Source organism: Amblyomma maculatum, chromosome 9, assembly GCF_055883805.1.
Source record: "Amblyomma maculatum isolate TAMU_Amacu chromosome 9, ASM5588380v1, whole genome shotgun sequence".
NCBI lineage: Eukaryota > Metazoa > Arthropoda > Arachnida > Ixodida > Ixodidae > Amblyomma > Amblyomma maculatum.
Window position 1 is genome coordinate 85,402,529 of NC_139352.1, and position 144,179 is coordinate 85,546,707.

Genomic DNA, 144,179 nt, shown 5'->3' on the forward strand with positions numbered 1-144,179 from the left:
GAAAGCGCAGTATCTGTCACACAATGTCCATGGACAAACACCGCTGAACAAACGCGAGGGTGGCAGTTCCTGGCCCTACGAGGCTGGGACGGTAGGTCAACGCCGCTTGCGGCAGGGGCTAGCCTGCCACCGATTTTTTTTTATTTGTACTCCGTCATTGCCCCCGCCACTGCTTCGGTGGTGGACGACGGCTCTTATTGCGGCGTGCGTCTTCCTCTCCCTCTTCTTTTTCCATTCTTCTCTATTCTTCTGTCCGCACGAGGCAGTCGGGCGTCTTACCACTGCACCACCCCGGAGGTTTGGGCCCCGCCGGGGTGGTGCAGTGGTAAGACGCCCGACTACTGTACCGGAGTACCCGGGTTCGAACCCGACCTCGGCGGCTGCGTTTCGATGGAGGCGAAACGAAGAGGCGTCCGTGTGCTGTGCGATGTCAGCGCACGTTAAAGATCCCCAGGCGGTCGAAATTACTCCGTAGCCCTTCACTACGGCTCCTCTTTCTCTCTTTCCACTTTCTCTCCCACCTTCCTCCCTTCCCTTACGGCGCGGTTGAGGTGTCCACAGAAAACAAGTGAGACAGTTACCGTGCCTTTCCTTTCCTATAAATCAATCAATCAGCGGAGGTTTGGAGGCGAAACAAAGAGGCGTCCGTGTGCTGTGCGATGTCAACGCACGTAAAGATCCCCAGGTGGTCGAAATGACTCCGTAGCCCTCCACTACGGCTCCTCTTTCTCTATTTCCACTTTCACTCCCACCTTCCTCCCTTCCCTTACGGCGTGGTTGCGGTGTCCACAGAAAACAAGTGAGACAGTTACCACGCCTTTCCCTTCCTATAAATAAATCAGTTTTTTTTATAAATAAATCAGTAGCGGAGGTGGCTCAGCTACAGAGTCAGTAGCAGGCCCGTGAGTTTTCTTTTCCTTACTACAGCCACAGCAACAAACGCCTTGAGGGAAGGGAGGAAGGTTGAGATTGAAGTGCTTTAATGTTGAATTCCAATGGCCTCCTGGCGGGGCAGTAACGTAACGTTGGCTGCGACAGGTAGGTCGCCGCTTGCCGGGGGGGGGGGGGGGGGGGACTAGCCTGCCACCAAATTTCTCTCTGTTGTAGGCCGTCATTGCACCCGCCACCACATCGGTGGTGGACGACCGCTGATGTTGCTGCGCGCGTCTTTCTATCCCTCTTCCTTTTCTTTCTTTCTTTGTTTTCTCTTCTGTCTGCACGAGGCAGCGGAGGTGGCTCAGCTACAGAGCCAGTAGCAGGCCCGTGCATTTTCGTTTCCTTCTTCCTACAGCCACAACAACAGCAAGAATTCCAAAGGAAGATCGCGACCGCTCGGCCGAAACACCAACGGAGCGCCTCGTTCGCGCTGAGATCCCTTCCTCCATATTTGCCATCGGAACGCGTGCGCTCCCGCGGGAGCACTTAGTGCAAGAAAAGCTCTTGAGGCGATAGACGCGACAGGATCATCATTATCATCAACCGGATTATCCCAGGAAGAGTGTCCTTGGCGATCTTCAATGTGCAGTGACATTGCATAGCACGCGAACGCGTCTTTGCGCCTCCATCGAAGTGCAGCCGCTGATGGACGCGAAGTGAAGAGGCGTCAGCATGCTGCGCGATGCCAGTGCACGGTAGTGATCTCCAGGTGACCGAGATTCCTCCGTAGCCCTCCACTTCGACACATTTTGGTCTCTTTCCGCTTTCAATCCCACCGTCTTCCTTTCCCTTAAGGCGAGTTTCAGAGGTCTACAGAGAATGTGAGACATTGCGCCTTTCCTTTCCCGTCAACCAATTATTTTCTGAAGGTGCAGAAACTAAATATCATTTTTGATTAACATTATACTGAAAAACATGGCTCGCGTGTGTGAAACGCTATCGCGTACTTTTAAAAGCAGAGCATACATAACACCTGAAAAAAAAATGGCTTTCCATTAGAGCCGTTTGACGCATTTGAGCGCATTTAAAGTTTTACAATTAGTTATTAATTGATTAATTATGCTTTCTACATTTTGTAATTTGCATCATCAGGCATTGACTTTTTACACTGAACATTTTGGCACTTTTGTGCTTATTTGCCAATTTATCATTTTTTCGATTATTTCAGTTATTGTTTTGTAATGAGGACGAACTTAATTCTGAACATTCTTTTCAGCAGCATTTCTATCGCTTCGTATGTGCTCGGGTGTCGACCTGTCTGAACACGTACCGCCATCACCGCTGCAGTGTTGGTGGCAGTGGCTTCAATTAAACGCAATCTTACATTTGCTGGAGGTGCTGGGTTACATCGGTCCTGGAGCTCCGTAGTCGCCAGCTACCGAAACCTGCGATGCCTAAAGACGAGCAACACTAAGTCGTGCAAGCCGGCTCGCCTCGGCAGGGAAACCCGGCGATCTTGAATGGGGCCGGTAAGCATGACTTGGAAGGCTCAAAGCTCACGGACAGGTTGGCCTGTATAGCATATTGTCCTGACGCAGAGGGAAACGACGGCAGCAGAGACCTCGAGTCAACAGGGCAACTCTTCAGGCCTGTGCAACCTCAGCGGAACCAACAAGCGTGCGAGTCACAGCAGCAGTATCTTGTTCGTCGACGTAATCGCGCTTCTTCTTGGGGCGTTACACTGCCTCCCTCTGAAAGGAGCATTGTCCCGATGCTAAGGTAAAAAAAAAGAATGAACCAGCACAAACACGCTTAGTGTCTATACGTGCTGTTTTGCGATGCAGATGCAGCGGAGGAAACATGGAAGGCCTCTTCCAGGGTCACACGTAATACAGCTTAAGCCGGACAACATGAACAACCTCAAGGCGTGAGGAAATACTTGACGATGTTCGACTTCTACTGGGAATAACCTCGTAGTTGAGGTCACCGATGCGACAAAATATCGTGTATGGTCCAAAGTAGCGTTTCATAACTTTTTCCGGCAGGCCTGGACGGCGAAGCAGTGTCCGAACCCAGATCTTATCACCAGGTAGAAAATCAACGTCACGTCTCCGGAGGTTGTTGAGATGACCGTTGGTACGTTGTTGGGGTTGTATGTTGGATCGTGCCAGTTGTCAAGCCTCCTTCTCGCGCTCGCATACGAGTCGAGCATCATTGGCGACGCCTCACGTGGCTCGTGCAGAAGTATAGCATCGAGTATTAGTGACCATTCTACCATGCACCAGTTCGCAAGGTGGCATACGTGTTGTCTCCTCGACTGCAGTATTATAAGCAAACGTAATATAAGGTAACACCCCTTTCCAATTTCGATGGTCGGCGTTCACGTACATGGCGATCATGTATCGGCCATCGTCTTGTTCAGCCTCTCTGTCAGCCCATTGGTTTGCGTATGATAAGGAGTAGTTTGATGGTGGCTGGTGCACCTTAGACGCAGGATATCCTTGAGACGTTGAGCCAGCAATGTGGTACCCAGCTCACTGATCAAAACTGCCAGTGCATCATGCCGCATGATCGTACGGGGAAAGTAAGCGCAAACAAAGAGACAAACACAAGAGAGGAGACAAGACAACGCGCTACTGGCAACTGATTCTTTTATTGAAATCGACACACAATATATAAGAACATCGTCACACCACCTATCGGCTCCTTACGCGTCAGAAGGCAATATTATCTAACAAAAATTCCATGTTCAACCTAGGTTGATCTAAACCCGATAAAAACACCTTACTCTTTAAAAACAACAAATCGACACGTGGTACGTAAAAGGACAAAGAAAAAAACAAACAAACAATAAGCAATAAATTTCATGTTTACCATAGGGTGGACTAAAACCGATAAAAACACAGATAACATTAAAAACAAAATGACACGTGGTGTAAAGGGCCAAAGTAACATGATGGAATGAATAAGAAGTGAGCAATACTTAAAAACAACCCAACCCCGAGACATCGTGTAACATCCTAAACCTTCAATGTTTTAAGCACTATAAGCACCTTGTGCCACCACAAACAGGCAAACAAAACTTCTATGATGATGGGACCCAGTGAAGACGAAACCTTTGGTGAATGCTTACGCTGGTACATGTGTCCGTTCTGGGTTGTATGCTTTCGCGTGCTTTTTATGTCGTCTTCACTTATCAGCATTTCACTGGGTCCCATCATCATAGAAGTTTTGTTTGCCTGTTTGTGGTGGCACAAGGTGCTTATAGTGCTTAAAACATTGAAGAAGGTTTAGGATGTTACACGATGTCCCGGGTTGGGTTGTTTTTAAGTATTGCTCACTTCTTATTCATTCCATCATGTTACTTTGGCCCTTTACACCACGTGTCATTTTGTTTTTAAAGTTATCTGTGTTTTTATCGGTTTTAGTCCACCCTATGGTAAACATGAAATTTATTGCTTATTGTTTGTTTGTTTTTTTCTTTGTCCTTTTACGTACCACGTGTCGATTTGTTGTTTTTAAAGAGTAAGGTGTTTTTATCGGGCTTAGATCAACCTAGGTTGAACATGGAATTTTTGTTAGATAATATTGCCTTCTGACGCGTAGGGAGCCGATAGGTGGTGTGACGATGTTCTTATATATTGTGTGTCGATTTCAATAAAAGAATCAGTTGCCAGTAGCGCGTTGTCTTGTCTCCTCTCTTGTGTTTGTCTCTTTGTTTGCGCTTACTTTCCCCGTACGATCATGAGCCGCATGACAAAACATTCAATGAAACATTTGGCTGCCTCCGCAGCCGTCGCAGACGGAACTGCGCGGGACTCCGCATAGCGTGTCAGGTAGCCTTTGGCTATGATTATGTATTTGTTGCCGGACAGGGACGCGGGAAATGGGCCAAGAAAATACATTCCGATTGTGTGGAATGGGGCACTAGGTGGTTCGATTGGATGAAGAAGACCCGCCAGACGTGTGGGTGGCGTCTTCCGCCGTTGGCACTCGCGACAAGTTCTTGTGTACTGACGCACATATTTAGCGAGTTTGGGCCAGTAATACTTTTCCCGAATCCGTGAAAGTGTTCGGCTGTAACCAAGGTGACCAGCAGTAGGACCATCATGGCAAGCTTCCATGATCTCGCTGCGCAGATTTTCCGACAGAAGAAGCCACGATGTCTGGCTGCTGTCGAATTTTCGAAGTTATTTTTCTACAGGATGCCATTCCGAATTCTAAATGTGAGTATAGTACGCAGAAAAACACGAGGTACGCAACGTCGTCTCCTCCTAGGTGCGCTATTAGCTGACCATGCTGTGGATCATGCCTTCGACGAACCGCAATATTTGCGGTGTTTAAGACCGCAATAAAGCTGTCCGCGTCATCATCGTAACAAGCGGTCAGCGTGATGATGCCTTCTGCCGGATTTATATGTGATAGTGATGTCGTACGCCTGCAGTCGAAGGCTCCATCGAGCAAGCCGTCCCGCGGGATCCTTCAGGTTGGCCAACCAACATAATGAGCTGTGGCCGGTGACCACACGAAAGTGGAGGCCATAGATACGTGGTCGGAACTTGGTTGTTGCCCAGATGACAGCGAGGCACTGTTTTTCCGTAGTGGAAAAGAAGCGCGGTCGCTTCGGCGAAGACTAAGCTGCTGCTGTGACGGCCAGTAGGACTTAATACTGGGCTCGAATTTTATGTTGGGGTGTTCTGCACGAGAATCGTTCCCTGCATCTCCCCCAATGTCACGTCCTGACACACACGAAACACGACGGCAGCAGAGACCTCTTGTCAACAGGTGACGGCACAGGGCAGCGCAACTGCAGCGGAACCAGAACGCGGGCGAGTCACAGCAGCAGCGTCGGCTGCGTCGGAGCGATAGCGCTGCTTCTTCGGGCGCTGCTATATGGGACCACGAGACAGAGCTGAACAATGAATGTCATCTTTGAGTTAACCGGCGCTGCTAAATTATGGTATAGGAGCCGCGAAGACAACATCCGCACTTGGCGCACATTCAAGCCGAAGCTCACCGATCGCAGAAGTTTTTGGCCGCCCGTCGTTCACGAAACTTCGCGCCGAACAGCGCTTGCGTGAACAGTCCCAGCAGATCGGCAAAAGCTTTACCAGCCATATTGAAGAAGGTTTTGACATATACTTGAAGCTGACAAGAAAAACACATCCTGAAGGGTACCGACGACGATGCCTTTCAGATGATGTTAGCGCGCGGCTTGCGCTCGGTTACCGCAGTGTTTACGCTCTACCGGAGCTTCGAAGAGCAGCACAAGTAGTGGGTATTGATTAGGCAGCACCTAGCCTAGGTTGAGTCGCTTGCTGTATTCACACCTGCCGCTGACAACATCTCTCTACAGCTACACGTCAAAGAATTCGTATGTGAAGAGGTAGCTCACCTACTGTCTCTTCTGCCTAGGCACTCAAAAGGCGCCACTATATTTTGCCTTGGCTCTCCTCCACGCTATACAAGATCAGTTTGCTGAGGCGCTTCCATCCGTCCCTCCACGGCCACCGGTCGTCGCCGCGACCCCTCACTTATGCTGATGCTCTGAGAAGGCCTGTTGCCTCTGCCTTGAGTTACACCGACGTTGCTACAAGACATGTCGCTGGACTCATGACCTACGCAGATGTCGTCGCACTCCCACTGCCGCTACTTATCGCAATGTGTAAGCGGCGGCCCCGTATCTTCGTCTGGCTCCAAGAGCAAGGAATATCTGTCGCGGACAGGACAACAGCAACATATGCCACACGGGCTGTCTTCCTGGACATAGCGCTCGCTACTGCCGAAACTCAGAACCACCTGTCCAGGATTCCAGGTTCTGGCCTCCAACGTCTTAGACTTCTGCGCCTGTTGAGTCACCATATGGCCGTCCCTCCTTTCCAGACCGTTCAGCCCTTTCAGGCCGCCGCTCAGCCTCACCGCAGCACCGCTCCATCTTGCCGGGGCTAATATTATTGAAGTTTCGGTAGAAGGCTTTACTTTCACACCTTTTATTGACACTGGCGCTACGATTAAGACACTGGACGCGAAGCTTTTTAGCTTCTTAAAGAATGTCAAGACACCAATTGCAGGCCCTTCGCTGCGTACGGCAAGCGCTCAGCACATAAAGCCGTCAGCAGCGTGCACCGCTCGAGTAGTGATCCAGAACTTGCTTTGAATAGTCGAGTTCGTCGTGCTGTCCCTTGCTCACAAACTTTTATCTTAGGGTAGGATTTCCTGTTGCGCCAGCAGCTCTAATCGATTACGGTCGTATTTAATTCAGGTTCTTCGTTCTGCCCGGGACGTTGTCGGACACTGCTGTGTTATAGTCTCTGCGCTGAAGCCCTCGTTGCCAAAGATACGGACTTCCTGCTCTCCCGCCCTTGTATGCCTTTCTTATGACTCTAAGCGATGGCACTATCCTCTACACGCCGGCCGATAATTTTCTGCACTGCAGTTGCCGCCTTTTACCTCAGGCTGTTCTCTAATTAAAACTTTATATTTTGAATTTAGCCTCATTAGGCATTTCCTGTTCATTTGAGAATTTTGACATCTCAAAAGCCATTGACCCGAAGTTTTCATTTTTCACTTCCTTGTTTGGCTAATTAATTAATTACGATGAATTCATTCACTTATCATTTATTATCAAGTACAAATCAATATTTTATTACTGCCACCCCAAATTACCCTTGATAAGATGTCTTGCTCCTGATTTTTTCCTATCTGCGTGGCCGACTACTACAACTTTTAACCGATCACTCCAAATTCAAATTCATTTTATTTTCTTTGTGTGCAAGGAAGGAGCAGCCACAAAAAGCTACCGTTCGCGGCAGCTTGACGAGGTGGCTACCCCTACAAGTGATGACAGCAGCGGCGACGCGCGTACATTAAGGAGTACAAAAACAAGCATATTTTAAACACTTCAGTTCACAATAATATACACATTCTGTTTTGCATACACTGCACAGTTAACCAAATCAACTACACGATTGTTATATACAGATATGTTAAAGAAATAGAGAGTCGAGAGTCGGAAAACACAAAATAGTACACAAGTACCAAATCAACAGTCAAGCACGAGAGACATCGGGGAAACACTAGAATACAATCATAATCAAATAAAAACACTTCGAAGGCCTTTATTTGGCATATAAGTGATACTGAGTTATCAGTTATCAAAATTATTTACCATTGATGGAAGCGTATATGTCAAGGACTGCGGGGAATAGTTGTTTTGGGGTGTAGGAACATGCCAGTACTCGGGTTGGCGGGTATTATACAGCAATGACTTTGGCGTGCGTTTAGAGAGATCAGCAAAGAACGGATTATATACGAGTCGGCTAAACGATGTTTATACAAATTATCCATTCCAACTACATTAAAACGGTCAAATAACTCTGCAGAGGGAGAGGCGAAGGGAACATTTGCAATTATCCGTAATGTCTTTGTCTGCAGAATGAGTAACTTGTGGATATTTGTTCTGGTTGTTGTCCCCCAAACCAACAGTCCATAATTTATTTTGGACAAAATTAAAGAATATCAACAGTTTCACTCGTTCTGGTAATATATATCTATATTTAATAAGTGGACCAGTTATTCTGCACAATTTTTTATGTAGTTCATTGATATGGGAGTCCCAACTCAGGGTGCAGGAGAAGTGAACCTCAGTGATTTTATGCATTCAACAATGTCAATGGAAATTTCACCATAAGATATTTTGGGCAAGGCAACAGTTTTGTTCTTCGACCGGAGAGCTGATAGATAGAGAGGTGATACGTTTCTCACGAGCCCGGCGCTGCTGTCAAAATGACAGCGAGCCACTCTACGAACAATGACAGTGTGAACCAATAAAGGTTTCGCTTTCCGATCTGGCGTGCAACATGTTTGGATGTTGCTTACGACTGCAGGAAGAACAGATCTCATGCGGTGACTTAATAAGCAGCTAATATCTTATAATCGAAGTAGAGTCAGGGGATGGGCTTCCACAGCTTCGGGTCTGACGGTTTTCCGCCACTTTTTCAGAGTATTATTTGACTCTCACGGAACGTCTCTGATTGAAACCTATTTGCAAGAAGCTCGCTGTGCATTTGGCAAGACATCTGCGGACTACATGGTTGGTTTTACCCCGCCGGGGTGGCGCAGTGGTTACGGCGCTCGACTACTGTTCACAAGGACGCGGGATCGAATCCCGGCTTCGGCGGCAGCTTTTCGATGCAGGCGAAAAGCAAGGCGCCCGTGTGCTGTACGATGTCAGTGCACAGGTGGTCGAACATTTCCGGAGTCCTCCACTCCGGCGTCTCTCATAGCTTAAGTCGCTTTGGGACGTTAAACCCCACAAACCAACAAGCCAACCAACATGGTTGGTTTGTCATTTCGCCGCTGCTTGCTCGTACTTGGCGGAGTCTGAAGGCTACCGAGGGTTGAAGCACGCAGGCGGGACGGGCCGGCGAAAATGAGCCACGGCTTTCTTGAGCGACTTACCTGGTGTCTTATCCATTTGTTTTTCACCAATCGCCTTCACAAGCAAAGCACAGAGGCAAAAACGTTTATGGAGCACCACCAAAATGTGGGTTCCTATATGCATCATCATCATCATCATCATCAGCCTGATTATACCCACTGCAGGGCGAAGGCCTCTCCCATATTTCTCCACTTAACTATATGCATCAGCTCAGATAAATTCGCAAGATCACCTCTACGCGCAGCGGAACAGCGACCCTATCTCTCAGCACATTACATCATGTTTAGAAAAATATTATTAGACATTAGACATTCACATGAGCGGCGACAAATTACTAAAACTCGAAATGCGCATGATTAGGAACAAAATAATGTGTACATAAAATAAATCTTAACAAATACATCACAAATCAGCATTTACATAGAGCATAAACTTTGGTTGTTCGTGATGCTATATAAAATTTTGAATGGTAATGTACATGAAGTTATAGACAATGTAGAATAGTTTGTCAATCAAGCCGAGGTATAACGTATACAGCAAACGCATGCACAGTATGTATTGCACATGTGGGTTGCGATGCATACACCCTTGAGTTGACATATATACTTGCTTTATATTACATGTAACAAGGTGGGTTGAAAACCCCTCAAGACACGTCCATCCGACATGTGTGGATGCACATGTGTGTAGCTATGTGTACAGTAGTGACTTGACATAAATATTTGCATCATATTACAGGTACCACGGTGGATTAATAACCACCCTGACATGTCCATCCGACACGGAAACAAAATGGCAAGACCATTGGCGAAAGAACTCTCGATCCCGAAGGTAGAAAAGTTCCTCAGCCAGAAAGCTTATGATCTCCTTTCGTTGACACGCCAGGACAGGGAAAAGCGCACGTCGGCTCCGGCCAGATGCTATAGCCTCACAACGAATGCGCCAAAACGCGAAAGCGCCAGCTACAATCAGCAATCGTGCAAACATGTCTGTTCAGAAAAAGTTTTGTTAGCCACTATACATTGCCATGTGCGATGAAAAATGAACAAAATTATCTACAAAGAGATGTTTACGGACTTCGATTCACATAAAACATACATATATGGTTCAAAATGCACTGTATTTACATTCTAAACCAGTAGCAGCTTTCGCCTGCGCATCTATGCTACTTGCATCAAAACAGGATACAACAAAGAAATGCAACATACATTTTGCCACAGGAAACCAAATCCTCAACAGCCATCTCACTGCCCTAGTGCGGCATGTATTGGACATAACGCAGGTTACATTCCTCACAATGGCCCAAGGGTTACAGGGGAGGGTGCCTAATATCGAACCATTGGCCTCCGCAGCCTGTCCCCTCTTACAACGAAATACCTTGTGTGCCAGCGCCGCAGAAACCGCGCCTCTCCGTCTGCTTCTAACTGGCTGGACAAGTAAGTCCGAAGCATAAGGCGCAGGTTCTGCAGCGCCGGGTACATTGCTCTCATTGGCTGCCTTCGTGCTTCGGCGAGGCAGCGCCGTTTCCACAAAACAAACATTGCACACAAGAAAACCAATCGTCCAAAGAGCCTTCGCGGTTCTCGAACTCCAGGTCCGGCGCGAACAAACAGTGATCTATATTCCAAGTGCCACATTGTTCGCGCTACCCCACATTCAAAGAACACGTGGCGCAGAGTCTCTGTAGCCCCACAGTTGGCGCACTGCCTATTGGGCTCGAGTTCCCATTACTACAGTTGCTCTCTTGTTGAGAGGACGCCCCAGCGCCTTCGCTACTCGCAGTCTCTAGCGCTCGGGGGTACTCTGCGTAAATCCAGTTCCCTTCACCTCCTCGCCCTCGTGCGCTGCTGGTCATCTGGGCTGAGTTGCGCGCAGGCGACCAGCTCGCTGATTCCAGAGGCGGGGATTTCGCAAAGTGGAGAATCAGGGAACTCTATCTAGCAACGATTTCAGGTCCTCAGCTGGGGTAAACACGCGACGAGCAGTGCTCAAAAAATACAATAGTGTAAGCAGACTTTATTGGGTACATATATACGTACAAAAACGCACATTACTCACCGACCAAAGCACTATAGAAAACACTGTATGGTACGAATACATAACTGAAAACATGATTCCCCAGAGAGGGGAAAACAATCCTGTGGTCCAGAGACCGATTACAGCGGAACCGTATGCAAATGCGATTCCTTCGTTCATGGCATAACAAAGCGCGAATAAGTGCATTGAGCAAGAAGAATAAAATTGGTAATTTGAATGATAAATCTGCATCTATGAAGAAGACACAAAATAATTGCATTTCCTTGCTTTGCCTGCACAGAACCGCTAACCATTTTCTGGTTAAAAAATAAAGTTGACCGAAATATTTTGAAATATTCTCACAATACATCACAGAGCGAATAGCTTCCAACATCTGGTGGATGCTATCGGAATATTTAGTTTGTATTCACCTCGCCCTCTGCAAGGCTAAGCTGCTATTTACTCCGATACCGTGAAAGTGATATGAAGTTAGACGTGTACGTGAACGAATTGTTTAACATCATTATCCCACACTGTTGCCTTTGCAATATTAATCTGCCCATGTGCCTCACTTTAAATTTCGCAACGTGTTAGGAAAATGGAGGCCTTTAGTTGAGACCGTGCTACGCCAACCAGTGTCATCCATGCCCTGAGCGCCTTCGGTTCTTACGCCGAGCACACGGAAGCCGTCATAACTGCTCAAGAACGCCGTCTGCACCTCAGCTGTACAGGCATCAGTACCCTTCAGCGACTGGGACGTCACCACCTCACAAAACACGTTGACACAATACGAATCAGGCTACCCTTGGCCACCCGCAAAAAGTACCATGTCCTTCCAATTCCAACCAACATAGACCCCCTACACCAGGGTGAACGACGACAGGCCCGAGCCAAGCAAATTCAGCAAAATGTCATACGACGCAGAACAAACATTCTGTACACTTATGCCAGCCCCTACCAAGGTCGGCGTCTGCAGCAGCAAACGTCACAACCAACCTCGAAGACGAGATAACCAGCGCCACGGTCCAAAGCCGAAGCATAGCGAACGCTGAGGAAGTGGCAATCGCGCTTGCTCCCTTCCGATACGGTGCGGTTCAGATGTCCACAGAGCAAATGTGACAGATACTGCGCCTTTGCCTTCTGTGAACCACTTTATTATTATTATTATTATTATTATTATTAATATTATTATTATTATTATTATTATTATTATTATTATTATTATTATTATTATTATTATTATTATTATTATTATTATTATTATTATTATTATTATTATATTTCTTTTTCTTCAAGATGGCGCCTAGTAAGGACGCATGTGCGCTGTGCTCTCGCCCGTTTTTTGGCAAGCAGCAGTTTTTACGATGTGCCGACTGTGCGAAACGTGTTCACGCGAAGTGCGTCACTTGGGCGGATGACGAGCTGCAACTCATGAAGTCCGGCTCTCGGCCATTCGTGTGTAATTTGTGTGCGTCGTCGTCGTCTGACGGTGTTAGGCTTAGCGACGGTGGTGCGCCGGCGGCTACGTTCCTTTCTCCCGTCGCCCCGCTCCTGCCCAGCCACCCGACCGGTTTTCCCCCTTCAACCGCGACCGGCGATCATGGCGGTGAGTTTGCCTCGCTACGGGCTCTCCTCCTCGACGCGCTTGAGGGAATCTCTTTTCTGAGCGATGAGGTTGCCCAGCTACGAGAGGAGAACGAGCGCCTTCGTGGAGAGAACTCGCGGGCTTTCGTACAACAAGCCGAGGTCATTAGAGAGATTTAGCTTACCGGAGACGTATGACGTCTCCCGGAGACGTACAGACATAGACGTATCGGACGCCTACTGCGCATGCGTGAAAACTGCCGATACGTACAGGCGCTGGAGACGTACTCCGGAGACGTATGCCGCGTGACGTCCAGCTTGCCGTAATCTCGCGAGATCTCACGAGATTTCAGCAGCCATGGAGCCAAGCCGCCAAGCTAAGCCAAGCGCCGATGGGATGGTGCTACGAGTGCTTGTAGAGTGCTGCTGTGCGCAACGGGCCACATAGTTCTCCCGTTTTCACATTGGCGTCATCAAATGCTGTAATACCCTTGCCCCGGCCGTGCCAAGAAAACATCATGCGCAAGCGTTTCAGTGCGGCGGACGACCAGCAAGTAGCTCGAGATCGCCACCATCCTGTACATACACTGTACAGCGCAGGGAGAAGGCGCCGTCGAAAGAAGTTGCAACGATTTCTAGGGATCCGCCGACGGCGAACGAGCGCTCGCTCCGCTGCGCAATGAAGGCGTTCGCAAAGGCCTTTGCAAGCCATCCAGCGTCAGAAAAAAAAAATGATTCTGGTAAGTCACTACCCACTACCTTCTCTGTTCATACGATCGGACTGGACAGCGGACTGTCCGAGCGGAACAATTAGTTATCATATGTGACGAAAACGGCACTTTCGAGTAGCTCGGAATGGCAGTGACTCGGCGCCTGCCGATCGCGTGCGCTCCGAGTAGGAGTGGTGGTGGATGATGCTTTCCCACGATACATACGGCCCGCCCGTCTGAACACCGCCTAGTCGATTGCTGGGGAATAGCAGCGCAAAGTAAAAAGCCACTTACGTTGTGCGAATTAGATACATGATATTTCAGCATTTTTGCTAAGCATGGCTCGAGTTGCATAATATAATACACGTCGTGTAGCTGCTTTTGTTTACATGTGCATGTAAATGTGCACAGCCACCAGGAGCCACAATAAATGAAAATTGTTTGCAAGATGATTTACTTTATCTTCTCAGACAATTGTCTGGCACCATTAGCTAACAGCACATGCTGAATGCAGTGCCAAAGCCAAATATTGCAAGAGGTCATTTAATTTTTTTTTTGCTCCAAGCTGTGTCCCTGTGTCAGCACGTGAAATGAAGTATTTTATGGTGTTGGACAAAACATTCAGGCACTGGAAGTCTTATTAGCATTTACAAGTCGCAGAGGCTAAACTGGTTTGCTCATTGTGTTATAAAAACACCCGAAAATTAAAAAAGGATCCTTGTTAAGGACCATTGCATTGAATGAAGGCAACAGTGTCTGCGTCGTGGCACTTTTCTAGTGTCCTGGCGCAACTTTCAGCTGCACAATTAGATCCTGTTTTCAGCTGCACAATTAGATCCTGTATTATGTTGGCAAGTTAATTACCAATCATCTTCGCTCACATGGTTATTCCCTTTCAGATGAAAATGAGCCTGCAAGTGCCTGAATGACATGGTGCCCAGAGAGACTCATGATGATGAAAGCAATCATGACAACTCCCGGAATAGTAAGCAACAACACTTCTTATATTACTTTCTTCAATGTTCTTGTTGAACATGTTACAGCTATTTACAAAGCACTGCAATGTTCAGTCTTGATTCTCTTACTGCAGTGTACAAAGTGTAGCCAGAGTGCTAAAGTAAGCTCGTGCATGTTGTTATGCACCGGAAAACAGCCCAAAATCTCATGGCTGCAGAAATAATTATTTCTTTCATTTGTTTGCTTGCTTCCATGGCACAGCCACAAGTCTGCACAGTGTGGAGCCGCTGCCGTCAACACCAAGCCTGCAGTCAGTGCCCTTGAGGGGTGAGGACATATTTACGTTATTTTGAGCAGCACCAATTTGTAAAAAGTTTTATTTATCTCAATGCCTTAACAACTTACTATAGTTTAAAACTCAAGACTGCTTAGTACAACTGCACTAGAACCTAGTTGTTAGCTTTTGCAATCATACCAAAACTATGCATGGACCAGCAGCAGCAACAGTGCATTATACAAAATGCAATGGCCTATGAAAGCAGCGATAAATGAAATAAATGAGTAGGAAAACAAATTATTCACAAATTTTCATGTTCATGGTGCACACTCACGAGACCATCGCAATGCTTTGTGTATTGTTATGCTTGTCTCAGACTGTTTTGAACCTACACTCCATTTGGTGGCATGACTGAGTCTTCGGTTTGAGAGAAGAATGACGTTTCGAAGATGAGAGAACAAAAACAATGAAATTTGATTGCACTTCTGCAGACTTATGTACATACTTCAAAGGTCTTAACAGCAAAAGGTCAAAAGCAAGTTCATAGCAATGATAGACTATTGAGCCTCTTGCCCAGGGCCAGTATTGTTTTTTTTTTTACTCCACAAGAAACCTTTAAACAATCAATCCAGCCCTCTCACAGAACTTTGGCCAATAAAACACGGCACATCTCTTCGGGTCAATCAGCCAGTCAATCAAACAGTATTGGTAAGCAATGTTCCTGCAGTCATACCTTGGGAACAGGCGAGGAGACATAGAAACTTCCTTTTTCACTTCGATAGCGTTGCAATAGTCAAACAAGGAGTCTGTCTGCCAGAAAAACACAGGGCATGTCTGATGTCACATACAGCGGATCAAAACAGCATCTGTAGAACTCAACTCCTAATGGATCAGTGTAATGGTTTTATGGCCATGTCCCTTCTCCCAAACAGCCACCGTATCTTCCTGTGCGGTGTGGCCTCAGGCACCCCTCTTCAGAATGTATTCATCATCGGGCAAAGCGTGGGAAGTTCCCACATGCTTTTTTCTTTTTGCGGCTTCACACTTTTGTGTGATGTTTGCCTGGACGCGTGATGCATTTCCAGCTCTTAGGTCATTGCAGCATGCTGCTGTGCATGTGCATAATCAACGCAAAAGCTGAGAAGTAATATTTTATAGAGACATTTCTACCGCAATTACCCATTTGGTGAATTTTATTTATCCTCAAGAAAAGGATGGCAAAATTATATTATTGTTTACTCCACCCTCCACTGTGGTCTTAATGCATTGGTTGATGTGAAAAAATGATTCAATTTGTTTTCAATGTGCATCAGAAGGAGCGTTCACTGACATAAAATAACATCAAATACCATGGAAAATCTTTTGCATATGCCAGCAACAGGCAAGTCCCAGTATAGATTGCTGTTGAACGTGACACTTGGTATTCTCTGCGAGCCTACAATTGTAATGTTCCGGCTCTCATTGCTGACAGCACGATTAAATTTTTTTTTTCTGGGAAAATAATCAGCGTTGCCTTTGAACAATTTATATTAAGTTTGTTTGATTGAAACCACAACAATAATGTTAACAGGAAGGCTTTGCTTTGCTTTGTCAACGTGTCTGCATCAGTGCCCGTCATAATAGAACAGTCATCTGCATGTGGTGGTGGCAAAACTATTAAATATCCAACAGGTGCAAGATAGGTGTCAACTTATCCGCAAAGATGACGGCCTGGAGTCCTTGGACATGGGCGACGTCAGCTAGTCGGATTAGACCTAGCAGAGTTTCAGGGCGTGAGCTCGACAGTAGTTTCCCAAAATTATTTTTTGTCTCTCGATTTATATTTTAGATTTCTGGACACGCCCATATCATATGTACCAGATCCACCCTATATATGTACGACAAATTTAATGGATATGTCGATGTGGGCAATGTCTTTGATGAACACTTTCAACAACAGTGGCCAAAGCAGGCTTCCTTGTGAAACACTGTTAGTGACTGTTAGATCGTTCAAATGGTGATTACTCAGGCATGCTATTTGTGTTTATTCTCCTCTCCTTCGGGGCAAGTGCCAAGGGATATACCCTACAACCTGTGTGCAATTCCGTTCACAACTATATAATCACACCAGGTAGATTGCTACAATGAGAATTCACTGCCTTTTCTTTTCCTTCCTTTTTTTTCATGAAATTCTTGTTTAAGATTCGTAATTATCAAAATACCCAATTGCTTGCCCATGAACCTTTTGTACTTGCTATATACCATGGCCTATTCCCCGCCGTGGGTATGTGCCATTACCACTAAATGGGTCTGATACATAGGTCAGGGGTGGAAGCAGGCTCAAGCATTTTGGAGCAGCTTTGGGAGCAGCGAGACAAGACTTTTGGAGCAGCTTTGGAGCAATGAGACAAGAGTTTTGGAGCATTTGAATTATGTTTTGGAACAGGTTCCTAAGGTCAAATGCCTCTGATAATTGTAGTAATTGTATTTCTCTTTCTGACAGAAAAAGATGAGCTCTTCCTTTTTATGCAAGTTCAATGCCTCTCCAACTTCGCACTCATTTCTGACAAGACAACGGCCAACAACTTGAAACAGACTAGCAGTAAACAAAATGCTTGCTGGTGTGCTTTATAACTGAAAACCTAGTGTGACCTTGTGACCGAATGCATTTGCCTATTCTGACTTGACAGATTCAAATGTCAAGTTTACCACTTCAATGCACTCAAGCAATGCCACTAATTTGGAGCTCAGATTAATGGACATGACATTTCTGCTCTCTATCTTGTGCATATCCCTTTTTGATCCTATGCCTGTGCTGATAAATTCCTGAGCAGTGGTCAGTAGTGCCTTCAGGAAATGTAGATGGCACTGAAGGGTAGCCTTTTCATCCTTCAGCATTTTTACTTCACTACCTCCTTCCAATAGTTGTATCATTCTTTGCTTGAGCAATGCTGGGGCTCATTTTTTAAATCTTGGCAATAGGCCCTGTATGGCTTTCCAACACTCTTGAGACGCTTTCTAGTGAGTGACATCTTTGGAGTACCAACCCATAACGATTCAAGTATGATTTTGTCTGCCGTAGGCCCGACAAGCCTGTTACTGAAAAAGAGGCTCGATAAGTGCCTGCTTGTTCTTAGACCACAACCATTAGAATAACTCATGTGGTTTTTCCAGTCGGGCAAGTTTCCTTCCGAACGACTCACGGTAGTTTGCGCCTATCTGCTTCGCTTGCTGCTCTTGCTTCTCCCTCCACCGGCGATTCAAAAGGCTGAGAGGTGCTACGTCACATGCACAGTGCATTTTTTTTGCAATTATCTCCAATCGCCAGTGACTCATATTAAATTTACTTGCAAACAAATATTTATTATGCCACATGCTTCCTTCCCTTACAAAAATTTCGTTTGTATTAAGCCCAGTGCTAGATGCGTTATATCTTTGCCACTGGTGCAAAGACATTGTTTGCGTGTTGCACTAAATTTGATGGTAGAACATTAAAACAGCCGATTTGGAGCAGTTTTGGAGCAATATTGTATTTTGGAGCAGGATAGAGCAGGAAAAGCAGTTTGGGAGCAGAATAGAGCAAATGGAGTGGCAATTCCACCCCCGATAGGTGCATTCACAAGAGGAGACTGCTGCACTTCTGTGCCATGATATAGGGGTATGCCATATGCCCAGACATTTCATGAATAATCATATGCGTAGTTATTCACTGCAATACCAGCTGGAGAGCAATATTAAACAACCTCCAGCTTTCTCATAACAGCTTTAATTTTACTGTAATTTCTGTGAACACTGCACCTTTTCATTCCAGGAAGGTAGAAGAATACAACACGGATTTTTTATGCAGCACATGGTGACGAACACTGCCCCGTGTGAAGATGGACATGTGGAGATCAGCTGGTGAAATCTTGGCAATCAGTTGACAAGATGCTGATTGCGCTGATGAAAGAATGAAAGTTATTTATGTTGGCACTATATCACATTGCAGATAGCACCAGTTTATTTTCTCCAAAACCCTCTCGACCATGTTCACTTTGCCAAATAAATCCCAAATACATTTTTGCAACACAAATGCTGTCGGTGTGTTTCTGTTCTTGCATTTTATGGTGCATAAGCAGCTAAGGCTACAGTTTCGCAAATACAGGTCCAAAACTATCTGCAAAGGGCATTACACGAATTTTAAATTGCATATTTTAAGAAATATTTGCATTGTGAGAATTGTAAACATATGCAATGACTCGAAAAAAAATATGTGCGCTACCTCTCTCAAGTGAGCCTCAGCTACAACGTTGAAAACACTGTTAGTGGCCTGTGGTCACCACTTCACCAAAAGAAATTCAAAATGTCCCGTCACATAGTGGTAATTGCTAAAAACATATCATAGGTCAGTGTTTCTCAAATAAGGGCTCACGAAGTGATTTTCAGGGTCCACGAAACCCACAGCTGCAAAAAAAAGAAAGATATGCGTGATAGCTTTGGCCTGACTAGACACAGTTTTGCAGGGTTAAAATCTAGGAGATTCAAAGGCGACTTTAGTTTATTAAAAAAAAGAGTGCGGAAACAGAGGGAGAGGGCATCTGCGGCATTCGTTGATGCCAACGTTGGTAAAACTCGAGCTCTGGCTGCACTACTGGATGGGGCTACAATGCAAAGCGTCTCGGGCATGATGACAACATGACAGCTCAATGAGAGTACAATTAATTCAGTAGTGTACAGAAAACTCTGAATAATGACTCTAGCAGTACATGCGATCAATAATTATATGAGCTGTGAATTAGCGGCATGAAGTGAAAAACCATAAAATGGCATCATCACTTTTTGCATCTGGTAGCACAGGTTCTCACTGAAGCCGTCAGACGGCCTGACGAAGACAAGCTGTGGTGGTTCGCCGCCTCGTTCGCCAAAGCAGATGGCACTTCACACATACAGACACTTTTATAACTCGGACGCCACCTTTCCTTAATCTAGACAATACACAAATGCATACACAACCGTTCGGGTGAAACACTAGAGACGGTCCACGCGGCACAACTCATGTACAGCGTTCAGACTGGTGGTCTAGTGCATATTTGCGGTCACAAGCATCTCGTGCCACTAACAGTTCGAAGTCAGCGTTGGGAACAAGTGAAGCCGTTGGTCCGGAGCACAGCTGTCAGGTGTCCACCGGTAGACGGTCACGCAGTCAAAGGAGCATGGGAGACGATGCCGAACCAAAGTCATCGCGTCCTTTCAGTTCGCCAAGTAGCGAGATGGCAAACCGAAGCTGTCATATCGCTGCACACAACACTCGGGCAAAAACCCCTGCATTTGAACACGAACACTATCACACGCCACCCTAAATGCCACCACGCACACACCATGTCATGTTGAACACTGTGAGACGAGAACAACGAGAAAGTAGTCATGCACTGCTGCAATCAATCGAGATAAATATTGCTGCACCTCGCATAAAAAAAATTCATAAAGCTGCATCTCGGCATAACAGCGTCAACAAATGAACAGCATAAATCTTTGGGTAGCATTGTTGCATGCAGTGATGCTCATCTTGGAAATGGAGTAACTGTTCTTGAAAACACGGACAACAGAAACAGAAGTGGACATGGACGTACACAGGCGCACAACTGTATTTTACTACCCGAAAGAGGACATATATACAGCAAGCAAAAGTACAGCGTTGAGCATGCGGTTTTGTGCACTTTATATATGTCATCGTTACTTAGTAAAATCCAGTTGTGAGTCTGCAAGCCTCCTGTCCACTTGTTTCTGATGTCCAAGTTTCCTAGTGCAATTACCCTATTTACAAGATATGCACCACTGCATGCTGCAATTATTGCTGTAAGGAATACAGAGATGAATTCTACGACTGTTGACAAATGCCTCAACTATGAAGGTCACTGCTTGCCATGCTTGTCCATATTTTACTGAGAAAGGCAGCCTAAAAAAAATGTTCCAAATTTTTTGACCGCAGGACGTAGGCCGACACTTATGTCTGAAAAAGCACAAGGTATTGACCAACTGAGGCAGACACAAGACAAAGTAGATAGACACATGACAGCTGTACAAAGATGTTCGGCAGTTCATTGCGCAACGTTATACATGCGCCCTACCTGTTACCATCTCAAAGTTTGGTTCTTGAAATAGTCAATAAAAGCAAAATCCCATGCTACGCTGCCAAACCCCCCTCTACAGCTTTCCTAACACTGCTAATTGCCTTGTTGAAGGCAACATGATGAGGTTGCAGTACGGCACCTCCAAACAGCTTGTAGAGTAGAGGCCATCGGGGGTAGGCTGCATCACTATAGATCACATATTTATGACCCATGGTGATCTTCTGCAGGTTCTCAAAGTGCACCGTCTCCTTGAGGATCCCTAAAAGATAGCAAGAATTAAAAATATAACCAAGGCGGGTCTACACAGGTGCCTCTTCTTTTTGTATAATGAGATGTAATTACAGTTGCAAGTTTTTAGATACAGTTTTTTCCTGCAAATTTATAAAATGCCACATGCTAACACAATCTTGCATCACATACTTAAGTTCCACGTTTCTTTACAGATGAATGGCTGTTTTTCATGAGGTGGGTCATTGAATACCCTTTCCCAAAAACCAACTCAAAAAATATAAAAGTACTTGTGGAATTTTCGCAGCAGAGATGTTAGGCTTTAATTTGGAAATGCACTCCCCTGAATATGAAAAACATGTTACAGCTAGTTACTGCAATGAAGACATGACTGAACAGGCTTACCTTCATCGTGATGTCTGCCTTTAAATGGCCCACTGGCAGACTATGGCATTGGTACACATTAGTGCCTGATATTTCTGCACAGGCTCCACTTGTGCCCAAAGAAGTCCTCCTTCTGAGCCACAGACAGTCGACAAATTTGCCTTGCTGTGCCATGATGAAACCCCAGCAGTTGAGCATGGGGGCCTTCCTTTGCATGCACCGCCTGAGGAGGAAAAATTGGAGCGACTGCAAGCAACGATCGCTTATAGAGTCCCTATAAAGTGGTCATGAGAAAATAATCTTTCAGTGTGCACCTTCTTTACTGTGCCATAGCATAATACTTATTGCATTGCTTTTGAAAGAGTTCACTAGCGTTACCTCGTACAGGCCCATCAATTTTAAGGTGAAAATCTTTAATGGCTCATACTGTCGGCATTCGTTTGTTTGGTCACACTATAGCTGTCAATCAAATGACGTCATGATGATGCCATCAGAAAAAATTAAAATCCTGTTTCCGCTGGGAGACGAACCTCTATCCCTCGCATTCCCATCCGAGCGCTTTAGCCAACTGTGCAACGTTCGGGATCTTGAAACACACATCAAAATTCTCCTTGTCTACTGTGAGGATGATAGTAGCGATGACAATGAAGTTGGAATTAGCAGTGATGACATTAGCAATGATAATGGCGGTGCATTTAATTCATAATGATGAGAGCAAACGTGATGCACCGTGTGCACCAGCAACGCTTAGATTTTCACATTTCTGCAGTGTAGATTCCGCAGTGCTCCCGAATTTTTTCAACACTATCATCGACACTTGGTTTTTTTTTTCAAAGCAAGCGAAATTCAGAAACCTACACTAGGTTATTTTTTTTTTGTAATTGAAAGATCATATATACATCTCACTTTTGCAAATGGTTTGAGACAGTAAGGATGTAAATAAAGACCAGGAATTTCACAGAAATCATGTGCCAAATCAAAAATGAGCCAGATTCTGCTGATGTGCAGATGGAAATGAGCCAAATCTATTTTATTCTTGACAGCTTTCTTTCTCAGCTTTAGCATGATAGGGTGGACTACTGCGAGTGTAAATTCAATTATTGCTTCTCCATAGCTACTTCCTTATCACTGTCTAGGATACGAAGAGATCACAGGAAAATCTGAAGCCAGAAGATAAAAACACTGGGAACATAGGCCTGCAGCAGACGAAGCAGTTTGTGCATAAAGCTAGCAAAATAACTTATAAAAGACTACATTCAGTTTAGCCTGTTGGCAGCGGCTTTCTGCATTTAGCAACATAAGCAAATAGCCGAAACTGGCAAGAAACGACAATATTTGCCGCTGTCTTGTCGCTTTGCATCCTATGTGCATTTACCATTCCCCGGCAATACAATGGTGCACTGAAATAAAATAGCTCTTCATTAAACACATTCCAACTAATTTCTACCAATAGAAAATAGCCTCACATCTTTGCTTGAAGCAGAAGCCCACTAAGCATTTATTTGCTCACTTTAGAGCAAATCAGTGCTGCTGATTGTGTGACAATGAATATTACAACTCTTCAGCAGCTGTATTCACAGTATGATCGTTTACAGGTATTATTTTCACAAAGAGACTAGAAACGACTCTGAAAAAAATTTCCTTCAGTCAAAGTAGGGTCAAATATAGATTTTCATTCGATAAGGGCCAAATCCAAAATTGCTTACATTGTTTAAATTATTGCATAAAATTTTATGAAATTTCTGTGTTGAGTATTTCTAATACATGAAGCAAATGAAAAAATAACTTGTGCTGACAACAACCTTTTGCGTATTTCTCAGTTTGTGTTTCCGTGGACTTCCCTAATTTAATAAAAAAAAATTGACTTGTAAGTGTGCTAGTGTTTATGTTGATGACCTTATGCTGTGCTAGTAGGCAAGATCGAAAAGCAGCATAGCACTGGTTGCATTCGGGACGTTAAACAGTTTCACTAAATTCGATGTCGACAAGAGAGCACCTTCCCAAAGCTCTACAACCGAGCTGGAGAGCAGGGGTATATATATATGCCTTTGCACAAGTGTGCCTAAGTTAATTGACGTAAAAAAAAAAATCTATGATTACAGCAGACGTTCGGTGACTGGGCACGAGTCAACTGCAATCGTTAATGTACAGGGTCCTTCAAAATATGTGCGAACACGGCGAAGCGTGCCCGCGCTCCGTGAGCGTCAGCGCATCCAGCGCGGTCCCGCATCGAAACAATGTGGCGCATGCGCACGCTATGTGCGCATGCGAACGCTTCGAATATGTGCGAATATGCGAATTTGTGCGAATATGCGAATATGTGCGAACGCTTCGCCGTGTTCGCACATATTTTGAAGGACCCTGTATATTATGTTTTACAGTAGCCAAAACTGCTCGCCTGCTAGAAACGACACGTCGTTACGCGCCAGAGAGCATTGGTCCCATGCCATCATCCCTAGGAGCATGAGCGCTGGTGCCTTTTGACTAAAAAATGGTAGGGTTTTGACGTAGTTATATCGAGTAGAAGGCTCGGTAGCGTTTATGCACACATGGAAGCTGATGGGGATGATGTGCATTGAGTAGCGCGAGAGTGCGTAGCAGTGTGCACGCGGGATGATACGACATCCCGCCCCGCTTCTCACAAGGAATTTATCGCTTTAAATCCGCTCCGGCCTTTTTTTTTTTTAATTTGAAAGCGCTATAAGCGGTCGCACAAGTGTTAGACTGTTTTGATAAGCTCTGAACCTCAGGATTAGCGCTAATTCGCATTCAAAGATCACTACTGAAACGCCACAGCCAGTCAGCTTTGATTTACATGTTTCGGCGGGCATATTTATTTGACACAGAAAGCACTGCTATCAATAATTTGGCTTGTAACCGTCAAGCCACCACAGCCACCACACCATGCGCTACTTACCTCGGAGAATCGCTGAAGAACTTGCAGATCAAGCCACTTGTCATATCGTAGAGTAGATGACCGAAGTAAAAATCGAGCTGTGCCAAGGTGCCTCGGAGCCGGAGACCCTGACACGCTGCGCACTGATGACCTCATTTGGAATTAGGAGGGCTAACTGCAGCTCTCCGAAATCCTCTTTCTAGAATCTAAAAATCCTGTTGAACACTATGTTGTTGTTGGCGCCGATGTTGAAGGGTACCACGCTCACGTAAGTTCCTTCGAGGCTTTAGAATATCGCGCTCCCGTTGAAATCAATGCATGTCTTCAAATTCATCCCATGATAGGGTGCTCAAAAAAGCTGCCTGTCGTGAAGGGTGAAGGATGCTGTCGGCATGATGTAACGTAACGTGGGCAGGTTGCACCGATAGCACGAGCAAATTCTAGCACACGACCGAACACCAGCAAACACGAGCAGTTGTTTCCTTCCTCCATGCGAGCACCAAAATACCAAAACAAACGGATTTAATGCAACTAGGCTTGGATTGTTCAGGCTTGCTGCAGGTGGCAAAGTGGTTAAAAGTGAGCTCAAATTAATAATTATTCGAAACACAGCTAACACGTCAACATCATGACTTCGGGGAATCTGCATGTGACATTTTTGTGACATTATTTGAAGCATTTATTACAAATAGCTTCTATCTTTTTTTATTGGATAGCCATCATCATCATCTGCATGTACGTCTAGCGATACGTTTTACGTATGGGCGATAAGTACAGCTGAAACGTGTTTTGCCCGGTGTCAGCCGAATACGTCTACATCAATTTTCACGCATGCGCAGTAGGCGTCCGATACGTCTACGTCTGTACGTCTTCGGGAGACGTAATACGTCTCCGGTAAGCTAAATCTCTCTATTGCCTCTCTACGTGCCGATGTTCGCGGCCTACGCCAGGAGCTTGTGCGGTGCGCTGCTTCGCAGTGTGAGCGTCCTCTCGTCGAGCGTCCTCTCGTTGTCTCCGTGGGCAATCCTACCCGTGAGGAGCAGCCGTCTGTGGACTACTCCGCCGCTCTTCATCGAGGGATGACTCCCGGCGATATTACCTGTTCATCTTCTGCCTCTGCTCCTCCCCGTGCGGTTAACTCACCCTGTGCGATGAAGAAGCACCGAAATTGAGCCATTACTGGCGCATCGAGCTCATCTGTCCTGAACGTTGCCATTTACCAAAAGAAGCGTCCGAAGACTATTTTCGTCTCTAAACTCAGTCCCGATACAACATCGGTAGATCTTACCAACCATCTAAAATCAGTGAATATTACCCCCATTTCCTGCCGGCAGCTGAAAACAAGGTACGACTCCTACTCGTCCTTCCATATTGAAGTTGATGAAGAATCCTACAGTAAGCTTGTTGAGCCTTCGATGTGGCCGATGAGTTGCATATACAAGGACTTTCGTGGGAAGCTTTACGACGATATGCTTCATCCCTCAGGACTGACGCAAAATTGCAGTAACTCCTAATTTGGACATCTATTATCAAAACGCCCGAGGTCTTCGGACTAAGGGATCTGAATTTTTTTCTAGCGTCTTGTCCTCTTGTTATACCGCTGTAGTGGTTACCGAAACCTGGCTGTCAAGTGATATTCCTTCCAATGATTTCTTTCCAAATAATTACTCTGTTTTTCGTAGCGACCGCCCGAAACAGGTCCCAAATCAAGAGGAGGTGGAGTGCTCATTGCTATTGACAGTTTTGTGAAGTGTGTTCGACGTTCCGATCTGGAAACTGTTGAAGAATGTGTGTGGCTCGAGCTCACTTTAAATCGACATGAAAAACTTTTACTTGCAGCTTTCTACATTCCTCCGAATCTTCCTCCTCCAGCCTATGATGATGTTCTGCTCTCAATCGAACATGTTATAACCCGTCATAGCAAACACAAACTTCTTATTTTAGGGGATTTTAATACTCCTGGTATCAACTGGAACTCATTTATTTCTTCTCACAGCAGTCATTACATATTAAGTAAGTGTAACGCTCTACTTGATTTTATAGCCTTTAACTCTTTGCAGCAACACAATTTTATTGAAAACTTCTGTGGTAATATTCTTGACATCTGTCTATCGAATTTTGAAAATGTTCGAGTCTCGAGTTCAGACATACCGCTGACTCGCTGTGGAAAACGACGCTACCTTGCGTCGCGCACGTATGCACGCGTGGCACCTCGGCTCCGTCAGTTTTTGTCAAGAGCCACGGACCAATTCGTCAAACCCCGCAAATTTGGCATCCATCGGACGCAGCAAGTTACCCGGCACACAGGGACACCACTTCAATCCCGGTGGGCAAATTTTTCACCACTTTAGAGCGGACTTTCACTCGCGCTCGGTGGCGCCGCCGCTAAGCCTAACGGCTGCGCCGGCGTGCGCCGGCAAGGAAGCCACTCTCCGCATCAACATGGCGAACGCCCTGCCTCAACGCGGCTACGACCCGGACGCCATGACCTGGTCGACAGTTCCTCAAGCCGGGGAACCCAATTCGGCACCATCGGACCAGCTCCGGGACTCAAATCTCCTCCGTCTTGTTGAGAGCCGCTCTCAGCGCCGGAAAGCCAAGATGACGGCAGACGCCAGGTTGACATCCGGCAAGTCAACCCCACCTCAGCACGACCGCGTCTCGCACACGGCCAAGGATCGCCAACCCAAGTCATCGTGGAGGCCCAGACATCTCCACAAATTCCACCCCGACGATTTCGTCGTGATCATCAAGCCCCGAACCGCTGTAGCCATCGAGACTGTCTTCCAATGTGGTGAGCTGGGCTTAGCCTTGCGTGCCTATCTCGGCGTGCAAATGGCGTCCGAACTCAGCTTCGTCGTTTCCCGCGAGCAAAATCTACTCATTGCGAGCACCAAAAACGAATACGTGGCGGACCGTCTGCTTGGTGATTTCGCGATCAAATCAGCTCAAGGAGATGTGCCACTGCGAGGCCATCTCAAGCAAAATGGCGAAGAAATTTGCTACGGCGTCATCACTGTGGCAAATCACGAAACAGCGGAAACCCTGAAAGATGGTGTCCAGTGGAGGCATGGCACTATCTTGGAAATTCGCAAATTTGGAACCTCCAATAAGGCTCGTCTTACTTTTGCCGGAAAAGTGAAGCCACGGACGGTGACCTACAACTCAGAAATTGTCCAAGTGCAGCCCTACCTGCGCACTATCCCAGCCTTCAGTGTGTGTGGCACCGTGGGCCACAGGGCAGACACATGCCCAAATCCATTTCAAGGTAAGTGTGGCCTGTATGGACTACAGGCTCCTTTCGTCGAGGGAGTGCGGGCCCCTCATGAGTGTAAGCTGAAATGTGCTGTTTGTGGGGGCGCCATGCCACAAACTCCACAGACTGTACCGCCAAGTACTGCCTCGACACCAATACGACTGCCCAAAAGGGCGGCAAAACTGGCGCAACGGACAAGAAGCCACGTCAACAGGATCACGTCACCGGCGTTGACGCCACCAATTCCAAGAAGCAAGCGCCTTCAAGCGGGCGTGACATCAAAGGCGACGAAGCGCCACCACCGCCCCCACACGGCGGATCGGGGAAGCAAGCCCACTCCCAACTCAAACAAGGCGAAAGCGGTGCCTGGGCAAATGCGGTCAAAAAAGGAAAACAGGTGAGCGGCTCGGGTAGGGTTGCCTCCTCCTCCCACCCCCTTCTCCTCACGCTCGCTCGGCGGCCGACGCCGAGCTTCATAACCTGGTAGCTTCTCTCCGGGTCCAAAACGAGATGCTACTTGCCAAAATTAAAGCCCTTGAAACTAAAACTGCTCCTCCCCCACAACCTTCCCCCCAAGCAGAAGCCATGGAGAGCGATGCGGCGGCACCGGTGACCTCGGACTCCTCCGTGGCCATTCTTGAGGCCCGCCTTAACGCCAAATTCGAAACCCTTATCGGGACGGCAATGGAGCGTATCATTGCCAAAGTCATGGAGGCCCTTCCTACCATGATCGCTCAACATGTCGCGAATCTCCCCCGCACGTCTCGCCGGGCCGCTCCTCTCAAAATCGTATCCAGCCGGCCCTCAAAATTTTCGCGTCGAGAAATTGACATCGAAAATGACGAAGATAGCTGCCCCCTCCCAGGAGCTGATATTCAGCCCCGGGTTGATGGCTCCGGGGCATCTACCTTCCCTCCTCTAACCCCAAAACCTGAACATGGCGGGACAACCTCGGTGTAAGCGTTCCCCCTTATCTAAATTGGCCTCCCCCATCACTGTAACTCAATGGAATTGCCGAGGGCTACGGTCTCGCACTAAGCGGGCCGACCTTCGGCTTTTCCTCTCAACTTTCGAGCATATGCCCGCCGTGGTGGCCCTTCAGGAGCCAGGAAGAGGCGCCACCCTAACAAACTATACGACGTTTCAGCAGGACCCCTCGTCTTGTCTATGCGTTCATAAAAATTACACAGCAAATATGGTCGACTTGAACCTTCAACTTGGCTATTCCCATGTAATGGTGACTCTCCTCCCCCTCCGCAAGCAGGACCCACCACTGCACATTATAAATGTCTACTGCCCACCTAAATTGCCGAATGTATCATTCTCGGACCTTTTCAGCCGTGCGCTGAAAGCTGCGGGTCGGGACCCCCTCTTGATTGTGGGCGATTTTAACGCCCCCAGTCGAGGCTGGGGGTACCGCCGTGAAGAGAAACGGGGACGCAAGTTGGCGGAGCTTGCGTCTACGTTGGGCCTCACTCTTCACACAGACCCCGTCCACCCAACACGTATAGGTAACTCCGTGACTCGGGATACGTGTCCGGATTTAACCTTTACCCGCAACATTCAGTATGCTGACTGGGTCAACACTGAGGAAACACTCGGTAGCGACCACTGTATACTAAACACTACAATTCGAACCAGACCATTAGCAAAACCCACAAAACAGGCTCGACTCCCAGACTGGTCCAAATTTAGGAAAAATTACAACACAGCTACATCTATACTCGAGCAAGGCTACCAGTCATGGTCCGAACAATTGGTTTCTAGCCTTCGCTCTACCGAAACTAAAATTCAGCTTTCCGAGGCGGTATCAGACGTGGATAACCACCTCCTCCACCTCTGGGAAGCGCGGCATTGCCTTGTCCGCCGGTGGCGCCGACAAAAGCATAACCGTAAACTTAAGGCTCGAATTTCCGAGCTCACCCAGCAGGCGGCCGAGTATGCGGCCCAGCTCGCAGACGCCAACTGGGTGGATCGTAGCAACACGGCGGCGCGGGAGATGTCCAGCAGGAACACCTGGCGGCTCTTCCGCGCTCTTATCGACTCAACGCAGACACACACAGAAACTCAGAAACATTTACAACGTGCCATACACAGCTTTCAGGGCAACACAACTCAGCTAGCGCACAAGTTGCGGGACCAATACTTGTGCACTACCCAGGACCCCCGCGGACCGGCGCACTCTTATGCAGGTTCGGAGAACGCTGAGCTGGATCAGCCGTTCCAGCTCCACGATCTGCAGGCGGCCCTGGCGAAAATGAAACGTGGCACAGCCCCGGGTCGGGACAAAATTAGTCAAATTACTAGCTAACTTACCCGACCCGGCCTACCAATCCTTATTGGATTACATCAATTCAATTTGGCTTGGGGACGCGCCACTCCCCATCGATTGGAAGACTGCTCTGGTCACTTTCATTCCAAAAGCTGGCAAGGCTATCAACACGGACAACCTTCGACCCATCTCTCTAACCTCATATGCGGGCAAACTAATGGAGACGATGGTGCGTGACAGGTTGTCCGAGTTCATGGAAAATCAACACATCTTCGCAGACTCCATGTTCTGATTTCGCCCGTACAGGTCCGCACAGGATGTTTTGCTACAACTTAATCGGGACGTTCTTGACCCGGTCGAATGCCCTCACAACGACAGGGTCATACTCGCCTTAGACTTGAAAGGAGCCTTTGACAATGTTACTCATGAGGTAATACTCACTCATCTTTCACAAACCGGTTGCGGACGCAACGCGTTCAGATACATTCGGCAATTTTTGACAGATCGCCAATCCTACATTAAACTCCAGGACACCGAACATGGCCCGTTCCAACTTGGAACCAGAGGAACACCACAGGGTGCAGTGCTGTCTCCTCTCTTATTCAATCTGGCTATGATGCACCTGCAGGCCCAGTTGGGTGCAGTCGCTGGTGTGCAGCATGCGCTGTATGCCGATGACATCACCCTGTGGGCCACGCGAGGTTCTCTTGGAGATATTGAGGCCAACCTGCAACAAGCGGCAACCATAGTGGACCGTTATGCTCGCCGCTGCGGCCTTCAATGCTCCCCTCAAAAATCTGAATTTGTACACATACGCCCCTCACCAAAGTGTTCGGCCAAAATTGAGCTCTTTTTAGAGACAGGATCAATTCCTGAACGCACAGAAGTCCGGGTACTGGGGCTCTTTATTCATCAACATAGACGGTCGGACACTACCTTGGCGAAACTCCGTAAGGTGGGGGACCAGGTGGGCCGCATGGTCCGCCGGGTTTCTAACAAACGTGGGGGGTTCAGGTGCAAAGACGCCTTGCGGCTGGCGCATGCATTCGTGACCAGTCGAATCTTGTATTCGACTCCTTACCTCCACCTTCGGAAACAAGACGAGGATGCACTCGAAGTCGTCCTGCGCAAACTTTTTAAGAGAGCCCTCGATCTCCCCGTGAACACCTCCAACCAGCGTCTACTGGGCCTGGGCATGGTGAATACGTTCCGGGAAATCCGAGAGGCTCACTTAACCAACCAATACACACGTCTTTCTAAGACACTGTCGGGTCGCCGCCTCCTTGCCCGGCTACACATCCAACATACCACCCTTATGGAAGATCGTGTACGCCTCCCTTTCGAGTGGAGATTCGCCCTCCACGTACGCCCTCTTCCTAAAAACATGACACGTGAAGACCACAATGGCCGGCGCCTGGCGCGGGCGGAAGCCCTGGGCCGCCATTATGGGTCGAAACCCGGCATTTACTACGTGGACGCCTCCGGCCCCCACCATGGGGGATGGTACACGGCCGCAGTGGTCCACCAGTCTAAAACGGTTAACGGGCTTACATTTCGCGCCCGTGACATAACCCACGCGGAGGAGGTCGCCATTGCGCTGGCAGCTACCCACACTGATTCTAAAACAATTATCTCCGACTCGCGAGGGGCCTGTCGGAACGTCGAGCAAGGCTGGGCGCCATACCTAGCCTACCGACTACTTCAAAATTGCACCTACACCGGGGACCCCGCTTACCGGAAAATAGTATGGGCTCCTGCTCATATGGGTCTCGAGGGGAATGAGGCAGCCGACGCCGCCGCCCGCGCGCTCTCTTTCCGGGCTTCCCATCTCGACCCCCTAGATCAGGATCTCGAATTCGAACCCGCGTATTCTTTTAAAGACATTGTTCTTTATTATCAATCTTGTCATAGCCTTTACCCTCGCCCAAGTAAAGGATCTAAGACGGAGGAGCGGCTTCTACTCCGTCTTTATATACCAACACTCTGCTGTGCCCGGCAGCACTAAAACATTTTAATCCCTCCTTCACGGGCAGTTGTCCGCACTGTGCGGAGAAGTCTTCGGACACCTACCACATGGTGTGGGCTTGCCCATCCAACCCAGCTATTCCTCCTCACCCCAACCCCACTCGGGAGGACTGGGAGGCGACCCTGCTCAGCTGCTATGACCTGCAGGCCCAAAAGGCCTTGGTCGAGCGCGCCCGGGCAGCGGCCGACGCCACTGGGGTCCCGTACTAGGGACCCCACCCAGTATCTTTAAGGGCTGGATGTTCATAGATCCGGCCGATGCATACATCTACCCCTTTTTGATTCAATAAACGTTTGTCACCACCACCACCACTCGCTGTGACAAATTTCACCCTCCGCTTCTAGTTACTACTGCTGTCTCTGCCTCACCTTGTACTAATTGAGATCGGGTGAGGAATTCGCCCCGTTTCGCGTATGCACGGGGTGATTATGTCGGTCTTTTCAATTTCTTCTCTTCCATCGACTGGTCCCTTTAAATGACATTAATGATTCAGATGGACAAGTCAGTCGCTTTACAGAAATAGTTCTTGATGGTATGCGTCGGCACATACCTTTGCATACTCCTACGCGTAGTAAGTTCCCTTCCTGGTTTTCAAGGGAACTAATAACGGCGTTAAAACTCAAGGAACGGGCCCATCGTAAAGCGAAACGCCCTGGATTTCACAATTGGGCAGATGAGTTTCGCCGTGTGCGTTCTCTTTGCAAACGCTTATACAAGCGGGACTACGACTCCTATCTTGAGTCTTTAGAGAGGAGCGCCTCAAATCGTCCTAGCCAGTTCTGGCGTTGCGTTCGCAAGCGTTCCATTAAATCAGATTTCAGTATCAGCTTAGTTGACTCTCAGGGTTCGGAAATTCGGGATGTTGCCGACAGTTTTGCCCAACATTTTTCCTCCGTTTACAAACATCCACATTGTGATTCCGTTTGCCTCCCATCTGGTGTACTAATTCTATTCTCTTTGACGAGGAGTTGAAACCTGAGAGTCTTAAGCGTCTGAGACCGTCTTTGTCTCCTGGACCTGATGGCATTCCAGCCGCCATTATAAAAGCCTTCAGTTATATCTCTGTACCAGTACTGACTGCCATATTTAATAACTGTTTAAAAAATGCTGCCTTTCCTCGCGTGTGGAAAATGGCACGCATGTTTCCTGTCTTCAAGTCTGGAAACAAATCTTATGTTTCCAATTATCGTCCGATTTCTCTTCTATGTGCAACCTCTAAGCTTTTCGAATTAGCTTTGCACAACGTACTTTCCTTCCATCTCAAACATATCATAGTACCGAATCAACATGGCTTCATGTCGGGTCGCTCTACTTCTACCAACCTAGTCACGTTTATGACGTATGCCTCTGCAGCAGTCATTCAGAGGGGTCACTGTGTACTGTGATATGAGCAAAGCTTTCGACGTTATTACTCACTCACTACTCCTTGAAAAACTTCTACTCTCTGGCGTTGAAGTCTCACTCGTAGCCCTCCAACGCAACTATCTCCTTGATCGCTTCTGCTTTGTCAGTGTCAATGGTCAGACTTCTTTCGTTTACCCTGCAACGAGTGGAGTTCCTCAAGGTTCAGTACTAGGCCCGCTTCTCTTCTCCGTTTTTATTAATGATGTTTCCTCGGCGATAAAGAACTCCTCGTTTCTTCTTTATGCTGATGATATAAAAATATTCAAGGTAATACATTCTTTTCAAGATTGCTTGTTGTTGCAATCGGACATATCTGCTTTTTCTGATTGGTGTGCGATGAATCGACTTACCCTCACTTCTTCCAAAACTAGGGTTGTGTCCTTTACTCGTAAAACACATAGCTTTCTCTACCATTATTCTGTGAATTCTGTGCTGTTGGACAGGGTTGATAAAATTAATGACCTTGGTGTACTTTTTGACCGCACCCTCAGCTTCTCCTTTCACACTAAACGCATTGCTCAGCGGGCTATGCGCACACTCGGATTCGTTTGCAGACTTTCGAGAGAGTTCCATACTCCCCTTCTGTACCTAAAACTGTACCTGTCCATATGCTTGCCGCTCTTAGAGTATGCGTCGGTTGTTTGGAATGGCACTTGCAAATCGAACTTGGACAAGGTTGACTGAGTACAAAAAATTTTTACGGATATTTCATTATCGCTTTCCTTGCGCAACTTCCCCCTCTCGCTCCACCAGGAGCGCCCAACTGAATCTTCCTTCTCTTCACTGCCGTCGTATCAGACTTGATATCATATTTGTGTACAAACTCCTTCATGGTCACATTATGTGCCCTCAGCTCTTAGAGTACATCCTACTGCGCGTTCCGCGAAAGAGCATGAGGGAATTCAGACCATTCAAGGTTTCTCCTCTTCATTCCCACTCCCCTCTGGACAGGATGCAGTGGTTATTTAACTCTTTTTGTCCTCACTCTGACATCTTCCAAAACTCGCTCTGTTCATTTACATTGGATGTTCGTAGCGTTGCATTCTAAATAGTACTTTATCACATATAACTCCCACTTTCTAGCCTTAATATTGTATTTACTTCACTTTTTGCTTTTTCTCCTGTTCAATGCTGTCTGTATCTTGAACTACTTTTTATCCGTTTCTTACTTATATTTCAACTTTAAACTTTATATTCGAATCTTACTGCCCCTTGTTCAATTTTACTTCTTTATTGTATTATTCTGTATTTCTAGCCTGTGTTTTAAGTACCGTGCACTTGTTGCGCCTGGAATTGTTGTTTATTTTATGTATATTTCTACATTATAATAATCAATGTCAGTTATTTGTTGTTGTTTTTTTCTCTTCTATCTACCGTTCTTTTTTTTCTTTCCTGATATGCTCAAAAATTCTCTCACTGTGTATATAAGTGATGCCACTCATTTATTGATAACTTTCCGTGATACTTTTCGTCTCAGTTTCATTTCATGTATTATTTATTTCTTCTTTTGTGTTCTCTGTGTGTGTGTAAACATGTTTGTGCATTTTCATATTTGTTTTTTTTTTTTTGTATTTGTGCTGCAGCACGAAGACCACGTGGTTGTTCCTGCGCACATTAAATAAAGATTGATTGATTATTATTATTATTATCATTATTATTATTATTATTATTATTATTATTATTATTATTATTATTATTATTATTATTATTATTATTATTATTATTATTATTATTATTATTATTATTATTATTATTATTATTATTATTATTATTATTATTAAGCACGCTCATACCACCGAGCAAATGAACACAATTTTGAGCGACTATCAGCAAGCCTGCAAATCGCACCTCAATGGGGAAATCTGCCAAGCGGCCTCTCACATCATGAGAAATCACACTCCTTGTAGACACACCCGCCACAGTATTCCGTGGATCCCGGCACACGAAGGCATAGATGGCCATAAGGCGGCTGACAGGATAGCTCGAGGTCATACATTCCGAGCCCCATCGCCTTCCACCTCCGAACCATTGTCTCCACTAATATACAGCGAAATAATAAAGTACCGTCGACTATCGCAGAACATACGCAGATCCCCACAATGACCTCACTCGTCAGGAAGCCACTATATGGCGGGCAGAAGGGGGTGGTGAATGGTGGCTGATCCTGGCCCTGATGGGGCTGGAAAAAGTAGGTCACCGCCGCTTGCGGCGGGAGCTTACCTGCCACCGAATTTTTATCTGTTGTAGGCCGTCATTGAACCCGTCACTGCTTCGGTGGTGGACGACGGCTGTTGTTGCGGCGCGTGTCTTTCTCTCCCCCTTCATTTTTTCTCTCTTTTTTCTCTTCTGTCCGCACGAGGCAGCGGAGGTGGCTCAGCTACAGAGCCAGTAGCAGGCCCGTGCTTTTTCTTTTCCTTCCTACAGCCACAACAACAACAACACTATATGGCGAAACATGCAAGCCAGGGCACTACCAAACCCAACCCGACATAAGAAGATTTGGCGCATGCAATACCCTACAAATGCATTTCCGGCCTGCAGAGAAGTGTCCGACATCCTCTACATGGTTTGTAACTGCCCAAACAACGTAAATCATACGGTTTACAGAAAATTATCCATGGGCAGTGCGAGGCAAAGCTCGCTCACACAGAGCTCCACCTTCAGCGCCAGCAGATCGGTCAGGCCTGGAGGGCCGTATTCGCCAGTGGTTTCACGGACCTGGGTGAACCACCCGCGTAATTACTTTTATATAAATAAAGCTTATGCTCTCTCTCTCTCTCTTCCCTTACAGCGTGGGTCAGGCGTCCACAAAGAAGTGTGACTAATACTGCGTATTTCCTTTCCTATAAACAAATGTCCTATGCCATTTCGAGTAACCGGAATATAACACTGGCGGCTGCATTTCGATGGACGCAGAACGGAGAGGCGCCCATGTGCTGCGCGATGTCAGTGCATCACACTGAGTGCATGTTAAAGATCTCAAAATAGTGGAACTCACTCCGCAGCCCTCCACTGCCGAACGCTTTCTTTCAGATTTCACTCCCACCTTCCTTCCTTGCCTCACTGTGTGGTTTAAGAGTACGGATGGCGCCGTACTGACGCTCGACTACTGTGTCGGAGTACCCGGGTTCGAACCCGACCTCGGCGGCTGCGTTTCGATGGAGGCGAAACGAAGAGGCGTCGTGTGCTGTGCGATGTCAGTGCACGTTAAAGATCCCCAGGTGGTCGAAATTACTCCGTAGCCCTCCACTACGGCTCCTCTATCTCTCTTTCCACTTTCTCTCCCACCTTCCTCCCTTCCCTTACGGCGCGGTTGCGGTGTCCACAGATAAACAAGTGAGACAGTTACCGCGCCTTTCCCTTCCTATAAATAAATCAGTTAAAAGCGTACAAATGACAGATACTACGCCTTTAGTTTCACATAAAGCAATTTACCAGTGTACGTGTCCTCCGTGATGTGTGGCGGATACTTCGCCTTCCTTTCTTCGCAGCCCAACTTAGTCTCTTTCCGCCCCGCCGTGATTGCGCAGTGATGAATATTCCACACTACTATTTCCGTAGTTCCGGGGGTTAAGCTCGACCGCCGGCGTCTACGTTTTGTTGCAGGCGAAACCAAGAGGTGTCCGTGTACGATCTCGTTAAAGTCAGCGCACGTTAAAGATCCCCAGCTTTTTGAAATTACTCTGCGGCCATCCACTACGGCACCTGTTTCTTTCGGCTTTCACTACCACCTTTCTGTTCCTTGCGGTGCGGTTCAGAAATGAGCAGAAAACGTCAGCTAAATAATAATATCTGAAAATCCAATTTCAAAAACTAGCATGAGTATCTCGTTACTACCATGAGGTGCTATATGTAACACTATACACCAGGCATAAGACAATCTCTGCAAACAACGCAAAAACACTTAAAGAAACGACAAGTTGCTTGGGAAAGGCTACAAACGCCTTTAATTTCTAAACCCGATTTCAGAACCAATACTCTCGCTTATGTACAAAATGCAAGCAGGTAGCATACTTGTGTTATATCCACTGTAACTACCCGCAGAAAGCGCATAGATACAGAAATCGCTAAAGATCTGCTGTGCGGCTCATCCAGTTAGGCCAGTAAGCAAGCACCCTTTGGCGCCTTTAGTCAGTCTACCCTCATTTCGAAATCTCCTGAAATCAGTTTTCTCATTCACTCATACCACCAGCTACGAATGTTTTTCTTTTGTTTCCTTCAACATATAACCAGTGAGAAAAGTCGACCGTGGTCCCAGCTTGGAGCTATGACAATAAAGATATCTCCGAATACATTCCCAGTCTATATACAATACTTCGTAATGGAAGCTGAGAAACGACTCACTCAATAAAAAATTCGCCCACAAATATGTGTGATATTGTGGTGGTGAAAACATTTATTCAGGGCAAATTTATACACGTAGGCATGCTTGGCGTGGAGCCTATGGCGCTGTCTTAAATATACTGAGTCGAATTTCTATACAGGGACCCATTTATGTTTGCCGCCTCCAGCGCAGACAAAGTTAAGGCCCATTAGGCCTGCGTGTCCCTGCAGCCGAGCAGGGTCGTCTCCCAGTCCTCCCGGGGAGGGTTAGTGCTGGGAGTAAGGAATGGACTCAATTACCTGCCCACAGTACTGGCACTGCCCTGCGAATTGGGGTCAAAGCGTTTAAGCGCTACCGGGCACAGCATCGCGTTGGTGAAGAAGCGCAGTAGCAGTCTCGTTCACTTTTCCCAGCCCTTTGTAGGGAACGAGGCAGGTGCGACGCGATAAATTGTTATAATGTGGTTAAATATGTAGGTAGGATTAGCGTCGGTGTCGTGAGCCGATTAGACTCCAGAGCCCGTATGTATAGAAAGAGCACTCGGGCGGATGCTTCAGCTGCTTCGTTCAATGCGAAATCCTGGCGACCGGTAGCCGCAACGAAATATCGGCACGCGGGTTCCATGTCCCGACTGCAATTATGATATACTCTATAGCCTTACTCGACTTTCCGATAAACCCCTAGCAAGTCGGTGAAGATATATTTAGAGTTGACATCTCAGGTGGCGAAAGCAATGGAGACGTTTTCAGCATGCTTTACAAATGTGGCGTTGAAGGTAAGGTCATGGACTATGTTGCCATCGTGAATGACTGCGGCCATATATTAACCCTCCCCTCGAATGGGGGCCGGAAGCATACACATATAATACTCCTTGTATGCTGCCATTATGGCGCGCCAAGGCTTCCGCTCGCGCCAGGTGCCGCCAAGTATTGTCGTATCGTGGTATGTCGGCAAGAAAAGGTCACTCTCGAAGACTCGTCTCCAGAGTTCAGAATGCGGGGCCTTTCCTGTGTGAGCAGCTTGTGTTCAATATTTAGCCGAGCAAGAAGGCGGCGACCCAACAATGTCTGTGTGTGACGAGAATATAGGTTCCTTATATTTGCTCCCTAAACCTTCCTGAAAATGTTCACCCTCCCTAGGGCCATGAGACAACTGTTAGAGGTAGAGATTGGAAGGCCAACGACATATTTTATGATTTTGCAGAGGATAACCTCGAAGATATTCTCCTCGTGCTTTCGCAAGGGAATGTAAGCAGTCAAATACAGGATTCGACTGGATACAAAGGTATTTGACCGCAACAAGACGTCCTTACATCGTAACCCGACGCGTTGATTAGACATGTGGAGCACAATACCACCAACCTGGTCCCACACCTGAAAGCTTGTCTAATGTTGAGTCAAGGCGTTCTTAGTGATGGATGAATAGACCAAGTACTCTTTGGATTCATGAATGGAACCGCTAGGAAGTGAGGGTGCAATTTGTGCTCTGCATCTTTGCGACGTGTGGAGACGCACAAATTCCGGTTTTAGGGGGAACATTGAAGACCACAATGACGGGCATAGCGGTTCACTATGCATTGCGCTGTTTCCAGTCAGGTCTCAATATCCTCAACTCTGTCTTGGATGGCCGAAAGGGTGATGTCGTCGGCAGACAGCAGAGGCCCACCTTCGGCCTCAACTAGCTGGCCAAGCAGGTGGATCATGGCGATTTTAAAACGAACGGGGAGGTAACTGCGCTGTGAGGTGTGCCCCGCTTGCCGAGTATTAGTGGCCGTGCCCTTTTGTTTGTATTTTGATGTAGGACTATCGGTCTGTGCTGAATCGTTTCGTAGAATTGAAAGCATTAGCTTCGTGATCTTTCCTCCAGTATAGCGAAAATGAAGACGGGCACCACGCTGGGACGGCACAAGGTCACCGTCATGCATATGACACTGCGGTTGTCGCATATCCAATATTGCTAGTTCAGAACTGGAGTGAATAGCGCGTAATCGGACAAAAAAGTTAAAAAAGAATGCCTCCAACGGCAATCAAACCACTAACCTTCCGACCCCTAGACGAGTGCGAAAATTACTCAACAATGCTGGGCTCGTGAGAAAACAATCGTAATTCTTCGTGTCTAGCGTGAGGATAATGGTAGCGAGGGCAATGACGCTTCAGTCAATTACAATGGTAATGATTAGAGTAGCGATGACAATGTCGGTGCATTTGTTTGATAATGATGATATTAATGATCGCAATGATGACAATGACGATACAGTTAGTGAAAACAGCGTAGTGAAATGGCTTCTGCCATTTCCGCTCTAAAGCAGACTTTAGCGCAGTCTTGAAATATATTTGTTGTGCTTCAAGGGGAGTGATAACGAATTGCCCCCTGTTCGTTCTAATAATACTTGTCGGACATCCTTATGTCCCGACCCTTGTTACTGTTGTATAATAACGGCGCTAATTTATCGTTATCGTTCAACGCAGCTGCGATGGCGCTAACATGATCTCATTGTGGTTGTGGCACTGCCGGCTTTGTGCTGATCTCGTTATTGGCCTTATTACGAAGACTTCTGGTACTACCTTGAAATAACTAACACTCAAAACCTTAGCGCAATAGATCTTGTAAATCTTACACTTTCGTACAGCTCGAAGTGGGGCCTAAGACAGGCGTCACCTTGCTTCTTGCCGATGTGGGCAACGCTGAAGCCGTTTTCTATAAACTGTTATGCGACGGGATGACGATTGTTATAGGTTGGGTTCATCGCAGTCCACCTTTTGACAGCACAAGCCTTTCAGCTATCATAAGGCATCATGTCCACTAACCAGGATTATTTTTTCAGGTGACTTTAACCTTGCCGACATATACTGGGCCACACTGCACCACATATCGGAAGATTCAGAAGCGCTAATAGACTTGATGCTAAATTTTTCTCTCATCCACTGGTTTCTCGTCCCACTCGCATTCAAGGTAGAATAAAAAATATCCTCGACCTCATACTTCTGAGCAACTATTTTCAAATCAACAAAACACAATTAGACATTAACAAAGGTACATCTGACAACAGTATACCTATGTGCACATTCCCACTCAGTGGCTGCATTACTAACCCTCGTACAGTAAAGAGTTTCATTAACTTTTTTAAAGCAGATGATGACAGCATACTAACCTATCTTGTTCATGAATTCCCTTCCAAGTAAAAGCCTCTCATGTATCCACTGATGTAAATTCATTGTGGCTTCATTTTAAGAACGTTTAATTAGCTGTGCCACTAATTACACTCCAATGAAATAGAAAAAAGCAACACTGAAGAATCCCAAGATTATGCGCCAAGTTCTACATGCTAAACGACGTGTAAAAACATCCTGAAACAATCTACGACTTCCAACTTAAAATAAATACAAAAATTTCAAGGAAAACTAGTACACTCAAAACCACTTTATTACAGTGTAAAATTTCCGATCTTAGAAATAGCCCCTAAATATTCTGGAAACATCTACGCAGTACCCAGCCTGCAACAACCAACCTAACAAGAGAAGAGAAAACTACAATGGCTATTAGCTACAACATAGTTTTTCAGTCTTCACAAAAGACAATGGTACACTTCCTCCTCTCCCACCACCTCCTACCTCCGTGCTTGATCCATTAATAATAACTGATGCCAGAATCTTTAATCTTCTACTTAACAATAACCCTAAAATATCCAACAACCCTTTTTCACGAAATCGGCGCACATTTTTATCAAGCCAGCGCGGCGCGAGGCCCGTGCGGCGCCGCATTGAAGTTTCCACAAAGTTTGAGAAAAGCCTCCTTCCCCGCGCGAGACAGCGCGTAGCTTTGTACGCATCGCCGTCGCCCCCTTTCTCATCACCCGGTGATGACGGTGACTCATCAGTCTGGAATAAGCCAGAGCTCTCCAGAATTTTCTACGGGTCATAGCTAATGACGACGCGCGGCTCGACGGGAGGAAAAGGGAGCGCTCTAACTAGCGAAGCTAAGTGTGTACGCGCGCTAGCCTTAGTCCGCCTTAACAGACAGACGCGGCGAGCCCTATTTATTGAGGCCGCGCCGCTTGTGTAGTCACTCAGTCAGTCAGTCAGTCAGTGGTTGCGGCGTGTTCGCAAGTGCGACAACTGCACTCCCGATTATCACCCGCTGCTGGCAAGCCCACGAACCTGCGAGGGAGCGGCGCTCGTCTTGTATGGCGGCCACATCGTGACTCTCGAGGCGTCGGACTGCAACAGGGCCCGGTGAACAATTTGGTGTTTGTTTATGTGACTCTCTCGTGTTTGATTTGTGTTGTAAAGGCTCTGTGTTATTGAATATCTCTTTTGTTGCATGCTACACCTCGGTCCACAAGCGGACAGACCTCTACCTTTTTACCGAGAGGTTGCCGAGATAAAGTCGACTCTAGATGCAGACCTGTCAGATGCTAATGTAGGCGACCTACCACCCATACGCATCAGTGAATTAGTAGCCGTTCGCAGGCTTTCAGCTGATGAGCAACTAGATACCGATGTGCGCAAAGGGCGATCGTGGGCAGCTTGTCGGCTGCCAAATGAAGTGCGAGATTTTGACTGGCTTAGGCGCTGGGGCGTCCTCTCCACGAGACAGCGCCTTGCCAGATGAGGTGTTGTACCCAAGGACCAGTGTGCCAACTGCGGTGCTCCCCAGAGCCTCGCGCATGTTGTTTTCGAATGTGTAGTTGCGAGAACGATGTGTCGGCTCGCATATAGGATGTTTAACGTCCGCATGAACCCCGGCGTCAGGCACCGGCGCAACCCTTTTGAACACCTTGTGTTCAGTATGTTTTTGTTTGTGTTGTGGCGTCATAGGTGCCTCGCTGAGGCGCGCCGAACTCCCGCCCGAGCAATGTACCCAGCCTTGCAGAGGCTGGGCCTCGTCGTCTGAAAGTATCTGTCTAGAGAGTTAGAAACTGACGACGAGACGCGGTTTCTGCGGCGCTGGCACACGCGCTTCTATGTTGTACGAGGCAGCAGACTTGAGATGCCTGTCGTCCTTTATTAGAACCCTTCTCGTTTATACTGTTTTCCCCTCTCTGGGGAATCATGTTATAATTAGTTTATTATGCATATGTAACCTATAGTGTTTTGTATGGTGCTTTGGTTTGTGAGTAATGTGTGTTTTTGTATGTATGTATGTATGTATGTATGTATGTATGTATGTATGTATGTATGTATGTATGTATGTATGTATGTATGTATGTATGTATGTATGTATGTATGTATGTATGTATGTATGTATGTATGTATGTATGTATGTGTGTATGTATGTATGTATGTGTGTGTGTATGTATGTATGTATGTATGTATGTATGTATGTATGTATGTATGTATGTATGTATGTATGTATGTATGTATGTATGTATGTATGTATGTATGTATGTATGTATGTATGTATGTATGTATGTATGTATGTATGTATGTATGTATGTATGTATGTATGTATGTATGTATGTATGTATGTATGTATGTATGTATGTATGTATGTATGTATGTATGTATGTATGTATGTATGTATGTATGTATGTACGTATGTATGTATGTATGTATGTATGTATGTATGTATGTATGTATGTATGTATGTATGTATGTATGTATGTATGTATGTATCCAATAGATTCTCTTTATGCTTAGCATTTGTTTTTCTGAGAGCCTCTCGTCTGTGCAATTTCAAGTGTTTGTGTGTTCTCTGTATCGTCTCTTGCTGTGTATAAAGTTTGTTTTCATTGTTACTTCTGACTCCGACCCTTACTCTGGCTTGAACCGGCGACAGCTGACCACCAAACGGCCACCCCTTCTGTCACTACGAGGTAGTTGAATTCCGGCTGAGCTTGCCACGCAGGTCAGGGCATCTCCTTTAATTATAATTAATTTAAATATTAATTTAGAGGCACACATAAATAATGTTACAACAGCAGCACTACAGAATTTAATCTATCTAATAAGACGCCTAAAGACCACCTGAATGAATATTCTGCTTTTGGCCTGTAAAATATTCGTCACATCAATTTTAGAATACGCTAACAATATTTGGTTTCCATATACAGAAACTAACATATCTAAGCTCGAAGGCATGCAAAGAAAATCAGCAAGGTTTATTCAAAGCAAATACCAGCGTATAGATCCACCCTCACTTCTCTCAGCTCATTCAGATCTAAACGCATTATCGACCAGAGCAAAACAAGCTCGACTAAAATTTCTTTTTCAAATACTGCACCGCACGTACAAAATTGATACCACTCTGTGCATATCGTATTCGCAGACTAGAATAACATGGCACCAACATGCGCATGCGCTAATGGAATATTCTTTTTCTAACGACACATTCAGGTACTCTTTCTTTCCTCGGGCGATAAGAGAATGGATCAACTAAACTCATCTCTAAAACACACACATTCATCGTCGCAGTTCGTATTGCAACTAGAATTAATCACAAGGCATCACTAATGCTTCTTATTTTTATTCCCGGTTCGCCTTTACATGCCACTGATACCACGTAAGATTAATATTGTGTAGTCCGAATATTGTTGCATACTACTGAAAGTTTTGTTGTTTTTTAAGAAATGTCCCCATGCTGTTATGCGCATTGTTCGGTTCTGTTTTTCACAAAAATTGTATACTTTGTTGTCTGAGTTTGCTGGAACTGTTTTGCTTCATTTCATTTCTTCTTATCTATTTATGTACATAACATGTATGTTTTTGCTCGTCAGCTAGGCTCTCAGTTGAGAGCAGGAGTATTGTTAAATAAAATAAATAAATAAAATAAATATATGTCACTGCACGATAAAGACCTCCACGTTGTCGAAATTACTTCGGAGCCCTCCACTATGGCCCCCCTTTCTATCCGTCTTCACTCCCATCTTCCTTCCCTTACGGCGCGGCGGAACTGGTTCTACAGTCCTGAGCGTAGCGGCCTAATGAGAGCGTCACCATGTTCGTGGTAGAAATGACTCGACTTTTCAACCGCGCGGATCCGTCCATGTCAGAGACAAAGATGGTGCGTCATCTTATGCTAGGCGTCAAAGAGCAGCTGTTTGTCGGCCTAATAGTTACTTTTCATGTACTGTGGCGGATCTTAAGAGGGATGCGACAATCATGAAGCATGCCCTACCGCAGTAATTTGTGCACTCTGATCGCTCTGCGAACATCTCTGCTGGGGACTAACACATGCCAGTGTCCGGGAACGACAGTGAAGCCCTTCGTGAAGTTATCCGAAAAACTGCGCATGAAGAGCTGCAAACGCTGCCCTGTCTCGGGTTTTGTGCGTGAGCATCTTCAATGATGTGCGTGAGCAGCTCCGCCAAACACTGGCATCACTGTCCGTCCCCCCAGCCACCCGCGATGTATGTCATGACCTACAGCGATGTGTAGCCTACCCCTGCGCCCGCACAACCACAGTACCCTGCAGGCTCGGTCCTCCCGCTCGTCCTGAACTCCGATATCCAGTTTCGACTGGTGTGCCTAACCTCGACCGCCCGTTAGAAAAGCACCCACTTGGCGCACGCCGAACAATCTACCTTTGTGCTTCCACAGCGAGGCGAACCCGGTCACGTACTGCGCCATTGCCTTTACCGTCGGTTGAGCATGCACAGAGTCTCACCGGATACCCCTCGCTGCACTATGTTGAACACCCTCGAGACATCGACGAGTACATCAATGACAATGTCCACATGCGTCGCTCCCGCGACGCCAGTCCAGGTCACCAATCCCGCGATAGTTTTCCTCAAGCCGCCGTTCTTCCTTCAGGCAAACCCCCTAATTCCGCGCCGGGAAAACGGACGACGGCGACACTCGGCGGTAGGAAGGGCTTCAATGAGCACTACGACCAACGTCCTCCGCTAGCCGATTTGATCAAACAATCCAACCTCCAACCCTCCGCTCCGACAGCAATCCGACCACCTTCCGACCATCGCCGAAGCTTTCCTCCGATGCCCTCAATCGACGCACAGAACTACCAACCAACTTTCTTCGCAAAAACGGCACAATCATCGATCTATCTGACCTCATTATTCCATTTTCCACCCAGCGCGTCATTTCCGACGGCTGCACACCAGTCTGCGTAAACCATGCGTAAACCATGCGAGTCTGCGTAAACCATAACACTTTACCACCGCGCACCAGCTTGTTTGTTGATGTGCAGTGCAACAACCCTCTCACCCTTCCAGGCTTTGTGGATACCGACGTAACTTTATAGTCGAACCTAAGCTCTGTGTCGCTCGGGGTATTTTTGCCTTGAGTAACAAGCGATCTGAACTGCTCTTAACGAACATTGCGGCGAATACCGCCATGTATCGTAAGCTACAGCCCTCGCTTATTTTGATAAAGTCAGCAAGCTCTCCACCTACTGCGCCATGTCGTTGGTCAACAAGAACCTTCCCGAGATAACTGGACATACTGTTAAAACTGACGTGAATCCCGACTTGCCTCATGACCAGAAACGCCACCTTTAAGCAATTCTTGACTCTTACCATGATTGATTTTCCGCCACATCCGAAAAGAGATAGACGTCACTAGAAGCGCATTGAATTATAGTTGATTCCACCGAACGCCCTATCATCCAGAACCTCTGCCGAGTGCCAGCGAAGGAACGTGAGGCTATTCGAACCCATATGGAGAAATGCTCCGCGATGACGTGATACAGCAATCCATAAGCCCATGGGGCTCGCCAATTATGCTGGTTGCCAAAAAGGACTGAACACTCAGATTCTGCGTCGACTCCAGGGGACGCAACAAAATTACGATAAAAGGACGTGTACCCATTGCTTCGAATCGGCGGTGTAGGGACTTCTCAGTGAATGTTCGCAGCCGTATCGACAGATAGTACGAAGCCATCGTTTTCGTTAGCGGTATGTCGCATTCGACGGCTCTGAATGTTCATTTGATGTACAAAGCCCTTGCGAGAATATCCAGATGGGGCAGCCCCAGGCCACCCTTGAATCTGGGCAGGCAGACAATGGCTCGCTTTACCTTATCGGTGGCTCTCTGCCACAAAAAGCGGTATATATGTTTCTGGAGCTATTTTTTCTTGTCTGGGGGATGTCAAGGATGCTGACCACAAAGCTGAAGGTAGAAATCAGCATTGTCTTGATGATGGTGGCCTGCGCAGTCAGGAGACATTTTAGAGCACCAAGATTGTGGGTTTTGATGCTTAGTTGCTCTTCAGCCCTATTCCAATTTCTGGGCGCTGGTCTAGCCGAATCGAAGGAATATCCGAGGATTCGTGTCTCGCGAGTAACAGAGATCCATTGGATAGTGATAGGGCAGATGATCCTGTTCAAGGCCATAACAGTGGACTTCTTGTGATTAAGGCGAGCCCCACTCGCTTAGCAGTACACCGTAGTTAGTTCAGGCAATCTCTCCACTGATGTTGTGCTTGGCACCACCACAGAAACATCATCCGCGTAGGCGAACACTGGAGTGAAGGAAGGGCCCGCTGGCATTGGTGTTTTGCGGATGCCGCCATCTGTAACAATCTTTTGCAGAAGGGGTTCAATCGCTATGACATAGAGCAACGGGGAGAGGAGGCAACCTGGTCAGACACCCTTTTTCACGGGGAAAGGTATTGAGATGCGCCCCTGTACAATGAACGCTGCTTGTGGTGCCGTATAAAGCGTCTCGCGCATTTTTATGTATTGTACGGGAATGCGCTCGAGCTGGTGTCGTAAACAGGTACTCGTGACTCAGGCGGTCTCGTGCCTTCTCTTGGTCCAGGGTGGTGGTGGTATAAACATTTACTGCCAATATTACAAAGGGTGGGGGCGCTGCCCCCTTCATGGCATTTGAGAGCCCCCTACATGTATGGAGGGCCCTCTTGCAAAACAAAAGAAAGCCCTTGGAGGGCTATCAGAGCGAGAGCGCATGTAATGATCTTGCGCTGGTCCTTATAGGAGGTACTGGTGAGTAGCTTCTCCCGGGAATCTAGGGCCACCTCCGGTGAAGGAGGATGAGGGAATGAGGGGCAGGTGAGTAATATGTGTAGAAAGTCGCCAGGTTTGCCACAGAGCTTGCAGGAAGAAGAAAACTGGTCAGGAAACCGGGCGTGGAGAAGGATGGGGTATGGGGCTGTGGGTGTTTTTAGCTTGCGCCAATATTCAGCTTGTGTTATTGTAAGCTTCGGGGCAGGGGGTGCGTAAGTCCTCCTATTTTCGCGGTGATAGGTAAGGATGTCACGAAAGGACCGCAGGCACTCCCCTGCATCTGAGGAAGACTGTTCCTCCCGAGCCTGGAAAGTGAGACCTCGGGCCAGGGAGTGAGCCTCCTCATTACCGGGAAGGCCCGCATGCGCAGGTGTCCAAATAAGGGTGACAGATTGTCGGAATCGCCAAAAACGCAACAGGCGGTGGGTGTTGGATGACACTAAACCATTCGCAAAGTTCAGGATAGCTGTTTTGGAATCCGAAATTATTTTTGCAGCGGGTGTCGGCGTCATGGCTAGCACAATGGCTGCCTCCTCAGCCTCTGTTGTAGAATCGGCGAGAATTTAGCAAGCAGAGAGAAGTTTTGCATGATTGTTAGTAACTGCTGGTACCTTACGATGGGTGTTTGCATAGGTGGCTGCATCTACATATTGTTACGGCGCGCGCCGAGGACCGCTGCGCCAGAAAAAGAAGAGGCGCGGGACGAGCGCGAGACGAGCGCTCGGCGCCAGTGCAAGGGTTCGAGAACAGATGAAGAGCGCCGGGGCAAGTGGTGTTTGCCTGGCGTCCTCCGTTCTTCTGTATCTATCTCTAGGCGGGCGCAGCGTCCCACAACATTTTGGTGTCAGAAGTGGGATCATACCGCTCACCCGCTCTCAAAATCAAGGACCCGATGTGCCAGACGACAGGACTCTGCCACCAGGCAATGGCGCCGACGAAGCAGCGGCTGGCGCAGCTAGACCTAGACGCTCGGAGGGACTCGGTCCTTCGCAGCAGCTGGATGGCGGTATTGAGCGCCTCCTGGATAGTTACTCAGCGGATGGACGCATGGGAGGCCCGTCTGACTGCCCAGGCTGTGGAGATGGAAGCTCTCCGGCGTGACTTCCGTCGTCTTGTGCCAGCCGAGCCGAACACAGGTCATGAGTCTTTAGGCGTCACCGCCACCGCTGCCTCCAGCCTTGCCGTCGCTAGGCCTGCTGTCGTAGCCGCCAATAACGTGCTCGGCGCGGGTACATCATTGGACGTAGTGGAATTACTCACGTTTGACGGCATTATCTCGCGGGATGCTTACCGCATCCAACTGGAAGGTATTGCGACGGCGAGAGGCTGGGACGAGCAAATGAAGCCATGGATGCTTGTCTCTAAACTGAGAGGCCGCGCAACTGAGCTGCTCCAAACGTGCCGCCCGACCAGCTGGGCTCTTACACCGTCCTGGTGGGCCTCCTGTCCGACCACTACATTGCTTCAGGTCAACCCCGTGCGCAGTACCACCGCCTGCGAGCCCGCCGTCAAGAGCCTGGGGAGACATACCAGGACCTCGCCGCCGCCATTGAGCGCCTGGTTCTGCAGTCGCTGCCGGGGGCACCTCAGAACGTCGTCGCCCTGGTCGGCACCGAGGCGTTTGTCGATGCCATCCGATTCCCTGAGGTGCAGCGCTTGGTCCGTTTTGGGCGTCCTGAGTCCGTCCGCGCCGCCATGGCGCTCGCCATCGAGGCGGAATTGACATTGTTGGCCATGCGAGGGTCGACACCGTCTGCCGCGCGCATCGTCTCGGTGCAGACTCCTCGATTGGCAGTCCCTACAGTGGCCTCTAACCGACGCGGGCGTAACGACACTCGCACGACCTGCTTCCGCTTCGGCCTGAGGGGGCACTACGCGAGGGACTGTGCTAGCCTTCCGACGTCGGAAATCGGTTTGGTGGAACTCGGGGGGCACCGTTCCGCCGAATAAAGTCCGTCCCCACACTCCTTCGTTCTCCTTGTCCCCTCCTTTCGTCAGCTTCGATAACAACTGAAGCTCCCTACGTTCTCGTCTGTGTCGCTCTGCTTGACCGGCACGTAGAGGCCTTGGTCGACACCGGAGTGGCTGTCAATGTGCTGGACAAATCGGTTATTGTTAACCAGCCCCACCGGCTTCTTCCAGCCGCTAAAACCCGGCTCTTAGCTTCTAACGGCGCCCCCGTAGAGCAAGTCGGACGTGTCATCGTCAATCTGACAGCGCTCGGAAAGACCCTCTCCACCGAGTTTGTTGTAGCAGACAACCCTATTTGGCCAGCGGTGATCGGGTGCGGGTGGAGTTTACCACAACAGAACTACGGGCGAGCCGAACTCTGCGTGGGTCGGGTTGGCTTAGCCGGATTTCCAGTCTCAGTGTTACCCTGTGGCAGTCCCTGGTGTCGCTGACCAAGCGTGCCTCAGCATCTGTGCGTTACCTCGCAACGAAGTGGCCACGTCGAGTCAAGCCGATCGACGTCACTACCGTGACTAGCGTCCGCCTTGACTCTGCCACCGGGTGCGGCAATGTGCGTGTATGCCAAGCTTGACAGTCCGATCACAGCGGACGTGCTTTTCGAACCCATCCGGTGTTCAGCTCCAGCCCGTGAGATGACCTCCCCTCGAAGCCTTCTGCCTGTGCTCAAAGGAGAAGCCCGCGTATTTATGCCTAACATCAGCCGCACACCTCTCGTGCTCACTCCTGGTACTCAATTGGGTACAGCCTCAGTCCTGAACTCCGGATCACCGGTTGCGTCTCTGCAACCTAAAGCACCGCCTCAGCACCCTCCAGCGCCCGCGGTCCTACCATGGGAAACATTTAACTTTGGCCCCACCCTCACCGACGCGGAGCTTGCCTCTCTCAAGGCCTTGCTGCTCGAACATCGCAGTTGCTTTGCTCTAAGCGCCGGTGAACTCGGGTGCACTTCCTGGGCCCAACACCGGATCAACACCGAAAACCACGGCCCCATTCGTCACCAACCTCGCCGTGTAACGCCAGCCGCACGGAGAGTCATCCAGCAGCACGTATGCAACATGCTTGACCAGGGAATTATTGCCCCGTCTTGGAGCCCTTGGTCCTCCCCTGCAGTCCTTGTGCGCAAGAAGGATGGAAAACTCCACTTCTGCGTTGATTATCGCAAGTTAAATGCTATTACCTCGACGTGTACCCTCTTCCCCGACGATGCACTTGATCGCCTCAAGGGGGCCCGTTATTTTCTACCCTAGATCTGCTCTCGAGCTACTGGCAGGTGCCTGTTCACCCCGATTATGCGGAAAAGACGGCTTTTGTGACTCCCGAAGGCCTTTACCAGTTGAACCGTATGCCCTTCGGTCTCTCGAATGCTCCAGCTACCTTTCAGCGCCTCATGGACCGCGTCTTAGGCAATATGAAGTGGACTATGGCGTTGATCTACCTGGACGACGTAATTGTCTACGCGGCTACGTTTGAAGAACACCAAACGCGACTCAAACTCGTCCTCGAAGCCCTTACCTCTGCTGGGCTTCGCTTAAAACCAAAGAAATGTTTCTTCGGTTTTGCAGAGGTGACGTACTTGGGTCACGTTGTGAGCCGGCATGGCATCCGTCCCGACCCTGAAAAACTAAAAGCGCTTACGGCTTACGAAGCTCCCACCACCGCCAAGGAGCTCAAATTTTCCTTGGATTTGCTTCGTATTTCCATCGTTTCATTCAGGACTTTGCCAAGCGAAGCGCTACGTTGACCGCCCTGCTGAAGAAGAATGCAGCGCTGAGTTGGACGCCGGTCCAACAGCTCGCGTTCCTTGACGTCAAGCACGCCCTCCTGAAGCCTCCCACATTGGCCCACTACGACGAATCGGCCCCCATCGTCCTCCACACGGATGCCAGCCAAGATGGGCTCGGCGCTGTGCTTCTGCAGGAAGACGAGTATGGTGACCATAAAGTTCTAGCTTATGCCAGCCGTCAGCTTTCCGACGTAGAGCGCCGCCGCCACTCTTCGGAACTTGAGTGCCTCGCCGTTGTCTGGGCCGTCGAGAAGTTCTGTCCCTACCTGTACGGCCGTCATTTTACCATAGTCACGGAAAATAGCGCTCTCACTTGGCTGCAGTCTGCCAAACACCTAAATGCCAAGATTGCACGCTGGTCACTGCAACTTCAAGAGTACGATTGCACCATAGTGCATCGGCGCGGTTCTGGCCATCAAGATGCCGATTTCCTTTCTCGCCACCCTTGTCCCGTGACGGCTTTGACGGATTTCAGGACTGCACAAACGCAAGATTCCGACATTGCGGCCATAGTCCAATCCCTTGCTCCGCCGGCACAGGTCTCCGTAAACTGCGCAGGGTCTATCGAAATAAAGATAATCTCTTGTGTAATGTGAGGCGGCTCCGTGGTCGACCACCCGTATGGTTTCCAGTGGTGCAAGCAACACTGCGGTCGCAAGTCTTGCGCGGCCTACACGACGCTCCCATAGCTGGTCATCTTGGTCGCGGCAAGACATACGCACGAGTGTCGGAGCGCTTTTGGTGGCCTAATCTGTCCAGAGACGTCTTGGAACACGTTGCGTCCTGCCAGACGTGCCAATACCGTAAATAGTCCACACTAATAACCAAGCAACCCCCGCAGGCTTTTTCGCCGCCGAGTTCACCTTTCGAACTGGTTGGACTGGACCATTTGGGCCCATTCCCGAAGACGCCCGCCGGAAACAGGTATATTCTGGTTGCGATCGACTACTTTTCCAAGTGGGTCGAAGCACTGCCCGTTCCAGACACCTCTTCCGCACATGCCGTTTTGTTTGTTGAACAGCATCTCGTTCTTCGGCATGGTGTGCCCCGATGCCTCATCACGGACCATGGGAGCTGCTTTATGTCCCATGAATTTGAGCGAGCCCTCCGCTCCTTCGGCATTGCGCATTCCACTACATCCGTCAATCATCCCCAGTGCAATGGCCTCGTGGAGCGTGTTAACCGCACCCTCACGGATATACTCGCCTCCTACGTGGCTCTGTCCCACAGAAACCGTGATCGTTTCGTTTCTGCGGCAGCTTATGCACTCAACACTGCGAGGCAAGAAACAACGCATGTCACGCCGTTCTCAGTCGTCTATGGCCGATCACCCTCCATCCCTCTCGACGCGCAGTTGGGCCTTCCCCATCAGACTGCGTCACCAACTGTCTCCGCCCAACGACTTCGTTACGCCCGCCTCGACGCTCAGCGCAACCTTCTCACGGCTCATGCGCGTGTGCAAGTGGCCAATGCGGCAGCGCCACCACTTCCCTCCTTCCGGTCCGGTGACTTGGTCCTCGTTCGCCGCACCATCCGCGCGACTGGCCGTGCCACGAAGCTCATGCCTCGATACCGCGGCCCTTACCGTGTCGTTGAACGGCTCGGCCCCGTGACATGCCGCCTCGAAGACCTCCCCGAGCATTTACCATGCGGTGTGCACATTTTTCCGGAGCATGTGTCAGACATGAAGCGATATGTCAACGGCGCCAGCATTGACTCCGACTTAGATACCGGGTCATTACCACTACTGTCGTCGCCTTCTGCCTCATTGCCTTCCCCACGAAATGCCACCCATAAGTGGAGCGCCTGAAGCAGCTCACCGACACTTTCTTTCCCCCTTCCCCCACCGGTGGAAAAATGTTAACGCGCGCGCCGAGGAGCGCTGCGCCTGAAAAAGAAGAGGCGCGGGACGAGCGCGAGACGAACGCGCGGCGCCAGCGCGAGGGTTAGAGAACAAAAGAAGAGCGCCGGGGCAAGTGGTGTTTGCCTGGTGTCCACCGTTCTTCTGTGTCTATCTCTAGGCGGGCACAGCGTCCCACAACAATATGCTACACTGGGGTTTTCTCCTTATTGTTTGTGCAAGGCTTGCGCCCTGGCTGTTCTACGTTTCCCATCCCGTTCTGGGTTCATGGATGGATGGATGGACTACACTTTAATGTCCAACAGATAAGGTGATCTACCCACTTCCCGACACGCAGGTCAAGGGGCGGGTGCCGCCGCCTCAGAGGCAGGCCGGGAGGTCTTGGGTCCCAGCAGCCTCTTCAGCCAGTTGGACGAGTAGGAACTGGAGCTCAGGGTCCGAGCTGCGCAGAAGGGTCTCCAAGGTGTCTCTACAGCCTATATTGTTCGTCCTGCTGGGAGAATACGGGCATTCCCATATTATGTGGTCGAGGGTCCCTCTCGCCCCACAAAGATTGCACTTGTCACTCCTAGCCTCAGGGAACATGTGGTTCGCCATAACCGGGTGCGGATATGTAAAAGTTTGCAGTCGCCTCCACGCCACTGCTTGTCTGCTGTTTAATTTCGGGTGTGGTGGGGGTACCAGTCTACGATCCAATCTGTAGTGCTGCGTGATCTCCCCATATTTTAGCAAGCGCTCTCCGCTTCCTCGGTCATCAAGTGGCCCTGTAGCGGCTCGGCGGTAGAGATCTCGAGCCAGCTTGTGGGCCGCCTCGTTGCCGGGTACGGCTTCGTGCGCAGGAGTCCAAATTATTTGAATTTTCCTATCCAACTTTTTCTGGCCTAGGATTCTGGCTGCTAAGGGCGAGATCCTGCCCTTGCTAAAATTTTGTACGGCAGTTTTGCTGTCACTGATGACAAACTTCGCTTCCGTTCCGACGCAAGCTAACGCGATCGCAGTTTCCTCGGCTATTTCTATGCTCCGCCCGCGCAAAGTGGCAGCTGTCACGGGACTGCCCCGGCCGCTGACGACCGTTGCTACCGTGAAACTGCCACCACCTCCCGCCGAGTCTACATAGGCCACTTCATGTTCCGAAATTTCGCCGAATCTAATTTTTAATGATTCGGCTCGTTTTTTCCTCCTGTCTTTGTTATATTCCGGGTGCATGTTTTTTGGCAGCGGGGGAATCACCAAATTTTGTCTGACTTCTCTAGCTACCTCCACCTTCACCGTGGGACCCCTATCCTGATTTATTCCAACTTTCGTCAAAATGACTCTTCCTGTCTTCGTGGTGCTAAGTCTCTCAATCTAAGAGGTTCGCACCGCTTCCGCAAGTTCTGGCCGTGTGTTCCGTACCCCTAGAGCCATCACTCTCTCTGTGGATGTGCATATGGGCAGTCCCAGCGCTCTTTTTACGCATTTTCTCATTAGAGACTCATTTTTTTTCTTTTTCCACCGCTTTCAAATCTAGATACGGCGTTGCGTAGCTCACTCGGCTGAAGATGTAGGCCTGTGTCAGTTTCATCAAATTTTTTCCTTTAACCCTCGGCCTCTGTTGGCCACCCGCCTCATTAGGCTCAGGGTCTGCATCGCGTGATTCTCCAGCCTCTTGATGGTCTCGCCATTATGTCCGTGTGACTGGAGAATTAAGCCCAAGATTCTGATTTGCTCGACTATTGGTACCTCGTTACCCGCCACTTTAATTTTGATTTCCGACGGTGCCTTGCACCTTAAGTGCTTCGGATTGTATATAAACAATTCTGACTTCTGCGGCGAGCACGCTAGGCCTCTCTCTGCCGCGTAATCGACTATAATGTCGGTGGCGGCTTGGAGCAGGTTTTCGACGCACGAATCACTGCCCCGGTTGACCCAAAGGGTGATATCATCCGCATATATGCTAAATGTTAATCCTTCGAGCTTTGCCAATTGCTCGGGGAGTTCCCTCATAGCCACGTTGAAGAGCAGGGGGGACAGCACTGATCCCTGGGGCGTACCCTTACTCCCTAGCTCTATTGCGGGGGATTCCAGCGTCTGGAACTTCATTGCAGGCCGTTCTACCCGTCAGAAAGTCCCTGATGTACCGATATGTCCTGGTACCTACATTAATCTTGTTCAGCCCTTCCAGGACCGCCTCATGTTTTACGTTGTCGAAAGCCTTCGTGAGGTCGAGCCCCAAAATTGCTTTCGCATCTTTAGACTTTGAGTCTATTATGTCATGTTTGATTTGGAGCATGACGTCCTGCGTACACATGTTTTTTGGGAAGTGGGTACCGAAATTTTGGAGCGAATTGCAGGAGGTAATGGGGTGCCTTTAGATGGGAGTCCTATTGGGGATATGTGTAGAGAAAAGAGCAGTGCGCGACCTGCTGATGTACGCGAAAGGCTGGTCTTCTGGGCTGTCAGTGTGGCTTTACGGAGTTCTTCATATGTATTATGGGCCCCAAGTTTTAGTAAGCGGAGTCTTGGGGTGCTGGGAGGAAGGCACAGGGCTGGTTTTGTACAACTGCGGAGTCAAGCGTTCACTCGATCACGTTCCTTGCTAGTGAGGGGTAAGTATGGAAGAGCGTATGTGACTCTGCTGGTAATGTATGCTTGTATGAGGCTAAGTGTATTTCGTTCATGAAGGCCTTTTTTCCGAGGTGCCACACGACGGATGAGTCGAGTAGTTTGATGAGCATGAGTATGGGCTGCTTTGATTACATCTCCATGTGCTTCATGGGAGTAGAGAGTCATTCCTAGTACTCTGATTTGAGTTACTACGGGAATCGGTTTGTTCCGAGTGTCAGAGTGATAGGTGGGCTATCAATATGTGTGGGTTTGGGTCGGTAAAGGAAGGGCTGAGATTTAAACGGTGAGCATGTAGGCCTCTCTCTTTCACGTAGTTGTCAATAGTATTAAGGGCTGTTTGGAGGCGAGTCTCTATGGTGGCGTCACTGCCTCGACATGCCCAGACAGTAATGTTATCGCATAAAGGACAAATATATGTCTGGAATCTCAGAAAGTGTTTTGGGAGATAAGGGCAATGTTAGAGTGTCGGTGAAATGTCCGCTCCTTGAGGTGTTCCTCGAGCACCGAGCTTGATGTTTGGAAGAGTATGAGGGCCCAGTGTGAGAGTCGCTTTTCGGTTGCTGAGGAAGGCCCTTATGTAGTTATACATGTGGCTGCCTACTTGTAGCGTTTGTAGATTATTAAGAATGGCACAGCGTGTTACATTATCAAATGCTTTAGTGAGGTCCACTCCGAGAATGGCGCGTGTATAGCGAGTTTTTTTAATCAAGGATATGATGCTTTAGCTGTAGGAAAACATCTTGAGTGGCCAGACCCGGACGGAAACCAAACATGTAGTTGGGCAGAAGCTCTCGTTCCTCCAGAAAGTTGCTTAGTCGTGCATGAACGACATGATCCATTATTTTCCGACACAAGAAGTCAGGGAGATAGGTTGAAGATTGGTTGGGAGAAGCGTTTGCCTGGTTTTAGTATAAATACCACTTTTTCCTCCTTCCACTCGGCCGGCAAAGTTCCTTGTTGCCAGAATTCATTAAAGTAATTGGTTAAGGTGGTTATGGAGGGGGTGTCTAAGTTGCGCAGAGTTGTATTGGTTATACCGTCTAACCCGGGAGCTGAGGAGGTATTTAGGTTCTGAAGTTCTGCCATTACTTCAGCTTCAGTAATAGGCATACTTAAAAGGTCATTCGGGAGCCCGTTATATTCCGGATGGAACATCGGTTGGTAAGGTTTAAAGTATGTATCCTTCAGGTCCTCAAGTAGCTGTAATGGCGGTGTGGGGTAAGTGTGAATTAGTTTTTTGAGGTTATGTCTCTGGGGTGTCATAGATTGAGAGGGGTCTATGAGATGTCGGAAGAGGTTCGATGTTTGAGGCAGGCTCATGTTACCATCAAGACGATTGCATAGAGATTCCCAGTTTTGCCTCGAAAGCGTAGCTGCGTGTGTTTCTATGTCTTTGTTTAGTCGGCCCAGCCTGCGGCGGAGCTGTTCCATCTTTGACATCCAGCGATTCTTTCAAGACTGGCTTTAGCTTCCCAGAGATGTAGGAGGCGAGAATCAACCGTGTCACTGGGGCAGTCAATCGCAAGTTTTCGTGTGACTGCCTGGACATACTTCTGTAATTGTGTAGTCCAAGCAGCGATGTCGGTGATTGGAGCAGCTTTCCTGGTAGATCTGCTTTTTCGAAATGAATCCCACTTGGTGAGAGTGGATCCCCTAGGTAGATGGTGAGGAAGGTGAGTGTTAAGAAGGATTTCAAGGATGTAGTGATCATTGCCTAAGCACTCTTTGATGTTGCACCAAGTAGCTGCTGGGATCGGTATGTGAAGGTAAGATCTGGTGTGGTGTCTTTACACTCACTATTGCCGATACGTGTGGGGTAAGTCGGATCAGTGATGAGAGAGACCCCTGTCTGTTGCGCAGCGAGCCATACTCTGCAGCCTTTTGGAGAATCACTTGAGTATCCCCATGCTGTATGCGATGCGTTAAAATCACCCACAATCAGGAGAGGACACTTGTTGGCAGTTCTTTTGGGCAGCGTTAGGAGACGCTCGAAGTTAGTATGTAGATGTTTTGGGTGACTATATACATTGAGAATGAAAAGGCTCTTGGCCTGTGAATGCTGAGGTACTAATTCCAGGAGGAGATGGTTGAGGTCTGGTATGGCTAACGTATGAGTTATAGTAGGGAGTGAGCGTCTAATTAGAAAGTCAACTTTGGATAGCCTGCCTGATTGAGGAAGTAATGGGACATAACCTGGCATAGTTATAGGACTGATGGGTTCCTGCAGAGCCAGGACGTCAAGGCCGGTTGCGCAATGAAGAAGCTGTAGAAGTACTTTGCGTTTGTGGCCAAAACCCTGGCAGTTTCACTGCCAGACAGTTATCATTGTGTTAGGTTTCGCCATCATGGATTCTAGGCATAAAGGAACCTGCAACAGGAGGATGATGATCCTGTACAGTGGGAATATGGAGTATGCCTTGAGTGGGAATGGGGTGTTCTTGTGCAGCAGGAGTGGGAGGTGTGTTGTGATGCTCCGGAGCTTTTGTCTTTCGACATCAGTACTGGTGACTGTCGACAGTAGTAATACGTTCCTCTAGATTCTCAAAACGGCGCGTTGTTTGTTCTTCTGTGGTGTCGAGGCGCCTGCTGAATTCATTGACTACATGTGTTAGCGTGCCTCCATGCCTTGGAATAAGACAGCTTCTAAGCGTTCTACCAGCTTGGTCTCAAACCGTTCGATTATCTTCCTTTCTAGCCTCTCTGTTATGGTACATTCTAACTTTTCAACTACAATTTGCAGGTCAGCTTCAGTTAAAGGTGAGTTTGGGCCAGCTGTTTTAACCGTACAGTGAGATTTTGGTGAATCTGTTTCTGTTTCCATGGAAGCAGAATCAGAAGAAACAGATGGGCTAAGAGCACTAATGAGCGAAGAGGAGTCCTTGGGTGCGTTAGCTGTGGTGGGCAGTGTGGAGATGGTGGGTTGGGAAGGAGAAGTTAGACCAGAGGTGGCACTTATCTGGGCTTCCAACAGCGCACTCTGTTCGCGTAGTAGGGCGTTTTCCGCGCTGAGATTGTCTTACCGTGGAGGAACTGGAACAAAGTGGGCGGATGGTGGCAAAGGGCACCCGTTGGATGGAGCAGCTACATGGGCCCAGGTTTGTGACTGGAAGTGAGGACCTTGCGGGGGAGGTGTGCGGGCCAGTCCTGTGAACTGAGAGTCAATGGGTTGCACACTTTGTTTTCTTGACCTGGTTTGCGGGATGTAGCAAGTTTACGTGCCTTGCATGAGCCGGTGCCAGTGAGATGTGGGCCTTCACACAAGATGCATTTGGGAATGGAGGGTGATTTTGGACGGGGTAATTTTTTCCGCATCGCGGGCAGAGGTTCGCCTTGGGCAGATGGTAGACGTCACATCTGTGTCCAGGTTGCCTGCAGTTGGTACACGCGTCCGGGCTGCCTCTGTAGGGCGTGCAGCAGTATATTGTGCTCATGTAGTTGACGGAATAAGGGACGTAATCTTCGTCAAATATACTGAGTATAGAGCTAGTCTTCCCCATCCGCCTAGCAGCCAAGATCTTGCAGTTGGGGTTGCCCTGTACGATCCGGTGGTAGACTTCCGCGGGCGTTTCTTGGCAGTAAGCTTGTGAGATGACACCACAGGTGGCTCCAAGAGGGGGGCGGGGGCTGTGTACGCCACACAGGGATGTCGTTTGCCACCAATATTAAGGGAGGTGATCTGAGAGACGCAGAGCAAGTTCTGCTTGCGAGGTGGCCACCGTGAATGTGTGGTTGGTAGGGTGGACCCGGAGGAAGGCGTCTGAGGGAAGCAGAGTCTTCAGCTGCTCCTTTATAGCGTTTCAAAGTTTGATGCCTGGGATCCGATGTGATTGAAGCTCACCGCGTGGGCGCAAAATCACACGAAGTGCTTCTGGAGGAAGAGATGGGAGTTGTTTGTTGCGTTGGGTTGCGACGCACGCTGCTTTTGTTGCGGACGGTGAACGAGTTGTAGCCGCACCGTCCGTCGGTGTGGATGAATTTGTCGACGCGTTCCGAATGCCAGGTTGAGTGTCTCCAGTCACGCTATGAAGCTGTTGCGAGCGGACATGTCGGGCTTCTGCTCTGTTAGCTGCACGGGTCTTGTACGAGTCATGGAGAGCTGTAAGCCATTCCTTAGAATGCGTTTCTTGTTCCGTGACGGGTCGTCCTTCCACGGGGATCTGCATGTTAAGCCGGCTATGCCGGATGGTGCACTGGGAGACGCAGTTGTTAGGCTTAACGCGGCTGCTCACTGACGCTGCACTCAGCCGGTTCACAAATAGCGAAAGTCCGTTTTGGGCTCGTCTTGAGCGGTTTGTAGGAGATCATCGAGCACTTATGTAGCTTGTCAGATAGCTCTAGGCCGCTATGAAACGTTGGTCCAGGGAGCAAAGAAAGCCATTGAGGCTGCGCGATTCCATCCATGTCAAAAGGTCTCTCAGAGCCATGCCACGGAGCTCTACCGAGCGGCCTTGGACACAGCAAACCTGGTGCGGGCCTACTATGGACGATAGAGCAGGCATCAGGCGCAGAGACATTTGGCAATTGCCTTGTAGTCCGTATTTAGAAGGGTTATTGACCTCCAAGCTTTATGGTCACTGCACCTGGAGGTGCCCTTGCACAGTAGCGTGATGAGGCCTTCGTTCATACTAGGAGTTAGTTTCACTCGCTCTAGGGCGTTGTTTGCTAGGTTAGTGAAAGCAGTATTTAGCGACGGCCAAAATGTTATGCAAAAGGCTATCGGAAGTCCGTCCATACCCGGGCTTCTGTTTGGCTTCATCTATTTTAGGGCTGTGTGTAGCTCTTCAGACGACAGCCATGTTCGTCTACGTTAGGTACGTCAGTTGCTGCCTGCAGCTGGAACGATGTCAACAGCATAAAGTTCAATGTAGAAATCTCGTGCTAAACTTAAGACCTGCTCAGGGTCCGTAACAATATGGCAGGTGAGTGGATCTTCTCTCAATACTTTGCATCATGTTTAGAAAACGTTTTATTAGACATATGACATTCACATTAGACATTCACATGAGCGTTACAAATGACCAAAACAGGAATTGCACATAATTAACAACAAAGCACATAATTAACAACAAAGAAGTGTATATAAAATACATTCTAACGAACAAATACATCACACGTCAGTATTTACATACAGAATAAAATTTGGGCAGTTCGTGATTATGATATATACAATTTTGAATGGCAATGTACATGAAGGTATAGACAGTGCAGAAAATTTGCCAAAAAATAAATATAAACATATACAGCGATCGCATGCACAGTATGTATTGAACATGTGGGTTGCAATATGAATAGCTGTGAGTGGACATATATTTTTGCATTATATTGCAAGTACGAAGGTGTGTTAAAAACCACTAAGTAATCATCCATTCGGCATGTGTGGATGCACATTTCTGTTGCGATGTATCCGGGAGTGAGGTGGCATAACTATTTACATTATATTACAGTTACCAAGGTGGGTGAAAAACCACCCGGACAACTCCATCCGACACGAAAACAAAAGGGCAAGACCATTTGTCAAGGAACTCTCGCTCTCCAAGGTAGAAAAGTTCCTCAGCCAGAAAGCTTATGATCTCCTTTCGTTGACGCGCCAGAATAGGGAAAAGCGCACGTCGTCGCCGGCTCGATGCGACAGCCTTACAACGATTGCGCCATAACGCGAAAGCGCCAGCTACACTCAACAAACTGGCATTAACTGCCCTCCAAAAAACACGAGCAAAAAAAACACGAGCTGGGCCATCTGACGATTGGATTCTTGAAGTGGGCAGTTGGGGCTCTGCGCTGTCCGCACAATGCCCCATCGCTGCAGCCGACGTCGTCTAGACAAAACTCCCCAATCCAAAAGCCACACAAAGCGACAGAGATCTGCAATCAGAGTGCAATTGAACCGAATAAAAAATACAATTCCTTTCTTGATACTATAACAAAGCGCGAATAAATAGATGGAGCAGGATGAACACAATTGGTAATTTCAATGACAAGTCTGCGTCTACAAAGAAGACACAAAATAATGGCATTTTCTTGCTTTGTCTGTACAGAACTGCTAACCATCTTCTGATTCAAAAATATAGTAGACCGGAAAAGTTTGAAATATTCCCACACAATACATAAGAGAGCGAATGGCTTCCAACACCTGGTGGGCGGATCTATTTGAATATTCGTCCGCCCCGCCGGGGTGGTGCAGAGGTAAGACGCCCGACTACTGTGCCGGAGTTCCCGGGATCGAATCCCGGCCTTGGCGGCTGCGTTTCGATGAAGGCGAAACGAAGTGGCGTCCGTGTGCTGTGCGATGTCAGCGCACGTTAAAGATCCCCAGGTGGTCGAAATTACTCCGTAGCCCTCCACTACGACCCCCCTTTCTCTCTATCCACTTTCACTCCCACCTTCATCCCTTCCTTTACGGCGCGGTTCAGGTGTCCACAGAGCAAGTGTGACAGATACTGCGTCTTTCCCTTCCTATGAACCAGCCAACCAGCCAACCTCGTCCGCTGCAAGGCTCCAATCGCGAAAGTGCTATGAAGTTGGACCCCGCCGGGTTGGTGCAGTGGTAAGACGCCCGACTACTGTACCGGAATACCCGAGTTCGAACCCGACCTCGGCGACTGCGTTTCGGTGGAGGCGAAACGAAGTGGCGTCCGTGTACTGTGCGATGTCAGCGCACGTTAAAGATGACCAGGTGGTCGAAATTACTCCGCAGCCCTCCACTACGGCTCCCCTTTCTCTCTTTCCACTTTCACTTCCACCTTCCTCCCTTCCCTTACGGCGCGGTTGAGGTGTCCACAGAAAACAAGTGACAGTTACCACGCCTTTCCCTTCCTATAAATCAATCAATCAATCATCGTTTCGAAACTACTCTGGAGCCCTCCACTACTGCTCCTCTTTTTTTTTTCGGCTTTCACTATCACCTTTCTGTTCTTTGGGTGCGGTTCAGGCATCAGCAGGAAAAGTAAGCCCCGCCGAGGTGGTCCAGTAATAAGACACCCGACTACTGTGCCGGAGTACCCGGGTTCGAACCCGACCACGGCGGCTTCGTTTCGATGGAGGCGAACGGAGAGGCGTCCGTGTGCTGTGCGATGTCAGCACACGGTAAAGATCCCCATGTGGTCGAAATTACTCCGTAACCCTCCACTACGGCTCCTCTTTCTCTCTTTCCACTTTCACTCCCACCTTCCTCCCTTCCCGTACGGCGCGGTTGAGGTGTCCACAGAAAACATATGAGACAGTTACCGCGCATTTCCCTTCCTATAAATCAAATCAATAAGAAAAAGTAAGGTAATTATTAGTATCGTTCACTCCAACTTCAAAAACTAGCATGAGCATCTCGTTACTACCATGCGGTGCTATATGTAACACTATACACTAGCCATAAGACAATCTCTGCAACAACGCACAAACGCTATAAAAGCAACAAGTTGCTTGGGAAATGCTACAAACACCCGTAATTTCAAAACCCGATTCCCGATCCAATACTTTCGCTTAGGTAGAAAATACAAGCAAGTATGAAACTTATATTCACTGTAACTGCTCGCAAGAACAGCACAAAGATGCACAAATCCCATGAGAGTTGCTGTGCGCTCAGCTAGTTAGGCGCCAGCACGCAAGCACCCTTTGACGCCTTTAGTCAGTCTACCCTGATCACTCCGAAATCTCCTGTTATAAACGTTGTCACTCACTCATAGTACTAGCAACGAATGTTTGCTTTCTTTTGTTTGCTTCAACATATTACAAACAGGAGCGACCAGTGAAAAAGTTGGACGATAACAAACCTTGGAGCTATGGCATTAAAATATCTCAGAATACATTCCCAGTCTTTATGCAATACTTCATAATGAAAGCTAAGGAAATAAACACTCCAACAAAATTCGCCCAAAAACATGCGTGTGATATGGTAATAGTGAAACCATTTATTCATAGCGAATATATACACGGAAGTGTGCTACTCGTGGAGCCTTAAATGACTCTGGTTTACAAATACTGAGTGGAGTTCCTAGACGGGAACCCATGTATTTTTTGTCGCTGCTAGCGCAGGCCGCGTTAAGGCTTATTACGCCTGTCTGTCCTTGCAGCCGCCTAGGGTCGTCTCCGAGTCCTCCCGGGGAGGGTTAGTGATAGGAGTAAGGTTTGGATTGAATTCGTAGGCCCATACCATGTAGTAAGCATAAGCCACTTGCCCACAGTAGTGGCCCTGCCCAGCGAATTGGGGTCGAAGCATTTAAACACTACTGGTCACAGCATCGCGTTGGTAAAGAATCGCAGTAGCAGCCTCTTGTTCGCTTTTCCCAGTCCTTCGTAGGGATCGGGGCAGGTGCGATGCGAGAAGTGTTATAATGTGGTTGAACCTCTAGGCAGGATTGGAATCAGTGTCGTGAGTCGATTCGACTCCCGAGGTAACTGGCCGGAGAGGGAGCACTCGCGCGGCATCGTCAACTGCATCGTTCCCTGCTACTCTGGTGACTGGGAGCCGAGATGAAATATCGGCACACGGGTTCGTGTCACAACTGCAATTTCTCTCAACGTTCCGAGAAGCCTCTAGCAAGTCGGTGATGATATATTTAGAGTCGACAGCTCAGGTGGCGAGAGCAAGAGCGATCTCTTCAGCATACTACAGATTTGGCCTTGAAGGCAAGGTCATCGATTATGCTGCCGTCGCGAATGACTGCGACCGTATGCCAACCCTCCCCCCTGATGGGGGCCGGTGGCATTCGCATAGAATACTCCTAATGTGCTGCTATAGTGGAGGCTCAAGGCTTCTGTCCACCTCAGGTGCCGCCCATTGTGGTCTCGTGGTACGTCGGCTGGAAAAAGCCGCATTCGCAGGGCTCGTCTCCACAGTTCCGGATCCGGAACCTTTCCTCTGTGAGCAGCTTGTGTTGAATATTTAAACAGGCAAGAAGGCGTTCAAGAAGGGAGGAGAAATATGTGCGTCTGAAACCTTCCCGAAAGTGTTCGCTATCTCTAGGGCCACACGAGAACCGTTAGAAGTAGAGACTGAAAGGTCGATGGCACTTTTTAGGATCTTGTGGAGGATAACCTCGAAAACATTCTCTTCGTGCTTTCGCAAAGGAATGTAAGCAGTGTAATACAGGATTCTACTGGTTACGAAGATATTTGATAGCAACAAGGGGTCCTTACTTCATAACCCCCCGCATTTATTACACATCCGGAGCACCATACGACCAACCTGGTCTCACACCTGAAATCTTCTGTGATGTTGAGTCAGAGCGTTTTTACTGTTGGATGAATAGATCTAGTTCTCTGATCTCTGTATTCATGAATGAAACAGCTAACAAGCGAGTTCGTGATTTTTGTGGTGCATCTTCGCGAGGGGTGAAGATGCACTAACTGCAATTTCAGGGGAACATTGAAGACCACTATGCATTCTGCTGTTGCAGTCAGCTCTCTAGACCCCATGTTGTCTTGCATGGCACAAAGTGTGATGGCGTCGACGTAGCGTATGCGCTGCTCACCTTCAACCTCGGCTAGCTGAGCAAGCAGATGGATCATGGCGATTTTAAAAGCAACGGAGAGGGAGCTGCGCTCTGAGGTGTGCCCCGCGTGCAGGGCATGAATAGTCATGTCCTTTGTTTTGAGCTTAGATGTAGGATTCCCGGTCTGTAAGGAATCGTTTCGTATAACAGAAACCATTAGCTTATGATCTGTCCTCCAGTTTAGCGAAGATGAAGACGGGCATCGCACGGGGACGGCTGAAGGTCACCGTCATGCATATAACACTGCGGGTGCCGTATATTGAATATTGCTAATTCAGAACTGGAGTGAATAGCGCGTAGTTGGACAACGCTATATTAAATTGAAAGCCTTACTAGCACATGGGCTGCCGAAATGTTCTGCTTCTGTTACTTTTCCTTATGTATGCATGTACAGTCGTGAGCAAAAGTAGCATACAACACTCAGCCAGTGTCACAGCTCAGCAAAACTGCATCGAAATACCATCTAGTGAAAGCGTAAGAGACACGACACATGTATGTGGATAAAATGGGGCACCGCTACTATTGTCTCGATATTAGATAGCGGTTCCTAGATAAAGTTAGGGTCCAGTTTTCTCGAGCTCTGCCACCGGCTGAATGTTGTATACCACTTTTGCTCACGACTGTACATAGAATGTATGTTTTCCCATCTGCTGGGATCTCGGTAGAGAGCGGCGATATTGTTAAATAAATAAAAAATCACCACGTTCGCAACGACCACGCCGTTCTGTTTCTGTTTTCTGGAATTGTATTCGCTATTGCACTTAGCCTGGGCTATGGCGTTCCCCTTGTCTAATACGTATTCAGATCCAAAGGTTCCCGCATTTCCCTGATAACTGGTGAAACTTCGCGAAAAATTTGGATTTTTTTTCTTAAGGTCTATGGTTAGATGGATAGTTCCCACCAAAAGTATTGTAGGATTGGGCTTAAGACTGTGGGACCGCGGAAACCTTTCTCTTTTGCTCTCTTACCCGTGCTATCACTGTCTTCATCATCATTATCACTATTAATATCACCAACTATCACCATCGTCATCATCATCGCCAATCTTATCGCCATCACTATCATTAAATATGTCGTGATTGTCACCACCCGTATCATCCCACAACTACCACTTTCACCAATGATCACTAACCAGTTACATCATAATCGCCACTCATCTTCATCACTATAATTACCCCTATCACTAACTGCATCGGAATCACCACTGTCGTCATCATCGCTATCCCTAACTACCGCCATCCCAACTATCACCAGCTGCAGCTATCACTAACTGCACCGTCGTTGTCACTATAATCACTGCTATCACTAACATCACAACTATAATTACCTGCATCTGCACCTATTATCACTAATTATACCAACCACCCTGGTCAAAGCCACTATCCCTATCGCTATCGTCGACTACCTCTGTTACCAAGTGCTATTATCACTGTTATAACTACACTAAGTCTGGTACGATCATATACTGCCAGTAACTCTCGGTAACTATAATTTTCATTGTGTATTTATGATTCTATTTTACTATCACTAACTCTCACTATCATATTGGTCACTGTTATCCAATTTGATATATATCACTGCCACTATACCTACATGACTGACACTAACAATATAATTATTAACAGCTAGCTCATGCGCACACAGCGCGTACACATTCTCGGCTGACGCATTTGACAGCGCTTCCGATCATCCATCCAAGATCCAAAACTATGGACAAATTTGGTTACCTAAACTGCACTAGGCGAAAGCCTTTGCCACTCCACTGTGACCAGTCACTGTCCGCGGTTCCTCTCTGCCTCCCTTGCTTCGTCCCAGGCGAAGCATTGCACCGTGTTTTAGTGCTTCTCTCAGTTTGATCCGAATCTAAATACGAGAGTAAGCAAAATAAGTCAGGTAGAGTCTCCGATCAAGCCCCTCTTTTGGTCAGAATTATTATGACGTTCGAGAGCCACGGTTATGCTGAGAACAAGCGAAAGACTGCGTGTGCAGCAAGCACCGAAAGGAGCAAGAATGCGTTCATGAAGTTGTCACGAACCAGAACAAAATGTAGGTGGAAATCCCGAAGGAAGGAAGGAAGGAAGGAAGGAAGGAAGGAAGGAAGGAAGGAAGGAAGGAAGGAAGGAAGGAAGGAAGGAAGGAAGGAAGGAAGGAAGGAAGGAAGGAAGGAAGGAAGGAAGGAAGGAAGGAAGGAAGGAAGGAAGGAAGGAAGGAAGGAAGGAAGGAAGGAAGGAAGGAAGGAAGGAAGGAAGGAAGGAAGGAAGGAAGGAAGGAAGGAAGGAAGGAAGGAAGGAAGGAAGGAAGGAAGGAAGGAAGGAAGGAAGGAAGGAAGGAAGGAAGGAAGGAAGGAAGGAAGGAAGGAAGGAAGGAAGGAAGGAAGGAAGGAAGGAAGGAAGGAAGGAAGGAAGGAAGGAAGGAAGGAAGGAAGGAAGGAAGGAAGGAAGGAAGGAAGGAAGGAAGGAAGGAAGGAAGGAAGGAAGGAAGGAAGGAAGGAAGGAAGGAAGGAAGGAAGGAAGGAAGGAAGGAAGGAAGGAAGGAAGGAAGGAAGGAAGGAAGGAAGGAAGGAAGGAAGGAAGGAAGGAAGGAAGGAAGGAAGGAAGGAAGGAAGGAAGGAAGGAAGGAAGGAAGGAAGGAAGGAAGGAAGGAAGGAAGGAAGGAAGGAAGGAAGGAAGGAAGGAAGGAAGGAAGGAAGGAAGGAAGGAAGGAAGGAAGGAAGGAAGGAAGGAAGGAAGGAAGGAAGGAAGGAAGGAAGGAAGGAAGGAAGGAAGGAAGGAAGGAAGGAAGGAAGGAAGGAAGGAAGGAAGGAAGGAAGGAAGGAAGGAAGGAAGGAAGGAAGGAAGGAAGGAAGGAAGGAAGGAAGGAAGGAAGGAAGGAAGGAAGGAAGGAAGGAAAACTTTTTTCAGACCTATTATATTTTTTCGGCGGAGTTTGAGGCGTCTTCACAGATATGTCGTTCTTGCATCCCTAGCAGCCTTCTTCGCCGAACTCGTTCACTTGTAACCAATAGTCGCTTGCCACTCCGCTTCAGGGCTCCGCTGGCCACTCCCGCCCATTGAGTTTGCTGTAACAGACCTTGCTGGTCTTCCCAGCGGTCGCTGGACAGCAGTCTCTCGTTGCTCCGCACTCGGATTTCGTATTTTGGTGATCGCGTTTATGTTTTGACAGGCCCATGTGATGTGATATATGTGTGTTTTTTATCGCACCACGGACATATATGCCCGTGAGTAAGGTAGGGTGCATGTTTTTAGAATTAGTAGGTTTTGGTATGCACCTTAGGACTGGGTGATGGGGGATATAGCATTCTTCTGCCTGTACAGTTTTCTAGTATGGCCGAGTATTCTTTGTGTGTTGGCAGAAGTTCCGTGGTCTGTTCGGTTACTCGTAAAATACTGTATGCTCGAGCTATCCTCTACCGAGGATAAAGCGATCAAATGCCGATGAAGCCGGCTAAATAACGCCTCGGAAGCTGAGCCATTTAAAGAGGGTCTTGCGTCGCCGAAGATAAAGTTCTCACTTTACTATAGATGCCATATTCCTCTCAAATATTGAAAAAATACCGTTAAAAAGCACCGCATGGAGGCGTTTACAAATAAGTACTTTTCCGAATCCAGATATCATAAGTCAGTGGTGCCCGGAACAGTTCTCAGATAGGTGCAAACTATGTCAGGATAAGGCGGATCTGGTATATATGATATGGACGTGTCCCGAAATAAAAATATAAATGAACAGACAAAAACGGAAGAGCATTAAGGAGACTCTACTGTTGAGCTCACACCCTGAGACTCAGCTAGGTGTACTCCGACTGGCCGAACACGCCGGCCGAGTCCAAGGGCCCCAGGCCGTCATGTAGACGGATAGGTTGGCGCATGCCCTGTATCTGTTGGAGATTATAGTTTTACTACCACTAGCACCATCCACCGCTGCAACGCGAGACCGATTGGTCCGCCACTGTACCACTGAATCTGACATTACATTACGTCCAGTCCCGCACGATGGATATAGATTCTCTTTTCAGCAAGATTCAGTCACATTGCGACTGCTAATCTGTGAACATTGATGTAGCCGCTTAAACGTTGTCATAACGGTAGCGACATATGTCCTGCATGACGGCTGAGGAACGTTATCCGGTGCGTCGTTTTAGCGGCGGATAAAATTTTCAGTAGTATTCTGCGGCAGCCCTTACCTATATGATTTCACTCTCGCCAAAAGATGAATCGTGAAAAAGCCCGTAAATCCATAAATACGAAACTTAACAGGCCTGTTCACCTCAGTCTACAAAGCAGGAGAGTGGTGCTCGTGATACCCCCGCCATATTCACATCGATACTGCTAAGAGATGGCGCCTTGATTTTCCCTCGCGTTCAACATGAAAACATTGAGGGGTATAAAAAAATTGAGGGGTTCAACGCTACTGAATGGAATGTATTGCGAAAGTTTTAGCTGCGAGCAACCGAGCGTTGTATCGAACACAACTACCGTTCCGTTGAATGCATCAAAGTTCACCGCCGTTCTAGGCAGATTCCACTTTCATGTCCTGCGCATGCGATGCCGACCGACGCTGTCCTGTTCCACTCGGTCAGCTCTCCGCGGCGGTGCGCGTATGCGCAGTGCAGAGATTACACTCCTCTGCGCGCAGGCGCCCGCATCTGCTGGAATGCCGCTATCCTCCTCCTCCTCTCTTTAACGAGCACAACCAGCCTATAAAGGCTTTCTCAATACATTTCTCAAGTTCCCGACGTAGCTGTCAGGATTATTCACAGCTATAGAATAATTCTACATCACTATAGCAGTGGCCGAACACCTTTGGAACGGCGCAGTTAGTTGCTATAGTAACGATACATGAGCTACTAGTAGTGGCCGCTGTCCGGCTCTCCGAAAGGCGCTTCTGCTAGCCTTGAGTAGCTTGCACTACAAAGTACCGCAGCGATTCAACTATTCCTGAACCGAACTTAAGAAGGTCAAGCCATCGGCCGCTGTCACAATGGCTGCTCACGCTTCGATCCTGGATCGCCTCCGTGCTTGGTAAGTTTTTCGTCAACGGGCTCGTCTCCCTCGCAGCGATGGCAGAGGTCGTGGCCGCTACCTGTGTTTTTTGACACGCCCGTGTAACATATGGTAGAGTGTAGGAGTACCCCGCATAGTGGGCATTTATTCTCGTATGTGGTGGGATACATTTTGCTGAGTAGACTCAGGTTGGGGTATGTATTAGTCTGTAGCTGTCTCCAGGCAACCGACTGCTCTCTATTAAGGTCTTCATGGGGAGGTGGGTAGATACTCCTTAAGGCTTTTTCAAGGATGGCAGTTACCTCGGGACTCAAATAGGCTGACGACACTGATTCTAATGCTGCTGTGATATTGTTGCCGAATGTTTGCGTGTTATCCGTCTTCTCTTGCTATAGTCAGGGGATGTTGAAACTAACCCCGGCCCCGACCATACCGACAGCGTACTTTCCGAGCTCCAGAAACTAACTGCCGGCCAAGCTACAGTAATCTGCGATCTACAGGACATTAAAATACAACTGAAGACTACTGAAACAACCTTAAGTGACTTAAACAAACGCATGGACGCTCTGGAATCACACTACGCTTCACTTTCCACTCTCCATTCCGAAATAGACGCCCTGAAAACTCTGAACTCTGAACTTACCTGCAAGATTGACAAGCTGGAAGCACGTATGGACGATGCTGAAAATCGCTCTCGTCGCAACAACCTCATATTTTACAACATACCCGACACTAACCCCGCTGAAACATATGCAGACTCGGAAGAAACAGTCATTCGCCATTGCTCCACCCAACTAGATTTTGCCATCGAACCTAATCTAATCGAGCGTGCTCACCGCCTTGGATGCCACTCCACTGATCGTAAAAGGCCGATTATCGTGAAATTCACCTCATCCAAAACCAAAGAAAACATCCTTTCCTTAGGCACCAAACTAAAAGGCACTGACTACAGTATTGGCGAAGATTTTTCCCTTCCTGTACGTAACGCTCGCAAACATCTTGTAGCCTTTGCCAGATCGGTAACCGACAAGTTCTCCTTGCGCTTCAAAACTTTACACATTGGTCCCAAACGATACACGTTCGATGAATCCTCACAAACCGTAAAAGATGTAAAATAGCAACCACCTCATCACCAATCGACAGGCTGTTCTAAACATGCACAACAAGCACTTTCATTGTCAGCGATCTTTTCTAACATCCGAAGTTTGATTTCAAAGCGCGACATTATTTCCAATATCGTCACATCATCCTCCAGCAACCTACTAATCTTGACAGAAACGTGGCTGAGTAGTGACGTTTCTGATAGTGAAGTCCTTGCCGACTTGCCCAAATTTCGTGTTTTCCGTAAAGATCGTTCAGATAGAAGGGGAGGGGGGGTACTTATTGCAACCGCACAGGAGCTATCATGCACGGCCATTCACCTTTCATCGGATATTGAAATATTATGGGTCTTGTGTCATGCCTCACCAAAGTCAGTTGTGATAGGCGTTTGCTACAGGCCTCCTAGCAGCCCAGACTTTCCTCTAAAACTTAATCACGCATTAAATGAAATTAAAACCAAGCACCCTAACACATGCACTATCCTATTCGGAGATTTTAATTTTCCCAGTATCGACTGGCATAATCTAACCGCTACAGGTAACAGGGATGCTAATGATTTTCTTGACGTTTGCCTTAATTTTAATCTCGTTCAACTAATATCCGAACCAACCCGTGTAACGGATGTCTGCGCTAACATTCTCGACCTAATATTAACGGATAGCCCTGAATACGTTCATTCTATCACCTATCTACCAGGTATCAGCGATCACCAAGTCATACATGCCGGCTTCACGATTAAACCATCTTCACGCGCAACATGTAAGCGAGCAATCCGACTTTACGATAAAGGGAACTATATTGCTATAAATAATGAACTTCGAGCATTTTTACCTGGTTTCCAATTTAACTTTCATCGAAGATCCGTCCACGAAAACTGGTTCATGTTTAAGAAGAAAATTGAAGATTTGGTCGACAGGTTTATTCCCAATATAAATATACGAACTAACCCTCAAGACCCTTGGTTCACAAACACACTCAAACGTCTTGAAAATAAAAAGAAGCGTCTTTTCCGTTCGGCCAAGTCACGCCCTAGTCAAAACGCTTGGAACAAATATTACGCAGCTGAAAAAACGTATGTATTAAACATTCGAGAAGCTAAACGCACGTTTTTCCATACCGATCTGCCCAAAATGTTGACTACTAACCCCCGAAGGTTCTGGCAAGTCATTAACCCCCAGCACACACGCACTATTTCCCTCACCGACGCATCAGGTGCTACTATCTGTGAAACTGAATGCGCCAATATGTTCAACACAGCCTTTTCATCCATATTTACCAATGAAACAGATCCGATATTTCCTTCAAACCCGGTTATTATCCAGGATACCATGCCCTCTCTTACATTTTCTTCAACAGGAATTTTGTCACTAATAGAAAACATTAAACTTTCATCCTCGGCTGGAATTGACAATATCAGTGCCAAAATACTAATTAACACCAAAGATATATGTTCATCCCTGTCGTGCTTGTTATTCACTCAGTCACTCCTCACAGGTCAACTGCCCAAAGAATGGAAACATGGGAAGGTTGTTCCAGTCTACAAATCAGGTAACAAGAACTCACCGCTAAATTACCGTCCCATCTCGCTAACTAGTATCCCTTGCAAAATCATGGAACATGTCATCTATACCCACATTATGGCATTTCTTGATTCCAACGATTTTTTCCATCCTGCTCAGCACGGTTTTCGCCGAGGTTACTCCTGCGAGACCCAACTTTCTACATTCATTCATGACCTGCATGCTAACCTTGATTCTAACCTACAAACTGATGTCATATTTTTAGATTTCGCTAAATCTTTTGATAAAGTACCTCATAAACGCCTACTGATAAAACTTTCCCGATTAAATTTGCACCCCGATATATTGAAGTGGACTGAAGAGTTCTTAACTAATCGTTCTCAGTTTGTCTCCGTTAACAATGTGAACTCTAACTCACTCTTAGTAACGTCAGGCGTCCCCCAGGGGTCTGTGCTTGGCCCGCTACTCTTTCTAATATACATTAATGATCTACCCTCAAACGTAACATCTAACATACGTATGTTTGCTGACGACTGTGTACTGTATCGTGCTATTCTCACCACCGCTGACCAATCTTCTCTTCAAAACGATCTTAATGCTGTTCAAGACTGGTGTAACGAGTGGCTAATGGAACTTAACCCACGTAAGTGTAATCTTTTGTCTATTAACCGTCGCCGTAACCCTCTTGTTTTTCCTTACGTAATCTCTGAAGTTCCCGTACAGCTTGTTCCATCATATAAGTATTTAGGCATAACAATTTGTAGCGATCTTTCTTGGAGTATGCATGTTACTAACATAATATCGTCAGCTAACAGGACGTTAGGTTTCTTAAAGCGCCATCTTCATCATGCTCCCGAACACGTAAAGTTATTAGCCTACAAATCATTCGTCAGGTCCAAACTAGAATTTGCATCGCCCATTTGGAATCCTCATCAAGCTTACCTCATTAGTGCCCTCGAATCTGTTCAAAATCGCGCCGCTCGCTTTATTCATTCATCGTATTCTTATGAAATCAGCGTTTCCTCCTTAAAAACAGCATCCGGATTAGCCCCCTTATCGCTCCGTCGTCGCATTGCCAGCCTATCTTTATTTCACAAACTTTTCCACAGTCTATGCGCATCGCACCTTATATTCTTCCCCCCACACGCATATCTCATCGCACCAGCCATCAGCTACAAGTTGCCCGTCCACGTTCACGTACCGTCACGTTTTCAAATTCCTTTTTTCCTCGAACAGCTGCAGACTGGAACGGCCTTCCGGACAACATTGCTCTCATCACTTGCACACCACAGTTCATCGATAGTGTCAAAACTTTCCTGTTATTGTGATTATGCATTTTTGCTCTTGCCACCCCTTATGTAACACCCCTTTTTAGGGGCCTTTAAGGTAATAAAATGAAATGAAATGAAAAAATACGGCCTACATATTCAACTTCATTGTAACATTTTATCAAAACCGGCATCGAACCTGCCTCAATTCCTACAAAGGGCTAGGAAAAGCGAACGAGATGCTGCTAGTGCGCCTCTTCACCATCGCGATGGTGTGCCCTGGAGTGCATAAACTATTCAACCCCAATTTTCGAGGCAGTGCCAGTACTGTGGGTCGGTTGCTGATGCCAACCACATAGTATGGGCCCGCGGATTCACCCTATCCCTTACCGGCATCCCTAACCGTTTCGGAAGGCCTGGAAGGCGACCCTGCTCGGTTGCAGCTACCTGCAGGTCTAACTGCGCTGGTTTCGGATAGAATAAATTGCGTCCCTGCCTATAACCTCCACTCAGTATTTGCCCGGCAGGGCTATTTAAGACGCGAAGCACACCTTCCTGTATATAAGAAGAAAAAGAAAATGCTCTGTAGCTGAGCCACCTCCGCTTACTCGTGCGGATAGAAAAAATAGAGAAGAAAGAAAGAAAAAGAAGTGGGAGAGAAAGGCGTGCGTCGCAACCACGGTGGTCGCAACAGACCTTGTCCACCACCGAAGCGGTGGCGGGTGCAATGATGGCCTGTTACAGATACAAATCAGGTGCAGGCTAGCCCTCGCCGCAATTAAGCGACTGTGACCTACCAGACCGAGTCACACTCATCCCTTACCACCAGGGAACGGCATCTCTGGCGACGATTGCAAACAAAGACCCTCCCCACTCCCCTCTATTATCTCACAATCAATCCCGCCAACCTGCCCCCACTGCCAAGCCCCTAAAGCAACACTGACCCATATCCTACTAACCTGCCAGGCGTCTCCTCCTCCCCGGCGGATCGGTGCCACTCCCACATGGGAAGACTGGGAGACCACACTACGCTCCAAGGACCCGGCGAAGCAAAAGGTCGCAGTCTGCCGGGCTGCCGACGTACGTTATGGGCAGATTGAACCTGAACGTTTCAGTGCTGTGAGGTCGTGCGGGGACCCAGGGGGCCCCGAAAAGCCTTGCGAAAATAAATGTTTTGTTCTCCTCCTCCCAGCCGCGTAGGACCAGGACCAGCCACCCCCCCCCCCTCCCCGCTCCACCCTCCGCTGGCTGTGTTCGACATGGGGTATGCGATGTACCGTCACGGCAGGTCATGATGTCACCAAGCGATTCACGCATACACGAAGCTGACCCGCCAGGCATTGGATCCTGGTGCTTCCTCTAACGCCGCACCACACAGCAGGGTACAGGTCTCCCCTAATGGGGCGGGCACAGGTAGGTTACCGCCGCGTGCGGCGGTGGCTCGCCTGTCCGAATTTTTATCTGTTGTAGGCCGTCAATGCACCCGCCACCGCTTCGGTGGTGGATGACGGCTATTGTTGCAGCGCGCGTCTTTCTCTCCGACTACCTTTTCTTTCTTCTCTATTTTCTCTTCTGTCTGCACGAGGCAGCGGAGGCGGCCCCGCCGGGGTGGTGCAGAGGTAAGACGCCCGACTACTGTGCCGGAGTACCCGGGTTCGAAACCGACCTCGGCGGCTGCGTTTCGATGGAGGCGAAACGAAGAGGCGTCCGTGTGCTGTGCGATGTCAGCGCACGTTAAAGATCCCCAGGTGGTCGAAATTACTCCGTAGCCCTGCACTACGGCTCCTCTTTCTCTCTTTCCACTTTCACTCCCCCTTCCGCCCTCCCCTTACGGCGCGGTTGAGGTGTCCACAGAAAACAAGTGAGACAGTTACCGCGCCTTTCCCTTACTATAAATTAATCAATCAATCAATCAGGCAGCGGAGCGGCTCAGCCACAGAGCCAGTAGCAGGCCCGTGCATTTTTCTTTTCCTTTTTTTCTACAGCCACAACAACAACAACCACACAGCAAACAGAAGCAGACCCAGATGTCCAGGAAGCGCTAGTACGGCAGGCATCAGCGCCGTTTGATATTGATTTGCAGGATAGAAAAAACACAGTATCGGTCCCAATTATCCGTGTATATGTGTACCAAGCCCTAAAAGAAGGGGGTAAAGTGCAAGTGAAAGTAGAGGGAGATGTATTGTAGTCACGGTGTAAGAATACTATAGGTGCTGACACTGTCCTCCCGCCGCCCACTCGCGGCCAGAGTATGTTTGGGTAGTTCGGGCGTATCCCCATGGCAACCGGTAGCTAACTTAGAGGGCGCAGCCAAATTCGGGCCCACGTTGGGCGGCTCAATCATCTTTTCTAGCGTTCCTGCCATATTCAATCCCACACTTGAACACGCGCGAAGGAACACCACGTGACAGGAGCGATGGTGTACTGTCCAAACGTACACTTCTCGGAGAAAGTGTGATACATACTGCGCCTTTCCTCTCCTGTAAGCCAAATATAATTATATGTAGCACTGCAACGAACGCCGATAAGACGTTTGGGCAGCGAAATCTCAAGGCGCCAGCACCATTCACCTAGACTAAAGTGAGCTAGCTAGCTCCCTTCAGCGGTGGCGCGCACCTTAGTTCGGTTGTTGTGGCTGTAGGAAGGAGCCACCTCCGCTGCCTGATTGATTGATTTATAGAAAGCTAAAGGCGCGGTAACTGTCTCACGTGTTTTGAGTAGACACCTCGACTGCGCCGTAGGGAAGGGAGGAAGGTGGAAGTGAAAGTGAGAAGAGAGAGAGGAGCCGTAGTACAGAGCTACGGAGTAATTTAAACTACCTGGGGATCTTTAACGTGCGCTGCCCCGCCGGGGTGGTGCAGTGGTAAGACGACCGACTACTGTGCCGGAGTACCCGGGTTCGAACCCGACCTCGGCGTCTGCGTTTCAATGGAGGCGAAACGAAGCGGCGTCCGTGTGCTGTGCGATGTCAGCGCACGTTAAAGATCCCCAGGTGGTCGCAATTATTCCGAAGCCATCCACCACGGCTCCTCTTTCTCTCTTTCCACTTACACTCCCACCTTCCCCCCCATTCCCTTACGGCGCGATTGAGGTGTCCACAAAAAACAAGTGAGACAGTTACCGCCCCTTTCCCTTCCTATAAATCAATCAATCGCACAGCACACAGACACCTCTTCGTTTCGCCTCCATCGCCTCCACTACGGCTCCTCTTTCTCTCTTTTCACTTTCACTTCCACCTTCCTCCCTTCCCTTACGGCGCGGTTGAAGTGTCCACAGCAAAACAAGTGAGACAGTTACCGTGCCTTTCCCTTCCTATAAATTAATAAAAAAAGATCCCCAGGTGGTCGAAATTACGCCGTAGCCCTCCACTACGGTTCCTCTTTCTCTCTTTCCACTTTCACTCCCACCTTCCTCCCTTCCCTTACGGCGCGGTTGAGATGTCCACAGATGACGAGTGAGACAGTTACCGCTCCTCTCCCTTCCTAGAAATCAATAACTTCCACCCAAACGTTGCCATAGCGCCTTTCCGTTACTATAAGCCAATCTACACTACACTAAACCAGAATGCTGGCAAAGCAAGCAAACAATAAAAAAATCTTGGCAGCCAACATAAGAATGTCAAGTAAGGAATGTTATTGCTTGAGATCACACTGTACTGTGCGGAAAAGCTGGAGTCACAATATTGATGCGAAATCACGTTGTGTTTTGATATCTACCTCTTAAATCCTGGAGGCCAGCATAATAATGGCAAGTAAGGAGTGGTATTGCTTGAGATCACCCTGTACTGTGCGAAAAAGCTGGAGTCACAATATTGATGTGAAGTCACTTTGTGTTTTGATATCTACCTCTTGAAAGGACAGGCACTCCGCCTTGAGAGCGAGCTGACGCGGTTCACCTCGGCTCCGTGTTTTTCGAATTGTGTATGCGGATTTTATATGGCCTAATCCCACTCGAAACGGTCAGTAAAGGTGTTCGGCACCTGTTTGCAACAATTTTGTTTTCGGCTCGCTGTTCGATTCGAAGCTTTCAAAGACTAGGCATTTCTGACGGCTAAGCTTAACCGACGCTCTCAGGGCCCACCACGACCACGGCTGCTCCCGGGCCACAGCCGGGAGGCGCTGCCGCCACAGCGCATCCGGAAGATGTGACCTTCAAATTTTTACGCCCGGCAACCTTCACTCCGGGCCAACCATCGACTACGACCCCACAGTCAAGCCAAATTACAAGGCGTTACGATTATCCGCTCTTACCGGCAGGGCACGAGCAGATGGACGCTGCGCCGTACTTCGCATCCAGCCGAACCCTCACTCCGATACCACAAACGCCACAGGTTACACCGACTACAACCCCACGGTCAAGCCAAGTTACAAGAATTTGTGATTACCCGCTCATACCGGCGGGGCATGAGCAGATGGACGCAGCGCCGTACTTCGCATCCAGCCGAACGCCGACTCCGACACCACAAACGCCACAAGTTACACGGACTACCACCCCACAGTCAAGCCAAGTTACAAGTTGTGATTACCCGCTCATACCGGCGGGGCATGAGCAGATGGACGCGGCGCCGTACTTCGCATCCAGCCGAACGCTGACTCCGAGACCACAAACGCCACAGGTTACACGGACTACAACCCCACAGTCAAGCCAAGTTACAAGAAGTTGTGATTACCCGCTCTTACCGGCGCGGCATGACCAGATGGACGCGGCGCCGTACTTCGCATCCAGCCGAACGCTGACTCCGACGCCACAAACGCCACAAGCTACAGGGAGCTTTGATTACCCGCTATTGCCGACGGTGCACGAGGAAATGGATGCCGCAGCTCTTACTGTCTCTGCAAGCCCTCCTGCTCAGGTTAAGACAGCACAGGATGCAGCATGACTTAACGTATCGCAAGCGTCAAGTGTCCCCGCAACGCCTGCACACAGAACGAGTGAGTCGCCCTCATTTAACTGCTCTAATCAGGCCACTTAACAAAAAGCATGTCACAAACATCCCGAAACAGGCTATTACCAACGCAATAGAGCAAAGTGCTCCGTCTCAGTCTTTATCAGATATGGCCATTCTCCGCTTTGATTCTGCTGCTAACTGCATCCGCATAACTGTCAGGGACGCTGAGCATTTCAAGAAGCTGTGTACATTGGCCCGTTTAGTCGCGCGAACGCGGGATTCTGTCCAAGCGTTCGATGTAAACACGTCCCCACTGAAGCAGCCTGCGGTTGGCAGCACACGAGGTGTGATCAGAATTAGAGAAGACCTCACGATTCTTCCACCGTGCGATGGACTATATCATGGCACATCTGCGCTGCGAGACAGCTCAAATCACAGACATACGCATGCTCGACAAGACAAATTTGCTACTTCTGACCTTCGCATCAGACACATTACCTTCTCGGCTAGTATTCGACTACGAAATTACACGAGTCCGTGAATACCAGCCGCGGCCAGTCGCATGTTATACCTGTCACCGCATCGGCCGTGTAGCCAAATACCGCTTGTTTCCCGCCGTTTGTCGGGATTGCGGTAAGAACCCGCACCTTGAGGACCCCGGCTGCAAGCAGTTTCCTCATTGCGTAGCCTGCGGCGCTTCCACTCATATCGCCCTGAGTGGCCAGTGCCCGGCTCGAGCTTATGCAAAGCCTGTGGACAAATCGGCACCTAAGGAGTCGGATGATCCGAATACGCATCAGGTGACATCCTCACATACTATCTCCAAACATGTATCATACGCTGAAACGATCTCTTCTCCATGTTTAGCCGAGGTCATTGAGAGCCTCAGAGCGGAAATATCTGAACTACGCCGCGAAAAGCAGCGTCTCCGGGAGATGGTAACCAAGGACAAGATAACAGTGAACGCCCGAACTCGTTCCCAGACTCCGCAACGCAGCCACTCACAGAAGGGCCGCGAAAGCCAATCGCCTACCCGCCGGCCGCAACCGGTCACAGCGTCTGATTCCGCCTACACCCACATGCTGGGGCTAATCCGACAGGAACGCGCCCAAGAGACACAGAAGCTGGAAGAAACTCTGCGAAATGAAGTTAATGCAACTCTTAGTGCTGCCCTCACTTCCATGCAAAGCCATCTGCAGACTATGTTTCAGGAGTTCTAACGTACCACGTTCACAGACGATAGTAAGCGCCTTAAATCTGTGCCCCTTTCATGAGTACTATGGCTCATGGGATTCAATGGAACTGCAGAAGCTTCAATCAGAACTGTCCTACCCTTCGTACATTTGTGCCTCAGCGCCATCTTCTTTTCATACTCCTTCAAAAAACGCGCGGTCCTTGTAAAAATCCTGGTCACTGCACTTACCAGACACGTACTATCCAACATAAAAACGGCCCCTCAGAGAGACAGGCGGCCGTCCTAACCCGAAACGATTGTCCTTCCACTTAGCTCTCGCTTCAGTCCCTTTGCTCTCCCACTCGTGAGATTGTTGCAGTAAAAATCACCCCCCCCCCTGGCCAAAAACCTTTCGTCGTGGTATCGGCCTATTTCCGGCCAGGTAACGTCATGGCAGAACCCTGTACCTGGCTCCCTGACCCTGAAAACGCAGCACACCCTTATCCTATTCTTATCGGCGGAGATTTCAACACACATCACGCAGCCTGGAGCTAATCTCAGCCTAATCAACGTGGTAAACACCTATATGACGCCCTTGATCAAACTCTTCTTACCCTGTGCAACGAACCAAACGCGCCGACCCGTATCGGTCTCCATTCCTCTCAAGCGGACACTACACTGGACCTTACATTCTCATCTCCGCGTCTTCTTCGGCGCTGGGAAGTCCTTTCTAATTCTTGGGGTAGTGATCACTTGCCCATCTTGCTCATTCTCAATCGTAAATGCCTTCTCGTTCGGACAACACGTTCGTTTTTCAACTGGGACAAGTTTCGTGCTAATACTACGACCCCCTTCTCGGATATTGACTCCTTTCTGTCTGTACTCCGAGATGCCCGCACTCAAGCTCTCGAATATATCCCCTGTGACGATTCCACAGTTGGCATGGATGCTCAGCTGGCTAACCTTTGGCGTCCCGCAGATCGCCTCACGAAACGTTTTTGGACACGCAGAAAACGTCACAAAGATCTCGTGCTTCTTCGACGATAATTCAAGCTTATCCGGGAATACCAGCTTCACCTGCAAAGTGAGGCTTGCCACTCTACATGCGACCGTCTTGGACAAGTACCGGGCCTATCACAACTTTGTTGTGGCCTAAATGGCAAGGCACGCGGGGCCCCACCTCTCGCCGATCTCCTTCTCAATGGCAACCCAGCTGATGTTGAAGATGAAGTTATACGCACCTTTTTCCCACACGCCAGCCTAACGCCTCCACCAGAAGTTTCCATTTTTCCAGTCAGAAACCCTGATCCAAACCTGGATCGCCCATTCTCAAAGGGAGAACTGCAAGCAGCCCTCGGAAGAGACCGAGCTCGCACCACACCCGGGCATGACCGAGTCAGTTGGCAGGAGCTTCGCAATCTCAACTCGGCAGCCCAGGATGTCCTTTTCTACATCATTAATTCTTACTGGGAGACCGGAACGGTACCGGATAATCTCAAGCTTTATCTTATTCTTCCGATCCCTAAACCTGGCAAAAACCCTCGACTTCCTAGTAATTTACGTCCAATCGCCCTGACTTCACATCTCTGTAAACTCATCGAGCGCCTGCTGCATACCCGAATTAGACACTACATTGAATACATCAGTCCTGTATTTCATGCCGCTCAAGCCGGCTTCCGCCCTAACCTCGGAACGCATCACTGCCTTTGGCTTTTGCGAAGAGTTTTGAATAGAGCTCATCGTAAAGCGCTACCTGACTATCTCTTGGCTGTCCATATACACAAAGCCTTTGACAATGTTCGCCTTGAGGTTATCCTGGCGGAACTCGCCAAACGTTTTCCTAGCACTCGTGCCCAAATCTGGATCCGCAATTTTTTGACATCTAGACCCATTCAGCTACATGGCAAAGCTCCGGGATGGGTGCCGAAAACCTATTACATGAATAGGGGTGTACCTCAGGGCTCCATTCTCGGACCCATATTGTTCAACTTGGCCATGACACGCGTCGCCGAGAATCTGGAAATCAGCACAAGCGCAATATTCGCTATATATGCCGATGGTATTACCTTCTGGACGGAGGCAGCGGATTACGTAGACAAATATACTATGCAGACTTAACTTCAGGCTGCGCCCTTTTTTGTCTTCAAGATACACTAACCATAATTGGCCTCGAACACCACCACATAAAACAGAATTGATTAGTGTCGACAGACCAACCCTAGTATGCATATCCATCTTCACATCGGAGGAAACACCATCACCTCCTCAAATGGGGCAAATCCGCATTCTTGGCCTGCCCATCTCAAGCTGCAACAGTCCCCAGAAATGGGTTCATCAGCTACAACGCCATTGGCCAACACTGCTACACACTATTCGTCGCCTGTCCAACCCGCACGGTGTTGCGCGGCAACATGCCTGCCGTGCGATGGCCCGAGCAGCGGTGGTCGGAAAAATCCTCTATGGCACACCCGTCCTCCAACTGTCGAAGACTGACTTTGCTAAGGTCGAACGCCTTCATCGCGCAACACTACGCACTATTACCGGTCTACTTAAGCCCACTCCTATAGCCGAACTTGAGCGTTGGGCCGCTCTTCCACCGCTCACTACCATCGTTACCGAGTCACAGACGCGTCATCAAATACGTCTAGAGAAAACTGTCCAAGGGCGTCGCCTGCTGGCCTGGGATGAACAGCGTAACGACATAACACCAGCCCTATATGCATCTCTTCCCCCTCGGGAGACGCCAGTAATCACACGCCTCAATCGCCGACCTATAAACCGCGATTTTGTCATTCCCCGAGAGCTCCTCGCTGCCCATCACCGACAAGAGCGGATCCCTGATACGACTGACATATACATCGACGCATCGATTACAAACGAATTTGCATCTATGGGCTGGGTATATGCTGACAACCCTTCCCTTTCAGGCGCTTACGCCTGCCACCTACCTCAAGGTACCCCTCTTCATGCTGAACTCCTCGCGATTTGGGGAGCCTTGTCAGGAGTGCCTTGCACCGGAACTGGTTCAATACGTATTCTCACTGATTCCTATGAAGCTTACAAGGAAATCGCTACTCCGGGTTCACCGGATGCAACAGCTACGGCCATACACTGCCTCCTTAACGCCACCAACTCGCGACCAGAACTGTCACTATTCACTGGACCCCAGGTCACTCGGACGAATCAGGGGGCAATGCGGCGGCACACGCCGCGGCTGCCTTGGCAGGTGGGATGTCCACATTTACTTCCCCACCCCCCTTGACTAATTCTTACTCGACCTTGGGCGGGCAACTCACCCCTTCTCTTGCCCTTATGCACTATACACGGACCAGTCTTCGTAGCCTCAGTCAGCATCGCGTGCGGGTGGCCACACCAGACCCACCTTTTACGAGAAAAACCCATCTCATCCGAAGTCAAGAAGTCTTTTTGAATAAGCGCATTGCCCATGCGGCTTACATTCTACGTATTATGGCCCGCTAGCGTCAGTATAAAGAGAAAATGATTACGTGCCCCCACTGTATGACTCTAATTCGCGGCGACATATCTCATCTACTCTGGGATTGCCCTGCTTTTTCTACTGGACGCTCCGAGATGAAACCATACAGCCTAAACTACCGTTCCCTTCTAGAAACTGATGCTAACACACAGATAATATTTGCCAAGTATGGCTCGCTTAGTGGCCTGATTAGAGAAATGTTATTTGAGTGACGACCTAAACAATGAAGATTCTGTCTACTCCCCTTTATTTCCATACATGGCCACGAGCCTTCCCATTCAATAAAGGACATTCAATCAATCAATACCTCTTGAAACTTCCTGCTGACGCCACTCAGGAGCCAAAAAAAAATATTTCGCCTTAAAAATTTCGTGACAGGAATTGACAACCATACTTGAATATAGAAGCATCTTTTGTGGAAGTTCGTCGTGCCATAGGTCTCGTTTCGTACCTTACCATGTCACTATTCAATACCCTACTCAACCGTCCCTCACTGTGCCTTTTGGAGTAACTCGCTTCAGTTCTCCGTCCTCACTGCTCCACTGCTCCTCGCCAGTCTAGGCGGCGACAGGTTGGACAGGTAACATGATGACCCAACAGAACTACAGCTTAGAGAAGAAATGCTGTGTTTAAAAGAATTTTATTGTTTCGAAATGATCTGCAGCACAACGAAGGCACTAATTTCTTCGGGCACGCGGACTAGACAGATAGTTTCAAAGACGAAAAAAATATATATGTAACAGATACTGTCATTCAGGTATGTATACTACACTTTCCTCATATGGTTAGTACATCGTATGCTTGCACGGTTTCGCCTCGTTGGCATTACCGTGCTGTGTTAATTCTAGGCTAAGAAAAGGTGTACAAATACTTGCCACCCCTATTTGTATGGAGGGATTGGCATGATCACGCTCCCATTATTGACAAGACAGAGCCTCGCGGACCACATAGGAGAAACGCTCCTCTTCAAGTGCGACTAGTTCCTCGTTCAAGTGTTTAGTTATTGTTCTTAAATGGTTCAGTAGAAGAACCACGGGTTTCTGCGGGCTTCCCTGCAAGGAAGCCAACCCTCTGTTGTTGTGGTTGTTGTGAATGTAGGAAGAAGGAAAAGAAAATGCACGGGCCTGCTACTGGCTCTGTAGCTGAGCCATTTCCGCTGCCTCGTGCGGACAGAAGAGATGATAGAGAAGAAAGAAAAAGGAGAGGGAAAGAAAGACGCGCGCCGCAACCGCCGTCGTCCACTACCTAAGCGGTGGCGGGTGCAATGACGGCCTACAACAGATAAAAATTCGGTGCCTGGCTAACCAACGCCGCAAGCGCGTTGACCTACCGTCCTAGCCGCGTAGGGCCAGGAACTGCCTCCCTTCACCCGCCTGCTTACATAAGATATATTTGCTCTAATGCACACTACCAATTCAGCAAATATCTCTGTGGCGACTGTGCCACCCCATTCGGACCTGAACAATGCTCGTACATTGGCGCCACATAGTGTGTGCTACAGGGCACAGTTGAAATACATGATTTGGAGTTCCCGCTTCAGAGCTAAAGTGGAATTTTACTACCACCTTCCTTGATTCCCTTACGGCACGATTCAGGTGCCCATATAAACAAAAGTGTCAAATACTGAGCCTTTCATTCCTGTGAACCAATTATGAAAGGCAGGCTTCAGAGCTCAAGTGGATGACGTGACCACACATGGTACACACTGCAAAGATAATTCAAGATAAATGCGAGCGCTCACACCAAACTGCAGAGCAACATGTGCAGTAACCGAGAATTCACACACTCACAGAGAAAAGAATCATATTTGATGTAGCTTGCGTATATACACCTAGTTCACCACTGTGAAAAAAAAACCTTCGCTTTTAAAAAAATGTCTCGAATGGCATGGTTTCAGCATTAAGCTCTCTGGCGCTCATTCTCTGTAATTGTACATGCATGTCTTGCTCGAATTCTTTCCCTCAATCTATAGAAAAGCTGAAACAGAATTTCGCATTAGGAAGCACCGTAATTGGCGGAAATTGTTTTTTTTTTTTTTCATTGCACTACCCAGTCGAAAAAACTACCGAACTGTGCCAAAAATACGACAAAATATTCTGTAGTTTTGTCGTAAACGTCAGATTTTCCTGTAGTTCTCTAGAAATTTTCTGTAGTTCTGTAGTTTTTCTGTAGTATGTTTCTGTTGTCTGTAGCTCTCTAGTACTTGTCTGTTGTAACTACAGAAATTTCTGATGTTACTGCAGAATGTTCTGTTGTCACAACAGGTTTCCCGCCAAAAACCGCACAGAAATTCTGTTGTAACATCAGAAAATTTTCTGTAGTTTTTTCCCACTGGGCATTAAGTAATCTGCGTGTTTGCCCAATATGTTTCTTTTTTGATCCTCTTCTTTCATGCAATTAATTTGCTGCCAACAATGCTTTGCTTAAAATTATATTTAAAACTCATTTGAATAAAGCTTCTGTTCGCTCTTGCAGCCCAATTCATACAAGCAGCTCTAAAGAAGAAAATAGCAAAGCTTGAAACTGAACTACGGGCAACGCCACGGAAGCTTCTACTGGCCCAGAAGCAGTGGTTGCAGGCATTAACTGCGAATAAGCACCTTGTCGCAGTCCTGAAGAAGTATTTAAACGAGGATCAAGTTAAATCCCTGAAGATGGCAACTATGAAGGGAACTCGATGGACCAAAAGAGATCATTATAAAGGCTCTGAAAGTGAGACTTTCCTGTGAAGCACGTGGCTATGAAACGGTCAGGGAGCTTGGACAACCTCTGCCGACAGAACGAATCCTACACCGTCACTTGGAAGGGTACAGGTTTGCACCAGGTTTGCTGCAGGAGACCATGGAGTCTCTCACACTAGTGGTAAGTACATAGGTAGATGCCCATGAGCATTCACCTTATGGGGGTGTTCATTCTCGTAAGAAGAGAGAATGCGCCACGGGGGGACTAGACGCTACGGTCGCCTTCTAGCCCCGACGTGCCAGCCCTAGCAGACAGAGCTGTGACCCCCAACCCGCGGTGCGAGAAATCGCCACTGCGGCGGGTTCGGGCCAGAGGGGAGAAACACCGAGTTGCGTACTCGAACAAGAGTTTATTGCACTGCTCGAGTACACGGCAAGAGAATAGCAATTAAGAACAGCCACCGTGTAGCGAGCGAACGCCGCGTACGGGGGTGAAATAAAAACCACCTAATGGGGAAGCGCGCCAAGGAGGTGAGAGGAAGAGTCTTCTCACCTGACACAGCTTCTCGCTCACATCCCGTTGCGGTAAGTGCCTACGGTCAATGGGCGATTCTCGGTGACGGCGGTGGTCTCCTCGGCGGAAATCATGAACCGCGCGCGTGCGCGCCCATTCGCCGAAGAACCCCAGCGAGTTGCTACAGTCGTGCTCCTCGACACGGAACGGGAGAGGAGGTCTCCCGGTTACGCCGGCAGGAAAGAGGGAAGCCCGCGGCAGCGTCGCCGCAGTCCCGGGAGCCGGCGGGGAGTGGCCAGCGTGCCCTCTCCTCCGCCAACCTCTCTGCCAGCGCGCGTAATCACGCGTGTTAATTACGCGCGGGCGTTATAATGGAGGAAGGGGATTGTGAATCCCCACATCCCCCCCTCCTTAAAACCGCCGTACGGCTAAAAGTAGTCACGTTCACCGAGGGATATATCGAGGGGGCCGGCTAAACGCCGTTTAACTTTTAAACACAAAGAAAACCGTTTGAACCCAAAGAAAAGTGCCAATATATAAAAAGTTGCAGACAGCTCACAGCCACGGGTATCGGAGGGGGAGGCAAGGCCGACGACCACAGGAGACGACCTTGGAGCTGGGGGCACACGTGCGGCGGCCGCAGGTCCCGCTTCTTCACCCTCACTCGGCCAGGCTTGGAAGTGTCGATGGCTGCAGGCCTGCTACTGCATTCATCGTCGGCCAGCCAGGGCAGCCTACCGGGGAACGGTTAGGAACTGCGTCTTCGCGCTGCGTAGCATGCTGCAGGCCCCCATCAGCGGGTCGTGCGCTCGCTCCCGGTCGGCCTCTTTCCCCCCCCTCGTTGACGCCGCCGATGGCGAGGGCAGCGGGGCGCCAAGCTGCTCCCGCTGGTGAAGCCACGGCCGCGAGCACCGAACGGCGCCGAGGCGGGCTCTTTGCTGCAGCTTTCGTCGTGCTGGACGCAGGGGCCTGTTCCACGATATCCGGCTGGCTCGCTCCGTAGCCGACCGGAAACCGTTTGTCTTGGCCCGGTTGACGGTGACAGCAGGCTCTGGCTACGGGAACGCCACTCCTTGGACGGCCTGCTCCTCGATGCTGCAACGGTCGTCGTGGCCTCCACCGACTCCCCTCCTGGCTGGCTGAAAGACTAGAGAGTTTTAGAATAGGGGGCCCCAAGCTTTGGGGCCCCCAAGGAGCTTGGGGCGTCGAAATGCGCATGCGCAGAACGTAAGGCGCGCTTGGGGTTTTGGGTTAACGCTAGGGGCGGCCCCTATTTTTCGGAAATAGCGTTCGCCCCAAGCCGCCGTTGGGTCGCTTGGGTTACGGCAACATGGCGGCGACCGGCCAAGCGGCGGCCGCTCGCCTCGGCACACATTCGTCGTCACCGCTCTATGGTGTCACGCGTTCATGGCAAACGAAAGGCCAACGAAGCTTATGCTGTCTCATGATGCCCGCACCACCAAATTTTAGCAATAAAACGCCCTATATTTTCTGATTGCTTCCGGATTTACCGAGCTGCTAGGCCTAGCGAGTTCGCCTCGTTCGGTTGCCATGGGGATCAGACGGCGGAAAGCGCGGAAGGTTCAAATGAGTTTTCCCGGCCTCGGCCTGGATTGACAATTGGCCGATTTCGTCTTGTATGACAAAAACAGTTTGTATAACTAGTAGTTTTAATATAGATTTGTGCAATAGTAGCACTTTTTGATTAACAAAATAGTGCTGTTGGCTCTTATATATTTAAATGCTTTTTCATGGTTTACCGTTGTGGCGCTGCAATCGACGAACGCAAGCACGGCTTTGCTGCGTCGGGAAAACCCCTATTCTAAAACTCGCCGCTCGGCTAGCACGTTGCGCCGCCGCACGCTATTTCCTTGGGGGCCCCAAGCCTTGGGTCCCCCTATTCTAAAACTCCCTACTGTCTTTTTCCTAGTTACATTCTTTTTTTCTTTTTCAAATCTACCCCCACTCGAACTTTTTCAAAAGACAGCGCGTGCTTTCTCTGGAAGCAAAATGCGCTGAATATTAACAGAGCGTCCCATCTATATTCAGAACAAGAAATTACTCCCTGCGCATTGGTCAGAGTTACGTTTGCCGTAGGCGCAAGTCGTAACGAGGCGCAATGCTCGAAATCCCAAGCCTTGCCTCTCGCTGCAGCTGCCTGCTGGTGGGGGAGTGCGTCCTTCTCGGGCCACGCAGCGCGGCTCGGATTGCGGTGCGCTTTGTGCAAAGTCTAGCTCCGCCATCTTTGCTTGCAGCTCTGTCGCGCGTCGGCGTGTGCCCAACGCAGCAACCGTGGCGTTGTTGCGAACTTATAGAGGAAGTTCTACCCATTCGACAACGTCACCATGCACATCACTAGGCAGCGAAATGACACAACTTGAAGAAAAGTCTTAGGGTCGTTCGCATGCTCAGCGATGCACACATCGTGCGATATAACTCGTATCAGCGTGCCGTGACCAACCTCGAAGGACTCATGTGTATCCTTCGCGTGGGGAAAGGATTGCGCAAGGTGCTATCGGAGTACTGGCGGCAGGGATCCAACGCGCTCACAGCAATACAAGCTGTGTAGCGCCCGCGCAGGCAGCAATATCAGCGTGCCCTTTGTGCGCCGCGGCCGCGCCGCTCGGCTCCCGGAGCCCGTCGAACACTGGTCGACAAAATAAAAGAAAAAACAGGATCCTACCGCTTTCCTAAAGCTTCCTTAAGGCTGACTAGGCTCCCCACTGCACTGATGCAATTATAACGGTCACCACTCAGAAAAGCCGGGTAGGCCGCCCCTTCTCTGAGGCTGCGAGCTAGCATGGTAAGTCAAAACACTACGAGAGAATGCCCATCACACCAGCATCCGCGCGTCACCCTGCTACAGAGCGGTGGAGTCGTGTGAGATGACATCCTGCCCTCGCAGAAAATTACAAGATCACAGTGGCTAGCGTCAGCTCCTGATCTCTCGCAATAATAACAGTTAAGGTGGTTTTGCTTGCTTGCCGTTGTGCAATCACCACTGCAGCATTAGAAGATACTGAAAAGTCAGTCCTGCTCACTGCCATGGCTAGTCTATGTGTCGGCGTCGTACACACACAGACACTCGATTTGTCACACCTCTGGCCCCACGTTCGGGCGCCAAAATATGGGGGTTCATCCCGCAAGAATGCGCCACGAGAGGACTAGACGCTACAGTCGCCTTCTAGCCCCGACGTGCCAGCCCTAGCAGACAGAGCTGTGACCCCCAACCCGCGGTGCGAGAAATCGCCACTGCGGCGGGTTCGGGCTAGAGGGGACAAACACCGAGTTACGTACTCGAACAGAGTTTATTGCACTGCTCGAGTACATGGCAAAGGAATAGCAATTAAGAACAACCACAGTGTAGCGAGCGAACGCCGCGTACGGGGGTGAAATAACAACCACCTAAAAGGGAAGCGCGTCAAGTAGGTGAGAGGAAGTGTCTGCTCACCTGACACAGCTTCTCGCTCACATCCCGTTGCGGTAAGTGCCTACGGTCAGTGTGCGATTCTCGGTGACGGCGGTGGTTTCCTCGGCAGAAATCATGAACCGCGCGCGTGCGCGCCCATTCGCCGAAGACCCCCGAGCGAGTTGCTACAGTCGCGCTCCTCGACACGGAACGGGAGAGGAGGTCTCCCGGCTACGCCGGCAGGAAAGAGGGAAGCCCGCGGCAGCGTCGCCGCAGTCCCGGGAGGCGGCGGGGGGTGGCCAGCGTGCCCTCTCCTCCGCCAACCTCTCTGCCAGCGCGCGTAATCACGCGTGTTAATTACGCGCGGGCGTTATAATGGAGGAAGGGGATTGTGAATCCCCACAACCTACATTGTTAATGCAGCAGCACTGTTAGTAATCCACCAACTAAACCTTTCCTCTGCGCAGGTCAGCCTCATGTCACCGGAAGAACGGCACGCTACTTTAATGCTTGACAAGATGCTGCTTACAGCAGGCTTGGTGTACAATCCATCTTCAGGCAGAGTGCTTGCAGCCCCAACTATTCCTCTTGCCGATGGAACACTGCCGCCTGACTGTTTGGCATGGACTGGTATTTATGCTTGGTGGCATAACAACTCGCTAGAAGCAAACAGTTGTTTATCATTTAACTGGTAACCCATTCCATTCCAAAACAGTTAAGGATATAATCATTCTCATTATAGAAGCATGTGAGGCAATTTCCCTGATAGTAGACGTCGTAGTGACAGACATGGGAGGAAGGAACCAAGGTGTCTGGAAACAGTTAGGTATAGTTGTAGCCAAAAACAGCAGATCGAAAACCTGTTTTCCACATCCATGTGATGAATCCAGGCAGCTTTTCTTCATGGCTGACGTTCCTCATCTTCTTACGAATCTGAGGAGCCACTTAACCAAGGGCCAGAAGATATATGTGCGAGAAGAGGCAGTGAAGAAATACAACCTTCCGGTAAAAGAAGTATCCATCTAGCCCATCAAGAAGCTAGTTGAGATTGATATCAATGCGGAGCTAAAGGTAGCACCCCACCTCAAGCCTTCTTCAGTTGACCCCAGTCATTACAATAAAATGAAGGTGGGGCCTGCGTCAGCCTAATAAACAGCGATGCTGCTGCTGCAGTACGCTTGCTTGTAGATACTGGAACTCTAGACAAGTTAGCCTTAACGACTGCATGGTTTCTTGAGATAATGTTTCGATGGTTTCGACTCAGGACTTCTAGAAACACAAAACTACCTTTAAGCCATTTTGATGATGTTGAGTATAAAAAGGCTATTCAGTTTCTTGAAGAAACGATTGCACGTTTTCAGAAAATGTCTATTGTAGATGAAAAAAGAGCTCTCTGGAAGCCAGTGCGAACTGGTGTGATAATAGTGACAACATCCGTGTTGCTTTTGCAGGCAGTGTTTTTTTTTTTTTCAAACCTACGACTTTAAGTTCCTGCTCTTGAGCAGGTTTGGGCGAGATGCCTTAGAGAACCTTTTCTCAGCACTCAGGTGCAAGAACCCTGTGTCCCGTGTACTTGAATTTAAGTGCACACTATACGTGCTGCTACAATGGCCCAGTTCCTGCGGCCAAGTAGGGACGCAAGCTACACTGAAGAAGACTGGTTTCTCTTAACTGGCATGGCTGAGAACAAGCCGGATGAAAGCAAAATGTATGCTGTTCATCCGTCTGACCTTCTCGATATTGAAAATTTGGAGCATGAATCTCTGGAGTACCTTGCCGGCTATCTAGTCGCACAAGTGGAAAAGACAAACTCCTGCCAAGCTTGTCATGGAGCTATCACAAGCTCAGAGGTCAACAAGCTCACAATGCTGAAGTGCAACAACAAGGATAAGCCGGCTCTAACTGTTCAATCACCAGCTGTCTTGCATTGGATCGAGACTGCTGAAAGCTATGTGCGCTTAAATGAGGATCGTCTGATAGCAAACACCGTCTCTTCATCCAAGCTTCGCAGCTCCATTCAAAGTGCACTGCCTAAGGTAATTGCTTCTCCAAATGCCACTCCATTTCAGACACACTCCTTGCTATGTTTTTGAGAAGCAGGATCTCAATTCTTGTGAGAAAGAAAAATCATCTGCTTCTGGAAAAAGTTCAAAGCTTACAGAAATGCTACAGCTGAAGCATTGGGATGCATGTTGCTGAAAATAGCATTAGGTAGTGCCCCTCCCCTCTCTCCCCCCAATGCTTCTGTGCTAATTTTGGAATGTCTGGTGCAAAGGCTGATGTGCAAAATACCTGGTCTTTTCTGTACTGCTGTAACATTGTGGAAGTTAAATGTTCTTACATTTTTGGTACTTATTTAAATGTCCTAGTGCTCAGTGTCAGCACTATTTCATATTCTTCTGCTCACTTGGAAGAATCTCGTAAGTTTTATTTTATGCACAAATTTTATTTTATTCATTTCATGCACTGCATATGTGAACAAATCCTCCATTACTCCGCTTTTAAAAACAAACAATGCATAGCCACTGCTACTGTCCATCAAATAAAAATATATTCATATATCGAAGCATATTGCACACAGCTGTGAAATGTTTGCTCGCAAGTTTCTCACGCTTAGATATGAGTAAGTGGCGATGTTTATTTACACAAAACAGATCTGCAAACTTACATAAGAGAAGCGTCAGATGGAATAAACAAATTTGCAGCGAAGCAAAGTGCACTCATAACTGGTCCAATGTGACGGCGTGTCATGTAAGATCTGTCTAATTATTCAGAGGCTTTTGCATAAAGCACTGCACGGAGGCGCAAAGTCAGACTGAAAATGCATATGACAAATCAATACGCGTGATGATTCTAGCTTACATGGCAACATCGCACAGTCCCTGCAACCGCTGTAGAATGTCGCACTTGCACCAGCTCGCAGCTGCAAATAAGCACAATATACACGTTACTTATCGCGTAATAACAACACGTCACACTCGGCGGCAAGCAGCACAGCTGACGTATTCGTTTTCCACACACGCACTCACGACTTGTTTACTTTCCACGACGATCGCACTTTCAGCGCGCGTCATGCCGCAATTGTTTCGGTCCGGGCGACTGTCAGCCTTTGCTTTGTTTCTTTAAGCGCACTATACGACCAAAGTAACTGCTATATGTATCCTGCATCATTACAAGAAAAAAAGCCACAGAGCAAACGCAATTGCCAGCAAGCAAGCACCGAGACTCGGGGAGCGCGAAACGCCACGGGAAACGCGACTCGCGTCGTCTTCGGCTCCGACGTCTTCTTGTCCACCGTCAAGGGCGTCGACTCTTTTTTTCTCTTTCCACTTTCACTCCCATCTTCTTTCATTCTTTACGGCGCGGTACAGGTGTCCACAGAACAAGAGTGACAAATACTGCGCATTTCGTTTCCTGTGAAGAATTTTTTTTTTCTCAAGGCCCCAAAAAAGCTTCTCGAAACATAAATGTGGATAGCATTTTCCATCACTCTAGAATCTAGATGGCGCGAAGCGAACATGTAAGGCTTTAATGTATTCAGACACCCTAGCAGTCAGGAACAATTGGGAGAGCTCAGCTTCCACCCACATCCACACGAAATGCTGTGCTGATGCGGAGATATCACATCTTCTTCACATGTTCTGATCTATATCGTCATGAAGAGTACCGCGGAACACACAACTCTTTACGCGCATTATTTTTTCTTCATGTACTTAGAACAGCACTAACAAGAAGCTGTTTATCGCGATGTAACGCTAAGAAGTTGTAAGAAGTCCGCCGAACGTGCAAAGTATAAACAATTCTGTGTATAAGATCAAAAACATCTTTTATTGAAGGTCCGCGTACTTGGAGTACTGACGGTTGATAGTGGCGGGCGTCCCTACGTGTTTCACGTTAGGGGCGTCCCGTGATTTCGTCACCATGGCGCCTTTAACGCCGTGGAATCCTTCGAAGACTGGTCTTCGACACAGTCGTCCCTGCGGGGACCAGTCCCGAGACCGTTGTCGACACGGCGGCCTCGATAGTGGGTTTACTCGAAGTTTACAGCGTCCAGCAAATGGGCGCCCAGTCTCTCATAGCCTGAGTCGCTTTGGGACGTTAAATCCCACAAACCAAACCAAACCAGTGTTTTCAAGTTACAGTAGGAGCATGGCATCCATGTCTCCAATCGCTGACGCCGGCTGCCTCGTCATCGGCAGCGAGCGTATACCAATCGTCCCTGTTGGGCCTCAAGTTACCACCGTGGCCTGCCTTTTCCTGCTGTCTTACGTTTCAAACGAAGCGCTCGTCCAGATCTTGAACCATCATGGTAAAGTCCTGTCCGTCACTGTGGGCCAGGTTGGCTCCCGTGAGGGTGTTCTCACTGGGACGCGGTATGTTCGGATGGAGATGTCTGCTTCGTCACCAGTACCCATCTACGCGTAGCTAGGCACCGCGTAACCTTTTACTATAAAGGTATGCAGCGTGTTCGCCGGCGATGTGGCTCCTCGGATCAGTTTCGGGCGCAGTGTTCAGCGCCTTTTTGTGGACGCTGTGGTATCCACGGTCATCATGGCGAAGGCTGCACTCTGCCCTGCCGATGCTGCAGTGATGACCACCCGACGGTGATGTGCCCGGTGCGCCGTTCCTACTCAGACGCAGCGGCAAGTGCGTTTCATCCGCTTACACCCATGAAGACTACAGTGCCCGCCCCTCTGTCAAGCCAGCAAAGTCGGCTAAAGGCAAGGAGAAAGTCCAAATAGACTAAGTGGAGGGCATGACATCAAAAACGCTGACGCTACTACTGGTACATTGGCGGAAGGAATGGCCAGCAGTGATGACGTGCCGTTGGAGAAGCATACGACTGGTCCATCCCAGCCTGAGATGGATTGCGCGATGGTGGCTGACGTCGCGGTGGCCCCCGGATCGCCGTGTGAGCCTACTGCTGCCGAGGCAGCTCTTGCCACATCGTCACCGGCTCTGTGCACGGCTAAAGTTCGCGGCGTCCAGGCCAAGCATGGAGTTCGCGGAAGGAAGGTGCAGTCGGCATGTAAGGCTTTGACTCCACCGAAAACCCGCGCTGCACTCGGAACGCAGGCTGGTCGTATTATGAAGCTGGCGGTGACGCCGGCCACTGCTGGCGTTTCTAAGATTCGTAGAGCCTTGAAAAAGCAAACGGGGCGCGTGAAGAAGCTGCCGGCATTACGAAAGGATTTAAAGGAGTCATCTGAGGTGGTGAGCCAAAACCAGGATGTGGACTATTCCAGCAGCTCTTTCAGCCTTGGTGTCGGATACTCCCCGTCACTTTCACCGCTCAGTGAATGTGATATGGACATCAAGCTCCGGCGAGAATGTAATAAGCGCTGTGTTTCGTCGCCGACCTCAGGATCGGATGCGGCACAAGGTCGCCCGGAGGAAAACCCTCCCAAGAAGTCCCGTCCTTCTTCAGGAAGGCCGAGAATGTGAGTGCAAAGCACTTTCGTGGAGCCACCTCTGGGCGCGCATCTGCCTTAGTGGCGTTCCAAATTCCACACCCGATATGGCATTAGGGCCCGCATTCCGAGTTTGTGTCGTTATCGAAAGTGTCGCTATCTCCCCGACCGCACGTCATCTGATTGGTGGAAACGCCGGACAATCGTGTTGCCACCTCTTTCGGTTCCGTAGTGGCAACACCCGGTTCCGGTGTTTCGACCAATCAGATGCCTAGAGGTCACATGAGATAGCGACACTTCGATAATGACGTAAACTCGGAATGCGGGCCTAGGACTGAGAATTCTTTCTGTAAACGCTGAGGGGTTTCGTAATATGCGAAAACAGACAGAAATAGTAGATTTGTCTTTCAGAACAAACTGTATATCTTGTGTCTTCGGAAAACAAATTTTACTACCCTTTCTGGTGTATTGGCCTTTAAGCGCGATTTTCGTTTGGAGTGCTTCTTTTTTTCGCTACTTTGCGCTCGAGTGGCATAAGAATTGTGGTGTTACCAGATCCCTTTTGCGCGATCATCACTTCACTTATGACGGGTTTGGGCGTGTGCTAGCGTTCGATTGGTTATTTTCGGCTGTGAGGTTGCGCATCTTGTGCATTTATTCTCCGGTGGACTCCAGCCTTAGTAATAACTTCTTTATAGGGTTGGATGTTTACTTTTTAGACGGCCGCCATGTAATAACACTGAGCGATATTAATTGTGTCATAGACTCACATGTAGATGTTCAAGGCCCTGGTCGAGGGCGATCAGCTTGGAACGCTCGTCAACTGCAGCGCCTGGTTCAGCATTTTGCGCTTCTTGGTACGCACGAACTCATGCATGGGTCGCGTTTCTGCTGGAAATGGCGTCGTGGTTCATCTGCGAGCAGGCTAGACCGCGCATATGTGCCGCAGTTCCTTTTAACGTATGTGTCGCCTATAGTGAACTAGAATAGTGTCGGCTATGGATGTTCTGACCTTGCCTCAGACGCCCATTCATATTTCTGACCATAGCCAGTCATGCTCAGCCTTTCCTTTCGTAGCGCTGGCTCATTTCGTCCGTGGCGATGTTCGCGTGCTACACGATTCGCATTCTCGTGAGAGCTTGTCGCGAGTTTTACGCGTTTCGCTTTCTGACAGTGCTGAAAATAATTGGAACACGCTCAAATCAATTTGGCGCATGCACATTTCGGTAGAGGGTCGTGCACTGCGTTGTCGAGTGTCTCAGGAGCTGGTAGACACGGCTGCGAAGATCCGCATCGCACACAGAGCGGGTTGGCATACCCCTCTGATGCGCGCCTGGTGCGACGAGTTACATAGCCGGTATCAGTGCCTTGTTGGAGCCTCGTTCCTTTCGGCGGCGGTCTGGCGTGGAAGAAGATTTGCGCGAAGAACTTACATCCATAGCTCTGCGTTGAGCGCAGCGCCCCACACTGCGTCCCATCAAACTAGGGAGTGTATTTGTTTCTTGGCGCACTTTAAAGGTACGGTGTGTTCAGATGCTACGATTGATGTAGGAGCTGTAGAGACGCATCCAATGTTAGCTGGGTTGCCACTGGTGAGCCCGGAGATGCATGATGTGCTTTGTGCACTTCCCTCTTTAGAAGAGGTAAACACAGCTTAGGATCAATGAAACGCGGGTCAGCGCCTGGGCCTGATCGGCTTCTTGTGGAATTTTATTTGGGTTTCTGGGCCGTTGTCGGTCAAGCACTGACCAATGTCCTTCGACAGTGCTTTGGGCATTTAGATTTTCCGGCCTGTTTTCGAAAAGATACAATAATTTTGATCCCAAAACGTAATCCTAGGTCATCTCGTCCAGAAGAATGGAGGCCGATGACCCTTCTAAATGTAGACTACAAACTCTCGCAGCCATTGTGGTTCGGCGCTTGAGGGGTGTGATGGCCTCCCTTATTGGTTGTCATCAGGTGTGCTCATTTCCTGGCAGGGACACACATATATGTTGTCGTATGCCATTCGAGACATTGAATACACACAGAGACGCTTAGCTAGTGGCATCCTTGTTTCTTTAGATCAACAAAAAGATTTTGACCGGCTAGAACATGGCTACATATTCGGCGTTCTGGAGGCTTTTCAGTTTCCGCATAATTTCATATGTTTAATTAAAAGCATGTATGATGGCATTCAAAGCACACTGGCGACGGATAGGTGGAAAAATAGCCCTTTCCCTGTGACCCACGGTGTCCAGCAATGTTGTCTCCTCTCCCCTGTTTTGTTTGCTTTGAGCCTAGATTCTTTTTTAGGGCAATAATTACAGACCGAAGTACCCGTGGCCTCCCTCTCCCAGGCTGTCAGGCGCTGCGTGTGACTGCTTACGCGGATGATATTACGTTGTACCTACGTGATCAAGCGAGCCTGCTGCGCTGCCTTCATCTTTTTGACAGATACGGCAAGGTGTCTGGGGCCGCGCGCCGTTTCCTTCACCTACCGCAAGAAAGGTGGGGCATCGGGCTGCCATGCGTCAACACGGTGGGCCGAGTGCTCGCGTCTAAACTGGTCGCCACGCTGCTCAATGATCCGCTGTACCCGGGGCGATCCCTGTTACAGTACTGGCTGAGCACAGCTCACCGGCCTTTACTGCAGACCGGCACCTGGGCCCACAGGCCGAAAGGCCTCACAAGTTCCACCAAACGGTAGCAGGCTTTAAGACAGCGGTCTACAGTGATCTGCCTGACCTCAATATTTTTGAGGTGCCCGCAATGCAAGTCAGCGAGATGGTTGCCTCCTCGCGTCTAAACCGCGACGACCAGCTCCGCACGGCCGTCAAGTGGCGTCGGTGGGCGGTGAGCCGTGTGCCTTCCGAAGTCCGCGATTTCGAGTGGCGCCCACGATGGGGCGTGTTACCCACGCGAGAACGCCTCGCCATGTGGCATGTCGTGCCGAACGACAAATGCCCAAACTGCAACCGCACGGAAACCATGAGGCACGCGTTCTTTGAATGCCCAGTCGCGCTGGTCATGTGGCGCTTGGTGAGAAGGATGTTCTCGGTGCACGGTGGCCCTAGCGCCAGGCCACCACGCGGATGTTTTGCGCGGCTAGTTGCCGCCTGTGAATATTTTGTGCTGTGGAAGAGGCGTTGCCTTGCTGAAGTCCGTAGACAACCAGCCAGGGTCATGTACCCAGTGCTGCAGCGACTGTGCCTTCTATTGTGTAAGCATATCTCTCTGGTCAAGTGGACAGAGATGGAGAGGCGCGGTTTCTGCAGCGCTGGCACGCCCGTTTCTTCATCGTTCGGGACGGCAGGCTTGTTATGCAAGCTTTGCCATACTAACCCCCCCCCCCTTTGTTACGTACCTCGAATCATGAGGAAGTTTTAATCATCTGTCATTAAGTTTCTCATTGTAATTCCTTTTGAGGTTGTGTTCTGTAGGTATTGATGAACACGGAATAACTATTAATATGTAATTGTTGCTAGTATCGCACCTTTCGTTGTCCTCCCATGTATGTACTACAGTGTGTGTGTGTGTATATACAAGTACCTATGTGTGTGGAAGACAATAAATTCCTTCCTACTGCTATCAAGTTTGAAAAAAGTAAATATCTTTTAATTGGCAGGCCCGAAGCGCGTCTTAATGGTGCCCTACCAATCACGCACCGCGACACCATCCGCATACTTGGCATTGATTATGAGGCACGTAGGATAGCAGCTTCGGTGTAGACTACCCTCACTTCCCTTTACCCCCCCCCCCCCCCCTCACTTGATTCTTTTTTGAATCATTAAAGTTGCTACCTACCTACCGTCTTCAACGAGGTGCGCAGCTAGATGACTACAGCCAGTGCCTTTGAACTACCATGTTGGAGAAACGCTACCTTGTCCACACTGTTTTCAGTGGGCGAATATGGTACCTCGCACATGTAGCGCATCCACCTCTCAGAATTTTGCGTTCCCTTCAGTGTCTTGTAAGTTCATTTTTATGGGCAGGTCGCACAGAACTAGTATGCCGTGCAGCACTCGGCCAGCCACGTTTGAAGGGTGGGTTTGCCTTCCCTTTTTTGTCAGTCTGCTGTCGGCTGCTGGCTCTACGCTACCTTATTCGTTTGCTCCAGGGTGATGAGTGCCCAGCACGGGTGCTTGCCATCTATTTTTTAGGCACAAGTGTGAGGGAGCTTGGTCTTGACATACCGCTCAACAGGGGACCTCAGGCTTTCCGGATGCCTGTTTTTTATTCGTGTATGGTGGCATTTCGTCGCCACGCCCGCCATGTGAGCCCTGACTTAGATATCTCGGTGAACAGAGTAGTGGAGTCAAATAGAACGTTACTACTTCCGCTGGTGCCTGCGGAACGTAGGCAAAGGGCAGATTCCACTTTTTGGTTACCACGCCAGGGCATTTACGTGACTTTATGTGGCTTTTGGAGTTTGAAGTTTCGCCTGCAACGATGGGGCATTGTGCGGACCGCGCAGGGCTGCAACTGCCCAGTTCAGGAATCCAATCGTCACATGGCCCAGCAATACGTCGTTGCTCGTGTTTTTTGGAGGGCAGTTCATGCCGGTTTCAGATGTCTAGGTATTAATCGATTTCAGATAAATGGTAGATGTCCTCGCGGTCGCTTTGCACGATTGCTGATTGTAGCTGGCGCTTTCGCGTTATGGCGCAATCGTTGTAAGGCTGTCGCATCGAGCCGGCGCTGACGTGCGCTTTTCCCTGTCCTGGCGCGTCAACGAAAGGAGATCGTAAGCTTTCTGGCTGAGGAACTTTCTACCTTGGGGAGCGAGAGTTCCTTCAATCATTGTCTTGCCCTTTTGTTTCTGAGTCAGATGGACGTGTTCGGGTGGTTTTTAACCCACCTTGGTACCTGTAATATAATGTAAATATTTATGTTCACCTCGCAACCCATATGTGCAATACATACTGTACATGCGATTGCTGTATATGTTTATATCTATTTTATTTGGCAAATTATTCTACACTGTTTATACCTTCATGTAAATTGCCATTCAAAATTGTATATATCATCATCACAAACTGGCAAATTTTATTCTGTATGCAAATACTGATTTGTGATGTATTTGTTCCTTAGGATGTATCTTATGTGCACTTTCCTCTGTTGTTAATCATGTGTATTTCCTGTTTTGGTCATTTGTCGCCGCACATGTGAATGTCTAATGTGAACGTCTAAAGTCTAATAAAACGTTTTCTAAACACAGCACGCCGCTTCTATCAGTTCAAGGGCCCTTTAGCCGCCGACGTATCGTTTGTGGACGTAGTGCGTGTACTTGGCTTGCTGTTGGAGCCATGCGGGGTTTCTCCCCGTACCAGGGACTTCGTTCACTCGCGAGCAATGCACGCCCTTTCTGACGCAGCGCGTTTCAGCTGTTGTTGTTGTTGTGGCTGTAGGAAGAAGGAGAAGGAAATTCACGGGCCTGCTACTGGCTCTGTAGCTGAGCCACCTCCGCTGCCTCGTGCAGACAGAAGAGAAAATAGAGAAGAAAGTAAACGAAGACGCAGAGAAAGACGCGCGCCGCTACAACAACCGTCGTCCACCACCGAAGCGGTGGCGGGTGCAATGACGGCCTACAACAAATAAACATTCGGTGGCAGGCCCCAAGCGGCAGTGACCTACATGCCCCAGCCCCATCAGCAGCCTCGCGTTCAATGCTATAGTCAGTGTAGTCAAGACACGAGCCTGCGCTTTCACCCTTTATGTGGCGTGTATATGCGACTTGTATGTGATTTCTTATGTGAATTGAGTGAGATTGTGTGAGAAAATGTAAGGTTATTGCCTCATACAATTTTTTCCGTATGGAACACACGGACGTCTCACCGTTTCACCTCCATCGAAACACAGCCACCGGCAGAGCGTAAAAAGCGGCGCATAGCAGCAGCAAAACGACAATGACGATAAGAAGGCGGGGAGAGCAGCGGAGAAGCCCGAATAGAAAGAGGAACGGCTTTCTAAACGATGATGCCAGACTGCCGACCGTAATGGAGCATAACCGCCTAGATGGCGCCTATGGAAGAGTTCCGTTAGCCTTACTGACGAACAGTGCGTCGCCCGCTCGGCTGCATAGGTAATACTGGCGAGCATTCCCGTTTCTTGACTGACTCGGCCCATTTTGACAGCCACGGTGGCATTGCCACTGATGCCTATATAGTCTTGCAACTGCATGCAGAAAAACAACTGAAGAAGCAATACGACAGTTTGGGCGCTACCAAGTGCTCAGTGGTTCTGTTTGGGAGCCCTGATTGGACTATTCATGGCACCGATGGTGGCGAGATAGAATATTTTCCAAGATCACTGTAGAATCTGCGCTGGAGAAATGCGCAAACCTGAGCGCTGCTTGTTCGGGAAATGTGTTAGCTGGATTCCGCGAGTTTCATATACTGCGTCTTTCACAGTGGTGAACTTTGATGCATTTAGCGGAACGCTGGTTTTGTTTGACGAGGGGCACTCGATGTACCGTGTGACGATTAGTATTCCAGTTCACTATACGTGTGACATTTTAGTTCTACTGATACACGTGACCGGAAGCTGAGAACCGAAGCCGGAATTTGGCCGAAAGCCATCATCTAATTGAATATAATTAATTGAGTAGTTACCCACATCAACCATTTTGTCACTTGCACACCTTTCCTAGATGTGCTATCCGATGGATACCAGTTAGTTCCTCTAATATAGCTCTAACAAGGTCACGTCCGTGCGAAATCCGTCCACATAACCATACAATGATTATGTATTAAAAGTATAGCGCGAGTTGCTGCAAGATAAAGACCGTAGTGATAGAGGAGTGTCCCAAGTCGCACAACAGCATGGGACCAATACCGGCTCAGCATTGAAACAAATTGGCAGAAATGTTGTACCTTTATTGGCATTGGATCCAAATGCAACCTGAGCCAATATATAACCGGGCTAAAAACAGACATAGGTCCTATATTTAACCATTGAAAAAGCCGGCATACCTACGATGATGGTTTCCTAGTTTCAAACCGATATTTATATATATATTGCTTATGACTGGCTGTTCTATGCTGGCAACCCAACCGTATTTGTCGGCTATCGTAATATTTGCCATCGGATGTTCTTCACTGGCTTCTAAATATTTTCATTCGCTCAAATTTATTGGAATTTCAATATTTGTAAGCCAAGCCTACATACTGGCATGCGTAATGTTAGTATCGGGATTTATATATTGGTTTAATGTTTATTTTTCCAATCCGTTGCTTGCAGCCATTCACATGCATAGAACTGTTTGTGCAGCTCATTGGAAAGAAATGCATTGAAGCAAAACCAGAAATATGTATTGTGAATGAGATTTTTTTATTTAGTAATAAAATTGCGCGCATGTGTCCCAGAGATTTGTTGGAACTCACAGGGAGGCCCAGTGGCAGCATCTGTATTTTGGGTGGCTGGTGAGTGGGGAGTTTTCGAAAGGCGGCGCCGGTATTGTCCATGTGCAGGGCAAGGGGCTAAATTGTGTGCAGTTCCAGATGCCATCTGAGAAAACTCAACCAGGTATCTCATTCAGCCTCTCCCACGGTCGATTGCTCTGGGAATTCATCTGACGATGAACCCCTGTATTTCAGCGATGTCGATGTCGCCCTTGTAATAGATATGATATCTGCGGAAACAGAGAAAATCAAAACAACTATACTGTTAGCGCGGCTCCCCGCGCGCAGTTATCGTGTGTCATAGTTCCGTCAGGGAGATCTTAGCAGTAACTGTCGCAACTTTGCAGGACGGGTAATATAAGCTTAGTTATTTTCTTTTGCCGCAGAGTTTCCAACTTTAGAGTTACACTACCAGGGATTTTTTTTTGCGTTTTCGCGTTATAAGCCAGCACTGCATGGAAACAATGATCGAGATATGGGAAGCTCGTAGTACAGTAAGCATCAAGGAAAGCTCTTTTCCTACAAAAAATGGCCTCTTTTACTGCATATGAAACTCATGCGCGTGCGAATTTAGTAAACATGTGGCAAGTTACATTCCTGCTTTATTTCCGCTAATGCAAAAAGCCTAGGGCTTTCCGGCTGAGCCATATCGAACGTCGCGCAAGCGCAGACGATTAGCGGGAACAAAATGCAGGACATGTTGATGCAATTTCTTTCAGGCGCATGGCAACGTTCGTGTGCAGCAACGGAAATTACGGCCAGAAAACACGTGAAGAGGTCCATGGAGGAATAATTATTGCGTAAGTTCATGAAAGAGAGATACACTGCAACAACTAGACTTCTAAGAGGCATTGGACACCTGTTATGCGGTAAAGAAGAGACAAATTGGTAATGGGGGGTACTAAGCGCTGGCCAATAAAAAGAGCAGGACTGTCATAAGCTGAAACGAAGTATGACCAGCGTATATAAAGCATCACCTGCTACCGCTTCATACAGCTTCCAAGGACCTAAATCCTTGTTTTCTTTCTTCGCCATGATTCATTACAACATCGACGCTGATGATACTCAAGGTATTGTATTGCAGTCGCCGGAGGGATGGACAGCGTAACTGGAAATCGTGCTGACCCTGAAAGCAGAATTTAGGATCAGATGGGCATTGCAAGCAAAAAGAAAGGAAACCTGCACGCAGAAACGGATCAGTCTAAATAGTTTTGCTCATACAAAAATGTGTCAGCGAACAGCATTATATGCGTACATCAAATACTGATTGATCAAGAGTGCGAAGCAGTAACACATCACCGCGTTTGCAAAGCAGATGCAAAAACAAAGGTCGGACAGAACAGTCTTGAGGCTGGGAAATTCTCGCCACACTACAGAATTTTATTCCAGAAAATCATAATTTCACTCAATAGCATCTGGACATTTTTCGAGCTAACTGCATCTATTAAGAACGGAAATTAATGCAACAAACAATACTATTGTGTACAGCGAAAGAAGCCCTAATTTTGGGATATACTCCGAACCTAAGTAGTCTGAGGTTGAGCGAAAAGCTACTCTGTCGACCATCGTCAGCGATGACCTGTACGATAATGGCGTGAAAAAAACTGCTCCATGTTAACTTAGGATCGCTTGCTTTTGTATGCGGGCGGCCCCTCAGGCATGGCGTATAAGAGCGTGGAGCACGAAAATTTAGTAGAAGAAAATATTGTTGATGAGTGGCTCACACGTTCAAAGTGAGTGAGCCCCGATCAGTACTGCCCCGATCAACACACAATGTAATCTTGGGAATTGACTTCCTGCGTATGTGCGGCGCTACAGTTGATTGTCGAACGGGAGAGCTAAGTGTTAGTGGTTCTCTTCCTCGTGAACTTTTGGAAGAGACGTCAAATTATGAAGACGTTTTGTGTGTGTGTGATGAAGTCGTCGTACCGACACATTCTGCAGTGTGCGTTCAGGTGTCCTGCTCCCGTCCAATTGATGACTCTTTTGAGGTTACTGTTGCGCCTTTTAATTTACAGTGCGTAAAGAAAAATTTATTAGTGCCGCATTATTTGGTTTGCGTGAAGGAGGGCCATGCCGGACTGTGGACTATAAATTGCTCACCGGAACCTGTTGTTTTTCCAGCGCGCTCTAAACTAGCTTCATGTAGTGCAGCTATCCCAAATTATGCGACTCTCCTTACTTCTTCCCTTGATAACCCCGCTACTAACTCACCTGCTAACGAGAAGCTTCTTCCGATGATCAGCGCATTGCTGAACACCTCACAACGACAGATGTTGAAGAACCTCTTGTCCCAGCACAATCCGTCTTTGATTTCGCGCAATCCGACGGCTCTCAACGTTTTCCACTGTCGCGCGCACGCCACAGGATTAACACGGAATCTGCCCATCCGATCCGCCAAAAGCCGTACCGCGTGTCGCCGTCAGAGCGCAAGGTGATCACCGAGCAAGTTAAAGACATGATGAACAGGGGCGTAATTCAGGAGTCTTCCAGTCCTTGGACTGCTCCCGTGATATTGGTGAAAAAAAAAAAGGACGGAACATGGAGGTTCTGCATCGACTACCGTCGCCTCAACTCCATCACTAAAAAGGATGTGTATCCTCTCCCGTGCATCGACGATGCCTTAGATTGCCTTTTCTCTGCATCTTAATTCTCTTCGGTTGATTTGCGATCGGGGTATTGGCAGATTCCGATGGACCCCACTGACAAAGAAAAAACTGCAGTTGTTACGCTGGACGGCCTATTTGAATTCAATGTGATGCCATTTGGCCTATGTAATGCGCCAGCCACTTTTGAGAGATTACTGCGTGGCCTCAAGGGGGAAATCTGCATGTGCTATTTAGACGACGTTATTTTTGGCCAGACTTTTACTGAACATAACACGCGACTCGCTATTGTTTTAGATTGCCTGCAGAATGCTGGCCTTGTCCTGAATTCTAAAAAGTGCCGTTTTAACGAGCGTCAAGTGCTGGTACTCAGACATCTCGTCGACCGCGATGAAGTTCGGCCAGATCTACAGAAGACCACAGCAGTTGCAGCATTTGAAAGACCCCCGAACCAAAAGGAGCTCCACAGTTTTCTGGGGCTGTGCTCCTACTTTCGACAATTCATCCCAAGGTTTTCCGACGTTGCTTACCCTCTGACGTCCCTTCTACAAAAAGACGTCCCTTTCGACTGGACCTCAGATTGTGACGCGTCTATCCACCAGCTAAAGTTTCTGCTTACGTCACATCCCATACTACGGCACTTAAACTCCTCCGCTGCGACGGAAGTGCACACTGATGCAAGTGGGATTGGTGTTGGTGCTGTGCTTGTGCAACGTTCGGCAACCGGAGAGCATGTAGTTGCGTATGCAAGCCGTTCCCTCAGCAAACCTGAGCGTAACTACACTGTTACGGAGCAAGAATGCCTCGCTGTAGTTATCTCTGTTCAGCGGTTTCGGTGCTACCTATATGGACGCCATTTCACTGTTCTGACGGAACATCATGCCCTGTGTTCGCTCGTCAACCTTCGTGATCCATCTGGTCGTCTGGCACGATTGGCCCTTCGTCTGCAGGAATGCGACTTCACTGTCTCGTACAAGAGTGGCCGCAAACACGCCGATGCAGACTGCTTATCACGTCTTCCCCTTCCCACGACCGAATGTGACTCTGCTGACTTCGATCACTACATCTCCTCCGTTGTTCCCGAGTTTCTTGACGCCTCGGCTCTGCGGACTGCGCAAGAGACCGACATAAGCCTCGCGCCACTGCTTGCGGCGGCGCGGGATTCCACAGCTGCCAGCCCATTTTGTCTCCGTGATGGCCTTCTGTAAAAAAAGGCTTATTCCAGCACCGGCACGAATTTTCTACTTGTGGTTCCCGAGAGTTACCGCTCGTGCATCCTGCGTGCAGTGCACGACGACCCCACTTCCGGTCACCTGGGCTCTGCACGAACCCTCCACCGTGCCCGCGACCGGTTTTATTGGCCGAAGATGTGCCAGACGACAGAGATATGTGGTGAGCTGCACTGAGGAGTGTCAACGGCACAAACGTCCTACGTCCACGCCACAGGGCCTGCTTCATCCTATGACTCCACCACATGGTGCATCTGAGAAAGTTGGAATCGACCTTATGGGTCCCTTCGCGAAATTTTCCGATGGAAATCGCTGGATCATGGTTTGTGCCGACTATGTTACCCGCTACTGCGAAACGGCCGCTCTTCCTTCAGCCACCGCTCACCACGTGTCCATGTTCTTGCTCCGTTCCGTCATCCTGCGCCATGGACCTCCGCGAGTGATCATCAGTGATCGAGGTCGGCAGTTTACGGCAGATGTCGTGGAAGAGCTTTTCCGTTTGTGCTCGTCACATTTTCGACACTCCACACCATATCATCCTCAAACCAATGGATTGACTGAGCGCACCAACCGCACACTCGCACACTCGCCAACATGCTCTCTATGTACGTTGCATCAGACCACAAGAACTGGGATACAATACTGCCGTTTATAACGTTTGCCTTCAACGCTGCAACACATGAGACGACCGGCTACAGCCCGTTTTTTCTTCTCTATGCCCGTGATCCTCGGTATTCCCTCGACACCATTCTTCCCTATTCCATCCATGACGAACCTTATCGCCGAAACTCTTTGTCGGGCCGAAGAAGCTCGCCGTCTCGCCCGTTTGCGGATTATGGCTTCGAAAGACGGTTCCAAAGCTCGGTACGACCGACAGCATCGCCATGTGTCTTACGCATCTGGAGACTTAGTGTGGCTTTGTAGTTTAGCCGAAAAAATGTTGGCGCATTACGCTGGCCCTTACGTTCTCCTCGACCGCGTCAGTTACCTGAATTACGAAATCGCACGCATCACCGCAACTGATCGTCGCTTAGCTACAACGGAACTCGCTCATGTAGCGCGGAGGAAGCGGTGCCAATCCCGTGGGAACGACTAACTCCCTCGCCCAGGGGGGTTTCGGATGTCCCGGGGGGAAATGTAGCAATCCTGAAGAAGAGGAAAACACATAGATGAAGAAAGGGAAAAGGAATTTGAGAAAGACGAGGAGACTCTCGTGCCTGTGCCGGACTCGCAGCCGTTCATCAGCAGAGTTCTCTTCCTCCTGTACCTGTGCAGCGCTCCGACGTCAAACTCCGTCGTAACAATATATATGACCGTGATCCCTGGGAAAATTCAGCTATTTCTGCTTAAGAGCATATCTACGCATACATGCAAAAAAAAACAGAGGCTCAGGAATTCAAAACAAAATCTGTTCCAATCACGCAAAGAGCTTGATGAAAAGCAGAACTAAATAAACAGAAATGAGAGTTTCATCTGCTGAAATAATAAGCGAACTTTTGGGTAGCCTTGGAGATTAGGCTGCGATAAATTATTATTTTTGTTTTGCATTCTGCAGCTCGCACAACTTTAGGCCACGAATGTGCGTACAAAATATAACTCTTAAAATAGAACCAATAAATATGCTCACTCATTTGGCAGCTAGTGCTGATAAGCGTATTAATGTAATGTAAAAATTTGGTTGCGCTCATAGAGGACAGTCTTGGTTCGAAAAGGCACATTCGTGTTCCACCGTCCATTTTTTCAGTCGGCCGCGGCGTCCACGAGTGCTGGTTAGGGGCACGGAGGGAGCGTAAGGGAGCGTGCAGTATGGGGATCGTTCACAGAAAAGAAGGAGGTATCCGTCGCGCGTTGGAGGCGATGGCATTGTTTGCCCCCAGTCCTTTCTAAGAATTCGCGACAAGATTTTTCGTGTCGCTTTCAAGAAAGTACATGCGTTTTGGCGGATAGGTTCTGCTGGAGATGACCAGCACAGTGCGCCCAGAACCAGGCACACTTATTGGCTCAACTGTGCTTGCGAATAAGAAAATATATTTAGATAACAATTCGAGACTGATAAGCTGTTATACTATCGCTGTAGAGAGCATTCAGTTAACTTAGAAAGATTTTTGCTCAAATATAACTTCCGCGAACTTGTGAGCATTAAATATGAAGGCATGGGCTAGGGAACCGCATAGTGAACTTTGTTTTCATTATACATGCATCTATCTGCTAACGAGTAACGAGAATAAAATTCTCGCACATAATTCACGTAAATGGGCTTACTTTTATCTGCGCTCTTGGCTGAAGCAGTGAGCAATAAAAAAATTAGCTATCCATGAATAGAAACACATTTGCAGTATTTTGATAAGGTGTCCAGTCCAGCTATATGGATATAGGCAGCAATATTTCTAATCTGCATTTATTGCAAGCTCAAGAAAAAAGAAAAGCGGGATAGCGCATAGGCAAATGTGCCTAGGGAAAACTGGGCGTCGCTTCTCTTTATGAGGTGCCGCTGAAATGCCACACTGGTAAATTTCATCAAAGTGACGTCACGTGTGAGCTTGCTCGATACGAACTGGCCGCGCTAATCACGCCAACGTGTTCTCTTCCTACAGAAATCAAAGCACGGAGATATGGATATTTTCTACCTGATTTGTTATCATCAGCACAAAAATGATGCTTGTCTCAATCTTTATTAATGCCGGTTTCCCATTGTCATCCTTCCTTCTGTTTTAAACCATGTGCATTGTATTATTTCTTCTGTGTGTAGTCCAGCGTCATTCTTGTAAAGTGCGTCGTCAAATGTAGACTGCTGTGGTTTGACGGCATGTAAAAATACAAAAATTGATCAGTAAAACAGTTTGGCGTTGCTCATCTACACAGTTTGCAGAGTTTTAAAAATAAATAATAATAATACTGTATTTCCTTTACTACAAGGAAAGGAAAGGAGCAGCCGCTAAAAAGCTGCTTCGAAGAGCAGCTTGACGGGGCGGCTGCCCCTGCATATGACGGCATTTCACAGCAGAGAAAGTCACTCCCAAACAGTGAATAATCAATCAATGGAGAAATAATTAGACTACAAAAAAGCACTAGGTAAATCAGGAAAAAATACATGAAAATAAAACAGAAACGCCGCAAGACAGAACACCTAACTTAAAAATATGTATTTATCGAAACATTTCGCGGATTAATTTAATGGGAGGAAGAGAGAAATCTTGACCACTATTAGCAAAGTATTCATTTAATATGGTAGGAAGCCTGAAGCGAAGCATCTGCCTGCCATAGTTCGTCCGGCACGCTGTAACGTGTCAATGCTTTGGGTTACGGGTGTCGTATGTTTTTATGTTGTCTTGAAGCGCTGCTATGAGTGTTAGTGTGTAGTCCTTTTTACTGATTTCTTGTTTAAATAATCGCAAAAGCCTGTAGTTATACAAAGGTGTTACTTTAACTATTTTAGCTGCTTAAATATTGGTCCTGTATGTTCGAGGTAAGAAGCTTTAGTAATATTTCTTATTGCACGTTTTTGAAGGCGTAGTAACTTTGTAATGTTTTCTGCTGTTTTTGTTGCCCATACTAGCAAGGAGTAGTTCAGAATAGACGAAAACAGTGAATTATAATGCATAATGTTAATGGTAAGTGGAAATACTCGGAAATGTTGGCGTAGAGAGCCTATTGTGCGTGATAATTTGTTGACTAAATATTCTATGTGAACGTCTCATGTCATGTGCTCTGAGAAGTACACGCCTAACGTTTTCACAGAGTGAGCAATTTCTATTTTCGTGCCACTGAGCACAAGAGAATGCAGCTCGAATGCTTTATTTCTGGGATGGAAGAGAACGGCTTTTGTTTTACTGACATTGAGTTTTAGACTGTTTTGACACGCCCAGTGTTCAATGTTTTCCAAGGTTATGTCAGCCCGACTGGATAGCTCTATGTCTGAGTGACCAGAGAAAAACAGACTTGTATCATCAGCGTAAATAATGTGTTTTGCAGATGAACCTATGGAAACAAGATAATTGATGTAGAGAATAAAAAGAAGGGGGCCTAAAAGACTGCCTTGTGGAACTCCCGAGATGACTGGCTTGACTGTATAGGAGAAAGCGTTTATTTCAACATATTGTGTCCTATTGGCTATGTAGGAAGATATTAAAGAGTAGGCTGTGCCACGTATGCCATACCTGTCTAGTTTATTGAGTAAAGTTTTGCGGTTGATGCTGTATAATAAGCTTTCGAGAAATCTAAAAATATGCCCAAGACGAGTTTCTTTTCTTCAAAATCAGTTAATATATACTCTTTCTGATCAAGAAGGGCAAGCTTAGTAGATCTGTTTTTCCGAAACCCGAATTGAGCGGGGTTTAAAATATTATGATGATTAATAAAGGACGTAAGACGAGCACGAATTAACTTTTCAAATCCTTTTGAGAAGGTAGGCAGGATAGATATTGGGCGATAGTTGGAAAGGTCGTTTTTATCGCCTGTTTTTTTTTATAATACTGTGACCCTCGCCGACTGCATGTAACGTGGGAACACGCCTTTTGATAAACATAAGTTGAAAATATGTGTCAGGCAGTTTGATATATCAAGAATAACAAATTTTACTGGCATTATCTGAACACCCACGCTATCCTCAGATTTGCTATTGTTAAGACTGTTGAAAGCCGCCACCACCTCTCCCTCTGAAACTGGATTCAAAAATTTTGTTGAGTTATTGCGAGAATAGCTGAGCGGTACCTCTTCGCAACATGACGAAGTTTGGGCAACACAAGTGAAAAAATCATTGAAAGCGTTAGCGAGTTCATGTCGCTCAGCCTCTATACCATGAAGAATAAGTTTGGTAATTGGTTCTGTTATATGCCCTATGATAGAGTTCAATTTCTTCCAAGTCACCTCCGGGTTATTCCTCGAAAAAACAAACAAATTCTAATAATACAGTTTTTTGCAGCTCGAAGCTCTTTTGTCACTATGTTTCTGAAAGATTTGAAAGCTTTCAACGCATCAGGATATTTCGTTTTTAGAAATTGGCTGTACAATTTGTCACGTTCTTTTATTCGGTTAAGTAGCGTACTGCTGATCCAATGCTTACGAGCTCGCCGTGGACGACTATGTATTTTGCGAGGAAAATAAGTAGAATATAGTGTTTGAATAATGTGACAAATTTATCGTAGGCTGCTTCAGGATTGGTTTCGTTGAAAACGTCGCTCCAGTCTGCACCGACTATCTGCTCACAAAATTTATAAAGCGTAAACGAATTGATATCCCTATAAGCGTATTGTTTCAAGCTCCTTTTGAGATTAGGTACGTGGTTGACACACAGAAATATAGGGAGGTGATCACTAATCGGCGGACTGATTACTGCGGATGTTAAGTGATTTTGGTTATTTGTAATGAAAACATCTAGTAATGTTTCTGTTTCTTCTGTGGCTCTGGTTGGGGCATTTATAGTATTCATACAGCAGTGAAACCTTAACAGTGTATCTAATTCCCGCGTCGCAGTACTATTTAGAAGAGATTTATATTCAGGTCGCCTCCAAGGACAATATTCTACTTGTGCTGATTCGCAAATTCAAGAACAGAACTAAAAAAGAAAATAAAACGCTCGTATTGCCGGAAGGAGGGCGGTAACACACAGCAAACAGGTATGAGCGGACTTTGAGCGTAAGTATCTCGTAATGGGCGCTAACTACACAAAATTCGTCAATAAGTTCACATTCTATGTCCTTTTTAACCAACACTACCTCGTTTAACCTGGCGATTCAAGCAGTAGCTCTTAAACGCTGGTATGCTGAACGCCTCGTCTTCGTTACAAAACCAAGTTTCCGAAAACATAAGAACATGAATTGGCAACTTCACTTCAGCAAGAAAAAATTCAATGACATCTTGCTTCCCTCTTCCTGAGCGAAGATTAAAATGAACAATATTTGAAGATTGCTGGGAATTTCCGCAGAAAGAAGCGAGGTCCGATGTACAGACTGGGCTTGACAGAAAAACAGACATTGAAAAGAAAAACAGACAATAACTAGACAAATATCAAAACGATGATTGCATCATGCATTTTCCAGTTTGAAGATATCATCTGGGCTACGGATGACAACTGCGCTCTCCCCTTCCGCGTTTCTGACAAATACACGACCGCCAGCATGCCACGTGAAACGATAACCATTTGCTGCTGCCCAGTCTCGACTTAGCTGCAAAAGGTTTCTGTTGTACCTAGTCAGGTTTTCGGATATGGAAGCAGATGCCTCCGCAGCTCTCAAAGCTTTTCGTCCTTCGAGCCATTTGTCACGAAGCGCTTGTTTAGAGAACCGAACCAGAACTGTGGGAATTTTTCCCACCTTAGCAGGAAGTCTGTGGACATTGTCGATATCGCTCGGTTGCAGATCTGGCAATTTGATTGCTTTAGCGATGCTGTTCAGTTCGGTTAGCAAGTCTTCATTTGGGGAAACGGGAACACCGTGAACCTTAATGTTGTGCTTCCTACTGTATAGCTCTAGCTCATTTAATGACATTTTCAATTGCTCAATGGTATTTTTGTCACAGCTTGTCTGCTCCAGCTTTTGGACACGTTGTTTAAGGGTGCCTATCTCTTTGTCCTGCTGTTCCTGCTTTGCTAGGATGGCATCGTATTTAGCTGACATCATTTCGATAGATGCCTTTACCTCATCGACTTGGGATGGCAAACCCGAAAGCGCGTCCAGCTTTTGAACAATATCTGCAACACTTGCAGCGAGTTCTACATCAACAGACATTTTTCGCCCGGTATTTGCCTTCGAACTGCGGCAAGGCACGCATCGCCACGCTTTGCGACCGGCTTCACCTTTAGATTTGAAGGTTGCCTCCGACCACCCTGAGCAATTACCAAGGTGATAGCTGCACTTACATTCGGCACACAGCAGGACTCGGTCACCATGCGGTACAGCTTCTTCACAAGATGGGCATATCTCAGACATGTTGAGACACAGTGCACGAATAAGCACAGAAAACAAAGCACTGTGGCAGCAGTGGCGGCGATACAGAGATTAAATTAAGCAAATAAGAAACTCCGTATAGCACCAACCTGGAAAACGAAGTAGGTGCAAATTAGGTGGGCGTCCTTGCTCTGCCGCCGCTGCCAAGGTACCGCTGCCGCCAAAATGCCTCGTTTGCGATAACAGCCACCAAGAGCAAATCACGACCAGAGCGTCGGTAATGTGACGTCAGCCGCTAATCCAGTCCACGTAAGCCTGATGCAGGTATTTTGAAAAGGCTTGGTTCCTGCCTGGGAAGGCGAAATACCGCAACAATGATGAGTGGAACACGCCTCGCTTGGTCGTATCGAACACAGGTAAGCCAGCAACAGGGTTAGTGGGCCGACCTGGAAAACGAAGTAGGTGCGAATTAGGTGGGCGTCCTTGCTCTGCCGCCACTGCCGCCAAAATACCTCGTTTGCGATAACAGCCACCAAGAGCAAAGCACGACCAGCGCGTCGGTAATGTGACGTCAGCCGCCAATCCAGTCCACGTAAGCCTGATGCAGGTATTTTGAAAAGGCTAGGTTCCTGCCTGGGAATGCGAAATACCGCAACAATGATGAGTGGAACACGCCTCGCTTGGTCGTATGGAACACAGGTAAGCCAGCAACAGGGTTAGTGGGCCGACTTGGAAAACGAAGTAGGTGCAAATTAGGTGGGCGTCCTTGCACTGCCGCCACTGCCGCCAAAATATCTCGTTTGCGATAACAGCCACCAAGAGCAAAGCACGACCAGCGCGTCGGTAATGTGACGTCAGCCATCACATGTCCATCAAAGCTGTTTCGCAGGTACGCTATGCGGACCAGTCCAGTCCAGCTCAGTTCAGTCGTGTTCGACTCTTCGTGACCCTATGGACCATATCACGCCATGCTTTCCGGTCTCTCACTATCTTCCTAACATCACATAACTTCATCTGCAGCGCCTCGAGGATGCCATCTAACCATCGCGTTCGCTGCCTATCCCTTCTCCGGTGACCCTCAACCTTTTCTAACATCAAATCTTTCTCCAACGACTCCTCTCTTCTAATCAGATGACCAAAGTAGCTGAGCTTTAACTTTAGAATTTGACCCTCCAAAGAGCAATCAGGGTTTATGGTCGACAATATCGACTGATTTGATCTTCTGGCCGTCCAAGGAACTCTCAAGAGTCTCCGCCAGCTCCACAATTCAAACGCGTCAATTCTTCGGCGGTCAGCCTTCTTCACAGTCCAACTCTCGCATCCATACATCACAACTGGAAAGACCATAGCACGAGTTATACGGATCTTGGTAGGCAGTGTAATGTCTCTGCTCTTTACTAGGCGATCAAGGTTAGCCAAGGCTCTCTTTCGCATAAGCAGGCGTCTCCTAATTTCATGACTGCAGTCTCCTTCCGGGGTAATCTTGGAGCTATGCGGACAGGCGGACATACAAAAAAAGGAATTGCTGTTGTCAACCCCACATTTAAACACGATACAGCAATAAAATATTTAGCCTCTTATATTACTAGTTTGTAAACTTGGAGACAGTCACATTTCTAGGCAGCTCTAATTTGTAGAACATTTCTAGAGCGCGTGTGTACAAATATTCAATTTCAGTTGTCGTATTCATGCGTAAACGTCACGATGGCCGCCTAAACCGCTTCAGCTGCGGCGAGGTGTTTCACGTCACTCCATGTTCCATTGGCATACTAGGCAGGTCTCTACTGGATGCCGAATTGGAAAAAAACGTTCGGATCAAATGCTAACCACGTGGGATGTTTTTTATGGACTGCCTGTGTGTTGCGTGCGTATTCACATGAACATAACGGTAAAGTTCGGGTAGTATGTCTCGAAACCCTCACCTACACTGAGATTGCAATCGAATGGAGGAGCCCTGGGATGCGACAGCCTCTAGTTTTATAATATTGTCACGTACGCACCGCGATTGCATTTGCGCACCCGATTGTAGTGAGTGAGCCAGTCATCCACGTCTTCCCCGGGCTTGCCATAGAAGTGCCGGGGTTCCCTATTGTTTGAATTCTGCCTCCTATTGTTTCTCAGTTGATGGGGCTATTGGCAGATTCCCATGCACCCGGAACACAAAGAAAAGACGGCATTCATCACCCCAGACGGACTATATGAATTCAATGTGATGCCGTTTTGTTTATGCAACGCTCCAGCCACCTTCGAAAGATTCATGGATACAGTTTTGCGCGCACTGACGTGGAACATTTGTATGTGCTATTTGGACGATGTATTAATATTCGGAACTATCTTTCTTGAACACAACAGTGGATTAGAGGTTGTTTTGGAATGTATTGAGAAAGCTGTGTCATTTTGAAGAACGCCAGACAGTAGTACTTGGACATCTCGTAGACAAGGATGGGGTCAGACCTGATCCGAAAAACAATTGAAGCTGTCACTTGTTTTAAAACACCGAAATCGTTAAAACAGCTAAGGAGTTTTTTGGGGCTTTGCTTCTACTTCCGGTGTTTTGTTCCGAAGTTTTCTGACTTAGCATATCCACTTACTTGTCTTCTGCAAACAAGATGTGCCTTTCGAGTGGACTAAGGATTGTGACTCCGCCTTTCGTCAGTTAAAATTTATTTTGACATCAGGACCTGTACTACGCTACTTCTGTCCATCAGCTCCAACAGAACTTCACACTCACGCCAGCGCAGTCGTAGTTGGTGCAGTTCTCGTACAGCGCCACAATGGCAATGAACATGTTGCATATGCAAACCGTTCTTTAAACAAGGCTGAGCGCAATTACACAGTAACTGAACAGGAACGCTTAGCTGTTGTTTTCGGTGTGCAACAGTATCAGTCATATATTTATGGATGTGCATTTAACATTGTGACGGACTATCATTACTTGCACAAGAATGCTGAATTGCGTGAGTTGGTGCGTTTGCATTTTAGGAAACGTAGGCAAAGAAGACAAGGACAAATAAGGGATGCCCATGTGTATTCCTTATTTTGTCCTTGTCTTCTTTGCGCTATGTTTCCTAAAATGCAATCATTCCTTATGTTGGCTCGTAAACCTCCGTGTCCCCTGTGGACGCCTTGAGCGGCGCCGTGGGCTTTGCGCTTCGAAGAATTCAGTTTCACTGTGTCTTTTAAGAGTGGTCGTAAGCACAGTGATGCTTAATGCCTGTCATGGTTGCCTCTTGAAAGTACTGATTGCGAGAGTGAGATCATAGATGAATATATAGCTGCTACCTCTGCAAGCTTCGCCGATGTTGGTGAATTCAAGATTGCACACCGGAACGACAGCTAGTTGGCGCGCTTTTTGATGCCGCAAGTTCCCCGAACCCTGCGACCTTATTCCTTATTCATGATGGTCTACTATACAAGAAGAACTACTCGTAAGTAGGTGCACGGTTTCTTCTGGTAGTTCCTACAAATCTTCGGTGTCAGGTTCTGTGTGTAATGCACGACGATCCCACGGCTGGACACTTGGGTTTTGCCAGGACATTGCACAGGACTAAGGAACGTTTTTATTGGCCGAAGATGAGTCAAACTACTCAACATTATGTGGCCAGCTGCCTCCAGTTCCAGCGTTTCAAACACCCAACCTGCTCTCTGCCGGGTCATCTTCCGCCTATAACGCCGCCACGAACTCCATTTGAACAGGCGGGAATTGACCTTCTAGGACCGTTTCCCCGTTCTACCAACGGGAACCACTGGATCATTGTGTGCGTAGACTACCTCACGCGGTACTGTGAAACGGCTGCCATACCGTCAGCCACTGCTTCTGATGTCTCGGCCTTCCTCCTACGGTCTATCATTCTTCGGCATGGGCCTCTTCGTGTCCTAATACGTGACCGGGGGCGTCAGTTTACGGCAGAAGTTGTAAAACTTCTTCGTCTCTGCTCATTCCATTTTCCCCATTCAACTCCTTACCACCCACAAACAAATGGCCTGACCTAACGCACCAATCGTACGCTTAGCAATATGCTCGCAATTTATGTCGACTCCCGCCACAAAAACTAGGATGAAGTACTTCCTTTTATAACATACGCATTTATCACTGCTAAGCACGAAACGACAGGCTACAGTCCTTTTTTTTTTCTTCTTTACGCTCGACTTCCACGAAGTACTCTGGACACATATTTACCTTTCTCGCTCCCAGCTGAAACTTCATTAGCGCATACTCTCTCTTTGGCTGAAGAAGCTCGCCGACTCGCTAGACTTCGCACTTTAGCCTCCCAAGAACACTACAAGCAACGCTACGACAAGCCTCACCAAGATGTTAAATATGCCCCTGGCGACTTGGTGTGGCTTTGGACGCCGTTGCGTAAGCGCGGCCTGTCTCAGAAACTGTTGCACCAGTATACAGGTCCTTTCGTTGTGCTGGAACGCATCAGCGCAGTCAACTTTGTAGTCTCTCGTCTGACCACCCATGGTCATCGTTCTCGAATAACTCAAATAGTTCACGTGGCCCGCATGAAGCACTGCTATCAGCGTGGCGAACCTTGACTCGCCCGTCTGCGAAGGGGGCAGCGTCACGCATGTCCCGCGATCCTGTATTGGAGGAAGATAAGGCGCTGCAGGAGAAGCTGAAGGGGAAGAGGAAGCTGGTTTGGTTCGCTCTTGGTGTGCTAACAACAACAACAACAACAACCAGCGCATCTAACACCAGCCATGTAAGTGAACCACGTAACAATATAACAATGCCCGGTAGCTAATGTTGCCTGAATGTTCATGAACCGCTATCAGATAAGGCAGGCGAGAATTAATTCTGCAGTTTGTATGCGCCTCGTTTCATAAATTTCACGCAAGAGCAAGTTCAATGTGGTGCTTATTGCTCACCTAAAAGCAGTGAAGACTAATTTGGGACACCGAGGATCGTATAGGAAGGTCTCATTCTTAAAAGTCATATCTTCTGAACGAAACAGTGTTGTCAAGAATTGCATGCCAAAATACGTAAGATGTTGACATTCTAAGGGGAAAACGTTGACCAACGCTAGTTAGCAGTTTGGCAGGTAATGTTTATCACTATATGCTAAGATGTACCTCAAGTTGGCAGCGTGATCTTAATGAGCAAACAATATTTGCCAGCAGACATAAACGTATATCAGATGTTGCCAGTCTTACCTAAATGAACGAACAATATTTGCAAACGTACACGAACGTATGTCAAATGTTCGCATTCCAATCCAAATGATTGACCAATATTTGCCAATGCACGCAACCGTATATGAGATGTTGGAAAACCGATCGATATAATGGAAGATGTCAGGCTCACACCAGCATATGCTAAATATTGTCGAGCCACACGTATAGCAGGACAATGTTTATTACTGGTTTCCAGACATAGTACCAATGTCAGCAAGTAATGTCATACCTAGCCCGTTGTAACCAGCTTATAGATTGGCATGACCAATATCAGAAATATACTGGCAACAATGTACCGCCCTTGGGCCGCGTTTTGCCAGCACTTTTCCAATATCGGGCCGGTCAACTATGCTACCTGGGGTGATCAAGGGTTTTCTGAAGAGAGGTTCCTATGTTTAACACTGGCACTGGTTCGCGTTAGAGGTCTCAATAAAGTGTCTGCATCATGTATATATTTCGGAGGGAACATCTGACTGTGTTTAACTCCGTTTAAACTAATAAAACGTTTGAAAGCACGTTCGGCATGGTTATGCTTGGCGGTTTCACGTTGAGAAACTCACAACGTTTGGAAGTCTGTACCATATCAGAAATGAAAATCGGTTCGTGTTGAGGAACGGAAAGGCGTTTTGTGTGTCTCACACCTCGTTGGAGCAAAACATTTACAATTAACGGCATACATCCAGAGTTACATAAGTCGCCGGTTGGAATTTCTATCAGAAACAAGCCTCCAACTTAACATATGAATAGGAAATAAGGAGCGATATTGTCACTCTGAACGCTCGGCTTGCGTCAGAATTGTAATGAGAAATCACGTTGTAATTTGATGTCTATCTTTTGCCACCTCCTGCTGACGCCGCTCGAAATTCAAGTAAAGATTTCGCCTTACACTTTTCGTGGCGGGCATTGACTACCATTCTTGGATATACAGGCATTTTTAGTGGAGATTCGTCGTGTCCTAACTGCCGTTTCTTGCTTTATCAAGTCGCTATTGAATACACAATTTGGCGTTACCCTCGTTGTACCTTTCAGCATTACTGGCTTCAGTGATTCACCCTGGCTACTACGCTGGTCCACACCTGTCATAGCGATGACAGATTGGGCAGTTAATTTGCTGACCAACCATAAGTAAAGCTTAGACAACAAATGACATGTTTTTGAGAGAACTTTATTGTTTCGAAATTATCTAAAGCACAACGAAGGCACGTGTTTCTTCTGCCTCGCGGCCTATACAGATAGTAACATACAACGCGAAAAATGGTATTATGCACGTATATAGATACTATCATTCACGTCTGCATGTAACCTGGTCCTCAACTGGTTAATACATTGTATACGTTTACACGATATCACCGTGCTATGGTAGATCCAGGCAAATAAAAGGTATAGAAACACTTGCCACCCCTCCTTGCATAGAAGGATGGGCATGAGCACTCTTCCATGAGCGACAAGAATTAGCCTCGCGCACCAGCATACGAGAGAAGCTTCCTCCTCAAGTGCGGCAAGTTACTCGTTCAAGTGTGTAATATAATGCTTCTTAAATGATGCAGTAGATGAACACAGCTTTCTGCGGGATTCCCCGCCAAAATGCTAGCCCTCTCCACTAACGAAAGACATTTTCTCTGATGCACATTATCAGTTCAACACAGATATCTCTGTGGCAACTCTGCCACCATATTCGGACTTGGAACATGCGCATCCCTAGGCGCCACAAGGTGCGTGCTACAGGCCACTCTTGAAATACATGACTTGGAGCATGCATCCATCCGCGTTGCGGACATGAGGCAAAGGGCGCCACGCCAGATGTTGCAAGGCGGTCTTGCATTGCCAGCGTTTTCATCCCCTTAACCAGGAGAACGCAAGAACATCCCTGGGGAGGGAGGCAGAGATTAATGGCCTCCCAAAATCTACGGGGACTTCCTGCACTGGTCCATATCTGAGGCATTGGAAGCTACAGATTCGCATTCTTCAGTGGCGGTCATTTCATTCAATTCAAAATAAGACAAGATTTCATGCAATATGTGCAGTGACCTCTCTACGTAAGTGTAAAACGCTGGTGGCCGCTCAGTCGCCGGGTCTATCCAGGTTACCAGCCCAAAGAAAAGGGGCAAATCCTCACTGAGTACGATCGAGACCTCCACCACGGTAAGCTATACATGAAGAGACACCACATGTTTATCAAAGCCAACACACGACATATTAGCTCAAAGTGAAGTACGGTGCAACCACTCATACATGTTAGGAGGCGGCCAAGGACTCTCGCGAAATTTTCCGCGTGCTCGTCCCAAGCGAAAGAGCCACAGGTAGTGGCTGTCCTGTGCGGAACCTGACTAGGAGGGCGTGCAACTAGCTACGTAGAAAATAGGCGCGGCTGTGCTCTTGTTGATAAGATACGCATGTTAAGACAAAGGTAATAAGGAAGGTTCTGGCAACTTCAATTCGCTTTTCGGCCTTGCGTTTGATTTCGTTCGAGGTGGTGAGGGTTACTAGCAGACGCCAGAATAGCGACGCCCAAAACTCTCATTCCCTCAATTCATTGGACACTGTCGAGAAAGGCATCAACAAATGTTCTAAAAGATAATGCTTTCCGTTTTGGTGAATTAGGCCGCGCTCCAGGTGAAATAGCCGTACGAAAGCCCTGTAACTATCTAGATGCGTAATAAAAGGGAGACATCATCAGCCTATGCTGCTACTCTCACCTCACCCTGGGCCGGGGTGAGGGAAACCAATTATATATTTGCAATTTTGGATTTGCTACAACGCCTCTATGCAAAGCACAAGGAGAACTGACGAGAGGGGATAACCCTGCCGTATATCAATCAATCAGCCTTTTATTTTCTTTATATTACAGAAGGAGATTGGACTAGAAGCACGGAAGCTTGACAGATGTCCTGCTCCCTTTTTTCACATTGGAATTGCATCAGACAAGCGGCAATAAATTCTGCCCTATACATTATAGCACAAAAGAAGGTAACACACCGTGGAAAAAAAAAGCAAAAAGTACCGACACAAAAATACATGTAGCGTCATCATACAAACTTGTTCAGAAAATAAAATTCCTAAAAGTATCTGCATGCTGGAAAGGGTAAAACATTTCTTTGTTTAATTTATTTAATATCACTGAGAGCGTATAAAAGATAGATTGTTCTGAGTAATATGCTCTAGGTGTAGGAACTAGCCACATTTTTTTTATTTCTGGTTTGTGCAATATGGGTGTTTTTTGCACATTCTGCCAAATTACCAGCATAATTGTGGTTGCTCCGCGAAGTATTTTTGAAGCTCATTAAAAGTCTGTATTCCTGTAAAGCGAAGCTGGCAGGATTTCGTAATTTAAATAGAGGTCACTCGTAAGGACACAAGGAACACCAGCAATGCACCTCACAGTTCTTCTTCGAGGATGCAACTTAGTCATGTTCGTGGTCATGTTCGTGGTAATGGAGCGCAGGCGCGATATTACTAAGGCAGCTGAGGATATTTTAGATCTCATGTAATCAACATGATAATTCCAAGTCAAGTGCTTCGAAAACATGACACCAAGAATTTTTAAATCATCCACTATCTCACTATCTCCACAGAATCATGGTTTAAACATACATTGAGTTGCCTAAAGGTTACATTCCCTTTCGATTGGATCGCTTACGTGCCCATTAATTACTATACTCGCTTCCAAGTCTGTGTAAAGCAGCCGAAGAACATCTATCAACCATATGGAGAAACTGAAACAGTCCAGTGGTGTGAAGAGAGACTTTCGCTCTCAATGGCCAGACATTTTCCTGGTCTAATGATACAATGGCACAAGAAATCTGTGTGCACGACGCGAAAGTGAAAATATCGTCTGTCAAAGCAAGAGAGGAAAAACATTTGCCGATAGTTGCGTTACTTCCTAATTCAAAGTTTGAGCAAATAGTTGCCCCTTTTTCGATAGATTGAGCAAAGATTTCGACCAAGACATGTATGTACAATTACAGACGACGTCTTTTATGTTTCACCCATATTCTATTTAGAAACACTCCACTAACAGTTCTTGATTGTCATGAAGGAAGCTTTGGGGTCGGAGAAAAGAAGAGAGCAATTAAGTTATCGGGATGTTGCGGGTTGCAGCGCGTGGGCCCATAGGGGTGTTGCACGGCGAAGAGATAGCAGCGACTGACTGATGCCGCTGACGCAGCTATCGAGGGGTGACATCACACTCTGGACAATATACGGATCGGACGGTCAAATCCAAGACAGGCTACAAACGGCAGCAGAGAACATAACTAAGCTCACCGCAACAATCGAACTAGAGTGCTCGCCAAAAAAAGTTAGAATTACTAGTTATGTCCGCTAATGGACGGACCTACCAAAGCCCCAGAGTAATCTCAATTCATTGAAGACAGGTACCGCAGGGTCTTACCATCCGCCTTCTAAGACTATACCTGCAACAGGATGAAAGAAATGCAAACAATATTAAGCAGCTCACAAAAGTCATTGCAGACACCACGCAACGCATAAAAAGGGTGACAGGACGCGCACATTGGCTCCGAGAGGCGCACACACCTCGAGTTGTGAACGCCTATGTCCTCAGCAGAATTCTTTATGCTACACCATAGCTCAAACTATCATGCGTGAGGTCGAGCAAATAGACTCCTTAATTCGGCAAGCAACAAAAGCAGCACTTAAATTACCGAAAAACACTAACAACAAGAGACAACTTGATCTCTCTGATTGGCCGCTACAACTACTGGACGTCACATACTCAGTAAGGTAGGCATCACTATTCCTGCAAACAATGCATCCCTAAGAACACTCCCTACCCACATTTCCACTTCAATCTATGACAAGCCATTACCACTGACACATGCACCCCCACCATGACCAAGGTCGCGGAGGGCGCGCGCGGCAGCGCTTTAGAAATAGCACGGGAATGAGCCTAATGGAATTTGAGTGGATGCCACCTGTGGTGAGAACTGTTACTGCGGTTGTTCCCAACCCCATATTTCCCTCATAACTTTTGAGGTTCCTTCAGACACCACCCCTGAAGATGCCAAGGAGACCACTATAGCTACTGCTCTGGCATACACACATAACAGTTACGTACTCCGTGATTCTAACATTGCCATTATATATTATGCCAGGGGCCAGGGTAATCCCTCAGCGCACCGCCTGCTGCACATGCCCACCTCTCACCTCCCCCAACGGGTTGAGCTCATCAGGGCGCCTGCGCCATCGGGCAATCCCGGCAATAAAGCCGCCGGCTCCTTAGCCCGAAGCTCTAGAAACCGGACACAGGCGGACCTCGTGGGGTATTTCTCGAAGGAGCGCACTCGTTTCCTGAGTCCACTGCAAACTCCCACGCTGAGCGCCTCACCTATCCGTCACGCTACCCATCCCTCACTACCAGGGAACAGTCAATATGGTGTCGCCTGCAGACATGAACGCTGCCGAAACCAGCTCTGCTTTCAAAATTTAAGCCGGTATCCCCCATATACACTTGTGCTCCAACCCCAAGGCCACCCTTACCCACATTCTTTTATCCTGTCCGGCGTCTCCTCCCCCCGCCGGGCCGGTGCCTCTCCGAACCTTGGAGGACTGGGAGACCTCACTGCGGGCAGCGGACGAGGCCAGGCAGAAGATCGTCATCAGTAGGTCGGGCCGGAACGTGATGGATCAACATCACATGAACGTTTAGATCGCGAGTGGGGTCTTGCGGAGACCTGTGTGCCTCGAAGTCTTCGTAAAATAAATTTTTTCCTCTTCCCCCTCAAGACAACGTGGCTCTATGTCTAGGCTTGGGGTGCACGTACCGTGATCAGCCGATAGCGAGCCGGTGCTTCGCAACCGAACACCGTCGCCGCTACGCAGAAAGATGGTGGGTACAAGCGCGGCGAATGGTGTGGCTAGATAGCCCGCAGCAATCGGAGAACACGTGCGGTCGCCGCCATAGCGGAAGAGGGAGGGGAGAGGAGGAGCGCACGCTGCTCCCTCTACGGAGCTGGTTACGAGAGACAACGACGACGTCGCGAAACCCGGAAGCGAGCATCAAAGAGCTGCGTTCTAAAATTCTATGGGCCACTTTACAACACTAAAGTGTGATGAGGCGAAAGCCTCTATTTGAATTGCGATTCGAAGCCCTTAACTGCGCCTCCTTTTTCTCTCTTTTCAGTCCCACCTTCCCCCTCTTCCTTAGGCTTGGTAAACGTGTCCGCGGAGAATTGTGACAGATATGGCCCCTTTCCTGTAAACCAATTTAATACGCCGCTGTTGCCTGCTGTATGCGCATGTGCTTCTTATGATGTTTGGTTTGGTTTGGTTTGTGGGGTTTAACGTCCCAAAGCAACTCAGGCTATGAGAGACGCCGTAGTAGGGGGCTCCGGAAATTTCTACCACCTGGGATTCTTTAAGCTTCTTATGATGTGTGGTGCTGAACTCGAGAAGCACGAAGTAAAAGGCACCGCACAGACACCTGGATCGGACGCCCGGGGATGTCAGCTTCGTATATATACGTGAATCACCTGGTGTCGTCATATCCAGTCGTAAAATCATGACCGAATTTAACGTTATTGTGACGTCAGTTCCGGTTATTAGACATTGTCGGATGTGACTTCATGATGACACCACATCTGGTCTTGACCTCTCAACTTGTCAGCACGTAACCAGGTGCTGATGTCGTTCTCAACCATATCTGACATTATCATCACTGTTACTAACTACCACTAACTATCATCGTCCCCTAGCTACCACTAACTAGCGGTGGCGGTCTCCATCACAATCACGCAGGCATGACGCTACAATGGAGAACTGAAACTTTTCTCACGTGCCCTGCGTTGCTGTTAAAATGACAGCTAGCCACCCTACGAACAACGGCAGTGTGAGCCATTAAAGGTTTCGCTTTCCGATCAGGCGTGCAACATGTTTGGATGTTGCTTACGATTGCAGGAAGAACAGATCTCATGCGGTGAGTTAATATGCAGCTAATATCTTATAATCGAAGTAGAGTCAGGGGATAGGCTTCCATAGCTTCAGGTCTGACGGTTCTCCGCCACTTTTTAAGAGTATTACTTGACTCTCACGGAACGTCTCTGATCGAAATCTATTAGCAAGAAACTCGCTGTGCATTTGACAAGACATCTGCGTGACTACATAGTTGGTTGGTCATTTCGCCGCTGCTTTATCGGACTTGGCAGAGTCTGAAGGCAACCGAGGGTTGACGCACATCGGCGCGGGACGGGGCCGGCGAAAATGAGCCACGGCTTTCTTGAGCGATCTACCTGGTGTCTTTTTCATTTCTTTTTCACCAATCGCCTTCACAGGCAAAGCACAGAGGCAGAAACCTTTATGGAGCACCACAAAAATGTGGGTCCCTGCACGCATCTGAACAGGGCTCATTCGCAACATCACCTTAAAGCGCAGCGGAACAGGGACCCTATCTCTCAGCACATTAAATCATGTTTAGAAAAAGGTTTATTAGATATTAGACATTCACATGAGTGGCGAGAAATGACCAAAACAGGAAAGGCACATGATTAACAACAAAGAAAAGTGTACATAAAATAGATCCTAACGAACAAATACATCACAAATCAGCATTTATATAGAGAATAAAATTTGGCTGTTAGTGATGTTATATAAAATTTTAAATGGTAATGTACATGAAGCTATAGACAGTGTAGAAACGTTCGTCAAACAAAACGAGGTGTAACATATTCAGCAAACGTATGCTCATTATGTATTGCACCTGTGTGTTGCGATGCATACACCTGTGAGTTAACACATATATTTGCTTTATATTACATGTACCAAGGCGGGTTCAAAACCAATCAAGACACGTCCATCCGACATGTGTGGATGTGTGTAGCGATGTATACAGTCGCGACTTGACATAAATATTTACATCATAATACTGGTCCTACGGTGGATCAATAACCACCCGGACACGTTCATCCGGCACAGAAGCAAAAGGACAAGACCATTGGGGAAAGAACTCTCGCTACCCAAGGTAGAAAGGTTCCTCAGCCAGAAAGCTTATGATCTCCTTTCTTTGACGCACCAGGACAGGTAAAAGCGCACGTCGGTGCCGGCTAAATGCTATAGCCTCATAACGAATGCGCCGTAACACGAAAGCGCCAGTACAATTAGTAATCGTGCAAATATGTGTGTACACAAAGCGTTTTATTAGCCACTATACATTGACATGTGTGATGACGAACTAGCAAAACTATCTACAAAGAGAAGTTTATTAACTTCTATTCACATAAAACATACATATGGTGCAAAACACACTGTATTTACATTCTAAAACAGCAGCAGGTTTCGCCTGCGCATCTATGCTACTTGCTTCAAACCAGGGTACAACAAAAACGCAATGCAACAAACATTTTGCCACAGGAAACAAAATCCTCAAGAGCCATCTCGTGGGGCATGTATTGGACAGAAAACAGGTCACATTCCTCACAATGGCCCAAGGATAAATGAGGGGAGGCGGCAGGGGAGAATTCCTAATATCAAACCATTGGCATCCGCAGCCTGCCCCCTCTTGCAAAGAAATACCTTGTGTTCCAGCGCCGCAGAATCCGCGCCTCTCCGTCTGCTTCTAACTGGCTGGACAAATAAATCCGAAACATAAGGCGCAGGTTCTGCAGCGCCGGGTACATTGCCCTCATGGGCTGTCTTCGTGCTTCGGCGAGGCAGCGCCGTTCCCACAAACCAAACGTTGCACACAAGAAAACCAATCTTCCAAAGAGCCTTTGCGGTTCTCGAACTCCAGGTCCGGCGCGAACAAACAGTGATCTATACACCAAGCGTCACATTGTTCGCGCGACCATACATTCAAAGCACACTGTCTCTGTAGCCCCACAGTTGGCGCACTGGCTATTTGGGCACGAGTCCCCATTACTACAGTCGCTCTCTTGTTGAGAGGACGCCCCAGCGCCTTCGCTACTCGAAGTCTCTAACGCTCGGGGGTACTCTGCATAATTCCAGTGCCCTAAGCCTCCTCGCCCTCCTTCGTTGGTGGTCATCTGGGCTGAGTTGCGCGCAGGCAACCAGCTCATTGATTCGAGAGGCGGAGGTCTCGCAAAGTGGAGACACAAGGAACTCTATCTAGCAACGATTTCAGGTCCTCAGCTGGGGTAAACACGCGACGAGCAGTCCTCAAAAAATACAATAGTGTGAGCAGACTTTATTGGGTACATATATACATACAAAAACGCACATTACTCACCGACCAAAGCACTATAGAAAACACTGTATGGTACGAATACATAATGAACTGAAAACATGATTCCCCAGAGAGGGGAAAACAATCCTGTGGTCCAGAGACCGATTACAGCGGAACCGTATGCAAATGCGATTCCTTCGTTCATGGCATAACAAAGCGCGAATAAGTACATTGAGCAAGAAGAATAAAATTGGTAATTTGAATGATAAATCTGCATCTGTGAAGAAGACACAGAAGAATTGCATTTCCTTGCTTTGCCTGCACAGAACCGCTAACCATTTTCTGGTTCAAAGATAAAGTTGACCGGAATATTTTGAAATATTCTCACAATACATCACAGAGCGAATAGCTTCCAACATCTGGTGGATGCTATTGGAATATTGACAGTTTGTATTCACCTCGCCGTCTGCAAAGCTAAGCTGCTATTGACTCCGATAGTGAAAGTGATATGAAGTTAGACGTGTACGTGAACGAATTGTTTAGCGTCAATTATCTCACACTGTTGCATTTGCAATAATAATCTGGCCCCGCCGGGGTGGTGCAGTGGTAAGACGCCCGACTACTGTGCCGGAGTTCCCGGGTTCGAACCCGACCTCGGCGGCTGCGTTTCGATGGAGGCGAAACGAAGAGGCGTCGTGTGCTGTGCGATGTCAGCGCACGTTAAAGATCCCCAGGTGGTCGAAATTACTCCGTAGCCCTCCACTACAGCTCCTCTTTCTCTCTTTCCACTTTTATTCCCACCTTCCTCCCTTCCTTTACGGCGCGGTTCGGGTGTCCACAGAGCAAGTGTGACAGTTACTGCGCCTTTCCCTTCCTGTGAACCAATTTAACTTTATTTAATAATAATCTGCCCATACGCCTTACTTTTTAATCAAGGTCATGTACAGCACGTTCCGTCGAAAAGTCACAGTACTGAAAGCTGGGGTCCAGTTTTATCGGATTTGGCCAGAAATCTCGCAACGTGTTACGAAAATGGAGGCCTTTAGTTGAGACAGTGCTGCGCCACCAAATGTCATCCATGCCCTGGGCGTCTTCGGTACTTACGCCGAGCACACGCAAGCCCTCATAACTGCTCAAGAACGCCGTCTGCGCATCTGCTGTACAGGCATCAGTACCCTTCAGCGGCTGGGACGTGAAAACGTTGACACACCACGGATCAGGCTACCCTTGGCCACCCGCGAAAAGTACCATGTCCTTCCAATTCCAACCAATATAGACGCCTACATCACGGTGAACGACGACAGACCCGAGCCAAGCAAATTCAGCAAAATGTCATACGACGCAGAACAAACATTCTGTACACTTATGCCAGGCCCTACCAAGATCGGCGGCTGCAGCAGCAACCGTCACAACCAACCTCGGAGACAAGATAACCAGCGCCACGGTCCAAAGCCGAAGCATAGCGAACGCTGAGGAAGTGGCAATCGCGCTGGCTCCCTTCCCTTACGGTGCGGTTCAGGTGTCCACAGAGCAAGTGCGACAGATACTGCGCCTTCCCCTTCATGTGAACCAATGATCATCATTATTATTATTATTATTATTATTATTATTATTATTATTATTATTATTATTATTATTATTATTATTATTATTATACCAAAACTCGCTCTGTTCATTTACATTGGATGTTCGTAGCGTTGTATTCTAAGTACTTTATCACATATAACTCCCACTTTCTAGCCTTAATATTGTATTTACTTCACTTTTTGCTTTTTCTCCTGTTCAATGCTGTCTGTACCTTGAACTACTTTTTATCCTTTTCTGACTTATATTTCAACTTTAAACTTTATATTCGAATCTTACTGTCCCGTCTTCAATTCTACTTCTTTATTGTATTATTCTGTATTTCTAGCCTGTGTTTTAAGTACCACGCACTTGTTGCGCCTGGAATGGTTGTTTATTTTATGTATATTTCTATATTACTATAATCAATGTCAGTTATTTGTTGTTGTTGTTTTCTCTTCTATGTACCGTGTTTTTTTTTTCTTTCCTGGTGTGCTCAAAAATTCTCTCACTGTGTATATAAGTGATGCTACTCATTGATTGCTTACTTTCCGTGATACTTTTCGTCTCAGTTTCATTTCATGTATTATTTATTTCTTTTTTTGTGTTCTCTGTGTGTATGTAAACATGTTTGTCCATTTTCATTTTTGTTTCTTTTTTTTGTGCTGCAGCACGAAGACCACATGGTTGTTCCTGCGCACATTAAATAAAGATTGATTGATTGATTGATTGATTGATTGATTGATTGATTGATTGATTGATTAATTGATTGATTGATTGATTGATTGATTGATTGATTGATTGATTGATTGATTGATTGATTGATTGATTGATTGATTGATTGATTGATTATCAAGCACGCTCACACCATCGAGCAAATGAACAGTTTTGGGCGACTCTCAGCAAGCCTGCAAATCGCACCTCAATGGGGAACTCTGCCAAGCGGCCGCTCACATCATGAGAAATCACACTCCTTGTACGCACACCTGCCACAGTATTCTGTGGATCCCGGCACACAAAGGCATAGATGGCCATAAGGCGGCTGACAGGATAGCTCGAGGTCATACATTCCGAGCCCCATCGCCATCCACCTCCGAACTATCTTCTACACTAATATACAGCGAAATAATAAACTACCAACGACTCTATCGCAGAACATACGCAGATTCCCACAAAGACCTCAGTCGTCAGGAAGCCACTATATAGCAGGCAGAAGGAGGTGGTGAAGGGTGACTGATCCTGGCCCTGACGTGGCTGGGGAAAGTAAGTCCCCGCCGCTTGAGGCGGGTGCTAACCTGCCACCGAATTTTTATCTGTTGTAGGCCGTCATTGCACCCGCCACTGCTTCGGTGGTGGACGACGGCTGTTGTTGCGGCGCGTGTCTTTCTCTCCATCTTTTCTTTTTCTCTCTATTTTCTTTCTGTTCGACCACCTGGGGATCTTTAACGTGCGCTGACATCGCACTTTGCTGTGCGATGTCAGCGCACGTTAAAGATCCCCAGGTGGTCGAATTACTCCGTAGTCCTCCACTACGGCTCCCCTTTCTCTGTTTCCACTTTCACTCCCCCTTCCTTCCCTTACGGCGCGGCTGAGGTATCCACAGAAAACAAGTGAGACAGTTACCGCGCCTTTCCCTTCCTATATATAAATCAGTTCTGTCCGCACGAGGCAGCGGAGGTCGCTCAGCTACAGAGCCAGTAGCAGGCCCGTGCTTTTTCTTTTCCTTCCTACAGCCACAACAACACTATATGGCGAAACATGCAATCCAGCACACTACCAAACCCAGCCCGATACAAGAATATTTGGCGCGTGAAATACCTTACAAATGCATGTCCGGCCTGCGGAGAAGTGTCCGACATCCTCTTCATGGTTTGGAATTGCCCAAACAACGTAAATCATACGGTTTACAGAAAATTAGCCATGGGCAGTGCGAGGCAAAGCTCGCTCACACAGAGCTCCACCTTCAGCGCCAGCAGATCGGTCAGGCCTGGAGGGCCGTATTCGCCAGGGGTTTCACGGACCTGGGTGAACCACCCGCGTAATTACTTTTGTATAAGTAAATCTTATGCTCTCTCTCTCTTCCCTTAAAGCGTGGGTCAGGCGTCCACAAAGAACTGTGAATAACACCGCGTATTTCCTTTCCTATAAACAAATGTCCTATGCCCTTTCGAGTAACCGGATTATAACACTGGCGGCTGCATCTCGATGGACGCAGAAAGGAGAGGCGCCCATGTGCATCACACTGACTGCATGTTAAAGATCTCAAGATAGTGGAACTCACTCCGCAGCCCTCCACTGCCGAACGCTTTCTTTCAGATTTCACTCCCACCATCCTTCCTTGCCTCACTGCGTGGTTTAACTGGCGCCTTTCCCTCCCTCTACTTTTTTTTTGTCTATTTTCTCTTTTGTCGCACGAGGCAGCGGAGGTGGCTCAGCTACAGAGCCAGTAGCAGGCCCGCGCATTTTATTTTGTCTTCCTACAGCCACAACAATTAAGTGTACAAATGACAGATACTACGCCTCTAGTTTCACATAAAGCAATTTACCAGTGTACGTGCCCTCCGTGATGTGTGGCGGATACTTCGCCTTCCTTTCTTCGCAGCCCAACTTAATCTCTTTCCGCCCCGCCGTGATTGCGCAGTGGTGAATATTCCACACTACTGTTTCCGTAGTTCCGGGGGTCAAGCTCGACCGCCGGCGTCTACGTTTTGTTGCAGGCGAAACCAAGAGGCGTCCGTGTACGATCTCGTTAAAGTCAGCGCACATTAAAGATCCCCAGCTTTTTGAAATTACTCTGCGGCCACCCACTACGGCACCTGTTCGTTTCGGCTTTCACTACCACCTTTCTGTTCCTTGCGGTGCGGTTCAGAAATGAGCAGAAAACGTCAGCTAAATAATAATATCTGAAAATCCAATTTCAAAAACTAGAATGAGTATCTCGTTACTACCATGAGGTGCTATATGTAACACTATACACCAGGCATAAGACAATCTCTGCAAACAACGCAAAAACACTTAAAGAAGCGACAAGTTGCTTGGGAAAGGCTACAAACGCCTTTAATTTCTAAACCCGATTCCAGAACCAATACTCTCGCTTATGTACAAAATGCAAGCAGGTAGCATACTTGTGTTATATCCACTGTAACTACCCGCAGAAAGCGCATAGATACACAAATCGCTAAAGATCTGCTGTGCGGCTCAGCCAGTTAGGCCAGTAAGCAAGCACCCTTTGGCGCCTTTAGTCAGTCTACCCTCATTTCGAAATCTCCTGAAATCAGTTTTCTCATTCACTCATACCACCAGCTACGAATGTTTTTCTTTTGTTTCCTTCAACATATAACCAGTGAGAAAAGTCGACCGTGGTCCCAGCTTGGAGCTATGACAATAAAGATATGTTCGAATACATTCCCAGTCTATATACAATACTTCGTAATGAAAGTTGAGAAACGACTCACTCAATAAAAAATTCGGCCGCAAATATGTGTGATATTGTGGTGGTGAAAACATTTATACAGGGCAAATTTATACACGTAGGCATGCTTGGCGTGGAGCCTATGGCGCTGTCTTAAATATACTGAGTCGAATTTCTAGACAGGGACCCATTTATGTTTGCCGCCTCCAGCGCAGACAAAGTTAAGGCCCATTAGGCCTGCGTGTCCCTGCAGCCGAGCAGGGTCGTCTCCCAGTCCTCCCGGGGAGGGTTAGTGCTGGGGGTAAGGAATGGACTCAATTACCTGCCCACAGTACTGGCACTGCCCTGCGAATTGGGGTCAAAGCGTTTAAGCGCTACCGGGCACAGCATCGCGTTGGTGAAGAAGCGCAGTAGCAGTCTCGTTCACTTTTCCCAGTCCTTTGTAGGGAACGAGGCAGGTGCGACGCGATAAATTGTTATAATGTGGTTAAATATGTAGGTAGGATTAGCGTCGGTGTCGTGAGCCGATTCGACTCCAGAGCCCGTATATATAGAAAGAGCACTCGGGCGGCTGCGTCAGCTGCTTCGTTCAATGCGAAATCGTGGCGACCGGGAGCCACAACTAAATATCGGCACGCGGGTTCCATGTCCCGACTGCAATTATGATATACTCTATAGGCTTGCTGAACGCTGCGATAAACCCCTAGCAAGTCGGTGATGATATAATTAGAGTTTACATCTCAGGTGGTGAAAGCAATGGCGACGTTTTCAGCATGCTTTACAAATTTGGCGTTGAAGGTAAGGTCATGAACTATGTTGCCATCGTGAATGACTGCGGCCGTATACTAACCCTCCCCTCGAATGGGGGCCGGAAGCATACACATATAATACTCCTTGTATGCTGCCATTATGGCACGTCAAGGCTTCCGCTCGCGCCAGGTGCCGCCAATTATTGTCGTATCGTGGTATGTCGGCAAGAAAAGGTCGCACTCGAAGACTTGTCTCCAGAGTTCAGAATGCGGGTCCGTTCCTCTGTGAGCAGTTTCTGTTCAATATTTAGCCGGGCAAGAAGGCGGCGACCCAACAATGTCTGTATGTGACGAGTTCATTATATTTGCTCCCTAAACCTTCCTGAAAATGTTCACCATCCCTAGGGCCTTGAGACAACTGTTAGAGGTAGAGATTGGAAGGCCAACGGCATATTTTATGATTTTGCAGAGGATAATCTCGAAGATATTTCTCCTCGTGCTTTCGCAAGGGAATGTAAGCAGTCAAATACAGGATTCGACTGGATACAAAGGTATTTGACCGCAACAAGACGTCCATCGTAACCCGACACGTTGATTAGACACGTGGAGCACAATACCACCAACCTGGTCCCACACCTGAAAGCTTGTCTAATGTTGAGTCAAGGCGTTCTTAGTGATGGATGAATATACCAAGTACTCTTTGGATTCATGAATGGAACCGCTAGGAAGTGAGGGTGCAATTTGTGCGGTGCATATTTGTGACGTGTGGAGACGCACAAATTCCGGTTTCAGGGGGAACATTGAAGACCACAATGACGGGCATAGCGGTTCACTATGCATTCCGCTGTTTCCAGTCAGGTCTCAATATCCCCAACTCTGCCTTGGATGGCCGAAAGGGTGATGTCGTCGGCAGACAGCAGAGGCCCACCTTCGGCCTCGGCTAGCTGGCTAAGCAGGTGGATCATGGCGATTTTAAAACCAACGGGGAGGTAACTGCACTGTGAGGTGTGCCCCACTTGCCGAGTATGAATGGTCGTGCATTTGTTTTGTATTTTGATGTAGGAGTATCGGTCTGTGTTGAATCGTTTCATAGAATTGAAAGCATTAGCTTCATGACCTTTCCTTCAGTTTAGCGAAAATGAAGACAGGCACCGCGCTGGACGGCACAAGGTCGCCGTCATGCATATGACACTGCGGTTGTCGCATATCCAATATTGCTAATTCAGAACTGCAGTGAATAGCGCGTAATCGGACAACGCTATATTAAGGCGAAAACATTTTTAGCACATGGGCTGCTCAAATGTCCGCAGGAAATGTTCACACGAAATTAAAAGGTAAAAAAGAATGCCTCCAACGGCAATTGAACCACTAACCCTCCGACCCCCAGACGAGTGCGAAAACTACTCAACCATGCTGGGCTCGTGAGAAAACGATCGTAATTCCCCATGTCTAGTATGAGGATAATGGTACCGATGGCAATGACGCTTCAGTCAATTACAATGGTAATGATTATAGTAGCGATGACAATGTCGGTGAATTTGTTTGATAATGATGATAATAATGATCGCAATAATGACAATGACGAGGCAGTTAGTGAAAACAGTGTAGTGAAATGACTTCTGCCATTTCCGCTCTAAAGCAGACTTTAACGCAGTCTTGAAATATATTTGTTCTGCTTCAAGGGGAGTGATAACGAAGTGCTCCCTGTTCCTTCTAATAATATTTGGCGAACATCCTTACACCCAGACCCTTGTTACTAATGTATAATAACCGCACTAATTTATCGTTCAACACAGCAGCGATGGCGCTAACATGATCTCATTGTGGTGGTGGCACTGCCGGCTTTGTGCTAATCTCGTTATTGGCCTTATTGCGAAGACTTCTGGTACTTAGCTTGAAATATCTAACACTCAAAACCTTAGCGCAGTAGATCTTGTAAATCTCACACTTTCGTACAGCTCGAAGTGGGGCCGTAAGACAGGCGTCACCTTGCTTCTTGCCGATGTGGGCAACGCTGAAGCAGTTTTCTGTATAAACTGTTATGCGACGGGATGACGATTGTTACAGGTTGGGCTCATCGCAGTCCATCTTTTGACAGCACAAGCGTTTCAGCCATGCAAGAAAGCATAAGGCATCATGTCCACTAACCAGGATTATTCTTTCAGGTAACTTTAACCTTGATGACATATACTGGGCCGCACTGCACCACATATCGGAAGATTCAGAAGCGCTAATAGACTTGATGCCAAATTTTTCTCTCATCCACTGGTTTCTCGTCCCACTCGCATTCAAGGTAGAATGAAAAATATCCTCGACCTCATACTTCTGAGCAACTATTTTCAAATCAACAAAACACAATTAGACATTATCAAAGGTACATCTGACAACAGTATACCTATGTGCACATTCCGACTCAGTGGCTGCATTACTAGCCCTCGTACAGTAAAGAGTTTCATTAACTTTATTAAAGCAGATGGCGACAGCATACTAACCTATCTTGTTCATGAATTCCCTTCCTTCCAAGAAAAAGCCTCTCATGTATCCACTGATGTAAATTCATTGTGGCTTCATTTTAAGAACGTTTAATTAGCTGTGCCACTAATTACACTCCAATGAAATAGAAAAAAGCAACACTGAAGAATCCCAAGATTATGCGCCAAGTTCTACATGCTAAACGACGTGTAAAAACATCCTGAAACAATCTACGACTTCCAACTTAGAATCTATACAAAAATTTCAAGAAAAACTAATACACTACAAAACAACTTTATTACAGTGTAAAATTTCCGATCTTAGAAATAGCCCCTAAATATTCTGGAAACATCTACGCAGTACCCAGCCTGCAACAACCAACCTAACAAGAGAAGAGAAAACTACAATGGCTATTAGCTACAACATAGTTTTTCAGTCTTCACAAAAGACAATGGTACACTTCCTCCTCTCCCACCACCTCCTAACTCCGTGCTTGATCCATTAATAATAACTGATGCCAGAATCTTTAATCTTCTACTTAACAATAACCCTAAAATATCCAACAACCCTTTTTCACGAAATCGGCGCACATTTTTATCAAGCCAGCGCGGCGCGAGGCCCGTGCGGCGCCGCATTGAAGTTTCCACAAAGTTTGAGAAAAGCCTCCTTCCCCGCGCGAGACAGCGCGTAGCTTTGTACGCATCGCCGTCGCCCCCTTTCTCATCACCCGGTGATGACGGTGACTCATCAGTCTGGAATAAGCCAGAGCTCTCCAGAATTTTCTACGGGTCATAGCTAATGACGACGCGCGGCTCGACGGGAGGAAAAGGGAGCGCTCTAACTAGCGAAGCTAAGTGTGTACGCGCGCTAGCCTTAGTCCGCCTTAACAGACAGACGCGGCGAGCCCTATTTATTGAGGCCGCGCCGCTTGTGTAGTCACTCAGTCAGTCAGTCAGTCAGTGGTTGCGGCGTGTTCGCAAGTGCGACAACTGCACTCCCGATTATCACCCGCTGCTGGCAAGCCCACGAACCTGCGAGGGAGCGGCGCTCGTCTTGTATGGCGGCCACATCGTGACTCTCGAGGCGTCGGACTGCAACAGGGCCCGGTGAACAATTTGGTGTTTGTTTATGTGACTCTCTCGTGTTTGATTTGTGTTGTAAAGGCTCTGTGTTATTGAATATCTCTTTTGTTGCATGCTACACCTCGGTCCACAAGCGGACAGACCTCTACCTTTTTACCGAGAGGTTGCCGAGATAAAGTCGACTCTAGATGCAGACCTGTCAGATGCTAATGTAGGCGACCTACCACCCATACGCATCAGTGAATTAGTAGCCGTTCGCAGGCTTTCAGCTGATGAGCAACTAGATACCGATGTGCGCAAAGGGCGATCGTGGGCAGCTTGTCGGCTGCCAAATGAAGTGCGAGATTTTGACTGGCTTAGGCGCTGGGGCGTCCTCTCCACGAGACAGCGCCTTGCCAGATGAGGTGTTGTACCCAAGGACCAGTGTGCCAACTGCGGTGCTCCCCAGAGCCTCGCGCATGTTGTTTTCGAATGTGTAGTTGCGAGAACGATGTGTCGGCTCGCATATAGGATGTTTAACGTCCGCATGAACCCCGGCGTCAGGCACCGGCGCAACCCTTTTGAACACCTTGTGTTCAGTATGTTTTTGTTTGTGTTGTGGCGTCATAGGTGCCTCGCTGAGGCGCGCCGAACTCCCGCCCGAGCAATGTACCCAGCCTTGCAGAGGCTGGGCCTCGTCGTCTGAAAGTATCTGTCTAGAGAGTTAGAAACTGACGACGAGACGCGGTTTCTGCGGCGCTGGCACACGCGCTTCTATGTTGTACGAGGCAGCAGACTTGAGATGCCTGTCGTCCTTTATTAGAACCCTTCTCGTTTATACTGTTTTCCCCTCTCTGGGGAATCATGTTATAATTAGTTTATTATGCATATGTAACCTATAGTGTTTTGTATGGTGCTTTGGTTTGTGAGTAATGTGTGTTTTTGTATGTATGTATGTATGTATGTATGTATGTATGTATGTATGTATGTATGTATGTATGTATGTATGTATGTATGTATGTATGTATGTATGTATGTGTGTATGTATGTATGTATGTATGTATGTATGTATGTATGTATGTATGTATGTATGTATGTATGTATGTATGTGTGTGTGTATGTATGTATGTATGTGTGTATGTATGTATGTATGTATGTATGTATGTATGTATGTATGTATGTATGTATGTATGTATGTATGTATGTATGTATGTATGTATGTATCCAATAGATTCTCTTTATGCTTAGCATTTGTTTTTCTGAGAGCCTCTCGTCTGTGCAATTTCAAGTGTTTGTGTGTTCTCTGTATCGTCTCTTGCTGTGTATAAAGTTTGTTTTCATTGTTACTTCTGACTCCGACCCTTACTCTGGCTTGAACCGGCGACAGCTGACCACCAAACGGCCACCCCTTCTGTCACTACGAGGTAGTTGAATTCCGGCTGAGCTTGCCACGCAGGTCAGGGCATCTCCTTTAATTATAATTAATTTAAATATTAATTTAGAGGCACACATAAATAATGTTACAACAGCAGCACTACAGAATTTAATCTATCTAATAAGACGCCTAAAGACCACCTGAATGAATATTCTGCTTTTGGCCTGTAAAATATTCGTCACATCAATTTTAGAATACGCTAACAATATTTGGTTTCCATATACAGAAACTAACATATCTAAACTCGAAGGCATGCAAAGAAAATCAGCAAGGTTTATTCAAAGCAAATACCAGCGTATAGATCCACCCTCACTTCTCTCAGCTCATTCAGATCTAAACACATTATCGACCAGAGCAAAACAAGCTCGACTAAAATTTCTTTTTCAAATACTGCACCGCACGTACAAAATTGATACCACTCTGTGCATATCGTATTCGCAGACTAGAATAACATGGCACCAACATGCGCATGCGCTAATGGAATATTCTTTTTCTAACGACACATTCAGGTACTCTTTCTTTCCTCGGGCGATAAGAGAATGGATCAACTAAACTCATCTCTAAAACACACACATTCATCGTCGCAGTTCGTATTGCAACTAGAATTAATCACAAGGCATCACTAATGCTTCTTATTTTTATTCCCGGTTCGCCTTTACATGCCACTGATACCACGTAAGATTAATATTGTGTAGTCCGAATATTGTTGCATACTACTGAAAGTTTTGTTGTTTTTTAAGAAATGTACCCATGCTGTTATGCGCATTGTTCGGTTCTGTTTTTCACAAAAATTGTATACTTTGTTGTCTGAGTTTGCTGGAACTGTTTTGCTTCATTTCATTTCTTCTTATCTATTTATGTACATAACATGTATGTTTTTGCTCGTCAGCTAGGCTCTCAGTTGAGAGCAGGAGTATTGTTAAATAAAATAAATAAATAAAATAAATATATGTCACTGCACGATAAAGACCTCCACGTTGTCGAAATTACTTCGGAGCCCTCCACTATGGCCCCCCTTTCTATCCGTCTTCACTCCCATCTTCCTTCCCTTACGGCGCGGCGGAACTGGTTCTACAGTCCTGAGCGTAGCGGCCTAATGAGAGCGTCGCCATGTTCGTGGTAGAAATGACTCGACTTTTCAACCGCGCGGATCCGTCCATGTCAGAGACAAAGATGGTGCGTCATCTTATGCTAGGCGTCAAAGAGCAGCTGTTTGTCGGCCTAATAGTTACTTTTCATGTACTGTGGCGGATCTTAAGAGGGATGCGACAATCATGAAGCATGCCCTACCGCAGTAATTTGTGCACTCTGATCGCTCTGCGAACATCTCTGCTGGGGACTAACACATGCCAGTGTCCGGGAACGACAGTGAAGCCCTTCGTGAAGTTATCCGAAAAACTGCGCATGAAGAGCTGCTAACGCTGCCCTGTCTCGGGTTTTGTGCGTGAGCATCTTCAATGTTGTGCGTGAGCAGCTCCGCCAAACACTGGCATCACTGTCCGTCCCCCCAGCCACCCGCGATGTATGTCATGACCTACAGCGATGTGTAGCCTACCCCTGCGCCCGCACAACCACAGTACCCTGCAGGCTCGGTCCTCCCGCTCGTCCTGAACTCCGATATCCAGTTTCGACTGGTGTGCCTAACCTCGACCGCCCGTTAGAAAAGCACCCACTTGGCGCACGCCGAACAATCTACCTTTGTGCTTCCACAGCGAGGCGAACCCGGTCACGTACTGCGCCATTGCCTTTACCGTCGGTTGAGCATGCACAGAGTCTCACCGGATACCCCTCGCTGCACTATGTTGAACACCCTCGAGACATCGACGAGTACATCAATGACAATGTCCACCTGCGTCGCTCCCGCGACGCCAGTCCAGGTCACCAATCCCGCGATAGTTTTCCTCAAGCCGCCGTTCTTCCTTCAGGCAAACCCCCTAATTCCGCGCCGGGAAAACGGACGACGGCGACACTCGGCGGTAGGAAGGGCTTCAATGAGCACTACGACCAACGTCCTCCGCTAGCCGATTTGATCAAACAATCCAACCTCCAACCCTCCGCTCCGACAGCAATCCGACCACCTTCCGACCATCGCCGAAGCTTTCCTCCGATGCCCTCAATCGACGCACAGAACTACCAACCAACTTTCTTCGCAAAAACGGCACAATCATCGATCTATCTGACCTCATTATTCCATTTTCCACCCAGCGCGTCATTTCCGACGGCTGCACACCAGTCTGCGTAAACCATGCGTAAACCATGCGAGTCTGCGTAAACCATAACACTTTACCACCGCGCACCAGCTTGTTTGTTGATGTGCAGTGCAACAACCCTCTCACCCTTCCAGGCTTTGTGGATACCGACGTAACTTTATAGTCGAACCTAAGCTCTGTGTCGCTCGGGGTATTTTTGCCTTGAGTAACAAGCGATCTGAACTGCTCTTAACGAACATTGCGGCGAATACCGCCATATATCGTAAGCTACAGCCCTCGCTTATTTTGATAAAGTCAGCAAGCTCTCCACCTACTGCGCCATGTCGTTGGTCAACAAGAACCTTCCCGAGATAACTGGACATATTGTTAAAACTGACGTGAATCCCGACTTGCCTCATGACCAGAAACGCCACCTTTAAGCAATTCTTGACTCTTACCATGATTGATTTTCCGCCACATCCGAAAAGAGATAGACGTCACTAGAAGCGCATTGAATTATAGTTGATTCCACCGAACGCCCTATCATCCAGAACCTCTGCCGAGTGCCAGCGAAGGAACGTGAGGCTATTCGAACCCATATTGAGAAATGCTCCGCGATGACGTGATACAGCAATCCATAAGCCCATGGGGCTCGCCAATTATGCTGGTTGCCAAAAAGGACTGAACACTCAGATTCTGCGTCGACTCCAGGGGACGCAACAAAATTACGATAAAAGGACGTGTACCCATTGCTTCGAATCGGCGGTGTAGGGCCTTCTCAGTGAATGTTCGCAGCCGTATCGACAGATAGTACGAAGCCATCGTTTTCGTTAGCGGTATGTCGCATTCGACGGCTCTGAATGTTCATTTGATGTACAAAGCCCTTGCGAGAATATCCAGATCGGGCAGCCCCAGGCCACCCTTGAATCTGGGCAGGCAGACAATGGCTCGCTTTACCTTATCGGTGGCTCTCTGCCACAAAAAGCGGTATATATGTTTCTGGAGCTATTTTTTCTTGTCTGGGGGATGTCAAGGATGCTGACCACAAAGCTGAAGGTAGAAATCAGCATTGTCTTGATGATGGTGGCCTGCGCAGTCAGGAGACATTTTAGAGCACCAAGATTGTGGGTTTTGATGCTTAGTTGCTCTTCAGCCCTATTCCAATTTCTGGGCGCTGGTCTAGCCGAATCGAAGGAATATCCGAGGATTCGAGGATCCGAGGAATATCCGAGATCCATTGGATAGTGATAGGGCAGATGATCCTGTTCAAGGCCATAACAGTGGACTTCTTGTGATTAAGGCGAGCCCCACTCGCTTAGCAGTACACCGTAGTTAGTTCAGGCAATCTCTCCACTGATGTTGTGCTTGGCACCACCACAGAAACGTCATCCGCGTAGGCGAACACTGGAGTGCAGGGAGGGCCCGCTGGCATTGGTGTTTTGCGGATGCCGCCATCTGTAACAATCTTTTGCAGAAGGGGTTCAATCGCTATGACATAGAGCAACGGGGAGAGGAGGCAACCTGGTCAGACACCCTTTTTCACGGGGAAAGGTATTGAGATGCGCCCCTGTACAATGAACGCCGCTTGTGGTGCCGTATAAAGCGTCTCGCGCATTTTTATGTATTGTACGGGAATGCGCTCGAGCTGGTGTCGTAAACAGGTACTCGTGACTCAAGCGGTCTCGTGCCTTCTCTTGGTCCAGGGTGGTGGTGGTATAAACATTTACTGCCAATATTACAAAGGGTGGGGGCGCTGCCCCCTTCATGGCATTTGAGAGCCCCCTACATGTATGGAGGGCCCTCTTGCAAAACAAAAGAAAGCCCTTGGAGGGCTATCAGAGCGAGAGCGCATGTAATGATCTTGCGCTGGTCCCTATAGGAGGTACTGGTGAGTAGCTTCTCCCGGGAATCTAGGGCCACCTCCGGTGAAGGAGGATGAGGGAATGAGGGGCAGGTGAGTAATATGTGTAGAAAGTCGCCAGGTTTGCTACAGAGCTTGCAGGAAGAAGAAAACTGATCAGGAAACCGGGCGTGGAGAAGGATGGGGTATGGGGCTGTGGGTGTTTTTAGCTTGCGCCAATATTCAGCTTGTGTTATTGTAAGCTTCGGGGCAGGGGGTGCGTAAGTCCTCCTATTTTCGCGGTGATAGGTAAGGATGTCACGAAAGGACCGCAGGCACTCCCCTGCATCTGAGGAAGACTGTTCCTCCCGAGCCTGGAAAGTGAGACCTCGGGCCAGGGAGTGAGCCTCCTCATTACCGGGAAGGCCCGCATGCGCAGGTGTCCAAATAAGGGTGACAGATTGTCGGAATCGCCAAAAACGCAACAGGCGGTGGGTGTTGGATGACACTAAACCATTCACAAAGTTCCGCATAGCTGTTTTGGAATCCGAAATTATTTTTGCAGCGGGTGTCGGCGTCATGGCTAGCACAATGGCTGCCTCCTCAGCCTCTGTTGTAGAATCGGCGAGAATTTAGCAAGCAGAGAGAAGTTTTGCATGATTGTTAGTAACTGCTAGTACCTTACGATGGGTGTTTGCATAGGTGGCTGCATCTACATATTGTTACGGCGCGCGCCGAGGACCGCTGCGCCAGAAAAAGAAGAGGCGCGGGACGAGCGCGAGACGAGCGCTCGGCGCCAGTGCAAGGGTTCGAGAACAGATGAAGAGCGCCGGGGCAAGTGGTGTTTGCCTGGCGTCCTCCGTTCTTCTGTATCTATCTCTAGGCGGGCGCAGCGTCCCACAACATTTTGGTGTCAGAAGTGGGATCATACCGCTCACCCGCTCTCAAAATCAAGGACCCGATGTGCCAGACGACAGGACTCTGCCACCAGGCAATGGCGCCGACGAAGCAGCGGCTGGCGCAGCTAGACCTAGACGCTCGGAGGGGCTCGGTCCTTCGCAGCAGCTGGATGGCGGTATTGAGCGCCTCCTGGATAGTTACTCAGCGGATGGACGCATGAGAGGCCCGTCTGACTGCCCAGGCTGTGGAGATGGAAGCTCTCCGGCGCGACTTCCGTCGTCTTGTGCCAGCCGAGCCGAACACAGGTCATGAG

At 47.9% G+C, this 144,179-nt stretch overlaps 1 long non-coding RNA gene and 1 pseudogene across 1 annotated transcript; both read left to right on the forward strand.

The window, feature by feature from the left end:
• Positions 1-13,146: 13,146 nt before the first annotated feature.
• On the forward strand, positions 13,147-18,911 carry LOC146179666 (uncharacterized). Its single transcript, XR_014700749.1, has 4 exons — positions 13,147-13,656; positions 14,526-14,611; positions 14,845-14,910; positions 18,651-18,911. It is a non-coding gene; the product is annotated as an uncharacterized LOC146179666 (long non-coding RNA).
• A 7,988-nt stretch (positions 18,912-26,899) lies between these two features.
• Positions 26,900-91,138, forward strand: LOC146179667 (uncharacterized; annotated as a pseudogene).
• Positions 91,139-144,179: the final 53,041 nt, after the last annotated feature.